Source organism: Oncorhynchus masou, chromosome 31 (assembly GCF_036934945.1).
Source record: "Oncorhynchus masou masou isolate Uvic2021 chromosome 31, UVic_Omas_1.1, whole genome shotgun sequence".
In the NCBI taxonomy this organism is placed as follows: domain Eukaryota; kingdom Metazoa; phylum Chordata; class Actinopteri; order Salmoniformes; family Salmonidae; genus Oncorhynchus; species Oncorhynchus masou.
The window spans coordinates 71,969,608-72,113,167 of record NC_088242.1 but is presented as its reverse complement, the minus strand read 5'-3'; the positions used below and the strand labels follow the sequence as shown (position 1 = coordinate 72,113,167).

At 42.6% G+C, this 143,560-nt stretch overlaps 1 protein-coding gene across 1 annotated transcript; it reads right to left on the bottom strand.

Moving 5' to 3' along the window:
- Nucleotides 1–22,433: 22,433 nt before the first annotated feature.
- Nucleotides 22,434–83,166, bottom strand: LOC135524389 (nuclear receptor ROR-alpha A-like). Its single transcript, XM_064951884.1, has 10 exons — nt 83,050–83,166; nt 35,054–35,139; nt 33,529–33,670; nt 31,408–31,803; nt 30,680–30,801; nt 29,034–29,166; nt 28,037–28,144; nt 26,908–27,018; nt 23,148–23,260; nt 22,434–22,728 (listed from the first exon to the last, which is right to left on the bottom strand). The coding sequence occupies exons 1-10, from the start codon at nt 83,078–83,080 to the stop codon at nt 22,564–22,566; spliced, it is 1,407 nt and encodes a 468-aa protein (XP_064807956.1). The 5' UTR covers nt 83,081–83,166; the 3' UTR covers nt 22,434–22,563.
- Nucleotides 83,167–143,560: the final 60,394 nt, after the last annotated feature.

The following is a 143,560-nucleotide window of genomic DNA, read 5'->3' as shown; positions in this document are numbered from 1 at the left end:
ATATTCTTTGAGTATTTCGTGGGTGATTGTTCCTGTCTCTGTGTTTGTTGTCACCAGATAGGCTGTATAGGTTTCACGTTCCGTTTGTTGTTTTTGTATTGTTTGTTTTTTCATCGTCATTAAACAAGTCTCAAAAATACCACGCTGCGTTTTGGTCCGACTCTCTTCCACCAGACGAAAGCCGTTACAAACATTTCACCTCAATTTCAATATTTTACTCTGATCCCACAATAGATCATCATAATGTTCATATTCAGACAGCCGTAAATGGTTTCAAAACTCCTTTAAGAAATTGGTGGACAAATAAGAAAGAATCAAATGAAATATGACTATGCCAGACAGACTTCCTTTGGGAGGCATCTGTAATTGCACAGCAAGATGAGACAGTTGTGTAACGGCTGTCGTCGGTTGAAGGAGGTGAGGACCAAGGTGCAGCGTGGTAAGTGTTCATGATTTTTAATAATAATCAAAACTGAACACTGAATAACAAAGAAACAATCGAAACAGTTCTGTCCGGTGCAAACACACAAAGACTGAAAACAACCACCCACAAAACACAAAACAGGCTACCTAAATATGATTCTCAATCAGGGACAACGATTGACAACTTCCTCTGATTGAGAACCATACCAGGCCAAACACAGAAATAGAAAATCATAGACAAACTAACATAGACAACCCACCCAACTCACGCCCTGACCATACTAAAACAAAAGACAAAACAAAGGAACTAAGGTCAGAACGTGACAAGTTGTGACTCTCATTAAAAAAATAACTTTTTTTATTAAACTAACATTAACATATTCTGCTTCATTATTAAAAAAAGTGTAGCAACACTAAAATCTTATCCTCATCTCTCTGGAAAAAAATGGAATTTCTTTGTAATCCACCTATAATTCTGTAAAAACATAATTATATGAATCTGCAATGTTCTCTAAGAGGTTGTTATTTGACATCCATAGACATAAATTCCTGGCAATGAAACCATGGCCATCTGCCCGCTCTTGAAATGATTTATCCCACTGCAGTAAAAGGTTAAGAAGAGCACATTACGGCTCAAATTAACTGCTTTAAGTTTAAACATACATTTCAAATGGATATTAAGAATTAGCTAATTGTCTTTCACGAATTCTCCTTGAGTGATACAACAAAGACAGAGTAAATGTAATTATTCTGGACATGTTATGTCTATAGAAATACAGTATTAATGTATTAATGTATAATATAATTCTCACATTAAAATGGACCCTCAAGTAATTGGAACGTAATAGAATAGAATGTATGTAAACTTTTTTTTATTTGCAGTTTACTTTGTTTTAATGTTTTATGTAGTCACAAAATGTCTTCCTTAAAAGCAGTGGCTTAATTCCATGATAAGACTAGTTAACCATCATACATCTGACATCTTCTGTGAGATAGCTGACTTCTGCGTCATCTAGCTACTATGGAGATTTTTTCCAAATGTGTCATCTATGCATCCCTGTTTTTACTTTCTCAAATGAGTGATTTTCTGTATTCTACCTTAAATCCCCTTTTGCCATCCAACAATAATAGACAAGAAAGCCACTTATTTAAGATAATACTTTAGATAATATAATACAGTTCTGAAGTGTTAGTATTACCTTGTTAACAAGTCTTACAATGTTAACAGTAATTCCACTGCAGTCTATTCTACACCATTTTAAGAGACAGGCAAACATAATCAAGTGGCCGACATGGGACAAGAGGAAAATGTAATCTATCCACAAACTTCTGATCATTACGAGTTACATTATTAATAAACATACAGTACCAGTCAAAAGTTTAGCATACTCCTTCAAGACTGTTGGAAAAGCATTCCAGGTGAAGCTGGTTGACAGAATGCCAAGAGTGTGAAAAGCTGTCATCAAGTGTTAAAGGAATTAAATTGCTCTATGTTTTAATGCCCAATTAAAATTAAACACTCTGTCAATTCATAAGGATTTGTAAGACCCTTATTCTATAAAAATGGACAGAGCCCAGTCTTAAAGTCAATCAGCAGAGTTTATTCACGAGAGTACTGAACACGATACAGTTTACCACAGGTTATAAACTGAAAATGACGTCATTAGTTCCAGTACCAACCTGTCTCTTCTCCCACCCTGGTACAAAGGCAGTATCTCAAGCCTTCCCACATCGTCTCCCTACCAATGTAATATAATTTATGGCTGAGCCAATGTCTTCCGGTGTAGATAAGCATTCTAGCCAGTCTGAAGATTTAGTTCATTCATTTCTACCAAGGAACAGACAGTCATTGTTCTAATCCTTGATTATATTTACACACATTATATTCAGTACTAGGATTAAGAAAGAAAATTCATACATATACAGTAACATAATAGTATTCTGATTAGTACATCCTGATTGAAATGTATACATAATTAGTCATTATAGATAAAAATTCCCTTAACATCAAGGCAAAGGGTGGCTACTTTGAATAATCTCAAATATAAAATACATTTTGATTAACACTGTAACGGCGTTCTTTGTTTGTCGAAAGAGAGTCGGACCGAAATGCAGCGTGTTTGTTACTCATGTTTAATAGTGAAAACAAATAACGAAGCTATACATGAAATAACGAATAAATACAAACAACAAAACGGAACGTGAAACCTATTACAGCCTGACTGGTGAAACTAACACAGAGACAGGAACAATCACCCACGAAATACAAAGCGAAACCCAGGCTACCTAAATACGGTTCCCAATCAGAGACAACGAGAATCACCTGACTCTGATTGAGAACCGCCTCAGGCAGCCAAACCTATGAAACACACACCCCTAATCAGCTACAATCCCAATAACTAAAAAACCCCACTAAATATAACAAACAATAAACCCATGTCACACCCTGGCCTGACCAACTAATTAACTAAAACACAAAATACTAAGACCAAGGCGTGACAGAACCCCCCTAAGGTGCGGACTCCCGAACGCACCTCAAAACCATAGGGAGGGTCCGGGTGGGCGTCTGTCCATGGTGGCGGTTCCGGCTCCGGACGTGGACCCCACTTCATAAATGTCATTGTTCCTCCCCTTCGCTTCCTGGGATGATCCACCCTCGCCGCCGACCATGGCCGAATAGTCCTCACCCAGAAACCTACATAACAGAGGAGCAGCTCGTGACTGAGGGGCAGCTCGGGACTGAGGGGCAGCTCGGGACTGAGGGGCAGCTCGGGACTGAGGGGCAGCCCAGCACTGAGAAGAAGCCCAGTACTGAGAAGAAGCCCAGTACCGAGAAGAAGCGCAGTACCGAGATGAAGCCCAGCCAGGCAGTTGAATCCGGCAGATCCTGGTTGACTGGCGGATCCTGGCTGACTATCAGATCTGGCAGATCCTGGCTGACTGGCAGATCCTGGCTGACTGGCAGATCCTGGCTGACTGGCAGATCCTGGCCGACTGGCGGATCCTGGCTGACTAGCAGATCTGGCAGATCCTGGCTGACTGGCGGATCTGGAAGAGTCTGGTTGACTGGCAGATCTGGAAGCGTCTGGCTGACTGGTAGATCTGGAAGAGTCTGGCTGACTGGCAGATCTGGAAGAGTCTGGCTGACTGGCAGATCTGGAAGAGTCTGGCTGACTGGCAGATATGGAAGAGTCTGGCTGACTGGCAGATCTGGAAGAGTCTGGCTGACTGGCAGATCCTGGCAGACTGACGGCTCTGGCTGCTCCATGCAGACTGGCATCTCTGGCTGCTCCATGCAGACTGGCAGCTCCTTGCAGACTGGCAGCTCTAGCTGCTCCATGTAGACTGGCAGCTCCTTACAGACTGGCTGCTTTAGCTGCTCCATGCAGACTGGCAGCTCCTTGCAGACTGGCAGCTCCATGCAGACTGGCAACTCCATGCAGACTGGCAACTCCATGCAGACTGGCAACTCTGGCTGCTCCAAGCAGACTGACAGCTCTGGCTGCCCCATGCAGACTGGCAGCTCTAGCTGCTCCATGCAGGCTGGCAACACTGGATGCTCCATGTAGACTGGCAGCTCTAGCTGCTCCATGCAGACTGACAGCTCTGGCTGCCCCATGCAGACTGGCAGCTCTGGCTGCTCTATGCAGACTGACAGCTCTGGCTGCTCCATGCAAACTGGCATCTCTAGCTGCTCCATGTAGACTGACAGCTCTGGCTGCTCTAAGCAGACTGACAGCTCTGGCTGCCCCATGCAGACTGGCAGCTCTGGCTGCTCTATGCAGACTGACAGCTCTGGCTGCTCCATACAGGCAGGAGGCTCCGGCAGCGCTGTAGAGGAGGAAGGCTCTAGAACCGCTGAACAGGCGGGAGACTCCGACAGCGCAGGAGAGGGAGAAAGCGCTGGCTGCGCTGAACAGGCGAGGCGCACTGCAGGCCTGGCGTGGTGCTGGCACTGGTGGTATTTGGCCGAGGACACGCACAGGAAGCCTAGTGCGGGGAACTGCTACCGGAGGGCTGGGGTGTGGAGGTGGTACTGGATAGAGGACAGGCACAGGAAGCCTGGTGCGGGGAGCTAACATCGTAGGACTAGCGTGTGAAGGTGGCACAGGGTGGACTGGACCGTGAAGGTGTACTGGAGAGCCTGAGAGCAGGACTGGCACAGGACGTGCAAGGCTAGGTAGGTACACAGGAGGCTTAGTGCGTGAGGCTGGCACATTTTTCACCAGCCGACTAACTTTGCACCTCAGGACTAGTATGGAGCGCTGACCCAGGTGCCATTAAATCCCCGACACGCTCCGTCGGACGAATATTGTACCTAAAGCACCAAACTAGCAACTCCCTCATTAATTTCTCCTCCAATTTCCCCATTAACTCCTTCACAGTCTCTGCTTCGCTCACCTCCAACACCGATTCTGGTCTCCTCCTTGGCTCTTCACGATAAACAGGGAGAGTTGGCTCAGGTCTCTCTCCTGACTCAGCCACTCCCCCTCTGAGCCCCCTCCCCAAGAAAGTTTTGGGGCTTCGCTCCTGTTTCCATCCACGTCGCCGTGCTGCCTCCTCATACCAGCGCCTCTCCGCTTCAGCCGCTTCTAGTTCCTCCTTAGGGCGGCGATATTCACCAGGCTGAGCCCAGGGTCCTTTTCCTTCCAGCTCCTGTTTCCTCTTCGCCTGCTGCACCTTTGGGCGGCTACACTCCCCTGGTTTAGCCCAGGGTCCTCTCCCGTCAAGGATTTCCTCTCATGTCCAGAAATCCTTAATACGCGGCTCCTCTTTGGGCTGCTCCTCTTTGGTCTGCTCCTGCCTGTTGACACGCTGCTCGGTCCGTGTGTGGTGGGTGATTCTGTAACGACGTTCTTCGTTTGTCGAAAGAGAGTCAGACCGAAATGCAGCGTGTTTGTTACTCATGTTTAATAGTGAAAACAAATAACGAAGCTATACATGAAATAACGAATAAATACAAAACAACAAAACGGAATGTGAAACCTATTACAGCCTGACTGGTGAAACTAACACAGAGACAGGAACAATCACCCACGAAATACAAAGCGAAACCCAGGCTACCTAAATACGGTTCCCAATCAGAGACAACGAGAATCACCTGACTCTGATTGAGAACCGCCTCAGGCAGCCAAACCTATGAAACACACACCCCTAATCAGCTACAATCCCAATAACTAAAAAAACCCACTAAATACAACAAACCCATGTCACACCCTGGCCTGACCAACTAATTAACTAAAATACAAAATACTAAGACCAAGGCGTGACAAACACTCAAATAAACATGTTTAGACACGTTAATAAAAAGTTATGGTTAAAATTGTGAGAGTCATTCGTGCTTGTCAGATTGTCAGCCTATTTAAGCTTGGTAGAATAATACTATAGATGCACTTAAAATGGTCATAAGACCAACTGTTATTCCATCATGCAACCTTGCAAGGGTTTCACTGTTGAGGAACACTCTCACACTTGTGTAGGATGCATTGGTGCAATAATTTATTTATCCCAAGAATTAAGGCATCATGTCAAGATCTGCCAATCTGTGCAACATGCTCGAAATAACGATGACATCGTACCTATCCACATGTGGTGACAATGAGGTCATGCAACAGTGTGCAAAGAATGGGGTCGAAAAGGTCAGTGTGCAAAATCCAGACATGAAAGATTGCTGCAAAAGAAACAAAGTGTAGTAGATCAAAAACATCAACACAGGAGAGAGAAAGTAAGTTTTCCATGCAATTTGTTTAGTTTTTTTGGATACATTCATTCTGGTGTATGATTTAGCATAGGTAGTTAGCTAACGTTTGCTAGCCAAGAATATTGATATACTAACAAGATACATGTCTCTCCGCCCCAACAATGGGAGTCGTTGTCCACAAAGCTGCATGGCGGGCATTCGGTGGTATATTAGTGTGTTTATTTTCACACTTGGATGGCGCTTTCAGAAGTGAACTATTAGATTGTCAGAATGGGTAGCTTACTTTGTAGATACACAATAATTACAAGGAAGTACCCCTCCAGATACACATAATTTTAACTCTCTAAATCCTGTGTAACACTTAGTAATTACAATGTACATTTGCATATATTACATCTACTTTGTGGTGTACATGTGTATTTATCCTCTCACTTGTAGGGCAAGGATGTTCAGGTTGTCATAATGGGCAACATACACATTAATTATAAGTAATTGTTCTATTATAATCTAGGATGACATGGTAGACCCCAGTAAGTGAGGTTGACCTATATCTGTTTTTGTAAACTCAACCAAGATAACCCAGATGCTAGCAACAACATCGAGTGGAGATTTTGAAGTGTGCACATTCACAGGTAGGTAATTAGAGCATATTGAGCCTCCATTCTGTGTAATCTCGGACACCCAGTGCATCTGTCCACAAAAGATTACAACCTTGTGACAGTTATTACTTAATCAGATGCAACTGAGAAGAAACTAAACACTAAATTGGTGATTTTAATGGAAACTTGACCATTTGTAACAAGCATGGTAGCAAGCATTTGTTGTTACACCTCTGTAATTACAGAATGCAATTACAAACATTTACATGTTGATATAACAATGTAAATATGAGTTATTACGATTCACTACAATACTCATTACCGTGTAATTACACATTTATTTAACAGGTAATAAGGACCCTTTAAAAATAAGTGTTACCCAATATTGCCCCCTTTAGATTTTATATTGTAATTACATTCAGTAATGCACTTTCTCCTAAGCACTCTGAATGTTTTCTTAATCAATACATACAAGCCTCAAAGTTTGTTTTATAACTACTTGTAGAAGAACTCTAGAACCACACACCTATTTCTGAATGACCTCCAAGCTCTCCTAGGCAAGAGTTTTTGAGAAATGAATACACTGAGAGTGCCGCTACACTCCTTCACACACCCACTCAGTTAAGATCCTCACTTAGATCCTGATGGTATAAGCCTGTTCCACTACCTACTTCTCTACTTGACTCATTCATCACTCGGAGCCCTAGAAGTAGTGAACATGGATTATAGGGTTATGTCAGTGTACATGGATTGTAGGGTTAGGGTACATGATGAAGATAATCATTGGTTAGGGCCAGTGTACATGAATTTCACACACAGGGAAAAGGACCCCATCTACTGGACGCAGGCCTTATTGCAACTTCAATAAGGCCTGTGGACAGATTGTTCTGTTGGCATGGTTTGCCACTTTCTTCCACAAACAGTCAATTCATTATTAATTGACTATAGGTGGAAGAAAGGCAAACCTACTGATTCCCAAACATTTGGTTTTCAGAAACGAACTTCAACATTCCTGAAACTTTGAAAAGAAACATGATTGGGACTGAGGCCAGGATTGAATCACTGATTCACCACATCAGTGGTAACCTGCATTAGCAAAACAAACACGTAGCTTTTCATTGTTTTTGTTTAGGGGTGTCGGAGGTCAAATCCACAATTGGATGCACCAAGTCATGTTAGTAGAAATATCATTCAGCCGCATTACAAGTTCGAACACTCGAATGTGTGAGGTAATCTACACCTCGAATAGGCTGATATAAATCAAAATTATTGAGCTTATTTATTTTAAATTTGAGTGTCATTATTTCTATATTGCCTACACTTTCTTGCTCTGAACTTCTAATGCGGGTTTGATATAGGGATGGTTTTAGTGACAGCCGCTCATGGATTTGATAGCTCTAATGCAGTTACACCTCTGACACCACCTAAACAAAAGCAATTAAAAAGCTATACGTTTTTCAGCTAAAACAAGTTGCCGGTGACCTATGTGAGAATGCTGTAAATTGACTACAGCTCAGCGTTCAACACCATTGTACCCACAAAGTTTATCACTAAGCTAAGGACCCCGGGACTAAACACCTTCCTCTGCAACTGGATCCTGAACTTCCTGATGGGCTGCCCCCAGGTTGTAAGAGTAGGAAACAACACATCTGCCACGCTGATCCTCAACACTGGGGCCCCTCAGGGTGCGTGCTTTGTCCCCTCCTGTACTCCCTGTTCACCCACGACTGCGTGGCCAAGCATGACTCCAACACAATCATTAAGTTTGCTGACGACACAACTGTGGTAGGCCTGATCATCGACAACAATGAGACAGCCTATATGGAGGAGGTGAGAGACCTGGCAGTGTGGTGCCAGGACAACAACATCTCCTTTCAATGTGAGCAAGACAAAGGAGCTGTGGACTATAGGAAAAGGAGGTTCAAACAGGCCACCATTAAGATCGACTGGGCTGAAGTGGAGCGGGTCGAGAATTTCAAGTTCCTTGGTGTCCACATCACCAATGAAGTATCATGGTCTAAACACACCAAGACAGTTGCGAAGAGGACACGACAACACATTTTCCCTCTCATGAGACTGAAAAGATTTGGCATAGATCCCCAGATCCTCAAAAAGTTCTACAGCTGCACCATCGAGAGCATCCTGACCGGTTGCATGCCCGCCCTGTATGGCAACTGCTCGGCATCTGACCGTAAGGTGCTACATAGGGTAGTGCGTACAGCCTTGTACATTACTGGGGCAAAGCTTCCTGCCATCCAGGATCTATTTACTAGGCTGTCAGGAAGGCCCAAAAAATTGTCAAAGACTACAGTTATCCAATTCATTGACTGTTCTCTCTGCTACCGCATGGCAAGCTGTGCCGGAGAGCCAAGTCTAGTTCCAAAAGGCTTCTTAACAGCTTCTTACACCAAGTCTTAAGACTGCTGAACAATTAATGAAATGGCTACCCGGACTATTTACATTGACCCCTCCTCCTTTGTTTTTACACTGATGCTACCCGCTGCTTATTATCTATGCATGGTCACTTTACCTCTAAAAAGAAAAAGAAATGCACACCTATTAAGACGAGGTGCTGGCTAGCGGAGTAGAAACTTGAAAATAAAAGAGAGCCTCACACTCTAGGAGCGCAGATGCAAAAATGTAATACCAACGTTTCGACAGCCAAGCTGTCTTCATCAGGATATGTACCCTGATGAAGACAGGTTGGCTGTCGAAACGTTGGTATTACATTTTTGCATCTGAGCTGCTAGAGTGTGAGGCTCTCTTTTATTTTCACTTTACCTCTACCAACATGAACAAATTAGCTAAATATTTTATTTTATTTTATTTATTTCACCTTTATTTAACCAGGTAGGCTAGTTGAGAACAAGTTCTCATTTGCAACTGCGACCTGGCCAAGATAAAGCATAGCAGTGTGAACAGACAACAACACAGAGTTACACATGGAGTAAACAATTAACAAGTCAATAACACTGTAGAAAAAAAGAGAGTCTATATACATTGTGTGCAAAAGGCATGAGGAGGTAGGCGAATAATTACAATTTTGCAGATTAACACTGGAGTGATAAATGATCAGATGGTCATGTACAGGTAGAGATATTGGTGTGCAAAAGAGCAGAAAAGTAAATAAATATAAACAGTACGGGGAAGAGGTAGGTAAATTGGGTGGGCTATTTACCAATAGACTATGTACAGCTGCAGCGGTCGGTTAGCTGCTCAGATAGCAGATGTTTGAAGTTGGTGAGGGAGATAAAAGTCTCCAACTTCAGCGATTTTTGCAATTCGTTCCAGTCACAGGCAGCAGAGAGCTGGAACGAAAGGCGGCCAAATGAGGTGTTGGCTTTAGGGATGATCAGTGAGATACACCTGCTGGAGTGCGTGCTACGGGTGGGTGTTGCCATCGTGACCAGTGAACTGAGATAAGGCGGAACTTTACCTAGCATGGACTTGTAGATGACCTGGAGCCAGCGGGTCTGGCGACGAATATGTAGCGAGGGCTAGCCGACTAGAGCATACAGGTCGCAGTGGTGGGTGGTATAAGGTGCTTTAGTAACAAAACGGATGGCACTGTGATAAACTGCATCCAGTTTGCTGAGTAGAGTGTTGGAAGCTATTTTGTAGATGACATCGCCAAAGTCGAGGATCGGTAGGATAGTCAGATTTACTAGGGTAAGTTTGGCGGCGTGAGTGAAGGAGGCTTTGTTGCGAAATAGAAAGCTGACTCTAGATTTGATTTTAGATTGGAGATGTTTGATATGAGTCTGGAAGGAGAGTTTAAAGTCTAGCCAGACACCTAGGTACTTATAGATGTCCACATATTCTAGGTCGGAACCATCCAGGGTGGTGATGCTAGTCGGGCGTGCGGGTGCAGGCAGCGAACGGTTGAAAAGCATGCATTTGGTTTTACTAGCGTTTAAGAGCAGTTGGAGGCCACGGAAGGAGTGTTGTATGGCATTGAAGCTCGTTTGGAGGTTAGATAGCACAGTGTCCAAGGATGGGCCGGAAGTATACAGAATGGTGTCGTCTGCGTAGAGGTGGATCAGGGAATCGCCCGCAGCAAGAGCAACATCATTGATATATACAGAGAAAAGAGTCGGCCCGAGAATTGAACCCTGTGGCACCCCCATAGAGACTGCCAGAGGACCGGACAGCATGCCCTCCGATTTGACACACTGAACTCTGTCTGCAAAGTAGTTGGTAAACTAGGCAAGGCAGTCATCAGAAAAACCGAAGCTACTGAGTCTGCCGATAAGAATATGGTGATTGACAGAGTCGAAAGCCTTGGCAAGGTCGATGAAGACGGCTGCACAGTACTGTCTTTTATCAATGGCGGTTATGATATCGTTTAGTACCTTGAGCGTGGCTGAGGTGCACCCGTGACCGGCTCGGAAACCAGATTGCACAGCGGAGAAGGTACGGTGGAATTCGAGACGGTCAGTGACCTGTTTGTTGACTTGGCTTTCGAAGATCTTAGAAAGGCAGGGCAGGATGGATTTAGGTCTGTAACAGTTTGGATCCAGGGTGTCTCCCCCTTTGAAGAGGGGGATGACTGCGGCAGCTTTCCAATCCTTGGGGATCTCAGACGATATGAAAGAGAGGTTGAACAGGCGGGTAATAGGGGTTGCGACACTGGCGGCGGATAGTTCAGATTGTCCAGATTGTCAAGCCCAGCTGATTTGTACGGGTCCAGGTTTTGCAGCTCTTCCAGAACATCTGCTATCTGGATTTGGGTAAAGGAGAACCTGGAAAGGCTTGGGCGAGTAGCTGCGGGGGGGGCGGAGCTGTTGGCCGAGGTTGGAGTAGCCAGGAGGAAGGCATGGCCAGCCGTTGAGAGATGCTTGTTGAAGTTTTCGATAATCATGGATTATCGGTGGTGACCGTGTTACCGAGCCTCAGGGCAGTGGGCAGCTGGGAGGAGGTGCTCTTGTTCTCCATGGACTTCACAGTTAACAATTAACCTGTACCCCCACACATTGACTCGGTACCGGTACCCCCTGTATATATTTTTGTTATTTTTATGTAATTTTCTTGTGTTACTTTATTTTGTTTACTTTAGTTTATTTAGTAAATATTTGCTTAACCTCTTGAAACTCCCCATCCCGGATCCGGGATTGTGACTAAGCCTCAGGCTCATTAGCATAACGCAACGTTAACGATTTCTGAAAATCGCAAATAAAATTAAAATAATGCGTTTGCTCTCAAGCTTAGCCTTTTCTTAACAACACTGTCATCTCAGATTTTCAAAATATGCTTTTGAACCATAGAAATTGACTAATTTGTGTAAGAGTATGCAAAGCTAGCATAGCATTTTGTGTAGCATGTAGCACGCAACATTTTCACAAAAGCCAGATAACCAAATAAATAAAATCATTTACCTTTGAAGAGCTTCTGATGTTTTCAATGAGGAGACTCCCAGCCACATACCAAATGCGCAGTGTTTCCTGAAAGCGTCTGTGTGTAGGAGAAATCGTTCCGTTTTCTACATTGCGCCTGGCTACCAAAACGAACCGAAAATGCAGTCACCTACAACGTGAAACTTTTTCCGGATTAACTACATAATATCGACCGAAACATGGCAAACGCTGTTTGGAATCAATCCTCAAGGTGTTTTTTCACATATCTCTTCATTGACATGCAGTTCATGGAAGCTTGCTTCTCTCTCTGTGCCCCATGGAAAAATACTGGCAGGTGACTTTTGCGCACCAATTTCGGCGCAGGACACCGGGCGGACACGTGGTAAATGTGGTCTCTTATGGTCAATCTTCCAACGGTCTGCCTACAAATACGTCACAATGCTGCAGACACCTTGGGGAAACGACAGAAAGGGCAGACTCATTCCTCTTGCGTTCACAGGAGATCATGAAAGACAGAGCCTCAAAAATCCTTGTCATTTCCTGGATGCCAAGTCATCTTGGTTTTGCCTGAAGCTCACGTTAAAGGGCACGCACAGAGAAGATATTTGTATTTCTGGACACGTCAGAGTGTTTTCTTTCGAACAGTAGCAATTATATGCATAGTCGAGCATCTTTTTGTGACAAAATATCTTGTTTAAAACGGGAACGTTTTTCTTCCAAAAATGAAATAGCGCCACCATAAGTGTAAGAGGTTAACTCTATTTCTTGAACTGCATTGTTTCACAGTAAGGTCTACACCTGTTGTATTCAGAGCATGTGACAAATAAAATGAGATTTGATTTGATCAAATCGAACTCTGGCCTGTATCAGGTAGGCCTACGGAACCTGTGTATTGAACTACTGCAGTGCCTTCAGAAAGTATTTATACCCCTTGACTTATTCCCCATTTTGTTTTGCGTGAGAGCTTGAATTCAAAATTGATTAAATATTTTATTTTTTCACCCACCTACACACAAAACCCCATAACGAAAAAACGAAAGAAATTGAAATACAGGAATGTCTAATTTCCATACGTTTTCACACCCCTGAGTCAATACTTTGTAGAAACACATTTGGCAGCGATTAAAGCTGTGAGTATTTCTGGGTAAGTCTGTAAGAGCTTTCCACACCTGGATTGTGCAACATCTGTCTATTATTCTTTTCAAAATTCTTCAAGCTTTGTCAAATTGGTTGTTGATCTTGACTAGACAACCATTTTCAGTTCTTGCCATAGATTTTCAAGTAGATTTAAGTCAAAACTGTAACTCGGCCACTCAAGAACATTCACTGTCTTCTTGGTACATTAAGCAACTCCAGTGTATATTTGGGCTTGTGTTTTAGGTTATTGTCCTGCTGAAATGTGAATTTGTCTTCCAGTTACTGGTGATAAGCAGACTAAACAAGGTTTTTGTCTAGGATTTTGCCCGTGCATTCCGTTTGTTTTTTGGCCTGAAAAATTCCCCACTCCTTAACGACTACAGGCATACCCATAACATGATGCCACCACTACGCTTGAAAATATTCAGGACTGTCACGAATATTACCGAAGGTGACTCCCCTTCTTGCTCGGGTGGCGCTCGGCGGTCATCGTCGCCGGTCTCCTAGCTATCACCGATCCGTTGTTCTGTGTTCCTTTGGTTTTGTCTGATTGGTATCACCTGTTTCTTGTTTGCTTGTTAGGGTAGGGTTATATATAGTTTGTTCAGCCCGCTTCTGTTTCGTGCGGGCTTGTTCGTCTGTTCTATGTTTGAGTGTATTTTGTTTGTATTTTGGGTTTCGCGCTGTCCGTTAACATTTCTGATCATTCGTTTTCCTACTTTTGTTCATGTTATTTTTCCGGGACATTAAAGCGTGTTTTTTCCCACATCTTTTGCTCTCTGCGCCTGACTCCACACCTCCTCACTCATTTGCCGTAACAAGGACAAAAAGTTGATTGCTTTGCCACATTTTATAAAAGTATTACTACTTTAGTGCGTTGTTGGAAACAGGATGCATGTTTTGGTATATTTTTATTCTGTACAGGCTTCCTTCTTTTAACTCTGTCAATTAGGTTAGTATTGTGGAGAAACTACAGTACAATGTTGTTGATCCATCCTCAGTTTTCTCCTATCATAGCCATTAAACTCTGTAACTGTTAGTCACCATTGGCCTTATGGTGATCCCTGAGTGGTTTCCTTCCTTTCTAGCAACTAAGTTAGGAAGGATGCCTGTATCTTTGTAGTGACAGGTGTAATGTTTGTTTCTTTATAGTTTTTTTTTTGGGGGGGGGGGGTATTAAAAAATACAATCTACCTGCAGTGAAGCCGCTCAACATTTACATTACAATCAGTCATCAAACAGACTCCCATCCGGAGCGACCCACAGAAGCAACCAGGGTCAACGCCCTGCTTAAGGCCACGTCGACAGATCTCCCACAGGGTCAAAAACGCGGAATCCGAACCAGCAACATATCAGCCACTGGCCCAAGCTCCCAACCCACCAGGTCACCAGCCCTCCAAGATCCCCCCCAACAACCAACAAAATTAACAAAAGAGAAAAAAGACAAAGAGAAAGGAAAACAGAAAACAATGCAAAAAACGAATTATATCAAGGACAACAAAAATCATAACAGCAAGGTCCACTGAATACATTTGAGTGCATGTATGGTGCATGTAAGAGTAATTAATAACTTCACCATGCTTAAAAGCTCTTGGGGCTAGGGGGGAGAATTTTCACTGTTGGATAAATAGCGTGCTTCCTGCTACTCATGCCAAGAATATAAGATATGCATATTATTCATAGATTTGGATAGAAAACACTCTGAAGTTTCTAGAACTGTTTGAATCATGTCTGTGAGTATAACATAACTTATGTAGCAGGCAAAACCCAGAGGACTAACTGTTCAGATTTATTTTTTTCCTCTCTCTGTACCCTGAGTTGTCATTACCCAGGCATATTTCTTAGGAACCTGTTGTCATTTCCTACCACTTCCACTGGATGTCACCAGTCTTTGGAATTTGGTTGAGGTTATTCCTTTGTGCAATGAAGAAGTAGGCCAACTAGGAACTGGGTACACTGTTGAGGGTTGCGCAAGACTGTATTGAACACAGAAAGACCCGTCTACAATTTGATAGATTATTAACATTTAAAAATACCTAAAGTTATATTACAAAATAAGTTTGAAATATTTTGGCAAAGCTTATAGGCAACATTTGAAATATTTTGTAGTGACGTTGTGTTTTTTGTAAGCTGTTTTTTCTGGATCAAACGCGCTTTATAAATGGAGATTTTGAATATATAGGGACAGAATTAATTTAACAAAAGGACCAACTGTGATGTTTATGGGACATATTGGAGGGCCAAGAAAAGAAGCTCGTCAAAGATAATGCATGTTTTATATTTTATTTCAGAGTTTTGTGTAGCTCCTGCAGGGTTGAAATATGCTAACCCCTTTGTTAACTGCTGATGCTATCATCAGATAATAGCTTCTTATGCTTTCGCCGAAAAGCATTTTTAAAATCTGACATGTTGGCTGGATTCACAACGAGTGTAGCTTTAATTGAGTATCTTACATGTGTGATTTAATGAAAGTTTTAATTTTATAGTATTTTATTTGAATCTGGTGCTCTGCATTTCCCCTGGCAATTGGCCAGTTGAGACATTTGCGTCCCGCCTATCCCAAAGAGGTATAATCCAATGACTGCTTTTTATTTTGGCCTATCTACCAATAGATGGGTGCCCTTCTTTGGATGGCAATGGTAAACCTCCCTGAGGGACCTTATAGATAATTATATGTGTGGGGTACAGAGATGAGGAAGTCATTCAAAAATCACGTCAAACAATATTATTGCACACAGAGTGAGTTCATGCAACTTATGTGACTTGTTAAGCACATTTTTACTCCTGAACTTATTTAAATTTTCAAAAAACATAATTCCACTTTGACAAAAATCTCAATGTAATCAATTCAAAATGTGTGCTGGAACACAACAAAAGTCAAGGGTTGTGGATACTTTCTGAAGGCTTTCTGTATCTGTGTAGTCGCAGGGCTCGCCAACCCTGTTCCTGGAGAGCTACCCTCCTGTAGTGTTTTTGCTCCAACCCTAATCTAGCACACCTGATTCTAATATAGCTGGTTGATAAACTGAATCAGGTTAGTTACAGCTGGGGTAAAATTTAAAACCTACAGGAGGGTAGCACTCCGGGATCAGGTTTGGCGAGCTCTGATGTAGTGTATTGTATAAAAGGAGACAGACAATAGAGAGACAACCAGAAATTAAGAGCCCATTACAAGCGGGAAATTTTATTATGGGATAACAGCACATAAAGCACATCTAAAATCGATGTGTCCAATGCACTTTTAATAAAGGTAATATTAAAGGTACAGTTTCTAAGTACAATATAACAACATTCATAATAGAATGGAAAGTATTTCAAAGACAACATTGCATTTCTTATTTTTCTTTACACCTGTATGTACAAAATGAATCAAAATACTTATTTCCATATTTAAGAATCAGACAAGAAGGAGCAAAACTACTTTTGTGAATAGACTACCTGCTAAAGAGAGCTCAAAAGAGCTGGATAAAAAGGTACATGATCATCTGTTCCCATCGTAAGTAGCAAACATGTGACTTAAAAATTTGTGACAACCACATACCGGTTTCTGCTTTCTACAGTTCGTACTGCTTTCACAAGGAGAAATATCCCACCCACACTCGACCCATCACAAAGTTACCCCCAACCCCTTGAGCTTACATTAAACACAGAACATTAAAGAAATTCAGATGTGTTGTATGCATCTTTTGCATACACATATGAATATTTGAAATACAATGCATTAGTCAATTATCTGTTCTCAATAAAGAAATCATTTTATGATCACAAAACAAAGTGAAAAACATCAACGTGGATTGTCCATTCTTTTGTCAAATCCAGAACCTGGATCAGCAGGTCATCTTTTATGCGATATTGTCAGCCAGAATGTACTTCATCAATTTGACCATTTTACATTACTACATCCATCCCAGTTATGCTACTCAGACGAGAGGGAGAAACGTGTTTATATCATTTGAATATCTAACATGGTGCCTTAAATAAACAAGAAAATGTGTACTTTATTAAGACAGAATATGAGAAATGTAGTAACACATAGGTGACAGAGTTAACCTACGTGCAAATACATTGTCAGCTGAGTACATGTTCGGAAAACAAAAACAATAACATTGAATACCATTTATGCATCCTGTAACACTGAGAGGCACTCAGAGTAGTACATTGTGTATTATTGCAAGCACATTCTGGCTGATATTTGCTACTGAGTGAAAAGAAAAAAAAGGTTACAAAAAATATCTAACCTCTAACGGTGATCTTTTTCATGTACATTTTTTCTAATAACACAATGGTGGGGCCAAAGGTCTAAACTGGTCTAAAAGAAAAACACTGTTTCAGGGCAGACTAACTTTGAAATAAGGAAGCCATAAAATGGCTGTTTTAAATGGACAATAGCACAGTACTTTCCTATGTAAAGTAAAGTACTACACAGCTTGAAGAGGTAAATACTCCGCATTTGCAAATATGACCAGCTACAACCTCAGCAAGTGGTTTTTTACAATCAGAACAAAGAAAAACAATACTGCTGTTTTAGACTTTTTTTTCAGAAATCAGAAGAGCAAAACTTAACCTGTTCATTAGTAGATACTGGTTTTGATAATAATTTAAGTGAGAAGGAAATAAGAGCCTTACCCCAGGACTAGCACACTGATACAGGTACTGTACTGGCTGGGTTTTGAAGTAAATTTACCACTATCATCATTATCATTACCATGATTATTTATTGTACTAATATCAATAATGCACCAACACTTAATGAAATGAATGGACTAATAGGGTGGCCAAGTCTAGGAATCAAGACTTTGTCCACAAAAGGAACTTACCTAGCACCACACATCAAGATAACACAAAATAAATGTTGGCACACCCTACCACTATCAATCTAATCCTAAAGGAGAGAAGGATATTAAAATCAGAGATATTGTACAGCATGGTGTATTTGATAAACATATAAATATTTGTAGGCCTTAGTAGCAGTATTTTCTCCTTACCTATACAGACAAAGTTACAAAGTTACCTTTATACATGTGATCAATAATAACATTAAATATTGTGGATTAAAAGTTGAGGATGAGGGAGAGAGAGAAATGAAGATATATAGTTTACAGGTCATGAGGTTTTATCCTCCACCTGGGAACAGAACCAATCAAATATACTGACTAAACAATATAACAACCAAAACCAAATAACACAAATTAAAACAAAACCAAAAGTGATAAATAAGAAGTGTATTTACATGCAGATGTCCAAAGCCTAAGCACAAAATTAAAATAATGCACCACATATTATTGCTTGACATTCGATTATGGCTAGAAGTTTTTTTTTCTCAATTTTCCATTTTTACTATATTCTAAAATGTTTTTATTTTATTTTTTTAATCTTAAAACTGTATTAGCTGTGCTTTGGAAAATGAGAGTATTGTTAAAATGCAATTCAACTGACTGATAGATCTGGGTAACTCTTCAATACAGCACAGTTGTAAGCATGACATCACACATACCTTTACAATCTATATTCTATGGCAAATAAATAGGAGTCCCATGATTCCTAGGCAGTCAAATCATCTCAGGATAACATGTATGACATGCAGGATGGTGTGATGTTCCTTGTCAACTTGTCTCTTTTTCTACCAATTACTCTGCACTGAACACATCATGAGACTGAGTGGTTAGTCATTTGCTCCAGTGCGCTTTGAAGGACTATAAATTGTAAAGAGGTATTATGTCATGCTTATAACACTTAAACCCTATATGGGATGGAACAAATCTCTGTGTTACCGAATCCAGAGAAAGACCTACCAGACTCCTCATTCACATAACCCTTTCCCTCTTAGTTTATTAAAGCCTTGTCTGGGGTTTATCTTATGCACACAATGAGTACACAAACACACACACACACACACACTATTGCTTGTTTACACGAGTGACACAGAGACAGAAGGACCATAAGGTGTTATTCACATTGATATACTAGCAGACTCAGCAGCAATCCTTTGCTACATATGTCTAAAATGAAAGCATGCAGGATGATGTATCCCTCCACGCCATGTGGGTGCAGAGATGCTTGTTGAAACTGACAGACACAATGCCTCTGATCATTTCCCATTGTCAAATCAATATTGCTATCAAACTGTACACAAACAAAGACTAAAAGGAGGACATAACACAGTGAAAAGAACTATAATTTAGGACCAGTTTGATAGACATAGAGACAGAGAATGACATCTGTGTTTCAGGAAATGGGATTCCACTACAGTGGCTACCTGGCAGAAACCTATCATAGTTACTTACACACAGCTACCAAATAGTTATTGGCTGAGAATATGCTAGGGGGCAAGCGTAGAAAAAGTAAAGATTTGACTGACTTAGTGAAAAGAAGGTACAGTACTGCATGTCCAATGTGCTACGAAAAAGTTAACCTGCCTCCCATAATAAATCGAGAGCTGTCAAAGAGTATGAGAAGCTCATAAATTAATGTAATAGCAAAGCATATGCTGCGCATACATTATGTCCAGAGGAAAGAGACCTGCTTCCCCGGTCTGTCTGTATGTTACCTCCCTGAGCATCCATGTCTCTCTCACTGGGCCACAGGGCAGGCCCGCTATCACCTGGATTGTCAATCACTGTTTGAGACAGACTGGGTTTCACTGGTTGGGAGTAGTGGTTACTGGTGGTCACCCAGGCCCTTATTTAAGCACAGCATTAATATAGCCGAAAGAAGAGATATTTTATATTGCGTAAGTATATTTGGTTTATCTAACACAGAGGGTAATCATAATAATACATTTGTGACAATGGCCCTGGTGACATTGGAGTCCACATGAAGAACGTTATCATTGGAATTGTATCTAATAGAAATATAGTGTAGATAAAATAATAACTATTCTGTATGGCCAATGGGAAAACTGACTGTAAACATGGAAAAAATAAAGTTTGTTTTTGTTATGAGCTTGACTTCTAGCTCTGGTGCTTAGCCAAACAGCCCCTTAAGTACTTTACATCAGCAATGGAAAATACTACTCAGTAATGAATTTCACATGTTCTTCTTAACCACTTAATATTGAACATCCCTGAACAAAACATAAACTAAACCTAAGGAGGACCAACAACACAAGAGATCAAATTTCAAACAGAAAGCGTAAAATAACTCTTCCCTGAGGGGTGACAGCACAAGATTCTCTGTCTTGTACACATTTCACTGCAGAGGAATGATCGTGTGCAAAAAATAAATAAAACAACACTATGCAGAGGGTTGTGTCTAAACTGCACCCATGCTGTTATGGGTTATCTAAAGGGATATCAGGATTGAATGGGAATTCTCTACAAGCCACCACTGAGTTTTCTGGAATGTCAGAACAATTAATTCTATATTATGGGCATGTAAACGGCAAAGCAGGAGCAACAACTACTTACTATATGGCACAGAGGGTTTTCTACCGCTTCTCTACCACACCGACAAGAAAGACACACGCAACAAAACCACAACAACAAAGCATTCTGAAAATAGCACTTGTTCTACCATTGTCATGTTTCTCTACTAGTCATACAAACAGCTTCTCTAATTATTGCAGGAATATAGTAAGTGCTACCTGACTTCTCTTTCTCTCCCCCTCTCTTTCATGAGTTTAATTCACTCTACATGTTACAAAAATAGAAGCTTTACTACCAGACAAGGCTTTGAATATTACATCTCCTTCTTCCCCCTTTTCTGTCCCATAACAAATGGCATAGCTTGGCTGAGGCCTTGGGGAAGAGGCAGTCACAGTCACTCCTCCACACTGATAACACAAACACACTAGCGTGTAAGGGTAAACAGAAGGATCAACAGATGGTCTGAGGCCTGTGTGGACCACTCTCTAATCGGCATTGTACTGTATTTCAAAAGTTCTCTATCACATGGCTTTCTGTGTCTCTACTTTCCACTAGATGGAGACGTTGGATTGAGCAGGAAACATCTTCAGCATCAGCAATTCAGCCCAGGTTTATTTTGCATGTGTGCTTTTGTTTGAGAGTGTGTGCATGCGTGTCGGCGGTATTAAACTAATAGGTGATGGAGTGAATGTGACTTGCCTGCCTCTCCAGAACATACCATCCTAGCAATCTCACAGCCAAACCCAAGCTAGCCAAAACAAACCCCCACCCAGAACAGCATTGTCTGCAGCTCTAAGGACTAGCCTCCGTGACCATGGTTCAACTGGTATTTCTTGTGCACATGCAACACATCAATAGGTAATATACAAGTCTTAAATTAAAGAAAGGTGCAAAAAAAAGTGCCTTATCAATTCAACAATTAAGAATTGTCTAACTACTAATATCATACATTTTATTTAAAATAGAATCTATAAACATTACTTTTTTTTCTGTATAGTAAGTAGTTATACGTATACCCTGTAGTACATTATAAAACAGGTGGAATGGACCCTTATTGTTGTGGCGGTGCCCTATGTTTCTCCAGGGTATCTGTCCACACAAGGATTAATAGCAGATGGCCTTACATGATTTCACTAAGCAACCATGGTGGATGGAGTCTTTGACAGCTAAAATCATTGTGTTTTGACTAGAATTACCAGAATTCTACTTTTCTTTTTAGATGATTGTCCATAGAGAGGTGCCGTTTACATTGCCTCACACTGAAGGAGCCTCTCTCAAAGTCGCTGCAAGTTCTCATTCTAAACACTGCATTCCAAACATACAACTAAACACAAGAGAACAGGGGCTGAACTTGACCAGGACATGCACATTAGCAGCAATGAATTTCCATTTGTGATTCTCACAGAAGCTTTACCAAGGATTAATGGAGGATAAACATGCCCTGGCAGCTATCTTCATTGGTGTATATGATACAGTTTAGATTGAAACTATATTCCAATGCAATACGACATGGGACATTGAAGCTCCAGAGGAGAAGTGGAGAGCTTGATCATTGGTTGCTGAGGAGAATTTTAAGTTAGGCATGTGCACAGACATATTCAATAATTTTCTCTATACAGTAAATTATCTTTTGTGGAAACAAGTCCAAACAATGAGTGCTAAACAGTGTGAGACATCCTGGGAACATGCTGGAATGATGTGCATGAGAGGGTCAAGTTCATCCAAAAAGAAAGCATTGTCTCCAACTTTTCTTCATGTCCCCTGGGCTTAGAGTCCAACCTGGGTTCTAAACGGAGACAACTAAACCCAGTGAAATAAACAGACAGAATCAAACCCCCCCAACCCTCCCCTCCAGAAAGAAAAATAGATAAGTGTGCAGTGTGCCGTCCGTCCTGGTTTGTGCAGGGCACCGTTAAAGTGTCTCAGATTCATGCTCCCTATGACATTCCCCGCGTGGCCACACTGGCACCTGGCAGGGCTACTGGCTACCCGTCAATGGGCATGGACTGCTCAAAGTCCGATCCGAAGAGCTCCTTGTATAACGGGGGAAAGTGGGAACGCACAATGTCTGGGTATATTGCTTTGAAAGCCGTCAGCTTCTCTGTATGCCTGCTGCACAGCGCTCGCAGTGTTGACACTTTGCATATCAACTGCGTGAGAAAAGAAAAGAGACAGGCTGTTATTTAGATTCACAGTAAGGCAAGGACATGGAGATACGCTAAAGAAAAACATCTCTAAATTCACTTTCACACAGGGGCAAACAGGCTGGTAAATATTGATACAGGCACTCAAGCAGGGGAAATCTTGACACTTCTTATGGAGCTTGCATGCCATTGTTACATATCTTCTCATCTCTGCTCAAAAATATGAACTTAGTTTAGCTTGCGTATGCTGCCAACCATGAAATCTATTGCTTGATTTTCATACAATAATGGATCACTGCTTTAATGTAAACAATCTTTTTCAGAGTTCAGGAGAGGTTTCGATAATCCAGCTGAGTTCAGGTCTTTATAGTGTCCCTTATAGATGACAGATATAGTTAGAGTAGGTGTATTGGTGTGAGGTGTACCTTGGTGAGTATGCCATCCTCTCTGTGGTTCTTCTGCAGGACATGCTGCAGTGCCAGCTGGATCTTCTGCTGGAGTTTCTCCACCTTTACCTTCTCCTGGAGCCAGGACCGGTCTACACAGAGAATAAGAAACACACTCATTATCAGCACTGCAATGTTTACAGAATCTACAGTTGATGAATACACTGAGTATAACAAACATTAGGAACACCTTCCGAATGGCTCACATCAACACCATTATCCCAGAAACCTAGACTCACTCCAATTCGCATACCGCCCCAACAGATGATGCAATCTCAATTGCACGCCACACTGCCCTTTTCCACCAGGACAATAGGAATACCTATGCGAGAATGCTGTTCATTGACTACAGCTCAGCATTCCCACAAAGCTCATCACTAAGCTAAGGACCCTGGGACTAAACACCTCCCTCTGCAATTGGATCCTGGACTTCCTGACGGGTCACGCCCAGGTGGTAAGAGTAGGCAACAACACATCTGCCACGCTGATCCTCAACAAGGAGGCCCATCAGGGGTGCATGCTTAGTCCCCACCTGTACTCCCTGTTCACTCACGACTGCGTGGCCAAGCACAACCCCAACACCATCATTAAGTTTTGACTACAACACAATGTGGTAGGCCTGATCACCGACAATGATGAGACAGCCTACAGTGACTTGCAAAACTATTCACCCCCCTTGGCATTTTTCCTATTTTGTTGCCTTACAACCTGTAATTAAAATGTATTTCTTGGGGTGTTTGTATTATTGATTTACACAATATGAAGATGCAAAATCCTTTTTATTGTAAAAAAAACAAGAAATAATAAGAAAACAACAGAAGACATGATCGTGCATAACTATTCACCCCCCCCCCAAATTCAATACTTTGTAGAGCCAACTTTTTCAGCAATTACAGCTGCAAGTCTCTTGGGGTATGTCTCTGTAAGCTTGGCACATCTAGCCATTGGGATTTTTGCCCATTCTTTAAGGCAAAACTGCTCCAGCTCCTTCATGTTGGATGGGTTCCGCTGGTGTACAGCAATCTTTAAGTCATACTACAATTTCTCAATTGGATTGAGGTCTGGGCTTTGACTAGGCCATTCCAAGACATTTAATGTTTCCCCTTAAACCACTCGAATGTTCCTTTAGCAGTATGCTTAGTGTCATTGTCCTGCTGGAAGGTGAGCCTCCGTCCCAGTCTCAAATCTCTGGACGACAAAGAGCTTCCCTCAAGAATATCCCTGTATTTACTGCCATCATTCCTTCAATTCTGACCAGTTTCCCAGTCCCTGAAAAACATCATCACAGTGGATTGCTGCCACCCCTATGCTTCACTGTGGGGACAGTGTTCTCGGGGTGAAGAGAGATGTTGCGTTTGCGCCAGATATAGCGTTTTCCTTGATGGTCAAAAAGCGAAATTTCTGTCTCATCTGACCAGAGTACCTTCTATATGTTTGGGGAGTCTCCCACATGCCTTTTGGTGAACACCAAACGTGTTTGCTTATTTTTTTTCTTTAAGCAATGGCTTTTTTCTGCCACTCTTCAGTAAAGCCCAGCTCTGTGGAGTGTACAGCTTAAAGTGGTCCGATGGACAGATACTCCAATCTCCACTGTGGAGCTTTGCAGCTCCTTCAGGGTTATCTTTGGTCTCTTTGTTGCTTCTCTGATTAATGCCCTCCTTGCCTGGTGACCGGCCCTCACTTGGCAGCTTTGTTGTGGTGCCATATTCTTTCCATTTTCTAATAATGGATTTAATGGTGCTCCGTGGGATGTTCAAAGTTTCTGATATGTTTTTATAACTAAACCCTGATCTGTACTTCTCCACAACTTTGTCCCTGACCTGTTTGGAGAGCTCCTTGGTGTTCATGGTGCCGCTTGCTTGGTGATGCCCCTTGCTTAGTGGTGTTGCAGACTCTGGGGCCTTTCAGAACAGGTGTATATATACTGATCATGTGACACTTAAACTCCACCTGTGTGCAATCAAACTAATTATGTGACTTGAAGGTAATTGGTTGCAACAGATCTTATTTAGGGGCTTCATGGCAAATACATATGCACGCACCACTTTTCCGTTTTTCATTTCTCTTCACCAATTTGGACTATTTTGTGTATGTTCATTACATGAAATCCAAATAAAAATCTATTTAAATTACAGGTAATTTAACAAAATAGGAAAAACGCCAAGGGGGATGAATACTTTTGCAAGGCACTCTATAGGGAGGAGGTCAGAGACCTGGTAGTGTGGTGCCAGGACAACAACCTCTCCCTCAATGTGCTGATCATGGACTACAAGAAAAGGCCAAACAGGCCCCCATTAACATTGACGGGGCTGAAGTGGAGCGGGTTGAGAGCTTGAAGTTCCTTGGTGTCCACATCACCAACAAACTATCATGGTCCAAACACACCAAGGCTGTGGTGAAGAGGGCACGACAACGCCTATTCCCCCTCAGAAGAATGAAAAGATTTGTCATGGACCCCAGATCATCAAAAAGGTCTACAGCTACACCCTCGAGAGCATTCTGAGCGGTTGCATCAATGCCTGGTATGGCAACTGCTGGGCATTCGACAGTAAGTCGCTACAGAAGGTAATGCGTACGGCTCAATACATCACTGGGGCCAAACTTCCTGCCCTCCAGGACCTCTATACTAGGCGGTGTCAGTGTAAGGCCCAAAAAATTGTCAAAGACTCCAGTCACCTAAGTCATAGACTGTTCTCTCTGCTATTGCATGGCAAGTGGTACCAGAGAGCCAAGTCTAGGTCCAAAAGGCTCCTTAACAGCTTTTACCCCCAATAAGACTGCTGAACAATTAATCAAATGGCCACCAAGACTATTTGCATTGACACCCCCCTCCTTGGTTTTACACTGCTGCTACTTGCTGTTCATTTTCTACTTTACCCCTACCCACATGTACAAATTACCTCGACTAACCTGTATCCTCGCACATTGACTCGGTACCGGTATGCCCGGTATATAGCCTTGTTGTTGTTAGTGTATTATGTTACATATTTACTAAATAAACTAAAGTAAAAAAACGTATTTTCTTCAAACTACATTGTTGGTGAAGGGCTTAAAAGTAAGTATTTCACAGTAAGATCTACACCTGTTGTATTCGGCACATGTGACAAACAAAATTTGATTTGATTTAATATTGAGTTGCACCCACTTTCGCCCTCGTCGGGGCATGGACTCTACAAGGTGTCGAATGCGTTCTACAGGGGGGATGCTAGCCCATATTGACTCCAATGCTTCCCACAGTTGTGTCAAGTTGGCCGGATGTCTTTTGGGTGGTGGATCATTCTTGATGTATAGGGGAAACTGCGTTGCAGTTCTTGACACAAACCGGTTCGCCTGGCACCTACTACCATACCCCTATCAAAGGCACTTATTAAGTCTTTCCCTGTGAAAGGCACAATGTTTAAAAATCATTCTTTAACATGTCTCCCCCCCCTTCATCTTCACTGATTTAAATGGATTTAACAAGGGATCGTAACTTTCATCTGGATTCACTTGGTCAGTCTATGTCATGGAAAGAACAGGTGTCCTTAATGTTTTGTCAACTCAGTGTATGTTGTACTCAGCAACACTCAGTAATCAGATACACTGATTTCTGGCTTCTGTGTCTAATTGAGGGACATGCTGGATGGATGGTGTTCAATGGAATGCTGTTTGGAGAAGTTTCAGGGCAAGAGGGTACATAAGAGACCCTGCAGTGTGTATCTGCAAATCTGTCATTTCTTGTACTGCGAACGACACCTACCTGCAGACATCAACACGAATGCGGAGAACAGGGCGATCTCATCCTCAGACAGGTGCATAGAACACAAGTTCTTCCCAAACTCGAAGACGGAGCTGATCAAATCGTCACAGCCTGCCACAGCAAAGGACACAGACACAGAGACAGTGGGTTGGGGATGAGGGTGAGGCAGACCAAAGAGCAAGTCACACGCTTGATCTTTATTGGGAGAGAGGCACACAGGCAGAGAGGGGAGAGGTGCAGTGCACTGACAGCACAGGGGAGTGTCTGAGGCGGAACAAGCAATGCTTTTACTGACATCCCTCCCCGACTAGTCCCATTCTGGCAGCTGGGTGGAATTACACAACCTGGAATGAGGTCACAAATGAGTCTTTTAGTTCAATCAATTATTGGAGATTGTGAGAGACAGGCTAATGCCAGCTAATGCCAGTGCAACTCTGGAGCCCCATCACTCTGCTGCCTCCCCTGTTCCGGCCCCAAGCCTCTCCATTCTGGAGCACTGTCTGTCTGACTGACTGACTGACTGAGGACACTGGAAGGCTTGTTTGGGAAGCCACATTCAAGACACTGAATAGCACAGCACTGTTCCTCTTCAGTCTTGCACACACGCACGAACGTGCATGCACAACGCACACACAGACAGACCGGTTTATGCATTCACACTATGCTTTCACACCAGCGCTAGGACACATTAATTTCCTCCAAAGGCATTTGGATGCACGGGAGAATGCACTGTAGAGAGTCTTAGTAATGTCATGGCATTCAAAAGCAAATGCTATTTGCTTCCACCTGAGATATTCTATGGCTGACTTTCAATGATGGTTTTGATATAACTCTCCCAAAGGGCATTCAATCTGGCTTTATTTATTGCAGCCTAACAGGAGTTATATGGAGCAGCAGTGATTCAGTAAGAATGTTATTCTGCCATATGTATCCACTGGGGAGAGGAGAGAGCCAGGTGAGGCAGGGACGAGTTCTCAGTGTTAGCTTACTGGCTCTCATTACAACTTTGTCTGTTATAAAGCAATGCGAGCTTGTGCAAATAAGTGCTACACACACACACTAGCTCAGATTTGCAGACACACTTGCGCACACACACACGTGCACAGCATTGGACTCTTGCAGCACTTACCTAATGACTTAAACACATCCGGCCCAGCATACTTTCCATCGAAATAGACTGTGTTGTTTTGAGAGTCGAAGGCACGGCACATTCTGACAAACACAACCTCCAAAGAGCCTGCAGAGGAGACAGAAATACCATAATGCTAAATTCTTCCATTCCACAGATTGAGTTAGAGTTGCCAGTCTTGCATCACGAGGCCCAACACAGCATATGCAATATTTGATCGTTTTTCCTCCTTCATTTGTGTGTTATACCCCCGATTCCTTTTAAACAGAAACCCATGACATAAAAGACTGGAACTAGTAATAACATTACATTTATATACTGAAAATTGTTACCCCAATAAAAAAGGATAGTGAAACACAATGCTGTATACGGCTCTGCTGTGTGGGACTGGTTTGGAGGGTAAAAGAGGTGTAATAGAAATATTACTGCACTTTATGAGATGGCACTGGTTTAAAATGTCACATGAGACAAGAGATCTCTGTCGCCATTTCATTATTAATATTGGCAATGCTAATGCAAATAAAAACCCAGGGAAAACTGAGATAAATACCCATGGGAGGCGGATGGGTTTGTCTATTTCTTTGTGTACGTATGTGTGTGTGTTTTTGTGTGTGCGCACTGAGAAGCTATTAGTTTGGGCAGATATCATCAATGGCAGAGCAGAGAGAGGAGGCAGCCTTCATGATAGCTAGTGTCTCAGCTCAGCAACACTATAGTCCCTTTAATGCCTATAAGCCTGAATACTGTTATTCTGTAATGAGCAGAGAGACGGGGACATAGAGGGACAGAGACACAGAAGGAAAGGACACAGATGAGCTGTGGAACAGAGGGAGAAAGCAGGCAGGGTGGAGCCTCCTGGCTCTGTGACACACACAGTCAGTATGTGAGGGAGGCTTTGTATAGTCAGGTCAGCTATGCCCTTGTGACAACGCCTGAGGGGGGTGAAGGGGGATGTGGGAGAGAGACGGCAGTGGGCCGTGTTGACGGGCTGTCATACCTGCTTTCAGAAGCACTATCTGATCGTTCTGACACAGCTCCATGAAGCCGTCGATGCGCTTGGCAAACTCCACCACGTACTGGATGGCCTCTGTGATTTTGATAGCACACAGCTGCCACATGACCTCCCGGGGCTAGGGGGAATGAGAGAGAAAAGGCTTATCTGGTGTAGAAAAGGATGGGATGGAATTAGCTAGATGGGTCGTTCCACGAAATGACTCCCTTTTGGGTAGTGTAACTTGAAGAGCACATGTTTAACGTAATAAAAAAAACATGTTGTTTTTCCATCTTAACAGGTTAAATAAATACAAATACTATAGTTAGCGCCTATTGAGTGTCAAATAAAGAGGAATGGAAGCTTGTTGTGTGCAACAGGGAGGTGCAATTGAATGCTTCAAAGAATATTTTCAATTGTTAAAACATTTCTAGCCTGTCTATCTATGGGTAACAGGTTTGACGTGTTCTTTTTTCTTTTAACCTTTATTTAACTAGGCTAGTCAATTCTTATTTACAATGATGGCCTACCGGGGAACAGTGGGTTAAATACACTTGATTTAATGTAGATTAAGGGGAAAAGACAGGTTAAATAATACTTTTTATGCCTTGAGACAGTTGAGACATGGATTGTGTATGTGTGCCATTCAGAGAGTGAATGGGCAAGACAAAATATGTAAGTTACTTTGAACTGGGTATGGTAGGAGGTGCCAGGCACACCGGTTTGTGTCAAGGACTGCAAAGCTGCTGGGTTTTTCACACTCGTCAATTTCCTGTGTGTATCAAGAATGATCCACCAAGGACATCCAGCCAACTTTACACAATTGTGGAAAGCATTGGAGTCAACATGGGCCAGCATCCCTGTATAATGCTTTCGACACCTCGGAGGGGGTTGCAGCTCAATATAAGGAAGGTGTTCTTAAAGTTTTGTACACTCAGTGTATATACATGTATATTAAGTAGAAATCGTGCACTCATATGGAATTTTAAATCCCATTATATTAAACAAAGTAACCTTAAATATAGACCATATGGAAAATGCAATAAATCAGGTTTTTCATATGAATAAAGACTTTTGACATTTCCCTCTGTATGAATTCTGTGACTTCTAGGAAGATAATCCCAAACATTTCTCCACGTTTTCACCATCATTGTATTTTGTTGGTTTGACAAAGTCCTTTCTGAAGATGATTTATTTCATGTGTTTAGTGATACATTTTAAGGTGCTAAAATTCTAGACCCTCATTTTAGGGTCAACCCTGTTACAGTATGTGAACTGAACTCTTGTACAACTATTCCTTTTTAAATACAGTATCAAAATGAACATTGAAGATCTGATAGTCAAATCATAGTGTAAAAGCAGGTAAGCTGGTTCTACTCTTTAAAAAAACATTTTCTGGTGTTTTGTGGTGGAAAACTGAGCGGTTCGAGCATAACAAGGCCGTTAACAGTTGACATCAATAAGGGATCATAGCTTTCACCTGGTCAGTCTGTCATGGAAAGAGCAGGTGTCCTAATGTTTTGTATACTCAAAGGGATGCAAAAGGGACTCGTTTTTGTGGAACGACCCAGGAGTTGTGTTGTGTTTCCAGAACAGTGAGTACTGTTCATATGATCGTGATACTGGTGATGGAAGGTGGAAGTTTACCATACCTTGGTCTGGTAGCTCTCCATCTCCTCCTGCAGGAAGGCCTGCCAGGTCATCTGCTGCAGCTCCTCTCTCAGGTACTGACACGTCTCCATGTGGGACTTGGAGATGTTCTGGGCCAGGTGCTCTGCAACACAACCACATAGCACAGCACAGCACAGCACATCAGAACAGTGTCAGACCTGAATGCTGCTCACAGGGAATGGGAAGACCTCACAGATGAACTACACCATATAAAAATACAATTTATTTACTGAGCTTTCAACTAGGAGGAGGAGAGTGTGGGCTTTTTGTGACTGGGAAGAGGCTTGTTGACATTTCCTTTTACTGCCTCCAGGAAGCTCCCAGCTGAAGCTTCAGTCAAACCCAATCTAGCTGTGACCCAAACAGAGGGGGAGGTGGGGCAGTCAGCCGCACAATATTACTCACTGAAACAAAGGTCACATTTGCTCAGAGAGAAATATTGAGTATAAAAATGTAAATCATTTTGAAAACACATCTGTTAAAAGGAGTTCCAAGGCACAGGGGAGCCTAAAAAAATGATTTCCCCAGATGAGTGCCCTGCTGGATCCTGATTGGCCCTAATTAATGGAAACTAATTACAAAAAAGAGGCTATTTTAATGAGTGTTGGAGATGAGTCTCCAACCTCCCGCTATTTTAAGAAACCTTTGTGTCGTTTGCCCCACGGTTGAGTTGTTCTCCCCTCTCTTCTTGTCTCCCCCTGCTCCTCACCTAGCTCAGCCATGGACACAGTGGGGGATGTCTCTCCGTTGGTAAAGGAGCAGTAGGGGAAGAAGCCTGAGCCGGGGGCGAAGTCGCAGATGGGCTCAGGCTTGATGCCATTGATGTCCAGGCCGGACTGGTCAGGGGAGGGCTGGATGTCCAGGTAGAAGCTGCTGACTGCTGAGTCGGGCTTGCTGCCGTCGGGGGTGTGGCTGTCCATATAGCCACTGAGGTCATCGTGGAGCTCTGTGAGGCCATTGGCCGAGAGGCCGTAGGTGGGTGTGAGTGGCTCGGCCTCGCCGGGCTGCTGCTGGTGGTCACGCTGCGCCTGCTGCAGCCGGTGTTTCTGCACCTCCGCATACAGGCTGTCCCGCTGCTTCTTTGACATGCGCCCAAACTTCACCGCTGTAGGGAGAGAGGGAGGGAGAGAGCAGACACTCCTTTACTACTGAAACTGACATAACACTGGCCTGTGTCTCAAGTTTAGCCTGTCTATAACAGGTAATGAGATGTATGTTTTTCAGTGAGTATTAGCGAAACCTTAAACACTAACATCTTTATTGCATAAAAACTCCAACAAGGGAGCAAACTACAGTAAACCCGAATTAGTCACAGCAACTCATACCCATTTCAGACAGAAGATTTATGTGGTATATAATCTGTAAAAATACAAGGCAATGTATATACAAACCCCTTTCAAACAGCCCCTTATTTACAACGTTCTTGCAGATATACCCTTTTCATACATATCAGTGGTAAACTGGCAAATTGGGAGGGGTGGGGGTGTTCAAATCAAATCAAATGTTATTGGTCACATACACATGGTTAGCAGATGTTATTGCAGTGTAGCGAAATGCTTGTGCTTCTAGTTCCGACAGTGTAGCAATATCTAACAAGTAACATCTAACAATTCCACAACAACTACCTAATACACACAAATCTAAGTAAAGGAATACGAATATATAAATATAAATCTATGATAAATATAAATATATGGATGAGCAAAGTCAGAGCAGCATAGGCTAAGATGCAATAGACAGTATATACATATGAGATGATGCAAGATATGGAAACATTATTAAAGTGACATTATTAAATTTACTAGTGTTCCATTTATTAAAGTGGCAAATGATTTCAAGTCTGTACTGTATGTACTATAGGCAGCAGCCTCTCTGTGCTACTGATGTTAAACCATTGGGGGTGTTTTGCATTTCAAATTAGAGAGGTGTTAAACAATGGACGTGTTAATTTATTTACTGGAAAAAAAAGCTGAGAACTATTCACACAGACCTGATACCTGTATTTTGGTTACACGATTGAGAAAATGGAGGAACCATGATTAGGTCTTTAGGTGGCTTTAATTGACCATTTTACCCCTACCCCTTACAGGTATACTAAAAAGCTGACAGAAAAAGCAGGCATGGTAAAATATTGAGATCTTGGTTTGTGTATGACTGGGATATCAGATACAAGACAGGCTTTGTGTTTCACGGAGTCCTGCAGACTAAACAGAGCTGGTCATGAGATTGAGCCGCCCCTCTCAGACAGTGTTCTGGGGACTGCACATTTAGATTTTTGCCCATTGCATACACAGCTTATTCAAATAATCAAAGCTAGAATATGAGCTGGTTATTTGAATCAGCTGTGTAGTGGAGGGGTGGGGTGGGAGGGGTAGGGGTGGGGGTGGGGGTGTTCAAAGTTGGGGAAACCCTGGTCTAGACCATAATTCTCAACTCTGACCCCCTCCTCCCCCATTGACACTCACCTGTGTGCTCCCATACCCCCGCCTCACCTGCACCAGTCCAGCACTAATGACACCTCCAAACAACCCTCTATTCATCAGACCTACTTTCTGTCACACCTGCCAACTTACCCCCACGGCCACGCCAATTACTAGTGGAACGTACACAGGCAGCGACATCACTGACGTTTGTCTAGACCACCATTTCCTACTCCAACCACATTAAGAGTGGTGTCCGTTATGATATAACAATCTGTTACATCTATCGGTAATTCAGTCAGAGCATATTCCAGTTGTTCTACTTGTCTATAATGTTCTATTCACTTTCAAGGGTTGTCCTGCCTTAGAAGCATGTCTGTCCCCTCCTGTCGACTACACGCTGTACGTACCGTCCCGTGACATGCCCACTGCCAGACACTTCTGCAGCCGGCAGTGCTGGCAGCGGTTGCGGCTGGTGCGGTCGATCAGGCAGTTCTTCTGACGGGGGCATGAGTAGGCCGCATTGCTCTGTTGACTCCTCCTGAAGAAGCCCTAAGACCGGAGAGAGGGAGGGGGAGACCGCACTGATTATAATGTTAACCACAGTGGCCCTGCTGTATCCAATGACTGATTGGCTTTTATTCCTGTAAACATAAAAGGATCTTGTGTTTCACTGGGTACTTATTGAGAGTGATGAAGCCGACAATATTCATCACTATGGAGGGTACTGTCGCTAAAATAAATGTACAAGAATACTGCCATGCCAGTGCTTTGCAGGCTATTGTGTTCTAGTGTCAGTTGTATAACGCTCTATGTTGTTTTATTGAAGGAGTGGTGTGTTTTAACAATGTGTACTGCAGGGGGTGGTGTGTTTGGCTGTGATCGTAATGGTAGGCAGTATCTTTCTATAGTCTGGGTTATTAGTGTTGATTAACAAGGCTCCAACATGTGCGGCGCTAAAGGATGGCACACAGGATGGCACACGCACCCCGATTGGATTCCTCATCCTTTGACTTAATGAATTGATTCCGGCACATCATTAACATGCCCCACTCCACTGCTCCATACACATATGTCTTAATTAGCTGCTCATTGGCTGTTTAATTACAAGAAAACAGCTGACAGCTGCCAAGTTGCTTCATAATGGCAGCCATTACGGGAGCCTGGCTAGAACTGCTAGTGACAAGCAGCACTCTTTAATAATGCTGTGATTTATGGTCCAAACTCTTGTACTCGCACATATCATTAAATGCCTCTCTGCCTGGAGTAATTAGCAATCATTAAAGATACATTTCAGCAGCTTATTCTTCAGCGTTTTGTTTCTCCCGGCAGCTAGCTCCTGTCTGAGGGAGAGAGAGAGAGAGGCGCTCTGAGGAGCAGCTGAATGAGCCCCTGTCTCTCTGTAACACAGGAGGAAAACAGCAAAGGTGCTGCTGCCTGTCAGAGGAATACTAATGACTCGCCTGGTGACAAGCACAGGATCAAGAATACACTAGAAGCAAGATACATTCCCCTCAACGTGAATGCCTGGTGTATTTGAAACAGTACAAAAGCTAGCTTCAATAAAAGCGGCATACAGCCAACAATCCGTTATAATTCAAAGAACTTCTTCTTTTGATGATTTTATTTCAAGAAAAACAAGCTGCAGCAGAAGGAGAAACACTGAAGCAGCATGTCCCTGGGAAGGGAGGTAGTACAAGGCAGAGGAGTCACTTTGTCCTGCTAATAGTGAGGCTCTGTGATGTCCTCTGTGTGGCTTGACCATTTTAATGACGATGCTCTCTGTGTGTTTACATTTTATAGTCTCTCGCAAGATTGTTTAAAAAGTTAGAAAACATGTTCAAAGGTATTTCTTTGTAAGTTTCTCCACTTTTTCTGCTCCCTGTCTCTCTCCTTTCCCCCTAACACCCACATGTTCGTTCTCTGGGAGCTTACCTTACAGCCTTCGCATGTTATCACACCGTAATGGATGCCTGATGATTTGTCTCCACAGATCTTGCAGGGAATTATTTCGATTTGAGCTGGAGAGAAGAAAAAAAATCAACATTTTGCTGTCACAAGTTACAGAACAACACCTTCACCTTGGATGCATGCTGATACATGAAAGAGCACTGTGCTTGAAATATATCTCATCCATTTGCTTTAAATCCTCACTTCTACACAACACACCGAGTCGTGCATTGAAGGAGGCCATTTTAAGTCTTCACTGAGCCACGTGCCAACCACTGTAAACAAAGTGTCAATTGATATTGCAGGCACAAATTACATAAGGAAAAGTCACAGTGACCCACAAACCCCATTCCACTACACAGTGGTAATCCTAGCCCTACTGAATGACAGACTATTATTCTCCAGTGGAAAACAAGACTTCAAAACCCACCAAACCCAAGCAGTAAGCCCAGATTAAATCCAGTATGGCCACAAAAATGATAACATTCCTATTGGGCTGGTGAGTAGCTATATGAGGGCCAGAGAGGTGGTTGGAAGGGGATGGAGGCTGTTGGTTGAAACAGTAGTAAAGTGCAGTAGAGTTCAGTGGGGGTGACAGTGTTCCACTGCTGACAGGCCTGTGTGTGATTTAGCGGGCACAGAGGACACAGGCATGTGGGGGCAGGTCTCATCGATCCCGGTCTCCTGCACAGGAGTAGAGCAGCACGCCACAGGGCAGCAGGACACAGAGAGGCAGCTGAGACACAGAACACCCAGCCTGTGCTACCGCTCTCATGCTTTATGACTGTGGCCTCTGACGCCACGTCTCTCTCTGCCTCGACACTAGATCTGTATCTATAATGCCAGCATCTTAGGCTGCCACCGCTACAGCACTCCGTAGCACCAGACAAACTAAGCTATCTGATCTACAAGGAGGAAAGATTACAGTTGGATTCCTGCTCTATAGTGGCTCCCTACAACTGCACAGATAGCCAATCAAAGCACAGAGCACTATCAAAACGCCTTCTCTTACTTGTGCTGAAAATGTATAATTTTACTCTTCATGAGCCATTCCATCCAGTGCACGCTATGACAAAGTAGTTTCTCCACTAGCTTTAAACACTCTTCTAGAGCGGTCGGTCTATCAGGCCAGGGTAGACTGGAGTTCTGTATTACCTTCACATCCAATCCCTTCAAATGAATTTGATCACATCAAATGGGCCTTCACTGAGGCTCCATCCAGAGGACTCATCAGCTGCCTGGGAGCGTCTGTTGTGTCATGTGGATAATGTCAGTGTCCCTGAGGCATGCCCAGGGGATGGCCGCTGATACACTAACCGTGTACCACTTTACACACACAGTCCCTCCATTCAGGAATCTCTGTTAGCCTGCACTCTTATCACTGGTAGAGTCAACTAGACCTCTCCCCTAGAAGCAGAATTAGCCTACATTTCAGTAAAATTAACAAAGAGAGCAGTGGCACACGCGCTAGTCAGTTCTCATATGGAAAACACCGAGATGGCTGTGTATCCTGCGGTACAATGGAGGCTAATGCACATAGTCTGCCTAGATTAGAGGGAAAACGTACCAGGAGCCAGGTTGACAGGCTCGCTGAGAGGGTTACTTTATAATTAATCATTATGAATTTCTGCATTGTGTCGAGTCGGTTGTTGTTTTGGTTATCTCTGTATGAACACTGGCATTAAGGGCAGTGCACTCCATTGTTTGTTTTTGTGTTCTACCTGCATGAGCATTTGAGGTGCAGTGTGTTGCGAATTTTCAGCCTCATTACTTACATAATAAGTGAAGCGTGCAGTTATTAAAGGCCCAATGCAGCCATTTTTATATCAATACCAAATCATTTCTGGGTAGCAAGCAAAAAAACTATTTCTCAAGCAAGAATTTTGCTAGGACTGTCTGTGAGAGTTTTAAGGGGGAGGGGGAAACTTAAAACTAACGGTTATTGGCAGATTGGTTTGGAACTATCTTTGTTATTGGTCTATTCATTAATTTACCACTTGGTGATGTCACCAGACAAGATGCCAATGAAAACAGGCTTTTTAGAAGGTCCTGTGTAGATAGTTGCTGGTTGAAAATACAATCAGGAAATAACACTGATCACATTGTATCACACTTTTACAGACTTAGTTTCATTAGCTGTTGTACAATATGATACAAAACACAGTAAAACAGAATCTTGACTACAATGGGCCTTTAAAAATTACTGGGGTGGTGGTGGAGAAACAGGGCTGTGTTGACGGGCCCTGGCCATTGGGTGGCAGTGCAGGGCTGTCACTATGACTGTGTCTATAGCCGCCTCCTCTCCACTGAGGCCAGTTCTCAGCTCCCAGCTCTCAGCCCCCTCTCTTGCCCACAGGCTCCAGGCTCTGAGCTCCTCCAGGCTTAAGCTGCTGCTCGTCCCCCCCCCCCTAGCTGCGAGAAGAAGCAGGACTGGCTGGATGCTCGCTCAGGCCTGACAGAGACTGTGCCACATCAGGTGAAGGCAGAGGGAGTGGAAACGGCGGTGCACTGGGCTAGGCTGGGCACACACACAGATGAGGATAGCTCACAAAGCCCTATCTGCAGCAGCGAGGACCTGAGTGCACAAAGCCTCACCAGCTAACACCCTCTACTCCACTACTACACAAACCTCTGAATGCTCGGTGCACTCAACAGTAAAAAAGGGTTTATTTCCATTCTGACTAGGTAGAGGCTTTGTGGTTTGCTATGTAAAAAAAGAACCCAATCTAAATCTATGGTCATTTTAACAGTGAAATAAGGTGTTTTCTGGTAGAGATACATGAAGAATAAGTACAGAATAATGACATCAAATAAGCCATTAAGTCACCTAGGCCATCAGTTCAAGTCAATATTTGGGTATAACTGAGCAAGCTGCCCTGATGAATGGCTGATCTTGGGGCTCCCAGTCAGACTACACTTCAAATAGTGTGAGTGGTTTAAAATGAATTCCCGCAGGGGGCGATGGTCAGACAGAAAGGCACTGTGACTAAGTACTTCAGATCTGGGAGTCAATATCTATTGACACGAGCTGTGGTGTTAACTGCCTCTCCGTGTGAGGCAGGCAGCTGCTGGCTCTGTGTCTGGGCTTGACCAGCGCTGCTCACTGCTGCTGAACCCATTCGCCGTGCCTGCCTGCCTGTCTCCCTGCCTGCCTGCCTGTCGGCCTCCCTGCCTGCCTGTCTCCCTGCCTGTCTCCCTGCCTGCCTGTCTGCCTGCCTGCCTGTCTGCCTGCCTGTCGGCCTCCCTGCCTGCCTGTCTCCCTCCCTGCCTGTCTCCCTGCCTGGCTGTCTCCCTGCCTGCCTGTCTCCCTGCCTGCCTGTCAGCCTCCCTGTCTGCCTCCCTGCCTGTCTCCCTGCCTGCCTGTCTCCCTGACTGCCTGTCTCCCTCCCTGCCTGTCTCCCTCCCTGCCTGTCTCCCTGCCTGCCTGTCTCCCTGCCTGCCTGTCTCCCTCCCTGCCTGTCAGCCTTTCTGCCTGCCGGCCTGTCTGCCTGCCTGTCGGCCTCCCTGCCTGTCTGCCTGCCTGTCGGCCTGCTTGCCTGTCTGCCTGCCTGTCTGTCTTCCTGGCTGCCTATCTCCACTGTCTGTCTGCCATGTTCCCTCACTGCCTCTGCCTCTGCCTCTGCCTGCCAGGCAGCCCTGCCGCCTGCTTAGGACATCAAAGCCAGGCACAGTGAGACGGGCAGTCATGCTAAAGCCCATCTCAGCAGCCTCCCATTACTCACAACACTGTGAGATGGCCTCCACACACAGGCCACATCAAAGAGAAGGGGGACCTGCTGAGGTACACAGATAATATACTGTGAATCCTACCGCAGCATTCACGCCGTCACAAAATATCCATCCACAGAAAGAATGAAAAAGGTAATGACTAAGATCCTCGGTGGAGGATAAAACTCTGGCGTGGCTGGCTTTGGATTTCACAATGGATAGAGTATGGTGAGAGGACTGTGTAGTAGCCTAGCCTCATGTTGTATTGAAGTCCAGCTCCTCATAGGGCACAGCTTGTTAGAGGGGCTCTGTCTGTGTTTGTCGCTGTGCAGTTCAAGGACACTGTTTCATATCACATAAAGGCCCTTTGGAGACTGAGGATGACGTGTCACTCAGAGCACATGTACAATTGAAGCCCCCTCTGTGTCCCCCTCTGCCCTTCATTGTGTACCAAATAGCCCTGAGATCAAAGCCCACATGAAGAGAACACTGCACTTATTAAAGCCCAGAAAATAAACAGAAAATCGTTTACAAAAAGAAAACAAAGGTTTTGTCTTACCCATGCTAACTGCTCCCCGAGACTCTGTCATAGTGTACTGCGTTCTGTAACTAGTGCTTTAGCGCTGACATAAGCACCACAAAGACAGTTGTTGTCAGAGTGAGCATTTTCCCCTGCGCCTCTCAAATATGCTATAGCTTCGTTTGTACCTGGAGAGCATAATTTATGAGCGAGGAAAAGTGTGGTGTTGACTAAATATATTGAAGATATATCAATTATTAAAGGTTGATCCTTTAATGGTGAATATTGGATGTGAATTCTTAATGCTACATTACAACTCATTGGAGACAAGGTTTTTCTTTTCAGAATGGGATTGTTCATATCCCCCAGATCTAATTCTAGCAAGGCATTTTTTTTTTTCAGACCAAAAAACGATATTCTGTAAAAATGGAATAGCACAGGAATTTGCAGCAGTGCAAATATTGACATACAAATCACTACAGCGGCTCTATCTCCTAGTTATTCCCACTGCAAGCTCAGATTTTCCTCAACCACTAGACTACTGTACTGACATAACCTTCAGAAGATTAGGGTGATCCCTTACATTACAGTCACAAACTGAGGCTGACAGCTATTAGATCACTGGACTACTGCACCTACTACAAGGGTGTTACACGTAGAGTAATAAAATACATACCATATCTCTGAGTGATGGAAGACCTCATAGAGTAAGGAGTACTGTCTTCATCTGCTGTTTCATTGGACACAACATCTGTGGTGTGTATTCTAACATCACTAAATGGATAATTCATTTGAAGTGTATATGTGTGGTACATGTAACAGCCTCTTGCCAAGAGGCAGACTATGTAAGACTGCAGCTATAGTGATGGGAATGTTGGGGGTGTGAGTGTGTGTTGACAGCTGTCAGTGACCAAGTGACGCAAGCCAGTGGGCTCATATTGGAGATTATGTAAGTGATTGGACAGCGATTCTGGGCCTTTGTACAGAGCAGCATTATGGGCAGATTAACAATGGCTCTCCATTCCAACAAACAGGGACAAAACAGTTTAATCAAATTCTCTACTAAACATTTCACAACACAACAACAACAAGGCAAATGTTGAAAACGAACACATGACTACACACAGGGCCACAATACAGGAACCTGTTAGTATAATCTCTTACTAGATACAGTTCACACAGGAAAAATACCATTCGTACGGTCAGTGGACTAGCTGGCAAGTGCTCAGCAAGCAACATTTTTATACAATAGTTTCCCCCCCATTTTGACTGCTAGATTAATTTCCCCCTTTGCCAGTGGAGATCAGCTGTAGTTTGATTAACATAGTCTATGCTAAATTGAAACCCATGACTGTCAGACAGACAGCATAACAAGAGCTAGAATCAGATCCTGCCTCTTTTCATCTGCCAAGGCACTGCTGTCATGTTGGTGTCTAACGGAACAGAATGAGCGCTTTTTTTATTCCCAATTGCACAGCAGAAGAAAGGTTGTTTGAATGTCAGTGGCAAAGGACAGCAGTGGTACAGAGCACAGACAGAATAGTATAAATGTGTTATTTGTTTGGGGAGTTGGCTTATTACTATGAGGCTGTCCTCATGACATTTCTACTCCAGTGCAGCTCAGAGATACCACACTCAGATATTCACCTGCAAAGGAAAATCCTGTATCATCGTTTTAAACCGCCTCCGTCCATTCAACAGACAAGCCAGCTGAAATCATCAACAATGTTTATACCATGAGGACTAGAACAGAGCAAAAAATAATTGATACATTTTTTGACGTCTCTATGCTAATTCCTCTTTATCAACTGCCAGCCTAAGCTATGATCCCCCATCACTCGAGACCAGCAGCCATATTTGAAGCAATATTCTAGTTTCAGTGGTTCTCTATTATTCCTGCATTGCACTGCAAACAGAAATTAATTTTCTAAAACTCAGGTCTGGATGATAGCCCTGGGCTGCTTTTGGGATGAACTCATGCATGTGTCTCTGTGTTTGTTTGTGTGTGAGGCCATTCATATTTCAACACTGCCAAACATGAGATGCCTGTACAACACAGCAGCATTTCTCTGCCTCTGTTTTACTTGACTGCCTTATTGAAATGCATTCTGACACCCTCAATGCAGGGAGCAGGAGAAAGTTAGAGTCATTTGGTCTCATTTATGTGTTGTTATGGCAAAAATGTACGAGCTTCCTGACTGGGAGTCTGTGTGCTGCCCTCTTGGGGAAACAACAAAAGGGTTTATAGAGAAGACAAGCCTACGAAGTGGAGCATGTGTGGGTCCCCCCTCCTCTGTTCAGTGACAGGTGAAGGAAGCTGTGCCCCGGTACGCCCACTCTCTGTCTGTCACTGTGTATCTGGGTCCCAGTCCCAGAGGAGGACATGGACAGGAGGGAGAGAGAGGCACACTGCATGCTCGGCTCTGATGCCACAACACAGTCAATCTGGAGACTGCTGCACTCACTTATGCATTCATTCTGATTCTGCCTGCTCTGCTCCTTATCCCAGTAAGTCACCGTAAGGTGAGCAGCAAACATTCAACATTTAAATGGAATGAAATGGAATTCAATAATTGTTTACATGCTTTTATAACACACTACATGTACTTAAAATGATCTGATCTAACACCGATTGTAAAGTTGTTGTTTATTCTTGGCATATACACACTGAAGCATGGCACCGGACTTGAGCAGAACTCAAAATCACTGAGGCTGAAATCACAGAGGACCAGCTGATTGACTGCTTCCGTCGGTTCGGAAGCTGTTTAAATTCAGAGCTATGGAAGGGGGACGTCTCCTCTCCTATTTCTGAACCTTCGCTGGCCACTTTAGCTGAGAAGGCTGTGGTTAAAGACTTGATTGAGACTTGTCATTGGCAAAGTGCCTTAGACCCTTTTTAGACTAGAGGGCATCTCGAGACATTCTCGAAAGGTATTAGAAAAAAAATCCAGAGAATCCACCTTTTACTGTGATGTAAAACTGTGAAACGCACACGTCTCGCCCGCTACCTCAGGAGGTCGCGGTCGAGCCTTCTTCGAGAGCCACCCCCCTCTGAGCATTGCAGTGTCAATAGAAATAGAATTGTCTCATTGAGCCAAATGCTCTACAGTAAAATACTTAATAGCAGAACAATATTTTTTAAATAGCTGAAATATATAGGTGTTTTCCTTATTATTAGAAACTTGTTTTATTGAGGTTTTACCTGAAATTGTAGGAACAGCCTGTTACATTCTGAAATTGTCACAGTACCTTTAAGAAAAGTAATCTCAACTGTATGTTTTTTGCTTGGCTGTGCAGAGCCACCATCCTGAGGCAAAAAGCTTTGCAAGCAAGCAGCAGGAGTTAGCTGTGTATTGTCAGCTAATTTAATGTGTATGGATGAGAAAATAAACCCTTTAATTGCTTGCACATGCTTGTGAATTGTTGCATTATTCAAGAGTTGAATATGTCTTAGAAGAAAAGTTGCTGGTATTGTTGAATAGTTTGTAGCTAGCTATTCTTACTGGCTAGTAGAAGTGGCTACTATGAGTGAAGGTTAGGGCCATTCCCCCCAGAAAAGTCCAGGAACTTGCAGGTGCCTTGGTGGAAGAGTGGGTTAACATCTCACAGCAAGAACTGGAAAATCTGGTGCAGTCCATGAGGAGATGCACTGTGGTACTTAATGCAACTGGTGGCCACACCAGATACTGACCGTTACTTTTGATTTTGACCCCCCTTTGTTCAGGGACACATTATTCCATTTCTGTTAGTCACATGCCTGTGGAATTTGTTCAGTTTATGTCTCAGTTGTTGAATCTTATGTCCATAAACATATTTACACATGTTAACTTTGCTGAAAATAAAAGCAGTTGACAGTGAGAGGACGATAATTTTTTTGCTGAGTTTACATATACAATGTCTTCAGAAAGTATTCACACCCTTTGACATTTTCCAAATTTTGTTGTTACAAAGGGCGATAAAAATATATTTAATGGTCATTTTTTTGTCAACAATCTACACAAAATACTTTAATGTCAAAGTGTAAAAAAAAGTATGAAAAATACTACATGACCAAGAGTATGTGGACACCTGCTTGTCGAACATCTCATTCCATTATTCCTCCTACTTCCATTTACTGTGGAAAAAGTCAAGGGGTCTAAATTCTTTCTGAAGGCACTGTAAAGAATGAAACCTTCTATACATCCAGTGCAATTACACAGAGAAAGCTTTACATATCAATAAAGAGGCTTGTTTCATAGATCAGGGGAATTCACCACTGCCACGCTGTACCACTTCCCTTTTCCTAATTGCTGCATTAGTATGCATTATTGTAAGAAGCTTGACTGCTGCTGGGCTTAATTTAATGTGATCCTTACTATAAGACTATTCTTCACAGAGAGATGTAAAGTTATGTATGACAACATGCAGCAGACTGACATCGAGACAACGTCCTGTGGGTGTCACGTGTGTGGTAATAATGTGGCTCATTCGTATGTTACATCTACGAGAAACATGTGTGTGGTACTGAACCTGTGTGTGTGCGTGTGTGTGTGTGTGTGTGTGTGTGTGCGTGCGTGCGTGTGTGTGTGTGTGTGTGTGGAGGGGTAATGCGCCTAAGTCCCATGCACTGGGACCTGCCCTTGGCAGACTGTGTGTGAGAGGCAACTGATGCCCAGGGGTCAGTGGGTCAGGGGGCACAGAGTCAGAAAACACATGGAAAACAGGCAGGAAAAATAGTTCAGCTGCCAGTAATTGTCCCTCTGTGCTCTCCTTAGGAAAACATGTTTCCACACACTGAGTTACTTCCACAGACTAGCCCCAGACACCAATCATCAGCTTGATTTGCGCCGTCCAACAGGGAAGCTCCACATGAGCCAGAAGCCAATTGCGGCGAGCTTTAAACCACTCCAGCCGACGCTTGGCATGGAGGATGGTGATCTTATGCTTGTGTACCGCTGCTCGGCCATGGAAACCCATTTCATGAAGCTTCCTATGAACAGTTCTTGTGCTGAACAGTTCTTGTGCTGACGTTGCCTCCAGAGGAAGTTTGGATCTTGGTAGTGAGTGTTGCAACCGAGGACAGATGATTTTTACTCGCTCAAACTAGGCATCCTTTGCCAGGATGACAGCTTTGCACGCTCTTGGCATTCTATTAACCAGCTTCACCTGGAATGCTTTTCCAACAGTCTTGAAGGAGTTCCCACATATGCTGAGCACTTGTTGGATGCTTGGCCTCTGTGGTCCAAATCATCCCAAACCATCTCAATTGGGTTGAGGTTGGGTGATTGCGGAGGCCAGGTCATGTGATGCAGCACTCCATTACTCTCCTTCTTGGTCAAATAAACCTTACACAGCCTGGAGGTGTGTTGGGTCATTGTCCTGTTGAAATACAAATGGTAGTGCAAACCAGATGGGATGGCGTATTGCCGCAGAATGCTGTGGAAGCCATGTTGGTTAAGTGTGCCTTGAATTCTAAATAAATCACAGACAATGTCACCAGCAAAGCACCCCCACACCATCACACCTCCTCCTCCATGCTTCACAGTGGGAACCACACATGCAGAGTTCATCCGTTCACCTTGTTCATCAAAAATTGGGAATATCTCACCACGGGTTAATGAGAAGGATGTGCATGAAAGGATGCACATAACTCTACAATGTTGGTTTGTATTGGAGAGAGTCTCAGTCTTTTCCACACACAGTCTGTGACGGTGTTTAGCTTTCATGCTAGTGAGGACTGAGAATCCACTCTCACATAGGTATGTGGTTGCAAAGGGCATCAGTGTCTATCAGCGCAAGGCAAGAAACTCTGAGCGCAGCCCTATCCAGAAATCTGGCAGTGGCTTCTGATTAAATTATATTTTCACAGAACCTCTTGTTGAAATTTCGATGAGGCTCTCTTGTTCAGATATCGGTAAGTGAAGTGGAGGCAGGACATGAAAGGCGTAACGAATCCAGTTGTTTGTGTCGTCCTTTTCGGGAAAGTACCTGCATAATTGCGCACCCAGCTCACTCAGGTGCTTTGCTATATCACATTTGACATTTTCCATAAGATTTCATTTGCACACAAAAAAATCATACAATGATGGAAAGACCTGTCCTTGTTAATGCAGACAGAAAAGAGCTCCAACTTCTTAATCATGGCCTAAATGTTGTCCCACACATTGAATATAGTTGCGGAGAGTCTCTGTAATCCTAGATTCCGATCATTCAGGCGAGAAAAAACATCACCCAGAAAGGCCAGTCGTGTGAGAAACACGTCATCATACAAGCGGTCAGACAAGTGAAAATTATGGTCAGTAAAGAAAACTTTAAGCTCTTCTCTTAATAAAACAACATGTCAATACTTTGTCCCTTGATAACCAGCGCACTTCTGTATGTTGTAAAAGCATTACATGGTCGCTGCCCATATCATTGCATAAAGCAGAAAATACACAAGAGTTCAGGGGCCTTGCTTTAACAACGTTAACCATATGCACTGTGGCGTCCAAAACATCTTTCAAAGCTGTCAGGCATTCCCTTGGCAGCAAGAGCCTCTTGGTGGATGTTGCAGTGTACCCAAGTGGCGCTGGGAGCAACTGCTTGCACACGCGTTACCACTTCCCTATGTCTCCCTGTCATGGCTTTTGCGCCATCAGTACAGATACCAACACATCTTGACCACCAAAGTCCATTTGATGTCACAAAGCTATCCAGTACTTTAAAAATATCCTCTCATGTTGTCCTGGTTTCCAGTGGTTTGCAGAAGAGGATGTCTTCCTTAATTAACCCCCCATCAATGAAGGCATTATCTGTTTTTTTGGGCCTTTTCCCCCAGAATTGTTCCAGCCATATCCACGGCAGCAGGAAGAATTAAGTCCTCCACAATAGTATGGGGCTTGCTTGTTCTGGCCACTCGGTAGCTCACCATTCAAGACACTTCTAGCCCCTTCTTATTAATGGTATCTGTTGCTTTTATACATGTCTTACTACTCGAAAGTCATCTTCATTCTCACTCAAAAAACTCCTGTGGCTTATTTTTCAAATTGTCATGTTTCATTTCTAAATGTCTGCACAAGAGTGAAGGTTTCCCGCGAGAGAGTAACGGTTAATGTGATTGGATGTTAATTATTTTACTAGGCTACCTTTATTTGGCATTGTGTTGTTATTTCACTGAACACAGATGTTTGTTTTGTAAAAAAATAAATAAAAGAGAATCACATTTTTATTTGGAGTACCCCCAGAGTCAAGGTATATGCAACAGTTTGGGCCGCCTGGCTCGTTGCGAACTAATTTGCCAGAAGTTTACTTAATTATGACATAACATTGAAGGTTGTGCAATGTAACAGGAATATTTAGACTTATGGATGCCACCCGTTAGATAAAATACGGAACGGCTCTGTTTTTCACTGAAATAAACGTTTTATTTTCAAAATGATAGTTGACCATATAAATGACCTAAGGATCGTATTTCTGTGTGTTATTATGTTATAATTAAGTCTATGATTTGATATTTGATAGAGCAGTCTGACTGAGCGGTGGTCGGCAGCAGCAGGCTCGTAAGCATTCATCCATGCATTGGCCAGCAGCTCTTCGCAATGCTCCAAGCATTGCGCTGTTTATGACTTCAAGCCTATCAACTCCCGAGATTAGGAGATGTGAAATGGCTAGCCAGTTAGCGGGGTTTGCTAATAGCGTTTCAAACGTCACATGCTCTGAGACTTGAGGTAGTTGTTCCCCTTGCTCCACAAGGGCCGAGGCTTTTGTGGAGCGATGGATAACGATGCTTTGAGGGCTATTGTCGATGTGATCCTGGTTCGAGCCCAGGTAGAGGGCGAGGAGAGGGACGGAAGCTATACTGTTACACTGGCATTACTGAAGTGCCTATAAGAACATCCAATAGTCAAAGGTATTTGAAATACAAATGGTATAGAGAGAAATAATAATAGTCCTATAATTCCTACAATAACCTCAGCCTAAAACTTCTTACCTGGGAATATTGAAGACAAATGTTAAAAGGAACCACCAGCTTTCATATGTTCTCATGTTCTGAGCAAGGAACTTAAACGTTAGCTTTTTTACATGGCACATATTGCACTTTTACATTCTTCTCCAACACTTTGTTTTTGCATTAATTAAACCAAATTAAAGATGTTTCATTATTTATTTGAGGCTAAATTGATTTGATTGATGTATTATATTAAGTTAAAATAAACTAAAAGTGTTCATTCAGTATTGTTGTAACTGTCATTACTACAAATAAATGAATAAATAACATTTAAAATCGGCCGATTAATCGGTATCGGCTTTTTTTTGGGTCCTCCAATAATCGGTATCGGCATTGGAAACTCATAGTCGGTCAACCTCTAGTTGAGATGTGTCTATTACTTGAACTCTGTGAAGCATTTATTTAGGATGCAATTTCTGAGGCTGGTAACTCTAATTAACATCCTCTGCAGCAGAGGTAACTCTTGGTCTTCATTTCCTGTGGCGTTCCTCATGAGAGCCAGTTTTATTATAGCGCTTGATGGTTTTTGCAACTGCACTAGAAGAAACTTTCAAAGTTCTTGAAGTTTTCCAGATTGACTGACCTACAATGTAGAAAATAGTAAAAATAAAATAAAAACTCTGGAATGAGTAGGTGTGTCCAAACTTTGACTGGTACTGTATTTTTTTTTTACTGCAGCCTCCAACCAAAGGAGGCTTCAGCAGTCCACTCTCAATGAGTGTAGACAGACTGCTGCTGCCTGCTGTTGCTCTGCTAATCATCAGATGGGTGGAGGAGAGGAGGTAGGGGGAACGTGGGGAACTGGGGAGCCCTGCCTTGTTTGGGTAACTGATTAATATAAAATTAAGAATTTCTTCATAAATGTGACTGGTCAATTGTGTGAGTCAGGGGCTGGGCCCAAGCCCATACGGGGCCCAAGAGGCAACAAAACAATATTTGTATACTTAACAAAAATATAAATGCAACATGTAATGTGCTGGTCCAATGTTTCATGAATGAGCTGAAAAAAAAAGATCACAGCAAAGTTCCATACACCCAAGGGAAAGGTGGGTACCTAGTCAGTTGTACAACTGAATGTGTCGTCCGCATTTAACCCTCTGAATCCGAGCGGTGCGGGGGGCTGCCTTAATCAACATCCACAGCGCCCGGGGAACAGTGTGTTAACTGCCTTGCTCAGGGGCAGAACGCCAGATTTTTACCTTGTCAGCTCGGGGATTCAATCTAGCAACCTTTCGGTTACTGGCCCAACGCTCTAACCACTAGGATACCTGCCACTCAAATAGGGAAAGGGAAAGCTTTTTTCTCTCAAATGTTGTGGACAAATGTGTTTACGTCCCTGTTACTGAGCATTTTATCCTTTGTCAAGATAATATCTTCACCTGACAGGTGTGGCATATCAAGAAGCTGATTAAACAGCATGATCATTACACAGGTGCACCCTATGCTGGAGACAATAGAAGGTCACTTTTAACAGATATGTGAGAGCCGGAATTCTTACTGGTTGGTAGGTGATCAAGTACTAATGTCATGCAATAAAATGCAAATTAATTACTTAAAAATCATACAATGTGATTTTCTGGATTTTTCTTTTAGATTCCGTCCCTCACAGTTGAAATGTACCTATGATAAAAATTACAGACCTCTACATGCTTTGTAAGTAGGAAAACCTGCAAAATCGGCAGTGTATCAAATACTTGTTCTCCCTACTGTATTTCTTTTTTTTTTAAATTCGCAACAACTCCCATTTTTTTTGTTGTTGCAAAAAGCAGCACTGTTTTTCAAAGTAGCTCGTCTTGAGATAGGCTATTGCCAAGACGAGCCCATCAGCCATCACTCATCTTCATCGTTAGGTGAGTTAGTGTGCCACTGGAAATGTTATTTAGTAACCTACTGATATACTGTGTGTATATATATATATATTTCCTCCTATTATTATATAATCTGTGTGTCACTACATTGGCCTGGGCTGTTGTGTATTTGAATTCAAGACCAGATTGATCTCATTTCTGTCATTTGTGTGGGGTGTGAAAAAAGATCCAGCTATTGTCTTCTATCATGGAAATGACGTAGAATTGCATGAAATGCGTTTTAAAAATGTGTTTTTCTTCACGTTCCCCATGTGTGGATATCGCAAAAACGACTCTGCTCAACAGTAGGATATACCACAGCGCAAATGTTATGATGGCTTAATTATAAAGGGGCTTTTTCATCAACAGTAAATTGACCATGCATGGAATTGCATCTTGGTGCATGGATTTGTGTACAGAAATGTATGGTGTACCGGGAAGTGGGGGCTATAACAAAAAACTAAGCCCCGGGGCCTTTGATTTCTTAGTCCAATCCTGCCTGACCCTCAGCTAAATCCATAGATACAGCACTATGATGTACCCCCTGACATCATGGTGGCCTTGTGTCTTAAGAGATGAATCAAAGAACAGTCACAGAGTATGTCAAAGTCCTGAATATCTGTTTACACAACATGTTCTGTGGATTGTGCTATGCTGTACCCCAAGGCCAACTATCAGGCTGCTCGAGAGATGATGGAATCAATGCTTTGAGAGAGACTTTGATAAGAGAATGTTGTCACCGATTTCTCAGTGGATGTAATTCTAGTTATGCCCAAGCCTTTAATACACAACAGTTAATACTAGTAGTAAGATGACAAGTGACATTCCAGTAACTCTGCCACTCTGTTTGAAGGTCTTGTGTTCTCATCAGCACGGAAAGAGAAGGCAAGGACAGGCAAGACAAATGACATCAACGGTCAGGCGATATTTCCAGGGACGTGTGATTGAGACAAATGGGGCTTGTTACATTAGCAGGGATACTGAATCCTGTCCCCCACAGATCCAGGGGAGATAGAGCTGAAACTAGAGGCACCCAACCTTTCCAGGGATCAGCGGTGTCATGGAACCTCAGAAAGAGAGCTTTCTCAAACACTGGATCCAGTCACTGTCTCACTGCTTTTTCACTCAGCACTTTTGTCTTCCACCATGCGAGCCCCATTCAGATACCTTGACTTGGTCCTCTCCTGTAAGCGCAGAGAGCGAAATGGAGTGTGTGTGAGAGCAAGAAACATTTACAGATCCATTAACGAAACCCTTCACTATTAGTGTCTTAAGAAACTGAACATTTCCATCACGCATCATTTACCTATAATTATACTAAATGTGCAAAACGATTTGACTCCAAACACTTGATTGCCATAATGTTAAACACTTACTTCTGATTAAATTTGCAAGGCACTTTTAAAAATAAATGTATTTATTCAATTTTGCTACTGGCAATACCTGTCTGGCTGATTAAAGCCAAATGAATTACTATCAATATGAATGACTTGACAGAGTCCTTATCATTGTGGAAACCACTTTTATATTGCTGTAAAACTAGCATGTATTCACAGGTAGATACTGCATTATACTGGAAGCATTATCATGAAATAATGTCACTTGTTTTTTAAATACACCTGCATCCCTGGGTATACAAAAGTACGTAAATGAATGCCTATTCACTGCAGAGGAACTGCACCACAACAGTAGTTCTATGCTCTTTAACAGTTGAGCCGGGCTATAAAAGGCACATTCCAAGATAGCAGGGGAGTATGGGAAGATGTCTGCTGTGACAGTGAGTTCACAGACTACTTACAGCATGTGAGGCACAGTCACCCTGCTCCATTCCCTTGCACAGTCCCACTGTGTTCATAGTCCTACATACACTGGCCTGGTTTTGTTTATCATGGCAGGATTAAGCAGCCATGCACAAAGCATGCTTCTCTCCTTACACGCTTTGTTTGCAGAAGGGGGCCAGAGTGAGGCGTTCGCTGCCTAGCTGCCTGCTACCTTTGGGTGAACCTGCTTCAGTGGCTGTAGATGAATGTGCCATGGAGCTTAATCCAAGGCAAATAAAGAAGTGGCAAGATTAATGTTTGCATAAACACATCCCAAAACCCCTTGAATAATAATCAGTACTTCAGCCCATTCTGTTCAGATGCAAAGGCTCTTAGAGTCAGGTGACAGTAAATCCCTCCCTCCCCACCACCTCACCAGAACCAGGAAGCAGCCATGCTTTGTTACTTCATCAACACCAGGAAGCAGTCAATACTTTCCACTGGAGAGGCAGGATACACCATGCAGGCTACACCGGGAGAGAACTACTGAGCCAGAGCTGGAGACAGACAGGGACTTGCACATTACTACAGTGGCTCTCCTCTCCTCCCCCTCCTACCACAGCGTGTCAAGTCCACAGCGCTCAATCTCTGGCCCTCAGAGCAAGGCCCACAGCAGACGCCTGTCACAGCCACTAATGAACACAGGATGGTTTGTCAAAAAGCTTCCTTTTTAACACTATCCATAGAAGTCTGTCAACCTGTTATTCATTACAAGTTCTCAGAAGAGAAGGAACTTCAAGACCGTGCAAAAACAGTTCAATTGATGTCAAGAAATACAAAACCAATCTTATCGCTGGTTTGTACAGCAATAAATCACAGGTCCAAACCAAACAAGGCCATTAAAATGCCATTAGGGGCATGCTCCCGTCCCAATGTCCACGTGATCCTGTCATCTCTATGGAGCTTCACAGCTGGTTTCTCCCAGACAACCCAGTCTCTGATAAGGCCTGGTACAGTATAGAATGGAGAGGGGAGTATGGAGTCAGGTCTGATACAGACAAAGAGCGGGATGGAGAGAGAAGGGAGGAGGAGAAGCGGGGTCCAGGCCAGGGTGGGGGAGCGTGGGACGTGGAGCTAGGGTAGATGGGGTGTGAGGGCTCCCTCTCCAGAAGGCTGCTCCAAAGGATGAGCACAGAAAAAGCCCCCCCTGCCTAATGAGGGGTGAAGTGGAGCCCCCTGTGGGCCCCCCAGGCACATTCATTAGGAGATGAAAAACAATTTCCTGCAGAGGAGAAAGCACTTGCCTTAGCCCAGACATGTTTAATTTAGGCCCATGTGAAGAGAAGCCAGATTGGCCAGGTCCAATCTACCAGGCCAGGGAAGCCGAAACAGACAGGGCCTGCTGAGCCTGAGGAGGAGAGAGTACTGTACTATATTGTGGCTCCATTGTGCAATTCTCCTATTGACAGAGGTTGTAATGACTATAAGCACATGCCAAGCCTACAATAGTCAGATAAATAAATTGAACAGGAGGTTGAGTACGTAAAACAATAGAAAATACAATAATCCACAGTAACTCTGTATGAGGTAACAGAGAAACTAAGAGGATGTTTTTAAGTTCAGTTTAATTCATTGCATTTTGTTGCATACTGCTGTTATCATCTATCATGCTCAAGGCAAAAAATAATAGATTAATGTAGCTAGTGGTGGTTAGTGGAATGGAACTACCCACTGGGTACACACTGGTTGAATCAACATTATTTTCACCTCATTTCAATGAAATTAGGTGGGACCAACGTGGAATAGATATTAAATTGACTGCCCAGTGGGTAGGCAATATATTAATGCAACTTCATATTCTGCTGGTAGAATGTGGTAACAAGCATTTGTGACACTACAGAGACTCACAAATTAAATCAAGGTATAACGTTCTAAGACATAATATTGAAAATATACACTGAGTATTAAAAACATTAAGAACAAAACATTTCCATGACATAGATTTACCAGGTGAATCCAGGGGAAAGCTATGATCCCTTAAACCCTCTTCAATCAGTGTAGACGAAGGGGAGGAGACAGGTTAAAGAAGGATTTTTAAGCCTTGAGACAATTGAGACATGGATTGTGTATGTGTGCCATTCAGAGGTTGAATGGGCAAGACAAAAGATTTAAGTGTCTTTGAACAGGGCATGGTAGTAGGTGCCAGTCACACCGGTTTGTGTCCAGAACTGCAACGCAGTTTCCCATGTGTATCAAGAATGATCCACCACCCAAAGGACATCCAGCCAACTTGACACAACTGTGAGAAGCAGTGGAGTCAACATAGGCCAGCATCCTTGTGGAGGGCTTTCGACACGCTTTCGACACGATGCCCTGACAAATTGAGGCTGTTCTGAGTGCAAAAGGGGAGGAGGCAACTCAATACTAGATAGATGTTCCTAATGTCTGGTATACTCAGTGTATATCTGTGAACGCAATAGAGAAGGCACAGCTCCAATCCATTCACACTGCAACACATAAATAGAAGAGGGGGATAACAGGGTATCTCTCCATGAGAAATCAAATACATTGCTTCTAATCGGAACTGCATATCCATGTTCCTTATCAATCCTCTTATTTATTATGGCGGGCTGTTGCCTTGTTAGATATGTAGAAGCAAGCTCCCGTAATTAGCAACTGCTCACCTTTGGGATGCTAATCCCCTGTGAATTGTGGATTTGTACATCAAAGCAACACTCTTCCATATAGCTGGTTCTTGAAATTACAGTCGATTTCAAACCTGCAATTATTTGTATAGCATGGATGAAAACAGCCTCCTCTTTTATGTACCACAGATTTCCGTGAGTTTGCAGTAAATAATACTTAATCTAGATTTGGGACACAACATCGGGAGTCTGTATATTGGTTGGACTCCCTGAGTTGTGCATAGTTCTGGTGGGTGGCGATGGAAAATAACCCTATTACAATATAGCCGGCTTCACGAAAAAATGTTCTGTCAACAAAGATATATGTATAATCTCTAGAAACGATACTTAAGTAAAGTGAAATGTGTCCCTCGCTATCAAATAAACATATGAATCCAACTTTTGTCCCGAACCGCAACATGTTCCTGATGTGTAGATAGAGGTAGATTTCATGGTAGGAAGTGCATGGTCTAATGGTAGCCCGCTGTCTAACTCAGCAGGAATATGGTGCGGTTCATACAAAAGTTAGATTCAGACGTACACAGACTCCCGATGTTGTGTCCCAAAGCTAACATAATCCACTCCAGTGGAATCCAAATATAGAGTAAACACTAGATTCCAAAATTCAAGTGCCTGCTGTGCATGTAAAGTGGAAAAAGCTTCCTCTTTCGCATCATAAAGATTCAATTTCTTTGGTGACTTCGATGCATCACATAAGAAGCAGGCAATTGCTATGGGGGATCAGATCAAACATGCTTAATTAAACAATGAAGCATGACTACATTGCCAGTTGTCAGCCTGTCCTTTTCCCAGGCATTAATTGAAAGTTAATTAAACAATCAATGTATGTATAATTTAAGGGCTTGTCCAGGGCTTGTCCAGGGGTGCATACTCTGATGTTTAGATTAGAGGTCGACCGATTATGATTATGATTTTTTAAACTCTGATACCGATGCCGATTATTGGAGGACCATAAAAGCCGATACCGATTAAATCGGCCGATTGTTTTTATTTATTTATTTGTAATAATGACAATTACAACAATACTGAATGAACACTTATTTTAACTTAATATAATACATCAATAAAATCAATTTAGCCTCAAGTAAATAATGAAACATGTTCAATTTGGTTTAAATAATGCAAAAACAAAGTGTTGGAGAAGAAAGTAAAAGTGCAATATGTTCCATGTAAAATATGTGCCATGTAAGTTCCTTGCTCAGAACATGAGAACATATGAAAGCTGGTGGTTCCTTTTAACATGAGTTTTCAATATTCCCAGGTAAGAAGTTTTAGGTTGTAGTTATTATAGGAATTATAGGACAATTTCCCTCGATACCATTTGTATTTCATTAACCTTTGACTATTGGATGTTCTTATAGGCACTTTAGTATTGCCAGTGTAACAGTATAGCTTCCGTCCCTCTCCTCGCTCCTCCCTGGGCTCGAACCAGAAACACATCGACAATTAGCGTGCCCTAACTAGCTAGCCATTTCACTTCGGTTACACGAGCCTCATCTCGGGAGTTGATAATAAAAATACAGATTTCCGATTGTTCTGAAAACTTGAAATCGGCCCAAATTAATCGGCCATTCCGATTAATCGGTCGACCTCTAGTTTAGATGCTGCAGAAATGTGTGCCCTTTCCCATTCAAGGCCAGGCTAAATCCATTGTGCAGAGAAGGTGGAGATTATACGAAGAGGGAAAACATCAGATGTTCACAGAGCTTCCCCCACACGAATGCACACGTACTCTCACACAGGAAGCGGGAGAAGGCATCTTTGAGAATTCACAGGGAAGGTGCTTCCAGCATAAATGTTTCCTAATGAGGAACATGAGTAACACATATGTCAGATGTGCACCAGGGGAGAGAGGTGGGGTTTCATTCTGTCAATCCAATACATTTCTCCGTCTATCACATCAATGTCATGTTATTGTGGTTAAGTATCATATATAAAAAAAAGTGGATGGATTGGATAAGTGCCACACTCAGTCAATTTTGTTTGTATACAGTTAAACCAGGACTACATGCTTATCTTTTACATGTTCAATTGTATGACATCCTCTGTAGATTAAGGTACTGTATTTACATGGATATTCAAAACGTGGGACCTGCATCACAAACGTGGAACAAGAATCTTAAAACTGGAAATAAAAGGGATTATCTTGTGAAACAGGGTGACATAAAGATCACCCTGCTATACTCCTATTGGTTAGTGGTTAAATAGCGATGAATTAACAATGTTGTTGTTAAGTATTTAGAGGCAATTCTACACCTCCACTAAAACATAAGCTACTCGTGGAAATCTCTTTACTTACCTTGCTGTAACAGGGATCAAATAAAAAATGTAGTCAAATCAAATTTTATTTGTCACATGAGCCGAATCCAACAGGTCTACATCTTACAGTGAAATGCTTACTTACAAGCCCTTAACCAACAATGCAGTTCTAAGAAGTTAGAGTTTGGAGTATATATATATATATATATATATATTACGTTTATTTGAATAGACAAGTCAGTTAAGAATGATTTACAATGGCGGACTACCAAAAGGAAAAAGGCATCATGTGGGGACAGGGGGCTGTGATTAAAAATAAAATACAATTGGGCACAGACAAGGGTAAGAAGGTAGAGTCAACAATACATCACACGAAGCAGCCGCAACTGTCAGTAAGAGTGTCCATGATTGAGTCTTTGAATGAAGAGATGGTGATAAAACTGTCCGGTTTGAGTGTTTTTTTGCAGCTTGTTCCAGTCACTAGGTGCAACGAACTGAACAGAGGAGCGACCCAATGTCAATGTCAATGTCAATGTGCGGGGGTACAGGTTACACTTAGATGACCATGCTAAATGGTAACTGACAGCATAGCCCAGAACACCTGACATAAAATGCATGCATAAGTGGGCAAGTGTGTTTCAATGTCATGGAAAACCTGAGCGTGACAGGTGCAATCAAGATTCATATAGCTGTCCACTCTGTGTGTGTCAGACCAGACATAGCTTAGCGCTTAGCGGGTGGCTGAATCTTCCAAATTCCTCCCCACATGTGCAGTGATGTCAGATTTATAGTCAGATAAAAAGGTAACATTATGAAAAACTCTGAGGATTGGCTTTGAGCGATAGCAATAACCTTGCATGTAGCGGAACGATGATTTATGCACCATGGCTTGGGAGAGCAGTAATGTAAATGTGTATGGTAACTGGGCTACTGCTTCCTGACTGTAACATTGATGGGGCAGACTCAGAGAAAAGACTCAGAACTAAATTGCTTAATCTGTTTACCATTCTTTTTGGAGTTTATGGAAAAGAGCAAAAGACAGACAAACAGAGGCTGATATTTTGCCCTCATGTCATGCATTCACACACAGATTCATCTCTCACTTTAGAAGCCAAATGATACGCCTAATTTTCTGCGAGCACAGTTATTTTTAACTTCTCCAGCTGTCGGATAATATAGCTTGACTGTCAGAGCTGGTGTGCATGTTAAAATGTTGCAAACTCTTTTCAATTTACCGTTCTCTTTGAGCGAATTACAAAATGCACATTCCATTAGTTTGGCTGATTGACATTCCTTTTCCCTTATCAGAACCAAAGGGAGATTAAAAAGACAGTTGACTGGATGGAAATGGAGACTTCCAAAGAGCTGAATTTGGCTTTGCCTTGAAAAGTTCTCAGAAATCACTTGGGAGAATAGGCTCTGCTTATTAATTGGATAGAACAATGTCTTCACCAGACTATATTCTGTTCTGAATGATCAAGCATTCTAATATGCTATAAAGGCCTTTGTCCTTGCTATTCATTGCATTGTGATGTTCACAGATTTTTATAGTAGGTCCTCTACAGTTGCTCTTACATTGCTCTTACAGATCTTATTTAGCTTATTTTACACAAAGACAACAGGACAACATAAACATGTCCCTTACGGCCCTGGCTCTTTTAAATAGCAACAGAGGCTCTCAAACACTGGCTCTTTTAAAAAGTAAGTTATATAACATCCAGTCAAACTGTCATTAATCAATCCATCCAGTTGCATAGTGAAGTTGTGGCATCTAGGCCAAGGGGTCTAACTGATGTAATATAGATGGGCGCTAATGGATCCTGTAGCTCTAGCTCATCAGAAAATAATGTAAATCACAGGCCTCTGAGTGGGTGTGCAAGTAAGGCTACACCCACAGCCAGTGTCAAGCTAACAGCTACATTTACATGCCGTTGAATTGATTAAGTCATGGTAAGACGTTGGCTTATTATGTCCTTAGGACCATAACAAGGGTACATAACAGGGGGGTATAGAGCTAGCCCCCTCTCCATAGAGCTAGCTATAGAGTTAGCCTCCTCTCCATAGAGCTAGCTTCCTCTCCATAGAGCTAGCCTCCTCTCCATAGAGCTAGCTTCCTCTCCATAGAGCTAGCCTCCTCTCCAAAGAGCTAGCCTCCTCTCCACAGAGCTAGCTATAGAGCTAGCCTCTCCATAGAACTAGCCTTCTCTGCGTAGAGATAGCATCCTCTCTATAGAGCTAGCCTCCTTTCCATAAAGCTAGCCTCCTCTCCATAGAGCTAGCTATAGAGCTAGCTTCTCCATAAAGCTGACCTCTCCATAGAGCTAGCCTCCTCTCCATAGAGCTAGCCTCCTCTCCATAGAGACAGCTTTCTCTCCATAGAACTAGCATCTTTATAGAGCTAGCTTCTCGATAGAGCTAGCTATAGAGCTAGCCTCTCCATAGAGCTAGCCTCCTCTCTATAGAGCTAGCCGCTCCATAGAGCTAGCTAAAGAGCTAGCATTCTCTCCACACAGCACATCAACCAGCTATGCACGGAGCTCCAGTTAAAGCACGTCCCACTGTCCTAATAACCACCTGACCTGACCCTTATTGCTTGCCCAGTAAAAAGAACTGCAGCAGGTTATGTAACTGCAGCAGGCAGCAGGCATCTGGGGACTGGGTCTGTTCACTAGGCCTGGACTGTCACTCAATCAGCTGCCTGCATGGTCTGCCTGACTGGTCTCTGGAAATAAACCAGACCCTGACACACCATGACAGGGATTAGGCCTGAGCTGGCCATTCGAGTAAAACAAGATAAATACTAGTCTTAGCCACGACCCTGGGATTTCCACCCCTCAGCCACGGTGACCATACCTGGGCTCAGGTTTACCTTTGTAACAATGATGTCCTAACCTGTGTATCTAACAGTGAATTACGGTGGTTAGCAGACAGAAGATTTTCTGTGGATGTTCCATCAGAACCAAAAGCAGGCCAGGGCGGAGGGTTCCTGGAGCGCTAGTTCACCATGACAACAGGAATCCAAGACATTGTAACGTCATATGGCAAACCTTAATCCCTTACACTACACACACTATATATACAAATGTATGTGGACACCCCTTCAAATTAGTGGTTGCTGACAGTTGAATAAAATTTAGCACACAGCCATGCAACAAAAATTGGCAGTAGAATGGTCTTACTGAAGAGCTTAGTTACTTTTAACGTGGCACTGTCATTGGATGTCACCTTTCCAACAAGTCAGTTTATCAAATTTCTGCCCCAGTCAACTTTAAGTGCTGGTATTGTGAAGTGGAAACGTCTAAGAGCATTACAGGCTCACAGAAAGGGACTGCCAAGTACTGAAGCGCATAAAAACCATCTGTCCTCAATTGCAACACTAACTACCGAGTTCAAAACTTCCTCTGGAAGCAACGTCAGCAGAATAACTACTCATCGGGAGCTTCATGAAATGGGTTTCCATGGCTGAGCAGCCGCACACAAGCCTAAGATCACATGCGCAATGACAAGCATCAGCTGGTTTGGTGTAAAGCTTGCCACCACTGGTCCCTGGAGCAGAGGAAACGCGTTCTCTGTAGTGATGAATCACGCTTCACCATCTCGGAGTACGATGGACGAATCTGGGTTTGGCGGACGCCAGGAGAACGCTACCTGCCCCAATGCATAGTGCCAACTATAAAGTTTTGTGGAGGGGAATAATGGTCTGGGGCTGTTTTTCATGGTTCGGGCTACGCGCGTTTGTTCCACTGAAGGGCAAACTTGACACTACAGCATACAATGACATTCTAGACGTTTTTGTGCTTCCAACTTTGTGGCAACAGTCTGGGGAAGGCCCTTTCCTGTTTCAGAATGACAATGCCCCCGTGCACAAAGAGAGGTCCATACAGAAATGGTTTGTAGTCATCGGTGTGGAAGATCTTGACTGGCCTACACAGAGGCCTGACCTCAACCACATCAAACACTTTTGGGATGAATTGGAATGGTCGCTGCGAGCCGGGCCTAATCGCCCAACATCATTGCCCGACCTCACAAATGCTCTTGTGGATGAATGGAGCAAGTCCCCGCAGCAATGTTCCAACATCTAGTGGAAAGCCTTCCCAGATGAGTGAAGGCTGTTATAGCAGCAAAGGGGGGACCAACTCCATATTAATGCTCATTATTTTGGAATGAGATGTTTGACAAGCAAGTGTCCACATACGTTTGTTTGGTCATGTAGTGTAGAATACTTCTGAATTTCACAAGCAAATCTCGTCTTGGTACAGTTGGGCCAAAGTCAAGGCATATACTGTACTGTAAATGCATTACTTCATTGTTTGGATTCAGATCCTATGACCTCACATTAAAAGCATACTTTATGGCAATGATTGTGCCCCTTTTTATTGAGAGAGAATAAGAATCATGTGTTTGTGTTCATGAGGCACCAATCATGTTAATGCAAGGCATAAGTATGCCAAGAAGCTTTCGTAACAGTAGACCATTATTCTTGTTAAATCATATTTGAATGTTTGCTGTTAGCCAACAAGTTGGAATAGCCTTGCTTAGAAAACTTTTTCCTCTAACCAAAAGCTCATTGTACAGTATTTACTGAGACAATGGCATTGTATTTTCTACCTGTTTTTTAAAGATTTCAACACATTACAGCACATTACCAATTGGCCAGCTCTACCCCTGCATTGTTAATAAGCCTGCATATTGGCAGGATCTCCTTTCTCACCTCATATGGCAGCAAGTCAACACACTCAGGTGCCAATGGCTTATTACTCTTTAAGGGTTACATGAGTATGGACTAATGGCAGCGGAGAAGCTTTCATGATCCAATCCCCAGGGGAAACACGATCCACCGCTACAACTGTCTACATGCTCTTTTGGCCCCAGTGAGACCAGGCTTCTTGCTCAGCACAGCTCAATATGTAACATTAGACCCGTTATAACTCTAAATAAACCACAGTGATGAAGAGCAGGCAAGTCTCTTTCTTTCTCTGAAGAAAACACCATATCAATTACAGTCAGAGGCTGTACTGGTGGCATGACTGGCTCCCCGCCGTAAAAGAATACATGGCTCGGGGAGTTTTCGAGAAAGCCATTGCAATCCTTCTCCGTGCTAGTTAAATTACAGAGGAGATCGCGGCGGGGGACTCCTGCACTACTCCAAGTCGACGGCAACAATTCTCATGGTGTGTTTGTCAACATGGCTGCCTTGTGTAATTGGCATAATTGTCAGGTTAGAGCCGGGAACAAACGGGGCGTCCTCTTGGCGAGTGCAGGGCCGTGTCATTAAAGGGCCATCTTTCTGGAGGCGCATCTGGGGACATGTGTATGAGCATTTTCGAGAGACAGCTTGCTTGATAAAATGGCTGCCTCTTATCTCTGCTATACATATGCCTTCTCCATGACAGATTCTATGCCTCGTCACCGTGCGATTTGCCCAGATACATGACAACAGAAAAAAGTATGTAGTGCATACCATCTACCACTGTCAACATCCACATTGATGTGTGTGTGTATGTCTGTGTGTGTCTACATGTGTGTGTCTACATGTGTGTGTCTGCGTGTGTGTGTCTGCGTGTGTGTGTCTGCGTGTGTGTGTCTGCGTGTGTGTGTGTGTGTGTGTGTGTGTGTGTGTGTGTGTGTGTGTGTGTGTGTGTGTGTGTGTGTGTGTGTGTGTGTGTGTGTGTGTGTGTGTAGGTTACACTGTGTGTATGAGAGAACAAATACAGAAAGAGAGGGGGAGTTTTAATGACGTCCCTATAAAAAAAACCTTTGTGGTTACATTCAGTGGATAATATATGTCTTCTTACCCTGTCCTCCACAGCAAATTCGACAAAATGGTCAGCACAGAGAAATTGGCAACCCAAGAACGAGACTTGATTATTGCCATAGTCTGTAGTGAATACTTGATATAATAATGATATAGTATGTATAACTACCAAGATGAGGTGGGTCATGTTGGGATTTAATAATTTGTATCTTCACTGCTGGGTAGCGTAGCATGCTTATTAATCTGTCAACACTCTTATTAACAATGGTTGTTTATTTTCTCCAATTGCTCTTTTACTCCCAAAATGAACAAGATGGCTCCTTTGAGTTAAAGCTGTATCATTTGTTGGAGCAGAAAAGGCATTTATCTATTTATTTTCAATTTGAGGTAAGCTGCAGTCATGAAAGCAAAGTCACCAGTAAGGAGCAGATTATTCGAATTACTTAGCAGCTGTCGCACATGCAATTTGAACAGTTTGAGCACAGGATGTGTCAGAATACAATTCAAGTAGCAAGACAAAACTATTTTGCTCAAATGTTCAATCTCCACACACTGAGGCCCAGGTATGTCTGTCTCAAACCAGTCTAGCCAATGCAGCACTTCCTCTTGGGATATCCAGTGTACAGTACCAGATTGTGTTATATGACCTACAGTCATTTCACTGGAGCATGTTGACCAGCTGACAGATAGAGAACGAGCATAAAGCCAGACTAATGTTGACCAGTCACTGATCATAAGATCAGGTTTAGGCTACTAGCAGAATAAATAGATGAGGGAAAGTACTGAACGTCCAGTACTGGACTGTACTGCTGCAGTTCAGCCACAAAGACCAGCTCAATAGAAGCCCTAAGGATTTGGCCTTGGAAATGGAGACTGGAACTGGGATTTTTCCATCAAAACTATGTCTGAATTAGACCAATGACAGCATGTATGTGTCTCTGGGGTTTTCCTCTGCCATTTGCTTTGGTGCCTCAGTTTCTCTGACGGCCTTGTTTTTGGCTCTACTGCCATCAGATTACTGAACGGTGTCTCCAATCATTACTGCTCCCCAAAGAACAACAATGGGCTTACATCCATCACAGGCTCACATTAACCAGGCTCTCTTCTTAACAAACAGGCTTTTTCAAAAGAGCCACTCTCTCCTGGTGGCCAGGCAGCAGATCCATACTCTGATTCAGAATGCCAAGGAAATGGCTTGTGATGGGTTGGAATAAACACCTCCAGAATAGGATGTTGGACCTGGTGGACCTAAGACCACAATGCCCACCATTTTCACACAAAAGGGATGGCCCTCCCACATAGACTGTACTGGATGGAGCATTCACATACAACACCTCAGCATCTCTCCTATGCATATTGTATATGTTGCCAACCTACCAAGAGCATGGATAACTCTCCCAGTGAGACCTATTGGTGAGGTTACGTTCACAAAACCTTACAGTTCTTCCACACCTACACACAAGCAAACAAAGTGCAATGTAATGCATAATGCTGCCCAGAAATCCTGCCAGGAATGAGGAAAAGCAAAGCCTTATCCTTATTAAGCTCTCATTCCACTTCCCATCACAATTCCTCCTTTAATGCAGGAACAAAGTAGCTAGGCTCTGAGGGAACCTTAAAAACAGACAGCTGTCAGTCACTGCTACTCTGACTACGTATTCCCTATGTCAGAACCTGAGGAAGGGAAAATGTGCAATATTCTGATAATAATATTCTGTGCACATTACTGCAACTAAGGACAGGTCCCTACTGGCCAGAAGGAGGGGAAATGAGAACAGGTAAATATTGAATGGCCCTATGGCAAGAAATAATTGAGATTTCAGCGAGCTGAGATATTTAGCCCTGCTAATGAAGGCCCATGTTTAGGGAGCACCCAGGCAGAAGGGAGGGAAGGGAAGAAGGTGGAGGAGAGGAGGGGGAACCTCTCTGTGTTCAGACAGAAGGTATGTCCTGATAAGACCCTGTTACATAATACGGTGGTCAGTCTCAGACTCATTCTGCCTGTCTATGTTTGTTTAGACTGCAGCTTACTGTCCCTTATATATTTCTTTATACCCATTCACACACTCGGCATTGCCTGGACACATAGAGATGGCTTTACACTGTGTGTGAGGACTGGAGGGTGGGGGGAAACGTACCTATACATCAATATTCAGTCATGTAGATCTGAGTGAATCACCATTGACTGTTGTTACTAAACATGAGGAGGATTGTGGAACAGAGAGGTGGTCATCATCAAACTGAATGTTCATTAGGCTGCAAAAAAGAATAATCTTATGGAAGTTAATACAATATTCAGTCAAATGAATTGTCTTGTGGTCAACTTACCACTTACATGTTCAGTTAGAGTACTTGCGTCCAGAAGTTGCTGTTAACAAATGCTTGTAAACCTTTTGTATATGCAGCATTTCCCCCTGATGGATATGAAATGTTAAACATGTCATTAGGATTCACACGCATTCCCTTGCCAGACCTGCTCACAGACATCAGAACTGCACATTTTCCGGTTCGCCCAAGAAAACCAGCTGGTTGGTCTAGGAGGGAATGAATAGAAACAGGAGTCTGATTTGTCCAGATAACCTTGAACCCCTAAAGCTAGCTTCCTGTGAATGTTGCGCAGTTCAATCAGCCTCTTTTTACCCTGTTCATCTGAGCCTCGCTCTGTCCATCCGTCTGTCTGTCCGTTGCAGAGTAATAGCCTAGCTAGTCTAGTCTCTATTATGACCTACCATAACCACCAATCAGTATCCCAACCTGATTACCACACATTGTCAGTAAGCCATTCACTTTCCCTATAATGAAAAATGAACAAAAAATAAAAAATAAAACACAATGGTTTCAGAAGATAGATGAATTCCATTGAAAATGTATCTTGTAAAATCTTAATTTTCCATTGTGCAACATATTTTTTCAGAACAGCTCCTCTTTTAAATAATTAGCTCTATAGATAAGGGATTGTGGACACATCGTCAGGCATGCTAAAGAATAAAGCTCCTGACAGGACAATGACTCAGCAGAGATGTGAAATTACAATTAGCTAGGGTAAGCAGTTTAGCTTTGATAGTGATTTGACTGACTGGTATAGGGCTAGTCATGACTGATACATGTATAATCACAGACAAAGGTGCCCTCTCAACAAAGCAAAACATTCTACAGCATCTAGAATCAGCATACATATTTTTTTATTAAACTATCTATTTAGCTAGATGATGATATTCCTGACAAAAAAAAAGAGTCCTTACAGATGGAAAGTTTTCATTTATGCTACAGTATTTATGATGAGGAGAAGCTAATTGTGAGAATATGTGGGTCTGTTCTATGACAGGTCCATCATGAGAGCTGGCCTCCTGCTATTAAAAGAATCAGAGTGGAGATCTATCATTGGACGGGAGGGATGGAGCGACGGGGGTGGAGCGCTCACTGTTGCCTATCACAGCCTTAGCTGTGCACAGACACGCTCCGCCATCTTTCACCCAGCCGCACGCCTGCCCGCCCGCCCGCAGTGCCCGGCCAGTGCACGCCGCTGACAACACATCTATCTACTCCCCATAGGATCCTGCCTCTAAGGCCTGTTTAAGGGACGCAAAACCTAACAGCTTCTCTCACATACTGTATGCACACGCACACGCACACGCAACTGAACGTGAACACAGACACGCACAGCGTTCACTTGTCACATAATTAAATGCTTCATTTAAAATCAGGCTTTGATGATTTCTCTAGTAACACCTTGTCATGGCGCACGGCTAGGCTTGAGGGAGAGTGATAATTGCATCCCTGTAGAACGGCTGGTTGACTGGGAGGATATGCAGAGCAGTAGGGAATTACCACACAGCACAGGTCCACTGCTTCCTCCCTGCAAAACTCGCTGCTGCTGAAACACACTCACAAGACTCAGAGAGGGTATACATAAGGATGTAGTGTGTTTGTGTGTGTGTTCAAGCGAGAATTCCTGTGTGTTCCACGCATAAACACACAATTTAACAGGCTAATGTGTGAGCAGTATGTGTGACCACAGTTAAATGTGTTTCGTGATGTTTTCCACAACAAAGTACCACCTCCAATATCTGAGCCTCTAGGCATGATTTCATTCCAACCTGAAGATGCTGCATTTGTCTTCGAAAGGGAAGGAAGCAATGGATGGATGCAGCAGAACAGATGGAGATCCCAGAAACGTACTGGAATTATTAATGGCATGCTATGATCCCAAAATGACCTTCAGCAAATAGTCTCCAAGCACAGGAGTATACAGCGAGCCCTCCACACTCATATTGTATTTAGACAACAAACATGGGTCAATGGAGAAACACTGAGCTGTCATTACTGTACTTCAGACTCTAATCCAATCGGGTAGCTCTCTTCCGTTTCGCACAGAGGCGCTGCAGACATCAAATCACGTTAAACACAATCATATGTTCCAGGAATAGATTTGAGATTCATGCAGCAAACACACTAATTCCATAAAGCCCATTTTGTTTCCTCCACAAAGAGAGCCATACACTGAAATTAATCTGAAGAATGACTTTCCTGTAGTTAAAAAAAAAAAAAACTAATTTGAGGCTTGTATAGTTATTTGTAGTCACTCAAGGGATATGCTGTTGTGATATGAAATCTATCTTACGAGCATACATATATAACATCCACACCATTTCTGTTGCAATGGATAACATTCAGTGTACAATACAACCTAACTCTCCCTGGATTGCCTTGAAGTGATACTGGGCTAATAAAATAGATAATACAGCTTTTTCTGAGTTTCTACAAAAGGTGAAAGACAGTGAATAAATAATCAGATGCTGTATTTTACTCCAAAGTTGAATGTTTTGAATGTAATCATTGTAAAAGTATGATGCGGCACTGAACAGCAATATTACCAGGTAATTGTAACCGCTGTGCTGTAACTAATTGTGTAAGTTAATTTTTTCCTTTATGAGTACAATGGGGTTTGTTCAGTTCTTAAATTATATATCAGATTGCTTAGGAAACAAAGAATTTGTCCAGAAATATTTGCCTATAAAACATCTGCAGACCTAGGTTGTATGAAAAAGTACTAGCAGTAGTAGAGTTTTTATCAAATATTGCATGTTTTTCCAATGCTACATCTGAGGGAGAAATTTGTCAAACATATATTCTCACACTCTTCAAGAGTATAAGTGCACACATTATTTGAATTTTGTCTTTCCATCCATATACAGTGCCTTCAGAAAGTATTCATACCCCTTGACTTATTCCACATTTTGTTATGTTGCAGGCTGAATTCAAAATTAATGAAATAGATATTTTTTACACACAAATATTTTTTACACAAAAACATGTTTTTAGCAATTTTTGGAAATGTATTGAAAATTAAATACAGAAATGTACATAAGTATTCACACCCCTAATACTTCACAGAAGCACCTTTGGCAGCGATTACAGCTGTGAGTCTTTCTGGGTAAGTCACAAAGAGCTTTCCACATCTGAATTGTGCAACATTTACCCATTATTATTTTCTAAATTCTTCAAGCTCTGTCAAATTGGGTGTTGATCATTGCTAGACAACCATTTTTGGTATTGTCTTAGCTTTTCAAGTAGATTTAAGTTTAAATTCCAATTCAGCCACTCAGGAACATTGTGCCGATTTGGCCTTGTGTTTTAGGTAATTATGCTTGAGCGGTTAGGATGGACGCCTGTATCTTTGTAGTGACTGGGTGTACTGATTCACCATCCAAAGTGTAATTAATAACTTCACCATGCTCAAAGCATGCTCAAAGGGATATTCAACGTCTGCATTTTCTAAAATGTTACCAATACTGTAGGTGCCCTTCTTTGCAAGACATTGGAAACCCTCCCTGGTCTTTCTGGTTGAATCTGTGTTTGAAATTCACTGAATACTTTCTGAAGTCAACGTATATCTAGAACCTAAAATGAATCTTTGGCTGTCCCCATAGGGGAACTTTTGAGTACCAGGCAAACCCTTTTGAATCCAGGTAGAACCCTATTGTGTTCAATGTAGAACCCTTTCTCTACCTATAACAAAAAAGGGTGATCCTATGGGGACAGCCAAAGAACACATTTGGAACCCTTTTTTTCTAATAGTGTTCCCTGTTTAATTTCTATAGGAGATGCCAATGATATAAATAATATGAACAGAGACAATAGCTCAGTGTTTTTACTTAAGATTGCTCAAGCTTGGCAAAAAAACAAATCCCTCATGTATAAATTATAATAATCTCAGAACCAGAGAATCAAGAAACAACATTTTCCACTGTTAGATCAAAGACTAAAGCATCATATAATCAATGCCCATGAAATGTGTCAAAGATCAAAACAGAGTTCTCATGCCTGCATTGCCCTTTGAGGTGGTATCGTATCCCAAAGGTACTTTGCTTAAGATCATCAGTCTGTAGTACTGTAGTACACAGGTTGACCACTAAGACAATGCATGTTGTTTTAACGGTAAGTAATGGTACCAATTTAGAGACCAGTAAGGTTTGGGGATTATATTCTGCAAAATATGCAATTTCATGTAACTTGATATTGCACAAAATTCCAACAGGCAAGCAAGCAAGAAAGCAAATAATCAATCCCAGAAATGGAAATACAGCACACAAATGAATGAATTTCTTGATCTCAGACACACAGAGTCCATAAAATTACATGCCCCCCACCATACGAGCGTCAGATGCAAAGTGAACGCATCCTTCTCTCGATGTCTCTCACACTCAGCAACAAAAATACAGCCCCCCCTCTGTTTGTGTCTGGGAGGCTCTCCCTAGCCGTCTGTGGTTAGGGCTCTCACATGGAACATGTGTCTCTCTCATCACAGCAGTGGATCTGCTGAAACATTTCATTTACTAAAGGTAGCCGAGCACAGACGATAGCCATTTGTTCTGTGAGCACTGACGGTGTCTCATCTGCTCCTCTATTAACTTTAGTGTGAAGCACAGATACAGTCATCGCAGCATAGATATGCTATAAATTAGCTTTCAAGTGTGCAGGAATGTATGAACACATGAATGCATGAAGGTTCTTTCTCTCCCTGTGTGTGTGTGTGTGTGTGTGTGTGTGTGTGTGTGTGTGTGTGTGTGTGTGTGTGTGTGTGTGTGTGTGTGTGTGTGTGTGTGTGTGTGTGTGTGTGTGTGTGTGTGTGTGTGTGTGTGTGTGTGTGTGTGTGTGTGTGTGTGTGTGTGTGTGTGTGTGTGTGTGTGCGTGCGTGTGTGCGTGCGTGCGTGCGTGCGTGCGTGTGTGTGTAAGAGCAGATAAAGCTTGGTTGGGTATACATGTTTGTATATGCAAGAATGTATGTGTGTGTTTCCCAGCAATCATAAAGTACTGTATATTGCTCTGTTGAACCATGCATTAAGATATGTATAACAATAAACATATTGTATGTCTAGTAGATGACAGAGTGGACTCCATGGCTTTGATAATAATTGAGAACACTTTGGGCAGATTCCTTCTCAGTCGCCCTAAAGTTACACATGAAAGGCATTAATACAGCCACCAGTGCAGAGGAAACAGGACTAAACCATGCAGAGCTCCACTCCAACTATTTATAAAAACAAAACTTGAAGAAGACAGCGGCTGATTTGTAACTTTGTGACAGATCCCTTCAAGCAAGTAAAGCAGTCATGCCAGCTTTTCTGAAAAAAAAAATGGTTCACTGCTGAAAATATCAATTAAACAGCCAGAAAATTGTGCCTAATATAGAGTTCAAATAAAATTCTAAAACACAAGTTCTCTTGAACAGCAGAGGAGCAATTTATTTTAATTTATCTGATGCTTCTGTTCCCTGTATTGGTGTCTGGGAGCTCTGAAAATGAGCAAAGAGCTTTTTTCATATCTGGGATGAAGTACATTTTTCTGCCAAAATTGGTCTCCTCCTGTAAGAGGGTGATCATAAGCACATCCTGGGACTTTGAGCGAGGGGCTGTGCTGACGCTGCTGTTGTTCAGCAGGCTGGGCCGGGCTGGGCTGCAGCAGCCGCGAAGCCAGGCAGACAAGGACCTGCGCTCAGCACATGGAGCGCTCTCATCCTGAAACAAGAATAGCCCAGGGGAACCAAGACATCAACACCCCCCCAAAAACGACTTCAAAACAAAAACAAAACAACAACCCAAAAAGCCTCTCGAGCCAGCACTGGGTGATTGCCAGCTGCACTCTAGATTACCAGGCTCTGTGAGAGCCTTTTTGCAATCTCTCTGAGATGTAGAATCTTTAGCTCCTTACATTAATCAGTTCAGCTGGGAAGGGATGGATGGCGACATGCAAACCACTCAGCACGACGGGGAGGGAACTCATAATCAGCAATCAGATATTCTATGTAGCCATAGGGGGCGGGGTGAGGGCTCATCTCAGAAAGGTCAAGGGCTTCTCTACTGCCAGCCTACCACCACCCTCCCTCCCGCTCACTGAGACCTGACACACCCATATATTTTCTCTGTCAGATTCCTCCTGTGTTGGCCCCACTGCTCCACTCACTGTGGAGCAAATCAACTGGAATGTTTGTTTGATCTCATTTTAAGTGAACCAATACAATCTGTAGGGTCAAAGGATCACATTGGTTTGAATACATTTGCGCTTATTTACAAATTGAAAAAAAGTAGTCAATAAATTATTGGCTCACATAAAGTATTTTTTTCAATAGCATTATGCTCCTGAATATGCTATGTCTTTTGTTTTCAAACTAAGTTCATTGCACTGCATAACATCATTTAAATCCTTTCATCTTGTAATTAGTACTGAAGCAGCATTTATTTTATTTCTAACAAATATATGTGCATAAAAATCTAATCTAAGTGGCCTGTTAAAACAAGGCTGTTTTCCTTTGTTATTTATGACGATCATAATAAGATGCATGGAGAAGTAGTTCCTAAAGCCTGTAACCTTGAAAGAAAGTTTCACTCTGGGGCGTGCATGCGGCTCTATGAGGCATTCCTCCCTCCTCTGCTCCATTCTGCTGTGTTGTGGCAACACTATCCAGAGTCAGGACAGAGGCTCTCGGATGGGGAGGGCCCAGAGGTCACCGTTTCATTCTGGGGGTTTTGCCATTACTTACAGCGCCTCATAGTGCTGTGGAGTACTACTCCACCTGAGGTTGGTTGTGTTTCTCTATATGCTTAAGGACATTTATTTTATTTTTATTTTACCTTTACCTTTACTAGGCAAGTCAGTTAAGAACACATTCTTATTTTCAATGACGGCCTAGGAACATGCAGGTTCCTGGTCTAAATGATGCCATCCCACAAGTAGCCCTGAAGGCAGGGACATATAATCAATCTGCTTACACTGTTCCCTGCCTTTTGTACTAACATTGTGTCACGGTGACACAGTCTTGAGACGATCTTTGTTAAAATGTGGCTTTTCCCCTGCCAGTTTCCTGATTTAAGCTACGACTCATTCATCAGTCCTCATTCCTTCCCTGGATCCATTTATGAGCTATAGCAGTTCTCCATGGAGACGAGATGCATACCCCAGCATCTTTAACCTCTGACATGAGGTACCCCTGTCCCGCTTACCATGTTAATCTACTGTAGCTAGCTATAACATGCATGTAACATAATATAACATAACAGTGCTGAGTAGAACAGGGAGAGGGTGGTGTCAGCTCTATTCAGAAAGGGACTTGCTTATATCACTCTGAGGTCATTTACAGCCAACCCTTGAGATAGGAGATGTCAGGGTAAAAGAGCACACAAACAATGCTCCTCTTCTCTTCCAGCCTGCTAGCCTGCCTCTTCACACTTACAGTTGAAGTCGTACGTTTACATACACTTAGGTTGGAGTCATTAAAACTTGTTTTTCAACCACTCCACAAATTTCTTGTTATCAAACTACAGTTTCATCGTTCATCTGTACAAACAATAGTACGTAAGTATAAACACCATGGGACCACGCAGCCGTCATACCGCTCAGGAAGGAGACGCTTGGTGTGAAAAGTGCAAATCAATCCCAGAACAACAGCAAAGGACCTTCTGAAGATGGTGGAGGAAACATGTGCAAAAGTATCTATGTCCACAGTAAAACAAGTCCTATATTGACCTGAAAGCCGCTCAGCAAGAAAGAAGCCACTGCTCCAAAACTACCATAAAAGATCCAGACTACGGTTTGCAACTGCACATGTGGACAAAGATTGTACTTTTTGGAGAAATTCCTCTGGTCTGATGAAACAAAAATACAACTGTTTGGCCATAATGACCATCGTTGTGTTTGGAGGAAAAAGGGGGAGGCTTGCAAGCCGAAGAACACCATCCCAACCGTGAAGCACGGGGGTGGCAGCATCATGTTGTGGGGGTGCTTTGCTGCAGGAGGGAAAATGATGCGGATATATTGAAGCAACATCTCAAGACATCAATCAGGAAGTTAAAGCTTGGTCGCAAATGGGTCTTCAAAATGAACAATGACCCCAAGCTTACTTACAAAGTTGTGGCAAAACCTCTTGAAGCTAGGGGGCACTATTTTGATTTTTGGAAAAATAACGTGCCCAAAGTAAACGGCCTATTTCTCAGGACCAGATGCTAGAATATGCATATAATTGACAGCTTAGGATAGAAAACACTCTACAGTTTCCAAAACTGTAAAAATATTGTCTGTGAGTGTAACAGAACTGATATTGCAGGCGAAAGCCTAAGAAAAATCCAATCAGGAAGTGACTCATGTTTTGAAACCGTTGTGTTCCTATGCCCCCCTATTGGCCATTGAAAGGGATATCAACCAGATTCCCTTTTCTATGTATTCCCTAAGGTGTCTACAACATTTTGACGTAGTTTCACGCCTTTATGTTGAAGAATGAGCGTAAACGACTACATTGCGTAAGTGGCCAGCTGAGGGCACTCAGAGTGATTCTTGCGTAAAAGACAGAGGTATTTATTTTTCCTCTTGCTCCTACTGAAAAGCCAATTGTCCCGGTGTATATATTATCGAATAGATATTTGAAAAACACCTTGACGATTGATTATAAAAAAGTTTGCCATGTTTCTGTCAATATTATGGATACAATTTGGAATTTTTTGGGGCATTGTCGTGACAGCTATTTCCGATGGATTTCTCAACATAACGTGACCAACAAACGGAGGTATTTTGGGTATAAAAATAATCGTTATGGAACAAAAGGAACATTTGCTGTCTAACTGGGAGTCTTGTGAGTGAAAACATCCAAAGCTCATCAAAGGTAAACAAACAATTTGATTGCTTTTCTGATTTTCATGACCAAGCCTCCTGCTGCTAGCTGGACATAATGCTATGCTAGGCTATTGATAAATTTACACAAACGATTGTCTTGCTTTGGCTGTAAAGCATAATTTCAAAATCGAAGATGACAGGGTGATTAACAAAAGGCTAAGCTGTGTTTCACTATATTTCACTTGTGATTTCATGAATATTAATATTTTTTGACCGTTGCGCTATGCTAATTAGTGTAGTTGATGACAATTCTCCCGGATCCGGGATGGGTAGTTCCAAGAGGCTAAGGAAAACAAAGTCAAGGTATTGGAGTGGTCATCACAAAGCCCTGACTTCAAACCTATAGAAAATATGTGGTCAGAACTGAAAAAGCGTGTGCAAGCAAGGAGGCCTACAAACCTGACTCAGTTACACCAGCTCTGTCAGGAGGAATGGGTCAAAATTCACCCAAATTATTGTGGGAAGGTTGTGGAAGGCTACCCACAATGTTTGACCCAAGTTAAACAATTCAAAGGCAATGCTACCAAATACTAATTGAGTGTATGTAAACTTCTGACTCACTGGTAATGTGATGAAAGAAATAAAAGCTGAAATAAATCATTCTCTCTACTATTATTCTGACATTTCACATTCTAAAAATATAGTGGTGATCCTAACTGTCCTAAAACAGGGAATATTTAAGAGGGATTAAATGTCAGGAATTGTGCAAAACTGAGTTTAAATATATTTGGCAAAGGTGTATGTAAACTTCCGATTTCAACTGTACCTAGAGCGCAAATTTGATTACAGCTGAGAACTGAGCAGCTTGGCTTTTCAGAGAAAAGCAGGTCAACTGCGGGATGCTGTGAGATGATGACACCAACCTGATAGAGTCGGAGATAAGATATCTGACATGTAGGTGGAGAGACTAGAGAGGTCTGTCTCTTTAATGGGCTTGATTTACTGCAGCATTGGAGAGGAGCACAAAGGTAGCTACCAGGAGAAACAGCCAGACTGAACAGAGCAGGAGGCTCTGGGGAGAGATGCATTAACTGTCTGGAGTTCCTTACCTATACGTCTATATCATTCCCTCAGCTCTCCATCTCCCTCCCCCTCTCTCTCAGAGCACCTCCGATGCCAACACCTCTCTCCTTATGTGTCTTTATTCCTCAGCATTTGAGTCAGACAAAACGCAAAATCAATAATGCTTTTTCTCCCCCCCCATTTCCTCTTTGATGCTACTTCAAAAGGCCAGTGGACAGCCCTCGAGAGACCTGCGGAGAAAAAAGGCAATGCAATGAAGACACGCACAGAATAAAAGTACTCAGAAAACCTTTCCCTTCTTCAATCCGCTAAACCGCTGTCAACTTCTTGGCCCCGGCAGAAAGAGCTTGGGAGGGCACTGCAGGTGCAGGAGAGTGCCAGCAAAGAGGCACAGAGAAACACACCATGGATAAAATATCAGATCGATAACATATAGAACATAAAATTACATTGTGTTGAAATTATATCCATTGTGAAAGTGTAGGCATATCATGGAAATAGTGTAATGTACAGCCAGACAATAGGGCAAGGGACACTGAGACCACAGATAAACACTGATCCTGCATACAAAGCTGTCCCTTTCCAAAGGCCCTTTGAAGACTGACAGTAACAGCACGATAATCCCCTCTCTACTCTTAGTGCACAATCCATTGGGTACTCTCAATACACTCCTCTAATCTCTCTCCCTTCCTCTCTCCCTCTCTATCTGTCCCTCTCTCTCCGTATTTCCCTTCCTATCTCTGCCTTTATCTATCAAAGATGAAAAACAATTCTTCATCTACATTCCTGTGTAAAATAATACATTTCTCCTCCATATTTCAATGTTGCAGTGGAGTGATTTGGTCGTGGCAGCAGGACCTGGTGGACCAGTGCTGAGTGTGTTATGAGGTATGCTGAAGGAGGGAGTATTATAGCACTATTGTACAGTAGGCACTAATAAATGCTGTAGGATGGGAAGACACTTCAAAGCATCCATATGAGTGTGCACTTAAAAACAGAAAAAGCAGGAAATGAGCCACAACTAAGACAGGATAGTGTGATCCGATACAATCTCAAGTCAGTGAGTGTGACTGGCACCCAGTTGCTTTGCCAAGCTGTCAGGCATCCGCAAGTGCTAGGGTGGAGGCCTGGACATATCAGTGCACAGTATAGCCATAGCCACAGCCATAGAAGGCAGGGTACAAGGTACAGGGTAGGAGCATCGGTGCTGGGTTCTGCCCTGGCTGTGTCAGGCTTAGTCTCCTTCTTGCAGTCTCCTCTCTCACTCCAGACTACACGTCCCTGTCCTCGGAGCCTCTCTGGAGCTAAATCAAAAATCCATGCTCTCAATGGGCAGTCAATATTTCATTAACCAGTCCGTCTACACGCAGCCAGGACGTGTCACAAAGCACGCTCCAGACAGCGCCACAACTCACACACTAATAACCTGTGGAAATGCCACTCCGCTTCCTTAACAAAGACACTGTGCAGGGACAGATCTGAGCATACCTGGCTCCAAAACACACCACATCTCTGTCAAAGAAACGGCTGTTAGCATTAGTAATAATAAACAAATGGGCAATTTAATAGAATAAGATACAAAATTATGTGAAAATTCTTATTTTGATTTAGAAAATGTTTAGGATTTGATTTTTACGAAATTTCAGATGAAATGATGTTCATTTTTGTTGATCTGATATGAATACAAAACGGGATCTTGTAACAAACATCCTTACCTGGTAACTCTTATTTGTAATCCTCGCTGGCGGGCTAAAATCTGCCTTCCCCTTAATCTGTGGTGATTTTTGCCTGGCTTTCAGTGTCCTCAGTCCCTAACTGGATAATAGCCAATCTTGTTAACCTCTGCTGTGATGTGGGAAGCCTTGCAGCACGCAGGCGCTAGTCAAGAGCACTTCACCCGCTTGCTGATAGGAAGAGACAAAGAGCACCAAACCTACAGCAATTATTTACTGCCTTGTTAACGTACCCTTAAACCACCCATCACATGGAATTTAGCTGTATGTTGTCTCCATCCCCTGAACATTATTTACAATCTAGTAGACACTTGTGGTAAATCACATAGTTATGCGCTGCCTGTATGCAACACAACAGCTTGGTATTGGAACGATCCGTTTGGAGTGGTTTCAAAAAGCACTGCTACGTCCCTCTACATTAATGCTCTTGATGAAGGGTTAATTTTAATGTAGATGAAATGCACTTATTTCTTTCTGTCTTTTGGTACATCAAACGTCTTTCTTTAATTATGTAATTAATATTTGGAATTTTCATCTTAATTGTGTTGAGTAGGCTAGCTAATTTGCATGGGGTAATGAGAGGGATGTTTCCATTACAGGTAATTAGGTACTTGAGAGGCAGTGGTGTCGTTGTAAGTCTGGCGAGAGAGAGAGAGAGAGAGAGAGAGAGAGAGAGAGGCAGTGGTGTCGTTGTGTCGTTGTGAGTCTGGCAAGAGAGAGAGAGAGAGAGAGAGAGAGAGAGAGATACAGAGGGATGTTTCCATTACAGGTAATTAGGTACTTGAGAGGCAGTGGTGTCGTTGTGAGTCTGGCGAGAGAGAGAGAGAGAGAGAGAGAGAGAGAGAGAGAGAGAGAGAGAGAGAGAGGCAGTGGTGTCGTTGTGTCGTTGTGAGTCTGGCGAGAGAGAGAGAGAGAGAGAGAGAGAGAGAGAGAGATAGAGAGAGAAAGCAAGAGAGAGAGAGAGACCATGACCATGACCATATCTCTGTTGGAAGGTTGCGACGTTTAAAACACATTCATCTCTTGTATAACAAATGTCAATACACAACTCCTATATCTTAGCCATCAAACAGATATCTGTTTGGAAAGGCTTCAAATTCTCGAAAAATCTATTCCAGCTCATTTATGTATTGTGATGAGATAAATTGAACTGAATAATGACACTATTGGTGTATGGATTCATTTTAGACCTGCCCTTATAAAGTAATACAAACACATTGACTCAATGCAAGACCTGCCCTTACAAAGTAATACATATATATTGACTCAATGCCGACCTGCCCTTATAAAGTAATAAATAGATATTGCATCAATGCAGACCTGCCCTTATAAAATAATACATACATATTGACTCAATGCAGACCTGCCCTTATAAAGTGAAGAATACATATTGACTCAATGCAGACCTGCCCTTATAAAGTAATATACATATTGACTCAATGCCGACCTGTCCCTATAAAGTAATAAATAGATATTGACTCAATGCAGACCTGCCCTTATAAAATAATACATACATATTGACTCAATGTAGACCTGCCCTTATAAAGTGAAGAATACATATTGACTCAATGCAGACCTGCCCTTATAAAGTGAAGAATACATATTGACTCAATGCAGACCTGCCCTTATAAAGTAATACATACATATTGACTCAATGCCGACATGTCCTTATAAAGTAATACATACATATTGACTCAATGCAGACCTGCCCTTATAACGTAATACATACATATTGACTCAATGCCGACCTGCCCTTATAAAGTAATAAATAGATATTGACTCAATGCAGACCTGCCCTTATAAAATAATACATACATATTGACTCAATGCAGACCTGCCCTTAAAAAGTGAAGAATACATATTGACTCAATGCCGACATTTCCTTATAAAGTAATACATACATATTGACTCAATGCAGACTTGCCCTTATGAAGTAATAAATACATATTGACTCAATGCAGACCTGCCCTTATAAAGTAATATACATATTGACTCAATGCCGACCTGTCCCTATAAAGTAATAAATAGATATTGACTCAATGCAGACCTGCCCTTATAAAATAATACATACATATTGACTCAATGTAGACCTGCCCTTATAAAGTGAAGAATACATATTGACTCAATGCAGACCTGCCCTTATAAAGTGAAGAATACATATTGACTCAATGCAGACCTGCCCTTATAAAGTAATACATACATATTGACTCAATGCCGACATGTCCTTATAAAGTAATACATACATATTGACTCAATGCAGACCTGCCCTTATAACGTAATACATACATATTGACTCAATGCCGACCTGCCCTTATAAAGTAATAAATAGATATTGACTCAATGCAGACCTGCCCTTATAAAATAATACATACATATTGACTCAATGCAGACCTGCCCTTAAAAAGTGAAGAATACATATTGACTCAATGCCGACATTTCCTTATAAAGTAATACATACATATTGACTCAATGCAGACTTGCCCTTATGAAGTAATAAATACATATTGACTCAATGCAGACCTGCCCTTATAAAGTAATACATACATATTGACTCAATGCAGACCTGCCCTTATAAAGTAATACATACATATTGACTCAATGCAGACCTGCCCTTATAAAGTAATACATACATATTGACTCAATGCAGACCTGCCCTTAAAAAGTAATACATACATATTGACTCAATGCAGACCTGCCCTTATAACGTAATACATACATATTGACTCAATGCCGACCTGCCCTTATAAAGTAATAAATAGATATTGACTCAATGCAGACCTGCCCTTATAAAATAATACATACATATTGACTCAATGCAGACCTGCCCTTAAAAAGTGAAGAATACATATTGACTCAATGCCGACTTGCCCTTATAAAGTAATACATACATATTGACTCAATGCAGACTTGCCCTTATGAAGTAATAAATACATATTGACTCAATGCAGACCTGCCCTTATAAAGTAATACATACATATTGACTCAATGCAGACCTGCCCTTATAAAGTAATACATACATATTGACTCAATGCAGACCTGCCCTTATAAAGTAATACATACATATTGACTCAATGCAGACCTGCCCTTAAAAAGTAATAAATACATATTGACTCAATGCAGACCTGCCCTTAAAAAGTAATAAATACATATTGACTCAATACCGACCTGCCCTTATAAAGTAATAAATAGATGTTGACTCAATGCAAGACCTGCCCTTACAAAGTAATACATACATATTGACTCAATGCCGACCTGCCCTTATAAAGTAATAAATAGATATTGACTCAATGCAGACCTGCCCTTATAAAATAATACATACATATTGACTCAATGCAGACCTGCCCTTATAAAGTGAAGAATACGTATTGACTCAATGCAGACCTGCCCTTATAAAGTGAAGAATACATATTTACTCAATGCAGACCTGCCCTTATAAAGTAATACATACATATTGACTCAATGCAGACCTGCCCTTATAAAGTAATACATACATATTGACTCAATGCCGACCTGCCCTTATAAAGTAATAAATAGATATTGACTCAATGCAGACCTGCCCTTATAAAATAATACATACATATTGACTCAATGCAGACCTGCCCTTAAAAAGTGAAGAATACATATTGACTCAATGCCGACATTTCCTTATAAAGTAATACATACATATTGACTCAATGCAGACTTGCCCCTATGAAGTAATAAATACATATTGACTCAATGCCGACTTGCCCTTATAAAGTAATACATAGATATTGACTCAATGCAGACCTGCCCTTATAAAGTAATACATGCATATTGACTCAATGCAGACCTGCCCTTATAAAGTAATACATACATATTGACTCAATGCAGACCTGCCCTTATAAAGTAATACATACATATTGACTCAATGCAGACCTGCCCTTATAAAGTAATAAATACATATTGACTCAATGCCGACATGTCCTTATAAAGTAATACATACATATTGACTCAATGCAGACCTGCCCTTATAAAGTAATACATAGATATTGACTCAATGCAGACTTGCCCTTATAAAGAAATAAATACATATTGCCTCAATGCAGACTTGCCCTTATAAAGTAATACATACATATTGACTCAATGCAGACTTGCCCTTATGAAGTAATAAATACATATTGACTCAATGCCGACTTGCCCTTATAAAGTAATACATACATATTGACTCAATGCAGACTTGCCCTTATGAAGTAATAAATACATATTGACTCAATGCAGACCTGCCCTTATAAAGTGATACATAGATATTGACTCAATGCAGACCTGCCCTTATAAAGTAATACATACATATTGACTCAATGCAGACCTGCCCTTATAAAGTAATACATACATATTGACTCAATGCAGACCTGCCCTTATAAAGTAATACATACATATTGACTCAATGCAGACCTGCCCTTATAAAGTAATACATATATATTGACTCAATGCAGACTTGCCCTTATAAAGAAATAAATACATATTGCCTCAATGCAGACCTGCCCTTATAAAGTAATAAATACATATTGACTCAATGCCGACATGTCCTTATAAAGTAATACATACATATTGACTCAATGCAAGACCTGCCCTTATAAAGTAATACATAGATGTTATGAACTTGAGTGAAGACCCAAAAGCGGTTTTAACAGAAAACAGAGTTCTTTAATGAAAATACAGGAATGGCATAAATCCTCTTCCAACGTTGTCAGCGGAACAAAAAGAACGTTAGTATAGTGCAGGATGCTCCTGCCAGGCAGACTCCGACAGGACAGGACAAGGTGGAAGCAAACGAGACGACAGCTTGCTTCTGGCATCAAAAAACACAAACAAGAATCAGACACTGAAAGTAGCAGGAACAGAGAAAGAAATAGAGACCTAATCAGAGGGGGAAGAGAGAACAGGTGTGAAAGAGTGAATGAGCTAGTTAGAGGAAATGTAGAACAGCTGAAGAATGAGAGACAGAGAAGGTAACCTAAAAAGACCAGCAGAGAGAGAGAATGAAGAGAAAGGACAGGAACAGACATAACAAGACATGACACATAGATATTGACTCAATGCAGACTTGCCCTTATAAAGAAATAAATACATATTGCCTCAATGCAGACCTGCCCTTATAAAATAATACATACATATTGACTCAATGCAGACCTGCCCTTATAAAGTAATACATACATATTGACTCAATGCCGACCTGCCCTTATAAAGTAATACATATATATTGACTCAATGCAGACCTGCCCTTATAAAGTAATACATACATATTGACTCAATGCCGACCTGCCCTTATAATGTAATAAATACATATTGACTCAATGCCGACCTGCCCTTATGAAGTAATAAATACAAATTGACTCTGCCCTTACACAAGTCCTATATCTTAGCCATCAAACAGATATCTGTTTGGAAAGGCTTCAAATTCTCGAAAAATCTATTCCAGCTCATTTATGTATTGTGATGAGATAAATTGAACTGAATAATGACACTATTGGTGTATGGATTCATTTTAGACCTGCCCTTATAAAGTAATACAAACACATTGACTCAATACCGACCTGCCCTTATAAAGTAATAAATACATATTGACTCAATGCAGACCTGCCCTTAAAAAAAGTAATACATACATATTGACTCAATACCGACCTGCCCTTATAAAGTAATACATACATATTGACTCAATGCAGACCTGCCCTTATAAAGTAATACATACATATTGACTCAATGCTGACCTGCCCTTATAAAGTAATACATACATATTGACTCAACGCAGACCTGCCCTTATAAAGTAATACATACATATTGACTTAATGCAGACTTGCCCTTATGAAGTAATAAATACATATTGACTCAATGCCAACCTGCCTTTATACAGTAATAAATACGTCTTGAATAATAACGGAAGTTGCATCTAAAAATAGAAAAGGGAAAAAAATAGATTGGATTTTGGACAGTCACACCCAGAAATAAATACACATTTCCCCATTTTCTATACTCAAGATAAAAGTCTATAAAAAAGGGCATTGGGTCATAGTGCTGATTTTTCATAATTGCCTCAGGGTCACACGTCACTCTCCCATAATTTCCCACAATGCTCACACATCGCTGTCAACTATGTAATCTCACTTTATCACAAGATTCTCACAAATTGTGATCAAGTGCATATTCAAATAATTGTCACACAATTCTGCCTCCCTGTACAGAGGTGGTCAAGATCATATTCTCAGAATTCAAGTCTCAAATGTATTCATGTCTGTAAATATGAAATAAGAACGTGGTGGAAAATGCACAAATATGTTTCCACACACTGTATGTATTAGACATGCACTGAGTGGTAAGGATATAGCAATGCAGACAGTGAGTCAGAAGGGCAAAGAACAGAGGCATCAGAAGCACTACTAATGTTAGGATCCAATTGCTGTTTTCCTTTCCTGCAACTTCCCATCTAATACACAGTGACAGCTGCCTGTGCTTCATGTGACTATTTTCTGTGTGTGTGTGTGTGTGTGTGTGGGGGGGGGGGTATGCATGTGTGTAAATGCAAGAAAGAGTGTGTGTGTGTGTGTGTGTGTGTGTGTGTGTGTGTGTGTGTGTGTGTGTGTGTGTGTGTGTGTGTGTGTGTGTGTGTGTGTGTGTGATAGGGGGTGGGGAGGGGGATGACTGGGATTATGCATGCAGGATCATGACACTGAGACTGGGAGAAAAACCCAGCCTTGCTCCCATGGCCATGCATGTATACCCTACTACCCAACAAATAGGTCAGTGGAACACAACTCACAGGCACACACCAGTATCAACTCAAAGAATCCCAGTCGGCCAGTGGAGCCAGCCAGTGCCTTGTCACCTTGTCTGAGACCCACATTCAACACTGCCAGTCTACCACGCAATTCAACCCTTCGAACAGACAGACACATCCTCTGGACTGGAACAACCAGATTAAGAGCCAAGGAGAAGAAACTGCGACAGAAACACCTGAACCCCCTCGTCCTCCCTCCCTCGTCACTCCAGGACTTCCTCTCCTCTCACCTCGTCCACTCCCCTATGTCTACCCCCCCATAATTTGAAACTGTTTCAAGAGCTTGAGGGCTGTATTTCACATCAAACAGAGATCAGTATGGCACACTGGCTGTTATTTCTTATACACACACACACCAGCACAGAGAGTAACAATCCTATTCACTTTAGAGAAACATCCAAACATCCCATTACACATGTCTTATCATCCGTTTAGAATTTCAAACTTAATTTCCTTCCAGAATAGGAAATAAAAAATAGCTGCTCCTGGAGGAAAATATATATTTCAACAGCTTAATTCCCTGGTAATAAACACATTCAGAGGCAGTTACTCTCTACCTCTCTCTCTCTCTCTCTCTCTCTCTCTCTCTCCCTCCCTCTCTCTCTCCCTCCCACTCTCTTACACTCTTTTCTTACAAGCGGTTGAAATTGAGTTGGCAGGCAGTGAATAGAGAGAAGCTTCACTTCCCTATGTGTTACTCTGGCTGCCTATTGCACCGTGGAAACAGCATGCATGCATTCTGCTCTTACCTTTCATAGCTGAAATCACAAAATACATCATTAAGCTCCGAGTCCATAAGAGAGCACTATCACCAGCTCAAAGCCCTCCACTGCTGTCTCAGCAGCAGCTGGCCAGCACAGCTCTGTCTCTCTGCCTCCGAGCATGACCACACGAGAATCCATGTGACTGTGACATCAGCGCTAATGTCTGCCTGCTCCCCGCCCCCTGCCTTTGATTGGCACAGCAGGCAGCCAGTGGGGGCGCTGACAGCTCAGGCAGGGAACCTGGCCCCTTTCCCACTGATTGCAGTACTGAGGCTTGTCTGAGGGCTCGATAGGCACAGCACACTCTTACTATCTTGTCTTGCTTATCTTTTAGTGCCGGATAAAGTCATAACAGTAGCTCTGCCAGACATTTTTTCAATTCCCTTTTCCTCTGCTTTCATAATGTAAAGAAAATAGGAAAACAGAAGGAGAAAGAGAGACTGGAATAGAGAGAAAGGGGAAGAGTAGATGAATAGAAGAAGAAGTAGATGAATAGGTTCAATAAGAGAATGAGGGAAGGAGATAATGTAGAAACAGAGAGAAAAAGGGAGAGAATATAGAGAGAGGCTGTCTAATTCCCTGTGGCTCAGTGATAGCAGAAGCCGTCTCTTCCTCTCCTCTCTGAGTGTGTAGATAGCTATTGCTACTCAGTCTGCCTCCAGATGTCTGCCTCCAGATGTCTGCCTCCAGAGCAGCGGTGGAGCATTCCAGAGCCCAGACAAACGAGTGGAGGTTCAGCCCATCCCCTGACCTCTCCACAGGACTCACACACCTCTCTCCTCCTCCCCCCCCTCTCCCTAGGCTCACACACACAGGCTCTGGCAGGTGAGGAAGGAGAGATAGTGACGAAAGGGTTTGGCTGATCCCCTCCACCCCACAGTGACTGACGGATGAGTTTCTGTATCGTTTTCTACCACCCTCCCTCTCGTTCTCTCTCCCTCTCTCTCTCACTCACTCCTCGCTCTCTCCCTCACTCCTCTCTCTCTCTCTTTCCATCCCTCCCTCCCTCATATGATAATCTGTTCAGACCCCTTACCAGCTGGCACTTTCTGATACAATATTCTGGTTTTAGTGCAATCCGGCTCTGGCCAATAACCGGGTTTCATTTAGAATGTCCATAAATAAGCTGGTGTTCATATCATCCCTTCTCAAGATAAATCAAAAGCTTGGGACTATAAGGTTCTATCTATATTTTTGTTCAATGTTCTCTACCTACTGTATATAGTACTCTAAATACCCCAATTCATGTTGTTAAGTTCAAAAGAATACAATAATAAAATTGCTGACACCATTCAAACCAATGAGAGTTCAGAAATGTAAAGCCAATTATCTCAGAATAATATTTTTTGCTGATAAAACCTTTTTGTCCCAAGCTCTCGAAATGCAAAATATTTCATTGCATTATGTATTTCATGGCAATATCTTTCAGACATATTTTCATCTTAAACGTTTAGAATTATTCAGTTTTACCAAATGAATTTGCTATTTTTGACATGTCCAGTCATCGTTGATTTTGACATTATTATCAAACATTGATTTGGCAAACATAATGTTCCATATTTACTTGCCTGACTACGCAGACCGCTTGATCTGGCCAAACGCTACACCACACCCACTTTCTTCTCCGCAATGAGTCTGGATCTCCCCAATCCCTTCACCGAATGCAAACATATTCGGGGTTGTCCGATTGGTCAATAAAGTGATGGAATGGGCCTGAGCCAGAACACACGTGAGTAAAGCAGAGGTTTGAAAATTCTTCATTGGCTTTGATACTCTAATTGGTTTGAGACGATCCAATCGCTGATGACTTTGTTTGGTACAATGCCCCTTGTGCACCCCTCCCACCACAAACAACTTCAATGATGGCAGTCTCAGACTAAAGTATGTAGCGAACGACAGAGCAGCGGATGTCATCAGGCTACCATATTCCACCATGTGTATACGTCTACCTATAATACATCAAGTATGCAAATTAAACTCCTGCCCAAAACGCCATAAATCTAGCAAATGAACGTGTTTCATTACAACCTCTACATGATCCATTAGAGGCACAATTAACACATTATCTCATGTAATGTCAGAACCGGACTGTCACTGCATAAAACATCATTCAGATGCAGATATCCTCAAACGAAGCGTGTCATGGTTACAAACGAGTGAAAACAATGTGGTGGTAAACACATTTCAATCCTCTGTCACACTGAAACCTAGTGTTTGTTTCTCATGCTGGGTTTCTAACCACAAGACACTGTGTTGCTCTCACGCAGGGCCAGGTTAAACTGTCACTTTCAGCACAGACAACAAGAATGTGGTGTGGTTGCCTTGGCCATGTGCTGCTACTTGCTACAGTATCAGTCAGTCTTAAACCATGGGCCATCTCACTGCTGTTTCTGTGAGTTCCGTGTTTATAAAACCGCATGGCTTTGGCCCCTGGGCGACCGGGCCCCACTGTGACCTCACACACACCCACTCTCTCCTGGCTGCACTCTGCTCTGCACTCTGCTCTGCACTCTCTTCCCAATTGTTCAGATGACTGCAGATAACAACAGTTTGAAAGGACTTAAATGAAAGGAACATCTACACTACAGTGTCTGTGCGTGAAAGAGAGGGTGGAATGGATAGAGGGGCGAGCGCATGCAACTGCTTGAGTTTGTTTGTGTGGATTGTGTCTGTGGCGGGTGTATGCTCACTGTATGTGAATATGTATGAGTTTTGTAAAACCTTGGTTGAGGACATTGTGTGAAAGCATCACTGACACAGTAAAGACAGACATGACATACAAGCCACAATGCATCCTGAGAGTGACATATAAACTCAGCAAAAAAAGATACGTCCCTTTTTCAGGACCACGTCTTTCAAAGATAATTCGTAAAAATACAAATAACATCACAGATTTTCAATGTTTCCCATGCTTGTTCAATGAACCAGAAACAATTATTTAACATGCACCTGTGGAACGGTCGTTAAGACACTAACAGCTTACAGATGTTAGGCAATTAAGGACACAGTTATGAAAACTTATGACACTAAAGAGGCCTTTCTACTGACTCTGGGACCTGTTGGATCGGAAGGTGAGGGCTAGGGCCATTCCCCCCAGAAATGTCTGGGAACTTGCAGGTGCCTTGGTGGAAGAGTAGGGTAACATCTCACAGCAAGAATTGGCAAATCTGGTGCAGTCCATGAGGAGGAGATGCACTGCAGCACTTAATGCAGCTGGTGGCCACACCAGATACTGAGTGTTACTTTTGATTTTGACCCCCCTTGGTTCAGGGACACATTATTCCATTTCTGTTAGTCACATGTCTGTGGAACCTTTTCAGTTTATGTATCAGTTGTTGAATCTTGTTACGTTCATACAAAAATTGACGCGTTAAGTTTGCTGAAAATAAACGCAGTTGACAGTGAGAGGATGTTTCTTTTTTTGCTGAGTTTAGAAACATGATCGTTTGTGATTGTATACTGTAATAATCGGTCTCAATAAAGGTCGCCTCTGGATAAAATTACTTTATCCTGGGCACAGTGAGAAGTACAGGCATTCTGGACCAGCTGCAATCAGGAAATACCTGGTGTTTCTGAACACAGCTGCTGCCAGAAAGGCAAATTCCTCTGCTTAACACAATGATGGAACATTCCCCTGACTACAACCCATTCACAATAACAGTATGCCAATACTGAGGTGTTGCTGAACTCATTGACTAAATCACTGACATTGACTAAATCACAAAACAAATGTAGTTTTATGAATGTGATGATATAAAGTAAGATCAATAATATGATTGTAATCTGTGAACTGTGCAACGTTCCTCTGCTGTCATTGGTTTAAATTGTCTGTTGTGTGTGTGTTATACCACCTCCACACATTATGACATTGGATATCCTCCTGGGTTTTGATCAACAAATATCCCAGGTGATGTAACTCTTTGATCTCTATTCAGTTCCACCTCGAGATGGACTGGTACCCATCATTTCTTGCATAAGTGTTCACTGAACCTATCCAAAATCAGAGAGGTAAGAAATATCAATGGCTCCCTGATGTGTGTGCAGAGCCAGTGTCAGTGTGTCCACAAACAAACAGCTCTAGCTGTAGTTAGGAGCAGTCAAGAGCTGAGCAGAGCTGGGCCCATACTCACTGCCTCTCTGCATAAACACCGATCCAGTCAAGTGTCTCGCGCTCCTCGCTGATTAATTCAAGCAAATGTATTTATTGTAAACAAGCCCTGTGGGATGGAATTCAATTGAGAGGAGACGCGGAGCCTCTACTGGTGCCCCAGAGGAGAGGAGAGGACCAGAGCCGATAATGGCCTCATTAGCAGTCTGTCAGTAGACATCCCGCACCCCACGCCTTCCCTCGCTGGCTGGGCTGGGCTGGCTTGGGACGCAGCTGATCCACATTAACTCCTACGGTACCATACCACTGCCACAGCTCTCCCGACCACAGATCATAGAGTGCATGGGGACTCAGCACTCACCCTCCTCTGTATCCCAGGAAAAAGACACATATCAGTGATAGATGCAACAACAAATAATCCGTACAGTGACATGGACGATGTGTGTGTGTGTATTGCCAGCCCCCAGCTGAAGTAGAATTAACAACGTCCAACAGACACCCAATGAAAACAATACAGGTCGATTTAATATAAACGCCAAGGAGTGGAGGCCATAATATCAAACCATAACAGCACCAACCCATACGAGACAATCATAAACCAATTTAGAGCCATTCCAGGCAATTTCCTGGGGCTTCCACTTGTGGGGAAGACTTCAATAAATCACACTGACAACAAAGGGAATATCTATTTCAGGGAAAATAAAAGAGGTTTCATTCGGTGGGGTGGGGAGCAGAGCATTTAAAGAGGTTTAAATGTGAGCGTGGAGAGCTTAGAAACATACATGTATGCTGTCTTGCCTGCAGAGGAGTGCAGTGCGGTATAGTGAGGCAGGCAGAGAGGCAGCTGTAGTGGAGAGTGGTGGGTGGTAGTGGGGGTTGTGGGCTGCTGACTGACTGACACACAGTGACAGTGTGATCAGTGGCCTCTCCATTAGTGACTGCTCTCCATATGTGGAGCCCCACGCCAGCCCAGCATCATCCCAGCTCAAAAACCCATACATATTTATAGAGCAGTAAGGCCACACAGACGAAAGACAAAAGCCTCAGTAAAAAGACATATATGAGCCGGTCCACCATTACCACAACTACAGGAGGAGGTGCATTAGGTTACGTCTATGCCACAGCTATCAGTGACATAATAAAAGTCACAACAGTCTATTTACTATAATGTGGTTGAATAAAACATGACTCCAACCTCTGCTACTAGGTCTACAACCAACATCATTTACAGAGTAGAGTTAGAAAACGTTGTTTTGTGTCCAAGCTCATCCAATCTCGGATAATATATTTACAAGTCAATGACATCAAAGCGTTTACAGTACGTGTTAAATAAGGATGAGAAGAGAAGAGTTGTGACATATGCCACAGAAGAGGGTTCAGTAGACTTGAAAAGATGTGCATCATGATGGATATAAACAATGAAAATATCAAAAGACCAAGATATATATTAAAATGGCCAGCACAGCCAAAAATGTGATTTTCCTGTGTTTTACACACTGAGTGTACAAAACATTAGGAACACCTTTCCATGACACAATGACCAGGTCAATCCAGTTGAAAGATATGATCCCTTATTGATGTCACTTGTTAAATCCACTTCAATCAATATAGATGAAGTGGAAGAGACATGTTAAATAAAGATTTTAAAGCTTTGAGATAATTGAGACTTGGATTGTGTATGTGTGCCATTCAGATGGTGAATGGGCAAGACAAAATATGAATTTTCCTTTTCACGGGGTATGGTAGTAGGTGCCAGGCACACTGGTTTGAGTGTCAACGCCAGTCACCTGTTCACACCCTGTACACTGGATTAAAGTAAGCAAAAATAAATACATCTCTGCCTTATATTGTCAAGTGCTCCAACTCCTTTTTACCTCAAATTAGTCCTTTTGGAAGCTTTTCTTGGGAAGCCATTCTCATGATATTTGTCATTGATATTGAGCACCACTCATTTCCTTTGTTTGCTGAAGTACAAAGGCCCACCTAAACTCCTACCGGTTTGAGTGTGTCAAGAATTCTAATGTTGCTGGGTTTTTCACGCTCAAGAGTTTCCTGTCTGTATAAAGAATGGTCCACCACCTAAAGGACGTCCAGCCAACTTGACACAACTGTGGGAAGCATCGGAGTCAACATCGGTCAGCATCCCTGTGGAACGCTTTCGACGCCTTGTAGAGTCCATGTCCCAACAAATTGAGGTTGTTCTGAGGGCAAAAAGGGGGTATTAGGAAGGTGTCCTCTATGTTTTGTACACTCAGTGTATATTTTTCCACATTATGAGCTTGGAATATTACTGTGAAATGTTCCATTTAATGTAAATGTCCTTTTAGTGTAAGAGCTGTTTGAAACGAATGGCTGAAATGTCAGTCTGTTTTGGTGGGATGGAGTTTTGTCCTGCCTGGTCACATCCCCAGGTGGAAAATTAGTTAAAAAACAAATAAGAAAGAGAGTTCCACACCTCTCTGCCAATAACAGCTAGTTTCCAGTTTCACCTCCCCGCTCAGACCACTCGCAGACAGTTCTACTGTAGCATAATTTTAGTTTATTTTTTACCATTTAAATTTTAAACAATCACAGTTAGGTAGTTGTTACCCCTCAATTATTTTATATTGAGCTAAAAAATGGCTGCCTTGGTCCTTTAACATGCACTTACCCAAGCCACAGATAACGTTGTGCAGGGTAGTTCATGTCTGCTCCAAATTAAATTACGACCCTTCCAGGTATTAAGGAATACAGAAACATTTGGTAGTAAACAATTTGATAAGTAACACACTTCTCTAATTGAAAACATCAGATGCCCCCCCAGCAGCTAGTTTGTAGTGGTTTGACGTTGTTGATGTTGTCATCGCTCCATTAGGTTTAATAGACTGGAATGACAGGGCGATTCCTTTATCTTTGGGCTTTTCTTATTTTGCAATAAGAGAATTATGACAAAGAGGCAATAAATGTGTTTACAAGAAACAATAGAATTGGCTCCTCATTTGATCAAAATGGGTCAAGACAATACATTTTTACAGTGAAAAGTATTTGATTATGGATTACAAAGAGGTTGCCGTTAGAATACAAAAAAATGGAGTGTACTAGTGAACTAATGTATTTGGTAGAGCTTCAAATGAATGCAAACTCTGCTCAATGCACATTCACATTAGGCTATATTTATAGAGATCATGAAAAACGGACAGAAATCTTTCGTAGAAATAAACAGGCATGTTTGATAGCACTGACGATTGTTTCGGAAATACCTCTCCAATAAATCAATGGACATAACATTTGAACTATGTGTACTGACTGTCTTTAGCGCAGAGCTGTCTGTGGGGATAGAGGGGAAGCCATATGAGGCTTGAGAGAGAGGGAGAGAGATTATAGGAGGCATCCCAGCCTGTGCAAGAGGCTTTAGTCTGGCTAGGCGGGGAGGTGGAACCCTGTGAATTCTAATGAACTGGCAAGACTCCCCAAAACCAGCCTCTCCATCTCCAACAGGACAGAGAGGGGTAGGTGATTAGGGGCGCTGCATCCCTCTGCACCCCCTCCACGGCAAACCAAATAGAGCAGGTCATTTTCCCTGTGATAATTATGCCCAGAACCAGGCATGAGGGATTGGTAATGGACCTGCTTATTCTTCATGTGCTGCAGTGGAGCCGACTGAGAAAAAAGCATGATTATGTGGGTGACTCTAGTAAGAGTAGCAGTGGCTGTTGAAAAACTTAGCCTTTGAGGGGGAGGTTAACGAATGAACTTCATTATTGAGGAGCATACCAGGGAGACCCCCTGGAGCTTGTGATATATTACCTAGCATCAAACCTACACACTCCCACATCACCACTATAGAGCAACATCAACTCTGGGGGAGGTAGGCATGTAAACTAAAATAGTTAACCTTCTCGCTTGAGGGAGAAAAAAAACAAAGCGCAACAAACAAGGATGTACACAGGTTTTATATATATTTCTGTTTGGAAAAAAAATTCAATGAGCTCCTTTGTGAAACTAAATGTGTATCATTGCTTTTAAATTAGAAAGTGCACTATTGATTTTCTGTCTTAATTCACAGAGCCCTTCTCTGGATACACAACAGTGAATATCCTCTGCACAGAAAACCTCAGAAGAAAAATGTTTTAGGCTTAAACTAACAGGGTTTAATGTTCTGTCTGTAAATGAGAAGAGGCAGTCCAGATCACACTGTATATATTACACTCATTTGTTAAAAATAACTCTGCTCAAGCACGAAAGTTACTTTTTCAAAGTTTACAGCACTCTATAAATCCAGTGACCCACTAGAAGGACTAGATGTTTCTTTAAGATGGAGGGAGATCTTCAGGCTATGGTGGCAAACAGCACTTAGCCTTCCCCCTTCCATTGTGCCTTGCTGGAATTTCTCCATGGCGGATGGAGGGAGCTAGCACTTTTAGCCAGCAAGCTATGAACACTTTTACTCTTGACTTATGAGGATGCCATGGGTGTGGCGGAGTGATTCATCACACGGTGTGCTCCTCTTGCACCCTCACACATTAGTAATGTGGTCCACAGAGGAGGAGGCCTGTCACTACTCTGTACCTGGACCCCACGAACAAGGTAGGTCAACAGGAGGCATCAGCGCCTGGCCCACTTTTAGTCTTTCACAGCACCTTTAAGTTTCCTCTGGCTCCACCAGCCCAGAGCAGGGAGAGACAGACATGCTGCGATGGGCCTGGGCTGGGCCGGGTGGTCACAGTGAAAAGCTGTACTGTATGAAAATCTCATGCTCTACATACCAGCAGCATACCAGCCTGCATCTCACTGCTAGCTTGCCTCTGAAGCTAAGCAGGGTTGGTCCTGGTCAGTCCCTGGATGAGAGACCAGATGGTGTTGTAGGGCCAGAAGGAGGCACCTTTTCCTCTGGACAAAAAATAAATAATAATAATAATATCCCAATGCCCGAGGGCAGTGATTGGGGACATTGCCTTGTGGATGGTGCTTTCTTTGGGATGGAGAGTTAAACAGGTGTCCTGACTCTCTGTGGTCACTAAAGATCCCATGTCACTTATTGTAAGAGTAGGGGTGTTAACCCTGGTGTCCTGCCTAAATTCTCAATCTGGCCATCATACCATCACGGTCACCTAATCATCCCCAGCTTACAGTTGGCTCATTAATTCCCCTGTAACTATTCCCCAGGTCGTTGCTGCAAATGGGAATGTGTTCTCAGTCAACTTACCTGGTAAAATAAGGATTGAATATAAATAAAAAATACAGGACAAACCACTGATATGAGCAATATCTCATATAGGAGATGTTTTTTTAATACTGTACATCCACAAAATCCAAAATAAGTTCTTAATATGTATCATAGAATGAGTGAAACTTGGTCAATGTCCAACGTAGCATAAAGGAATGAGTCTGCCTCAAAGAAGACATGAGTGAGATTTTCTAAGAGAAGATTCCAGATTTTCACCTCTAAACCAACACAAGCCTGAGGGAGTTTCATCAGAAGGCTGGGTAGTCTTCTGTAATACCAGCGTAACAAAATGTTATGAGCACCAAGCACATGATCATCTGTTCTTTCATATAATATAGAGCCACTTTAAGTCAGTATAAGCCTTTGACCTGAACACTGCAGGTAATGCAAGTTTAAACACCTACCTCCGTATTCATGTTTGTCATTTTACTAGTGAAGATTAGTTGAAAAAGGCTATTTGAAACCACAACACAGGATTAAGGGATAATGCTGCTCTGTGTCTTCTGAGTCGACCTTGATTCTGTAATCCAGCACAATACTGGGTAACAGCGTATTTCCCTCTCTCTTACAGTACAACTGTTCACTTAGACATAATGGCAAACACTTAATGATACAATTCTAACTGAGGGAGAAATCTACATCGACCAGATTTTTGCTGTATACACTTCACACTTGGAATCCAAGGCAAATAACTGCAAGAAGTGACAATATTTTACCGCAATTGATTTGTTTTATATTTCTGTTTCCTTTTCCTTGAATGTAATTCAATATTTTATCCTGTTACATAAATTGCAAAAACAAAGGAGACGAAAACAAAGGGAAAGTTGGATCCTCAAACAAAGAAGGAAACATTGTCTTTAGTCTCAGAGAGAAAAATCACCAGTAAGTTGATTTGAATTACTCAGGCTCGCACTTTAATGACCGGGGGTGAGAAATGAAGTTGATCTTTAAAGTGAGCCAACCTGCAGTCAGCCACGGCATCGTTAAGGAGACTACCACTTAATCAGAGAGAGGACACCAATTTAGCAGGAAGCTAACTATGCAGGAGGAGTCATCGACCCATTATCAAGCATCATAACATGACATATGACCAGGTAGGTTATACAGCAAGCATTTCTCAGCTAGCCATTTTTACTGACTCCCTCTCTCTCACACAGTATTCATGTTTTCACCTCTCTGCCGCAGACACAGTAGAATGAGAACCTTCCTTTGATGTCTGGGATCCTATAATGCTAAGGCGTTGAAATCTGCATGCTTGTTATCTATGGAATCTTAATGATCACAGCTAACATCACAATGGGTTAACCACATTCTTCTGTCCAGAAAAATTAATAACAGAACAGCACCAGGGTCCTGATTCACAAAACATTACTTACGAAAAAACGTAAGAAGTTTCTTAAGGAAAAAAAATAGGAAGTTCATGAGATAGTTTGTCATTTAATTCCTCAAAATGTTCTTAGAAATTCGTAGTTTTCTTAGGATCTTCGTAAATATCTTCTTATGTGGCACTGACATTAGTGACGTGCTTGAAACCAATAAATAAGCCTATGTGACAGGGATGATTGGATTTGGTTATTTCGTTATAATTCACACATTATAGCCATCAGACTAGCTATATCAAAATCAAAAATGGATGTCGTCCATCATAGAGATGGTGGTAGAGGGACTGCGCCACCGGTAAGTTAGTTAGCTACGTTAGCTAGTAAAGACATTATAGCCAAAATAGCTAACGATGTTAACGTTAGATAACTTAGCCAAGTTCTTCTTTGCAAATTGACGAGATAGCGCTAGCTATTTAACACTTCTAGAATATTGTAATATATCGTTAATTACTAGCTAGCTTGATAATGCATGTTTAATTTGTATTCTTGCTGTATTTAAATACCCGGTAGCCAACTGTGTCTGTGCTGCAAGCAAACGTTAATGGTTCCAAAAGTATCCATTTGTCTCAAGACAAGGGTTTAACTGTCCTAAAACTAAGTAAATTTCCAAGAAAAAATCCTAAAGCATTATTTTCAAGAATCCCATTTCTTCTAAACTTTTTTCAAAGGAAAAACCTTAAGAACACATTTCCAATAACTTTATTGAGGAATAGCAACTTTGCTTAACTTTCTTCAATAGTTAAAGAAAAAATGTCAGGTACGAAGAAATTGAGTGGATCTGGCGCCAGATCTCTAATGAAAGTAATCCAATACAATGTGATCAACTACAATGAATAGATCACCAACAGCTTCACTGTCATTTTTTCTTGTCAATAGTAGTGATGCCTTTATGTATCTCTGTGTCTTCACTGAATAAACGTGTGCTCTATATTTCAGCTTGCTATTGCATATGCTCTAGTCCAGGGGTGTCAAACACATTTTTGTCAGAGTGCTGCATTCAGTCTTCAATGAGGTCCAGAGGGCTGCACTGAAAATTGGTTATATTTCCTAGCCGTCAAAATGTGTAAAAAATGGTCCTCTATCTGTTTTTGGAATTTGTGTATGCTGTCTGACTGTCTAGCTTTTATGTAGGTGATTATTTGCGAGCTGGACACAGTCAAGAAATGGTATACATGTATGTTCATTATAATTTCTACAGTTATGATTTGGTTTATGTCATTTCCACCCCCCAAAAAAACTCAAACCCCTTCGCAGTATCTGGGCAGTATGTTTGACACCCCTGTCTATTTGATTTAAAAAAATTCTACCAACCAGCAGTTCTGTCCCTAAAATAAATACCTTTTTTTTTCCTATTCTGCTAAAGAAACAATCACAATTAATCACAACTATGACAATGAACAGCTTAGTCTGCATAGTTTATTCAACAATATTACATCTGAATAATTCAGGAATTAAATAATATATGTTAATTATGGGCCACATTATTCAAACATGATGTCATTTCATCTGCATTTTCATAGTTATTATAATTGCAAATCTCATAATAAAATACTTTTGATCGTAGAAATAAGATCTCCACCGTGGATGTTGTCAACTGAGCACTACAATTACTATAATTCTTACCGGGTGTTCCACAAATTTCATAGAGAATGGAGGCAACAAAAATTTTAAAAATGTTAGCCCGAGTGTGGTCTGTGTGTAGGAGAGGAGGATGAGAGAGCCTGCCTGGGTGTGGCCTACCTCTTCTCTTCTCCAGAGGAAGTTAATGATGGTACAAGGACATTTAATTATGGCACCCATCTGAAAGCTTCCCCGTCAGCATCACTCAGGATCATATCCGGAGGAGCTCTATGACTTCCTCTTCTGTCACCCTCCATGAATCAAAGCTTTTATTACATGCTGACACTCTTGTCCTGCATTGGCTGGACGATGTACACGCACCCTGGGAAAGTGATGAGGCATAGGAAACCCGACGGGTGACAGATAACCTGCGCTGCAAGGCCGGCCCTCCTCACTCTGTGGCATGGTGCGTGTGTGACGGTCTGCTTTACCCTGTCTTGCCAGTCATGCCAACCTGCCTACCCTACCTAACTATACTATCTCAGCAACCCCTCAGCCCCTCACCTGGGGTGGCAGGCAGCCTGCAGAAGAGAAATCGCTCATAGCAGATGGGGCCAGTAATTTTAGCCGGCCCGTCCGAGCATTGTGTCCTTGTCACATGTCACTTACTCTTGTTTTCTGGTCTGACAACACTTCAAGACAGGGCCTTTCAGGTTGGGGTGAGACATAAAGAGACAGGGTGAGGCCTCTCTTCTCTTCTCCTCTCTTCGCCCTGGCTCAGGCACTCACAAAGACACAGCACTAGAGAAGAACCAGATTAAGGGCCCACAAAGACAGCCTCCCAGCCCTACAAAGACAGCCCTCTAGCACCACAAAACGCTGCGGCAACCCCCCCCCCTCCCAGGTCCCCACGTCACTCTTCCTTTCACACACACTGCAGCCCCAGGAGGTGATAAAGAACCCACTCCATTCTGACAAACGTATGCAAAGAAAGTGCATTTTACAAAGGACATTTGTAATTTTATAAAATAGCAGACATAATGCTTTTACTGAAAACTCATATTGTGTGGGAGAGAAAAAAACATACAGTGGAGAGGAAAAATTGAGAAAAATCATGCTGGCCTGGTTTACGACAAATAGATAGCTCTATTGATTTCCTTTTACCAGCGGCTGTCCATCCCTCACTGTGGTGATTATACTGACCTATTTCACAAAAAATGGCTGTCTATTATGGATTAAACCAAAGTGTCCAAAAAAATGTCTTATTCTTTTCACGGAGCAAACAAATAGACTAAGATGAATGATGATCTATTATAAAGAAAAATAAAAGATGGTGAGTGTTCAGTGTTGTTCAGGGAGAAACAAAATGCAAGCTTGAGCTCCATATTGAGAGTGTTCAGCAGCAGAACAGGCTTCTCTTGGTTGGGGCATTTGACACCCCGGAAGTACAGCCAATTTAAATCAATCATAACAAAATATGTAATTCGCAAATTTATTTTATAACATAATAAGGATGCAGTTAATGTGTGTGTATTATCTGAATTAACAAAAAAAGATTACAGTTGTAAACATATCTGCATTTATAGTACACTATAAATACAATGAATTAATGTAATAGTTTTCTGTTTGTATTTTCCTCTGAGTACTGCTACTGTATATGTGATGCAGCAGTGTATGAGTGTTGTGTCTGTCACTAGTGACTAGTAGTATCTCACTGTGTAGCACTGAGACTCTGCCCCAGCTAAATAATGTACGTAGGTACTGGATGCACTTCCCACATGAGTGCAACTAACAAATCCCTGCAGAGCTGAATCAAGGCAACGATGTGATGAAACACCTTCAAACAAACACTGAGCAGGGAATATTGAGCTACACTCTGCCCCAGGCTATTCCACAGCAGTATGCCTGTTGCCAAGCAAAATTAGATAGCAACTGGGACATATTATTCTTCCAAATTGGCACTGTACAGCAGGATTAAGGACTATCAATCTCATGTTCGATAATCACAAATATTTAAGCTCAGAGTAGCAATAAATAGCCCCTCTCAACAGAGGAATAATGGGATCTGATGTGTCATAATAACAAGTTAAGTAGATGTTTCACATGGGGAGGTAGCCTAGCGGTTAAGAGTGTTGTGCCAGCAACCAAAAGGTCATTGGTTTGAGTCCCAGAGCCAACTATGTGAAACATCTGTTGATGTTTCACATAGTTGCAAGGCACTTAACCCTAATTAATATGAATTAAAAAAATGTCTGTAGTGCGTACTGGGCTGTATGCACTACCTAATACATCACTCCAAGATGGCGTAGCAGTGAAGACGTGTTCGTTTTGTCCTCTCGTGTACTTTTGTATTTTTCATATTTTTTGTGTATATATATTTCAATTTATTTTCAATCTCTTTTCAATTTTTTATTTGATTATACCTTCCGGTAACCTGCCTCATCCAATGTGATACGGAATTGCTATTATTTTCAATTTTAGAACACATTCAAGAATCTCCAGAAGCTAACCAGCTAATTAGCTACAAGCTATTTAGTCATTGTTAGCCACTGCTAGCAGATTTTACCTTCTGCACAGATACCAGCCCTGTTTTTAGCCTGGATAATACTCGCTAGTCTACCAATATCGGACTGTCTCTCCACAACAACGCCGGATTACTGCCGTAATCCCTGGACCACTACTTCTGGTCTTCACAGCTAGCTAGCTAGCTCACAGCTTGCAGCTAGCTCACAGCTACCGTTCACTCACCGTGGCACCCAGTACCGAAGCTATCCCTGAGGCCCACCTCCTGGCCTACTCAGCTGTTAACCCGAATCCCACTCATACACGGCTAGAGCCCAAAACTCCACCGGATCCTTGCTGTAAACTCTGGACCTTGGCACTGGATCACCGCTGCTACTGATTGGATATAGTGGCTAACGCCACTGCCACGAAGCTAGCACCAATTAGCCGTGTGCCAGGCACATCTCCCGGCTAGCAAACTAAATTCCACAATACCTCTTTCGCCATCTGGCTTGGATTCTCTGTTGACACGGCGCCCTGCCGCACCACCACGACTGGTCTGCCGACAAATACTCCATCCGCTGTGCCTTCATCCGGCCTAAGTCGGAGCAGACGCTCCTACTAGCCCAGGGCTACTAACTTTAAACGCTGTGTCGCTAGCGTAGTGGCGGCTCCCCTGTTCCATCTACTGCTGCCCCCTGTACACTATGATCACTTGGCTGGACTGTCCATTAATCACGGTACTCCATTCTGTTTATTTATTTGTTATCTGACGGCCCCAGCCGCGAACTCAGGCTCTGTGTGTAGTTAATCCGACCCTCTCGGCCTAGTCTTCGCCATTTTACCTGCTGTTGTTGTGTTAGCTGATTAGCTGTTGTTGTCTCACCTGTTGTTTTAGCTAGCTCTCCCAATCAACACCTGTGATTACTTTATGCCTCGCTGTATGTCTCTCTCAAATGTCAATATACCTTTAATACTGTTGTTCATGTTAGTTATCATTGTTTTAGTTTACAATGGACCCCCTCGTTCCACTCTTCATACCTCTGATACCTCCTTTGCCCCACCTCCCACACATGCGGTGACCTCACCTATTACAACCAGCATGTCCAGAGAAACAACCTCTCTTATCCTCACCCAGTGCCTGGGCTTACCTCCATTGTACCCCCACCATACTCCTGTCTGCGCATTATGCCATGAATATATTCTACCACGCCCAGAAATCTGCTCCTTTTATTCTTTGTCCCCAACACTCTAGGCGACAATTTTTGATAGCCTTTAGCCGCACCCTCATACTACTCCTCCTCTGTTCCGCGGGTGATGTGGAGGTAAACCCAGGCCCTGCATGTCCCCAGGCACCGTCAAGGAGGAGTTGCAGTCTACTACAGAGATAGACTGAAAAGTAATGTCATACTTTCCAGGTCCATACCCAAACAGTTCGAACTTCTAATTAAAAAAATTAATCTCTCCAGAAATAAGTCTCTCACTGTTGCCGCCTGCTTACCGACCCCCTCAGCTCCCAGCTGTGCCCTGGACACCATTTGTGAATTGATCGCCCCCCATCTAGCTTCAGAGTTTGTTCTGTTAAGTGACCTAAACTGGGATATGCTTACCACTCCGGCAGTCCTACAATCTAAGCTAGATGCCCTCAATCTCACACAAATCATCAAGGAACCCACCAGGTACAACCCTAAATCTGTAAACAAGGGCACCCTCACAGACGTTAACCTGACCAACTGGCCCTCCAAATACACCTCCGCTGTCTTCAATCAGGATCTCAGCGATCACTGCCTCATTGCCTGTATCCGCTACGGGTCCGCAGTCAAACGACCAACCCTAATCACTGTCAAACGCTCCCTAAAACACTTCTGCGAGCAGGCCTTTCTAATCGACCTGGCACGGGTATCCTGGAAGGATATTGACCTCATCCCGTCAGTTGAGGATGCCTGGTCATTCTTTAAAAGTAACTTTCTCACCATCTTAGATAAGCATGCTCCGTTCAAAAAATGCAGAACTAATAACAGATATAGCCCCTGGTTCACTCCAGACTTGACTGCCCTCGACCAGCACAAAAACATTCTGTGGCAGACTGCAATAGCATCAAATAGTCCCTGCGATATGTAACTGTTCAGGGAAGTCAGGAACCAATACACGCAGTCAGTCAGGAAAGCAAAGGCCAGCTTTTTCAAGCAGAAATTTGCATCCTGTAGCTCTAACTCCAAAATGGGTAGCCTAGTGGTTAGAGCGTTGGACTAGTAACCGGAAGGTTGCAAGTTCAAACCCCCGAGCTGACAAGGTACAAATCTGTCGTTCTGCTCCTGAACAGGCAGTTAACCCACTGTTCCTAGGCCGTCATTGAAAATAAGATTTTGTTCTTAACTGACTTGCCTGGTTAAATAAAGGTAAAATAAAATAAAAGTCCATGGAGAACAAGAGCACCTCCTGCCAGCTGCCCACTGCACTGAGGCTTGGTAACACGGTCACCACCGATAAATCCATGACAATCGAAAACTTCAACAAGCATTTCACAACAGCTGGCCATGCCTTCCTCCTGGCTACTCCAACCTCGGCCAACAGCTCCACCCCCCTGCAGCTACTCGCCCAAACCTCCCCAGCTTCTCCTTTACTCAAATCAAGATAGCAGATGTTCTGAAAGAGCTGCAAAACCTGGACCCGTACAAATCAGCTGGCTTGACAATCTGGACCCTCTATTTCTGAAACTATCCGCTGCCATTGTCGCAACCCCTATTACCAGCCTGTTCAACCTCTCTTTCATATCGTCTGAGATCCCCAAGGACTAGAAAGCTGCCGCGGTCTTCCCCCCTCTTCAAAGGGGGAGACACCCTGGACCCACACTGTTACAGGCAAATATCCATCCTGCCCTGCCTATCTAAGGTCTTTGAAAGCCAAGTCAACAAACAGCTCACTGACCATCTCGAATCCCACCGTACCTTCTCCGCTGTGCAATCTGGTCACGGGTGCACCTCAGTCACGCTCAAGGTACTAAACGATATCATAACCGCCATCAATAAAAGACAGTACTGTGCAGCCGTCTTCATCGACCTGGCCAAGGCTTTCAACTCTGTCAATCACCATATTCTTAACGGCAGACCCAGTAGCCACGGTTTTCCTAATGACTGCCTTGCCTGGTTCACCAACTACTTTGCAAACAGAGTTCAGTGTGTCAAATCGGAGGGCATGTTGTCCGGTCCTCTGGCAGTGTCTATGGGGGTGCCACAGGGTTCAATTCTCTTTTCTCTTTTCTCTGTATATCAATGATGTTGCTCTTGCTGCGGGCGATTCCCTGATCCACCTCTACACAGACGATACCATTCTGTATACTTCTGGCCCTTCCTTGGACACTGTGCTATCTAACCTCCAAACGAGCTTCAACGCTATACAACACTCCTTCCGTGGCCTCCAACTGCTCTTAAACGCTAGTAAAACCAAATGCATGCTTTTCAACCGTTCGCTGAATGCACCCGCACGCCCGACAAGCATCACCACCCTGGATGGTTCCGACCTAGAATATGTGGACATCTATAAGTACCTAGGTGTCTGGCTAGACTGTAAACTCTCCTTCCAGACACATATCAAACATCTCCAATCCAAAATCAAATCTAGAATCTTCTTTCTATTTCGCAACAAAGCCTCCTTCAGTCACGCCGCCAAACTTACCCTAGTAAAACTGACTATCCTACCGATCCTCGACTTCGGCGATGTCATCTACAAAATGGCTTCCAATACTCTACTCAGCAAACTGGATGCAGTTTATCACAGTGGACCGCTTTGTTACTAAAGCACCTTATACCACCCACCACTGCGACCTGTATGCTCTAGTCGGCTGCCCCTTGCTACATATTCGTCGCCAGACCCACTGGCTCCAGGTCGTCTACAAGGCCATGCTAGGTAAAGCTCCGCCTTATCTCAGTTCACTGGTCACGATGGCAACACCCATCCGTAGCACGCGCTCCAGCAGGTGTATCTCACTGATGATCCCTAAAGCCAACACCTCATTCGGCCGCCTTTCGTTCCAGTACTCCGCTGCCTGTGACTGGAACGAATTGCAAAAATTGCTGAAGTTGGAGACCTTTATCTCCCTCACCAACTTCAAACATCAGCTATCTGAGCAGCTAACCGATCGCTGCAGCTATACATAATCTATTGGTAAATAGCCCACCCATTTTCACCTACCTCATCCCCACAGTTTTTATTTATTTACTTTTCTGCTCTTTTGCACACCAATATCTCTACCTGTACATGATCATTTATCATTCCAGTGTTAATCTGCAATATTGTAATTATTTGCCTACCTCCTCATGCCTTTTGCACACATTGTATATAGACTCCCCTTTTTTTCTACTGTGTTATTGACTTGTTATTTGTTTTCTCCATGTGTAACTCTGTGTTGTTGTCTGTTCACACTGCTATGCTTTATCTTGGCCAGGTCGCAGTTGTAAATGAGAACTTGTTCTCAACTAGCCTACCTGGTTAAATAAAGGTGAAATAAAAAAATAAAAAATCTCAGTTCACTGGTCACGATGGCAACACCCACCAGTAGCACGCGCTCCAGCAGAAGTATCTCACTGATCATCCCTAAAGCCAACACCTCATTTGGACACCTTTCCTTCCAGTTCTCTGCTGCTTGTGACTGGAACTAATTGTACATAGTCCATATTTACTTTTCTGCTCTTTTGCACACCAGTATCTCTACCTACACATGACCATCTGATCAGTTATCACTCCAGTGTAAATCTGCTAAAATTGTAATTATTCGCCGACCTCCTCATGCCTTTTGCACACAATGTATATAGACTCCTTTTTTCTTTTTTTCTATTGTGTTATTGACTTGTTTATTGTTTACTCCATGTGTAACTCTGTGTTGCTGTCTGTTCACACTGATATGCTTTATCTTGGCCAGGTCGCAGTTGTAAATGAGAACTTGTTCTCAACTAGCCTAGTGAGGGACATATGAGTCTCCAGCTTCAGTGATTTGTTTTGCAGTTCGTTCCAGTCATTGGCAGCAGAGAACTCGAAGGAAAGGTGGCCAAAAGAGGAATTGGCTTTGGGGGTTGACCAGTGACATATACCTGCTGGAGCACATGCTATGGGTGGGTGCTGCTATGGTGACCAGTGAGCTGGGATAAGGCGGGGCTTTACCTAGCAAAGACTTATAGATGACCTGGAGCCAGTGGGTTTCGAGTAAGAAGCGAGGGCCAGCCAACGAGTGCATACAGGTCGCATTGGTGGGTAGTTTTGGGGGCTTTGGTGACAAAACAGATGTCACTGTGATAGACTGCATCAAATTTGCTGAGTAGAGTGTTGGAGGCTATTTTGTAAATCGCCGAAGTCGAGGATCGGTAGGATAGTCAGTTTTACGAGGGTATGTTTGGCAGCATGAGTGGCTGCTTTGTTGCAAAATAGGAAGCTGACTCTAGATTTAATTTTGGATTGGAGATGCTTAATGTGAGTCTGGAAGAAGAGTTTACAGTCTAACCAGACACCAAGGTATTTGTAGTTGTCCACATATTCTAAGTCAGAACCGTCCAGAGTAGTGATGCTGGACAGGCGGCTGCAGGTATGGGCAGCGATCGGTTGAAGAGAAAGCATTTAGTTTTACTTGCATTTAAGATCAGTTGGTCACGGAAGGAGAGTTGTATGGCATTGAAGCTCATCTGGAGGTTAGTTAAAACACAGTGTCCAAAGAAGGGCCAGAAGTATACAGAATGGTGTCGTCTGCATAGAGGTGGATCAGAGAATCACCAACAGCAAGACCGACATCATTGATGGGGCGGCAGCATAGCCTAGTGGTTAGAGCATAGGACTAGTAACCGAAAGGTTGCAAAATCGAATCCCCGAGCTGACAAGGTACAAATCTGTCATTCTGCCCCTGAACAAGGCAGTTAACCCACTGTTCCTAGGCCGTCATTGAAAATAAGAATTTGTTCTTAACCTCTTGAAACTCCCCATCCCGGATCCGGGATTGTGACTAAGCCTCAGGCTCATTAGCATAACGCAACGTTAACGATTTCTGAAAATCGCAAATAAAATTAAAATAATGCGTTTGCTCTCAAGCTTAGCCTTTTCTTAACAACACTGTCATCTCAGATTTTCAAAATATGCTTTTGAACCATAGAAATTGACTAATTTGTGTAAGAGTATGCAAAGCTAGCATAGCATTTTGTGTAGCATGTAGCACGCAACATTTTCACAAAAGCCAGATAACCAAATAAATAAAATCATTTACCTTTGAAGAGCTTCTGATGTTTTCAATGAGGAGACTCCCAGCCACATACCAAATGCGCAGTGTTTCCTGAAAGCGTCTGTGTGTAGGAGAAATCGTTCCGTTTTCTACATTGCGCCTGGCTACCGAAACGAACCGAAAATGCAGTCACCTACAACGTGAAACTTTTTCCGGATTAACTACATAATATCGACCGAAACATGGCAAACGTTGTTTGGAATCAATCCTCAAGGTGTTTTTTCACATATCTCTTCATTGACATGCAGCTCGTGGAAGCTTGCTTCTCTCTCTGTGCCCCATGGAAAAATACTGGCAGGTGACTTTTGCGCACCAATTTCGGCGCAGGACACCGGGCGGACACGTGGTAAATGTGGTCTCTTATGGTCAATCTTCCAATGATCTGCCTACAAATACGTCACAATGCTGCAGACACCTTGGGGAAACGACAGAAAGGGCAGACTCATTCCTCTTGCGTTCACAGCCATATAAGGAGATCATGAAAGACAGAGCCTCAAAAATCCTTGTCATTTCCTGGATGCCAAGTCATCTTGGTTTTGCCTGAAGCTCACGTTAAAGGGCACGCACAGAGAAGATATTTGTATTTCTGGACACGTCAGAGTGTTTTCTTTCGAACAGTAGCAATTATATGCATAGTCGAGCATCTTTTTGTGACAAAATATCTTGTTTAAAACGGGAACGTTTTTCTTCCAAAAATGAAATAGCGCCACCATAAGTGTAAGAGGTTAACTGACTTGCCTAGTAAAATAAAGGTAAAATAAAAATAAAAATCAGCCTGAGAATTGAACCCTGTGGCACCCCCATAGAGACTGCCAGAGGTCCAGACAACAGGCCCTCCAATTTGACACACTGAACTCTATCTGAGTACACTAAGATTATTACCTCTACTAACCTGTACCCCCGCACAAAGACCTGTATATAGCCTTGCTACTGTTATTGTATTGTTGCTCTTTAAATATTTGTTATTTTTCTATTTTTTTTACTTCAGATTATTTTAGTAAATACTTTCTTACAACTTATTTTTCTTAAAACGGCATTGGATAAGGGCTTGTAAGTAAGCATTTCACTCTAAGGTCTACACCTTTTAAAATTAGACGCATGTGACAAATACAATTTGATAGATTGATTGATAATTGATCCTATAAGTCGCTCTGGATAAGAGTGTCTTTAAAATGGGGAGGTATCCATCACCTAGTCGTGTCAAACACACCAGGAGTTGTGGTAAATATACAGTTGAAGTCAGAAGTTTACATACACTTAGGTTGGAAAGTACTTTGGTGCGAAAAGTGTAAATCAATCCCAGAACAATAGCAAAGAACCTTGTGAAGATGCTGGAGGAAACAGGTGCATAAGTATCTATATCCACAGTAAAACAAGTCCTATATCAACATAACCTGAAAGGCCACTCAGCAAGGAAGAAGCCACAGCTCCAAAACCGCCATAAAAAAGCCAGACGACGGTTTGCAACTGCACAAGGGGACAAAGATCGTACATTTTGGAGACATGTCCTCTCGTCTGATGAAACAAAAATATAACTGTTTGGCCATAATGACCATCGTTATGTTTGGAGGAAAAAGGGGTAGGCTTGCAAAGCCGAAAACACCATCCCAACCGTGAAGCACAGGGGCGGCAGCATCATGTTGTGGGGGTGCTTTGCTGCAGCAGGGACTGGTGTACTTCACAAAATAAATGGCATAATGAGGAGGAAAATTACGTGGATATATTGAAGCAACATTTCAAGACATCAGTCAGGAAGTTAAAGCTTGGTCGGAAATGGGTCTTCCAAATGGACAATGACCCTAAGCATACTTCCAAAGTCGTGACAAAATGGCTTAAGGTCAACAAAGTCAAGGTATTGGAGTGGCCATCACAAAGCCCTGACCTCAATCCAATAGAAAATGTGTGGGCGGAACTGAAAAAGCGTGTGCGAGCAAGGAGGCCTACAAACCTGACTCAGTTACACCAGCTCTGCCAGGAGGAATGGGCCAAAATTCACCCAACTTATTGTGGGAAGCTTGTAGAAGGCTACCCAAAACGTTTTACCCAAGTTAAACAATTTAAAGGCAATGCTACCAAATACTAATTAAGTGTGTGTAAAATTCTGACCCACTGGGAATGTGATTAAATAAATAAAAGCTGAAATAAATCATTCTCTCTACAATTATTCTGACATTTCACATTCTTAAAATAAAGTGGTGATCTTAACTGACCTATAACAGGGAATGTTTACTGGGGTTAAATGTCAGGAATGGTGAAAAACTGAGTTTAAATGTGTATGTAAACTTCTGACTTCAGCTGTAGGTGCTAGTAGTAGTAGTAGTACATCTATTTACTGGTAAAATATACCTACCATTTCAAAGGCATTAGCTAAAACTACAATAGCATATGGATCTATATTGTGATACATTTAATGATAACAAGTGTCATGGTTCCTCCTGGCACCAGAGGGTGGCAGAGACCGCCCTAGAGACTTTTATTGGACTCAGTTGTGTCGTATTATTTCATTATTGTGTTCCTGTTGAAATAGTTTTGTTTTCTGTGGTCCTTTGCAGAAGCTTGAAATGTTTACCGCGTGTGTTTGTTTCACAAGTGAGTTTTTTTTAAACTTAGTGTTTGTTCGTTTTTTCCCCCCAGTGTACTGTGATCCTGCGGCTCATGTCTATCAGTAAAGTATTATGTTTTTCCTTAATCACTGATTCCTCATCTGGTCTCATCTCTGCACCTGGGTCCAACCTTACCACTTCACAACAAGCTTCTGCCTCCAACATGAACCCAGCAGAGATCACACATATCAGGAATGTTGTAACCCTCCAAGGAGCACTGCTGGGGTGGCAGCAAGAATAACTCTCCAAAATACCGGGCACAGACCCGAGAACCTGACCCAGGCAGAGGTCCCACTAATAGACCTTATGCTACGAGATCGGCCCGTTCTCGAGTACTACAATGGGGGCACTAATCTAAAATAACTGGGCATCCAGGGGTTAATCGGACACTGAAGTTCCTGAGGCGGAAATTGATGAGGATGTGAGATCCTTTGATGTGGCATGTTCCACCTGTGCCCAAAGCAGGTCATCACGACAGCGTCCGGCTGGGTTGCTCCAACCTCTGTCCATCCCCAACCGGCCCTGGTACCACCTGTCTGTATACTTTTATCACAGGGTAACCTCCATCCCAAGGGCTTACCACTATCCTGGTGGGCGTCGATCATCTGTCCATGCAGCCCATTTCATCGCGTTACCCAAGTTATCCTCAGCGAAGGAGACCGCTGATCTCATGATAACCCATGTCTTTCGACTCCACGGACTTCCACAGGACATTGTCTCAGATCCTGGGCCCCAGTTTGTCGCACGGTATCTGTAGGCCTTCTGCTCCCTGTTGGGGGCGTCGTTGAGTATCTCCTCAGGGTTCCACCCACAGTCGAATGGGCAAACTGAGCGGGCCAACCAGGAGCTGGAGGAGGTACTCTGGTGAACTTGGAGCAAGTTCCTCGTCTGGGTGGAAAATTCTCATAACACACTGCCGAACTCAACCACTGGGTTGTCGCTGTTCGAGTGTCAGTTCGGGCCAGTGTACTGTGATCCTGCAGCTACTGTCTATCAGTAAAGTATTATGTTTATCCTTAATCACTGGTTTCTCGTCTCTGGACCTGGGTCCAACCTCACTATTTTCCAGACAGTTTTCAGGTCTACTGTGTGTGCTGTGATGTCTAAATCATGTGCTTGAGTTGAACAGAGGATCACCGTGTCTGTCTGCGTATCTCTGAGGAGAGCAACTCAATACACAGAGCAGGTAAATAAATGAAGACGCAGGGACGAGGCCATGTTTCTCAATTAGTGGAGGCTGCCTCTTGTCACAATGGAGATAAACACTCCATTGTGCGCACTCATTGTATTTATGAGTCTGGGCTGTATAGTCTGTAGTACGCTCCTCTCTCCTCTCTCCTCTCTCCTCTCTCCTCTCTCCTCTCTCCCCTCTCTCCTCTCTCCTCTCTCTCCTCTCTCCTCTCCTGCTCCGTGATATCGGTGATACTGCCTCCCTCTGGAAATTCTATACCCATGCAAGACATACAGTATGTATGGATCTCTAACCTGCTAAAATATGATAGGAACAAAATATTATTGCCAACAGTGTTATCCAGACCTACTGTATTTACTGTGACAACAGAGTTATCCAAAGAAAGTTGGACAAATATCCCTGCACAATGAATCTTATGTGATCAATGGAGTCATCCATATGAATAGATGCACAGATGCACTGTAACAATGTTTCAACATTTCCTATAACCCACAAACAGAACCCTTTAGGTGTACATTCTCTGTGCATTTGTCTACATTTGTCATTACAAGAGAGCTGAAGTGAGAGGAGTAACCATGGGTAATCAGGAGATCTTCTCTCTGAGAGGAAGAGCAGCATGGTAAGACAAGCTATCTGGCTGGTATGTCGGTCCTATCAGAGCTGTTAGAGAGCGAGCAGCTTCAGTCTGCTGATGGGAGATTGTAGGTGAGAACGCTAATCTGTCTGTATAATCGGCTAGTCCATCTGATCCACAGGTCTACACCATCTCCCTCAACATATTTTAACACAAACTAATCATATCACAGGTAGGCATTCTGGAGGGCGTGACAAATTATTGTAGTTGGTGGTGCTCCTTGTAATGTCAAATATTTCATTAATATCACAATGTAAAAACATGCAAAAGAAGATATTTAACACAATGCTATGTGCCTTGATGGCATGACTGTTGACCACTATTTATTTAAATTCCACTTCAACGTCTGCTTTGAGTACCTCCACATTTAGTTGTTTAAATACAGCTGCCAAACAGCCATTTAGGGCCGTTCTGTAGCCCACTTTGCCTTGCTGTAGCATTATATAAACACATCCTATAAAGCTGTCAGGGAAAATGTAAAGGAAAACCATACTGATTCCTTACTGAGAATTATAGCTTTGTGGTAAGAGTTATATGGCCTTCTGGAGTTGGACCACCCCTAATGGTGGATGGAGTGAGAGGCACAAAATATACCCCCAAAAATGTGCATGCAAAAGTTCATAAAGAAAAACAATTATTGATGTGAGAATGTGCTCACCTCTCAGTTTTGACCAGGCGTACACATATCTGCTAGTGGTTGAAATGTTGTATTGCAAGCTGGCAAATAAGTATTTTGTGCAAATGGGGGATATAAAGAAAAGATTATTCATAAAAAACTAAATAGGAAAACATTAACAAGAACACAACCATTTGCTGTTAGTGAGATGTGTGAAAATCTATGTTTTATTTTTATTATAAAAAATAAGTTGACAGGAATCTTTTTCCTATTTATTTTAATTTCATAACCTTTGCAGAACATACTTTTCACCTCTGCCCGTGAAGGGTTCCTATTCCAGAAGGAGCCATCTCTCATTTAATTGAGCCTAGTAAATTGATAGTCTATATGTATTTCAAGTTTTGCAATATCATAGGCAGTGTGGTTTATAATACCGGTATACAGTCAAATTTAACAACAGATGATTACATTGAAGTTAGGTTTTTACTGCCACGTGTACAGTGGAACGGCTTGTTTGTTCTCTCCCAACAATGCAGTAATGAATATCAGTAGCACTATAAAAAACACTTTTTTAAAGTAAAGTAGAACAAAACTAACTACTGTAAGTAGGCCTACTGTAATGTTAAAGAATTTGCGGGCAATCCCTTACATTTAGGTTGGGGGAAAAGTTGATGCAAAACATTGTTGAATTCAAACATTCTGCTGACAGGTCCACGACAATTTGCCATTGTTTTCTCTTTCAGAAACTGACACAGTATTTTCCAGATACAGCATAAATTACTGCTTACAGATGAAAACATTATGCCAACGCAGTTAATAGACCAGTAGCTTATGTCAAATATTTGACAGTATGGGTAGGCTACAGTATTGCTGTGCGATAGGAGTGTGACATTGCCTATTTAATCTCAGATCCTATAGTCTACAATGGCAGTACATATAAACCCAATAACCTATTGATAAACTAAATATAACAAATCATAGTTTACATGCCAATAGTTCCAAATGATACAACAAATAAAGGGCGTTAGTGTCACAATAAAAGGTGATTAGAGGCCTTTTACAGACACCGTTTAAATGCTTGTTCATGCACACACAATTCTACAGCAGGTCTGATTTTGAACAGAACACGCGCAAAGTTTATAAATCTCAATATTTTTGTATGTGTGCAGATTTGTCAGCAATGGCACACGCAGAAATGTAGTGTGAAATGTACACAACGGTTATATACTCTCATTCTCTATCACAGTCTGAAGAAGCCATGATGGTCTGCAGCACAATAAATGAAGTGTCTATTATCATCCAGAATATTTCACCTTCATAGGGCAGAGCACCCAGACATATAGGAGAGAGGAGATAGCATCTGCCAGGGAACAGATGCCCCTGTAATTTATATTGATGAGGGGACTGGCTGGTGTGGCTGCGTAGTAGGGAACTTCCAGGGGTCTGATCACTCAGGCAGGGAGAGGGGAGAGATAAGACAGAGGGATTGGCTCGGTCTCTGGGATCTCTGGGCTGGATGGGGAGGGAGGTTTCTTCCGGAGTCTGCTCAGCTCAGACCCCAGACACTCAGCACTGGCCAGCATGCCACTGCAGGAGCCACTATGGGAGAGCCGGGTCTGACTGACAGACTGAATGAAGTGATGGCAGTCAGTGTGTAGTTGTAGTTCGAGAGACATAAATAGTGCTGTATGTAGCCAGCCTTAAACAACCATTTTGGGTGGGGCTATATCCACCTTATAACTTTAGTCTAGCCTGACATACTAGAGATCCCCTCCCAATCCACCAGATCTTCCCTCAGTCTCTGACCATTAACTGGCCTTTGAACCTTTCCCTGTGCATACACATCTTTGACTCGGGACTATCGCCTCTTCCTGTTTGCCCGGCACATCAATCATTGACTTGTAAAAGCACTTTACGATGATTTCTTGACACAGATCACATTTGAATATTTCTCATTGAAAAGAAAGTATGCAGTCCAGCCTCTACCCAGGACTTTGAACCCAGAATCCTAAATGATGCTCTTTGATTTGAGACCCCTTCCGGTGTAGAGGTGCTTAGCTCTGGTCTAATTAAGAAAGCATGTTGGGTATTGGATAAAGGGTCAAAGGACTTTGTCTTACCTTACAGAGGAGGGGAGGCCGAAAATCAAACATGCACACTTCAAACAACTCACTCCATCCATCCCTCTAGACGGGCAAATACCTGAACACAGTCACCTACTTGACCTTAACATTATTTTCAGACAGTTTACGTGGCTGCTTCAGTCAAGGGAAGGCTATAGGGCTGACTAGTGCAGACCGAGGACCATTTCCTCTGCTGTGCTCTGATGTTCATAACAGCTTTTTAGGAGTGTTTTAACCCTGCTCTCCCAGTCTGAGATAGTCTGACCGCTCTTATAGAAAAGCCCTCTGGTCTTCCCTCTCCATATTTTTCATCATGATGATCAGAGTGAAAGAACAGGCTTCAGGGCTTCTCTCTCATTCATACACACATAGACAGAGACGCATGTGTACACAGAAGCCCATGCACCACACACACACACACACACACACACACACACACACACACACACACACACACACACACACACACACACACACACACACACACACACACACACACACACACACACACACACATACACACATTTTTCAATGTAAATATTGTGTGGCTTCAGTTTAAAGAGACAGAGAATCTCTGACTGTTTGAGTTTACATAGCATTCATAACACCATGTCGTGTCACAAACCATCTCTCTGTATTTCTCTGAAAGCATCTCTTTTTCAGAAATACACAGTGGTTATAGGTAACTCAGTCTCTAAAAGGTTACACACTAAAAACAAATTGCTCTATAGAGTGGAATATAAGGGTTATTTGGCTTGCAACCATAGCAACAAAAACTATTTTTGGTGCTAAATGGAAACTTTTTTGAAGGTTCTATAAAGAACCATGTTCAGAAGGTTCTAAATGTAACCTATAAGGTGCTATAAAGAATATTATCCTAAAGTTTTATAAAGAACCATTAAAAAGGTTATATATACAAAAGTATGTGGACATCCATTCAAATTAGTGGATTTGGCTATATCAATCAAGTACACCACCATGCAATCTCCATAGACAAACATTGGCAGTAGAATGGCCTTACTGAAGAGTGACTTTCAACGTTGCACCGTCATAGGATGCCACCTTTCCAACAAGTCAGTTCGTCAAATTTCTGCCCTGCTAAAGCTACCCTGGTCAACTGTAGGTGCTGTTATTGTGAAGTGAAAATATCTAGGAGTAACTTCACTCAGCCACACAAGGTCACAGAACGGGACCACCGAGTGCTGAAGCACATAGCGTGTAAAAAATGTCTGTCCTCAGTTGCAACACTCATTACCGAGTTACAAATTGCCCCTGGAAGCAACGTCAGCACAATAACTGTTCATTTGGAGCTTTATGAAATGGGTTTCCATGGCTGAGCAGCCGCGCACAAGCCTAAGATCACCATGCACAATGCCAAGTGACGCCTGGAATGGTGTAAAGCTTGCCGCCATTGGACTCTGGAGCAGTGGAAATGCGTTCTCTGAAGTGATGAATTAACGCTTCATCTGGCAAATCTGGGTTTGGCGGGTGACAGGAGAACGCTAAGTGCCCGAATGCATAAAGCTTACTATAAAGTTTGGTGGAGGAGGAATAATGGACTGGGGCTGTTTTTCATGTTTCCATCTAGGCCTAATAGTTTCAGTGAAGGGAAATCTTAGTGCTACGGCATACAATGACATTCTGGACGATTCTGTGATTCCAACTTTGTGGCAGCAGTTTGGAAAAGGCCCTTTCCTGTTTCAGCCTGACACTGTCATGAACAAAGCGAGGTCCATACAGAAATGATTTGTCGAGATCAGTGTGGAAGACCTTGACTGGCCTGCACAGAGCCCTGACCTTAACCCCATCAAACACCTTTGGGATGAATTCAAACACGGACTGCGAGCCAGGCTTAAACGCCCAACACCAGTGCCTGACCTCACTAATGCTCTGTATGGACTTGTGGCTGAATGGAAGCAAGTCCACGCAGCAATGTTCCACCATCTAGTGGAAAGCCTTCCCAGAGGAGTGGAGGCTGTTATTGCAGCAAAAAGGGGTCCAATCACATATTAATGCCAATGATTTTGTAATGAGAGGTTCGGCGAGAAGGGGTCTACATACTATTGGTCATGTAGTGTAGCACCAAAAAAGTGGCTACAACCCTTTTTGGGGCTATATTTTTAAGGTTCTTTATAGAAACTATATGATGATTTAGTTCTATAAAGAACCTTTCACAATCTCAAATGTTCTTTGTAGAATGATTCAGTTTTTTGAAATTCTGATTTAATAGCCATATTAAAATTCCATAGGTTTTATTATGGTGTTTATTAACAAGTTGAATCAGGTTTGATGGCTCTAGAACAGATGGGGATCCCTGAGGAGAGAATTAAGAACTACTGATTTAGAAAACCTTTCTAAATTGACAAAAGGCCATATGTGAGTCTTTCATGAGACAACTTCACTGGTCATAGTCATATGTATAATGTTTAATAGCATAACACAACAGATTAGTTCAACTGGAATGACACTCTCACTCACAGTTGCACAGAAAGAGCTGTGAGCAAACCACGCCCCAGCATATTTGAATGACTCGCCGCCCCTACATTTTAATTATCGCTAAAAGAGGAAAGAAACCTTTTTTGAACCGCAAAGAACTATTGCAGGGCTTAAAGGGTTCTTTGGGTCACTATGGTTCTACATAAAACAATCACTCTTCTCAAAGAACCCTTGACAAACACTCATCTTTGTTTTTTCAGTTGCAAGCATTGCAGAGAACAAAGAGGAGCTTCAGCAAACTGTCTGGCTGGGATATCAGTGCATGATTTCAAACAGTCATATGACTGCATATAATTTCAATTTCCTCTCTGGCGTTATTAAAATATTCTCTCCAGTTCTACACACAGATAGGGAATAATGAAGAATAGCAATAATGAAAAAAGAAAAAAAGTTGAGTTGAGAAAATGTGAAAGTATAAGGTTGTTGCTGTTGGAGGTCAACGTGTGATGTGAGAACGGTATTCCCAGTACACACAGTAGGCCTACTATAGTAACAGTAGTAATACAAAACACAACATTCATTTAATCTTCTTTTCATCCTAAGTATAAGGTATAGGCCTATTGCAGTGTGTGATTTTAAAATGTGGTTTTTTAAAAGTAGGCGAGTTATGTAAATTATAATCATGCAATTATGTTGGCTAATGTACATATTGTTATGCGTTTTGGTATTCATTTCAAACAATTGAATTGTTGAATACATGTTGAATACATGTTTCCAAATGGTTTGTACTCACAGGTATGTGTCTTCTTTGTTACTGAAATACCTGAAAAACAGAGAGAAACAGATTTATTAAAACTTCCATTAAATCTGTAAATTAAGGACAGTCATACAATATCCCCAGGCCTAACTTAACCCCTTTGCGCACCATGGCTGTGTTGCTATGTGACTGGGCTGCTGTGGCCCTGTAGTACTCCTGTCTGTCTCTCGGCGAGATCACAGAGGTCACAGAGGACCCATGTAGGCTCAGCGCAGTGGTGTGACTGGCTCTATGACTGAAAAACACATTGGAACAACCCTGGCAAGGTGGCTCCAACCCCACAGACAACAGCATCCAGATAGCGAAAATTCATACAAAAACAAACCAAGTCCGGAATACAAATCTGCACAAACATGGTAATGCCCCCACGTGTGACCTCACAAGGCCTATAGTCTGTACATGAGTAATTCTTTTCCCCAGAGCGGGAAACGGCAGCGCTGTAACCTCACTGTGAGTCAGACCTGTGTTCTGAGGGTGAGGCGGAGCAGGAGAAGGAGCGCGACTGGCAGTCCTCAGCTTTCCCCCCTTCGGGTGTCAACTCATCTGATGAGCCTCCCTGGTCTAATGCCCTGGGAGCCCGACGCGGGCCATCGCACAGCCAACCATGGGCCCCAGTGGGTCCGGATGCTCATGCTTTGCAGGGTGAGAGCACACTAATAGATCCCACATGTCATGCAGAAGCAATGGCACATTTTTCTCCAGCTTGCAGCTGAAACTCAGGGGATGACGGGCTGACATGATTCAATAATTCTTGTTGGGGGAAAAAAGAGCGACTGGCAGGAGATAACAATGTTTCAGACACATTTGAGGGGAAAGACCAACGAGGGGGGAAACAAATAAGCCCGTCAGCTTTCTGTACACAGAAACACATCGGATATCAGGTCCAAGGAGCAGAAAGAGAGAGGGGAAACTATAGTGGGGCGAGATGATGACCTTGTTGGACTGTGATAAGAGTCAGCGTCACACGCTTTGAACCTAAAACGGTTCTACGGCTGTCCACATAGTAGAACCATTTGAAGAACCCTTTTGGGTTCCAGGTAAAATCCTTTCCATAGAGGGTTCTACATGGAACCCAAAAGAGTTCTACCTGGAACCAAAAATGGTTATCCTATGGGGACAGCCGAAGAGCCCTTTTGGAACCCTTTCCTCCCTAAGAGTGCAGGACTAACTAGCGTGGGATCATAGCGTGTGATCAGTCACGATTCATGATATTATCTAGAGAAATAACCATGTTTTACCATTTCAAAAAGCAAGATACAGGAGACTGCATTTCGTTCCCTTCACCCTTAAGGCTGAAAGTGATTCAAAAACTGGACCTGACGTTGTGAATGTAATTGAATTAGTTTCTATTGTCATGTTTGGATGATTTCAATAGCTCTTATCGAGATGCGCAGTTTGACGTGTTGTTGTATTGTATGTGTAATGGAAAATCCTTTTTAGAGTGACCAGGACAAATCTGTCTGTTGGGCTGTCCGCTTATCACGATACAATATTATAACCATACTTAGGTGCTGATAAGATATGTATTGCAAATCTCACAATTCTATTGTATATGTATTGTGATATTATTGCTATTCGATTTTCCAAACATTTTGCTCACCATGTCTGCTGCAGAAGGACAAGGGAGAGCTGTGAGAAAATGAGTTTTGATCAGTCATGGAAATAAAAGTGCTGAGAACAAATTGTCTCACTATTTAAAAGGAAGATGAAGAACACGCTATGATGGAACAGTACTTGAGTTTTGGTGCTGGTACAGCCAACTTGCGCGAAAATAATATTGCGATATATTGTCAAAAATAATATCCCGATATGTAACTATATCCATTTCCCCCCACATCACTTCTTATCAGATGGGATGATGTCTGTGTCCTGTTGTTTCATAGACAAGTAGGAATGTGGTAATTAGTATCTGGGTGTGATGTCCTTTCTTTTGTTTTCGCAAGAAAACTGCAAATGAATGTTAATTTAGGTTGGGGGGTGAGTTTCTGTTTTTTCATGTCTAAAATGAGTATGCTTTGGTTCATCAATATCTTGTCTGCAAACTCCAGCGTAAAAACACTTTGTCTCTAAGAGATGATTCTGAACTGAAGACATGTGTAACCACTTATTGGTGATAGAAATTGACTCGTCTTATTTTGAGATGTATTCCATGAACACTCCTATTTTGGAAGTGTTAATTCATTCGTGACTAAAAAATCTATTAATTGATTTGAGTAAATGCATTCCTTATTTATAAAGTAACTATTTGTTTGTCTACATGTTCATAATATTATATTTGTAAATCCTAAATTGTACAGTCATTTACACTACACATAATAATAGGAACGGTGAGGCAATACTATATCTTGCTAGACCCACAAGAGACACTTCAGACCTATTGCTTTTATTCACATGGAGTCAGATTGATAAATCTAGTTTATTATTCAACATCATTTTAAATCAAATCCAAAACAGCCACCTAGGGGCCAGGGCTCTGTGATCAGGCTCACGGCCAAACACTGTCTGTCCAACTGTGACATTACGCAAGGTTAAAAAACGGTACTCCTCCTGTAATATCTCAGTCAGATAACAGGTATTCAGTGTGGCAGTCAGTGTTAGCCTCATAGGCCATGTGGGAGTGGTGGAGTCAACGCGCTGTGTTAATGGATGTGTTGGGCAGAAACCTTGTTTGTTGAAAGGTTAGAGGACTTAGAACTCTAACGCCATGTAAGGAACCTCTCTGGTTTCATGTTGTGGAGATAGAGTATCAGGACTGCATATCAAAATGGCAGCTATTTATTGGCTTCTCTTCAGATCTTAGAAACTGTATTATAGACACATACAACAGACATTCTGACATTGGAGCAATCAGGCTCTGGTTATTGTTTAGATATAGGATTCTAAGGCATGAGGTGTACTCCAATATTTTTCTGAAGACGCACAACACAATTGGTAGAAAAAGCAGGGCTAATTCCAATTCTGCCCAATATGTCACACTATTAAATCAGCTTGCTGTTCCACAGAACTAGGAAATACAGTACCAGTCAAAAGTTTGGACACACCTACTCATTCCATGGTTTTTCTTTATTTTTACTATTTTCAACAACAACAACAAAACGTGTTAAACAAACCAGAATGTATTTTATATAGCCTTGATGACAGCTTTGCAAACACTTGGCATTATCTCAACCAGCTTCCTGAGGTAGGCACCTGGAATGCATTTCAATTAACAGGTGTGCATTCTTAAATTTTAATTTGTGGAATTTCTTTCCTTCTTAACGCGTTTGAGACAATCAGTTAAGTTGTAACAAGGTAGGGGTGGTATACAGAAGATAGCCCTATTTGGTAAAAGACCAAGTCCATATTATGGCAAGAACAGCTCAAATAAGCAAAGAGGAACTACAGTCCATCGTTACTTTAAGACATGAAGGTCAGTCAACCTGGAACATTTCAAGTGGTAAAAACCATCTATGATGAAACTGGCACTCATGACGATCGCCACAGGAAAGGAAGACCCAGAGTTACCTCTGCTGCAGAGGAAAAAATAATTAGAGTTACCTACAACTCAGATTTCAGCCCAAATAAATAATAAATAAATAAATACATAATGAGCCCAAATTTGAGATTTTTGGTTACAACTGCCGTGTCTTTGTGAGACGCAGAGTAGATGAATGGATGATCTCAGCAAGTGTGGTTCCCACCGTGAAGCATGGAAGAGCACGTGTGATGGTGTGGGGTGCTTTCCTGGTGACAATGTCTGTGATTTATTTAGAATTCAAGGACACTAACCAGCATGGCTACCACACCTCCAGGCTTTGTAAGGGTTATTTGACCAAGAAGGAGAGTGATGGAGTGCTCCATCAGAAGACCTGGCCCCACAATCACCAGACCTCAACCCAACTGAGATGGTTTGGAATGAGTTGGACCGCAGAGTGAAGGAAAAGCAGCCGACAAGTGCTCAGCATATGTGAGAACTCCTTCAAGACTGTTTGAAAAGCATTCCTCGTGAAGCTGGTTGAGAGAATGCCAAGAGTGTGCAAAGCTGCAATCAAGACAAAAGGGTGGCTACTTTGAAGAATCTCAAATATGAAATATATTTTAACACTTTTTTGGTTACTACATGATTCCATCTGAATAATTCAAAGTGTTGATGTCTTCACTATTATCATACAATATAGAAAATAGTAAAATAAAGAAAAACCCTTGAATGAGTAGGTGTGTCCAAACTTTTGACTGGTACTGTATATCTCAACATGTTGTTTCCTGCAGAAAAGGCAATGGGATGAGAAAGAATCTAAAGAATTAACATGGTGTACCCAATGATAAGGGAATATAATAGTGATGCTCCAGAGCAGTGTTGATAATAGTGAACGGCGAGAGCAACATGACATTTGTGTACCCAACAGTTTACCACAAAGCCACAAGGATTGAAAAGAGACACACGCTGATGTGCTAAACAAGACCAAACTAAGAAGGTCCATATTATGTGCTCTTTCTGTTCCTGTACTGCACTGTGTATTAGCCCTGTGTATCTGAATCCTGTTGGCCCAGTCCTATCAGCTATTTGTCTCCTATCCTCCCCACGTCACAAACAGCCATTCTGTCAATGTCACTTAGAGATAAGAAAACTAATCGTTACACCAAAAATGTACTTAGACATAAAGGAGGAAATCATTACTGTCAACAGAGCTAAAGGCTCCATGGCAGGGGAGGGGAGGAGAGGAAGACGTGCACAGTTAGCCCACTTCCTCCTCTATGTTTTATTCAGAGACCTCTGATTAGAGGTGGCACAGTGTAGGGGCCGGGGAGCCAATATGTGAGTCAGGCTGTGGGAGGGGGAGGGTGGGCTTGACTCTGGTGTTTTGGGCAGAAACAACCTCTGTGTCAATAACGTATGTCTACTCCACTGGAGGGCAGGTTCAGAGGTCACTTTGTCGGTGATTCTCTCCTTGACAGACAGGCGATCTAACATAAACAAGCTTGCCGTTACTAGACCATAGTAGAGTGTATACAAGTCTATGGCCATTCATTTGTCCCTTTAGCCAAACATTTTGATAGTGTGATACATTAAACTTCCCTCATCTGACTACTGAGCTAATGAATATTTCTAGTAGAGATTACAATTTGTCACAATGGAAGGAGGGGATGGCTGTCACCTTGAAACCATTGATCATTCTGATTCTACCTCACAGTGGTAAACATTCACAGCACACGTCCTCTCCAGTCTCTTCTCATGAGAATTGCCACCTTGTCAGATCAGAAAGGAGTAGGTGTGCAGACGGCTGGAGGTTAACCTCCACTACATCTATCTGCAGGGGGCACACATCCTGTAAACATGCTACTGAGACATAAGGGGAGCAGGCCGGGGAGCGGGCTGGGGAGCGGGCTGGGGCCAGGCCAAGCAGCCGAGTGGTGCTTCTTCGGCGAAGACTGCAGCTCAAAGTGACAGCGCTGTAATGAAGTCTGAGGCGTGCGGCAGGCCATACGTCATAATTCCAAGTTCCTTAAAGCCTGACAGGGAATGATTATCATGGATGGTTATTGTCACCCTCCCTCCCTAGGAGACACCGTTGCATTCAGGGGTTGTTGCACCGTGACATTCAAAGTTACAGTCTCCTTCATATAATGGAGCTGTCCTCTCAGCGCGCTAATGGGAGCGATCCATTTAACCTGTGCCAGAAACACACAGACGAGGAAGTTCCTAATGCGAAGCTCCTCCCGCGGGGACGTCACACTCTCCCCCTGGCTGCTCCCTGCCTTCCTGCTGCTTGATTCATTGACTGGCGCTCCTCACTTATCCTCATTCACTGCTCAGTCTGGGGAGACAGGGAGGCCCACTTCCTCCAGTCCGCTTCCCGCTTCGCTCTGCTTGGCACTCCAACTTTCTACGCCCAATGCGCACAAGGACACGGCCAGCACAGACCAGACCAGAGCAGCACAGCAGCCCTCACACACTTGTGCCTGGTAGCGAATAGTGGGGTTCTCCTGAAATCATGGGCTATTGAACCCAAGTAGTCAGAGCCCATCAGTGTCCATTATTAGGGCCATCTTTTCTCTGATACACATTGGAACTGTAAATACAATTCACTTTCAGAGTAATTTACATCCAAAGCATCATGCGACACAAAGAAAAGAGTACAATACACTATATTGAGTGCCATATGAAAGAAATTATATAGTGCACTTTAGCTGGCTGTACTAAGAGTGAGGAGAGAGCTAAATGTTACAAGAAAGGTTCCCAATACAAGTACTCACATACACAATATACGGTAAGATGAATTGAGGAGCTAGCTCAGCTTCATACACAGTCACTCCAATAAGTGTCCCTTCTGTAGTGACACACTTAGCCTTATTATACTAGTAAAAACTATAAATGCAAAAATGTAATGATTAAAAAAGCACAATGGTTCTAATCAGCTGCCCCCTAATATACTAAAACACTTAATCCATGGAGAGGCCAACTCTCTGGGGAGACGTAGGAGAAAAATGACTTCTTTGTCTCCAGGCACTGTTATTTCTGGTCATTTCTAATTGGTTTTAACTAAAAGCAACCACTCAGAGGGCTCTACAGGTTACTCCTATGCATCACTATGGAATTATCTACAAATAGAAGATTTACATCCAAATTAGTTTTAGAGGACACCACAATTGTCTTTCAAGAGAAGAGAGGAGAAAGAAGGAGAAAAAAAGCTAGTTGACCACAAGGGCTATCTTGCAGACTCTTCCCTCCCTACAGTATATTTGCCAAACTCCTGCACGCTTCTCCCCCTGTGCAGTTCTGCTTTATTGGGCCTGTGAGTCTCCAGGTGAGCCCTCAATGCGGTGTGTGTGGAGCTGTGTGGTGGCTCGTGAATTATACATGGTGGCAGAGGAATAGACGTGGCCCAGGAGGGCCGCGGGAACAGCAGGCATGGCTAGGAGGCAGATTGAATACTCTGACGGAATTTTAATTGTACCGTAGGGAGCTGAGCGATAAGCGCTATTGTTATTGGTGAGATGCCGCAGCCCAGGTTCACTCAGCTGAGTGCTTGAACAAATGGTGAGAGCCGCAAACATTCACGTAACGGTGCTGCAATGCTCCCGGCCTTAACGAGGGATCGCATTGCCTTTTGTAAGAGGCCAACGTGTGGCGGAAGGTTCATAACAACAACGTAATATTCATATTTACAATGATACTAAATAATCTGTGAATCTTTTAACACCATAGCTTACTGCCAAGTGTTGTTTCCTAAAACTCTCAGAAGACCAATGAAGGTGAGCCGATTTCAGAAAAAGTGTGGTCTGAAAAATTATAAATAATTAACAACTTCCTTTTCATTCAGAAAAGAAACTGTCTGTAATTCGGTAAAAAGCCAAACGACAGTGTTTCTGCTGCTCCTGATCCTCCATGGCAGGCTACACCTCTGCAACCCTTTGAGAGCTGGTCCCTGGGGGCCGGTAGACACAGGAATCCCCTCTGTGCTGGTCAAAATGAGGCCAGGGGCACAGTGCAGGCCTCTGTGTGTGTGTGGACTCTGAGCGGGCGATTCCTAGCTCTCAGTAATCTCCCTGTGATCCAGCCTGAACCACACACGAAACGCAATACCCTCTCAGCCTGAACCATAAATACAGCCCATCCAGACCAACCTGATTCTCTGTACTGTAGTGACCTGTACTATACTGTACAACACAGCATGCAACACATATACACATTATATATATATACACACACACACACACACACACACACACACACACACACACACACACACACACACACACACACAGTGGGGAGAACAAGTATTTGATACACTGCCGATTTTGCAGGTTTTCCTACTTACAAAGCATGTAGAAGTCTGTAATTTTTATCATAGGTACACTTCAACTGTGAGGGATGGAATCTAAAACAAAATCCAGAAAATCACATTGTATGATTAAGTAATTAATTTGCATTTTATTGGGTGACATAAGTATTTGATACATCAGAAAAGCAGAACTTAATATTTGGTACAGAAACCTTTGTTTGCAATTACAGAGATCATACATTTCCTGTAGTTCTTGACTAGGTTTGCACACACTGCAGCAGGGATTTTGGATAATCCATGACGGCATAGTGTGTTACTAATGGTTTTCTTTGAGACTGTGGTCCCAGCTCTCTTCAGGTCATTGACTAGGTCCTGCCGTGTAGTTCGGGGCTGATCCCTCACCTTTCTCATGATCATTGATGTCCCACGAGCTGAGATTTTGCATGGAGCCCAATACCGAGGGTGATTGACCGTCATCTTGAACTTCTTCCATTTTCTAATAATTGCGCCAACAGTTGTTGCCTTCTCACCAAGCTGCTTGCCTATTGTCCTGTAGCCCATTCCAGCCTTGTGCAGGTCTACAATTGAACCCTGATGTCCTTACACAGCTCTCTGGTCTTGGCCATTGTGGAGAGGTTGGAGTCTGTTTGATTGAGTGTGTGGACAGGTGTCTTTTATACAGGTAACGAGTTCAAACCGGTGCAGTTAATACAGGTAATGAGTGGAGAACAGGAGGGCTTCTTAAAGAAAAATTAACAGGTCTGTGAGAGCCAGAATTCTTACTGGTTGGTAGCTGATCAAATACTTATGTCATGTAATAAAATGCAAATGAATTACTTAAAATTCATACAATGTGATTTTCTGGATTTTTAGATTCCGTCTCTCACAGTTGAAGTGTACCTATGATAAAAATTACAGGTCTCTACATGCTTTGTAAGTAGGAAGACCTGCAAAATCGGCAGTTAATCAAATACTTCTTTTCAAAAAAGTATTTAGTCAGCCACCAATTGTGCAAGTTCTCCCACTTAAAAAGATGAGAGAGGCCTGTAATTTTCGTCATAGGTACACTTAAACTATGACAGACAAAATGAGAGAAAACAATCCAGAAAATCACATTGTAGGATTTTTTTGGTCACCTACAAACAAGCAAGGTTTCTGGCTCTCACAGACCTGTAACTTCTTTATGAGACTCCTCTGTCCTCCACTCGTTACCTGTATTAATGGCACCTGTTTGAACTTGTTATCAGTATAAAACACACCTGTTCACAACCTCAAACAGTCACACTCCAAACTCCACTATGGCCAAGACCAAAGAGCTGTCAAAGGACACCAGAAACAAAATTGTAGACCTGCACCAGGCTGGGAAGACTGTATCTGCAATAGGTAAGCAGCTTGTTTTGAAGAAATCAACTGTGGGAGCAATTATTAGGAAATGGAAGACATACAAGACCACTGATAATCTCCCTCGATCTGGGGCTCCACGCAAGATCTCACCCCGTGGGGTCAAAATGATCACAAGAACGGTGAGCAAAAATCCCAGAACCACACGGGGGGACCTAGTGAATGACCTGCAGAGAGCTGGGACCATAGTAACAAAGCTTACCATCAGTAACACACTACGCCGCCAGGGACTCAAATCCTGCAGTGCCAGATGTGTCCCCCTGCTTAAGCCAGTACATGTCCAGGCCCATCTGAAGTTTGCTAGAGAGCATTTGGATGATCCAGAAGAAGATTGGGAGAATGTCATATGGTCAGATGAAACCAAAATATAACTTTTTGGTAAAATCTCAACTTGTCGTGTTAGGAGGACGAAGATTGCTGAGTTGCATCCAAAGAACACCATACCTACTGTGAAGCATGGGGGTGGAAACATCATGCTTTAGGGCTGTTTTTCTGCAAAGGGACCAGGATGACTGATCCGTGTAAAGGAAAGAATGAATGGGGCCATGTATCGTGAGATTTTCAGTGAAAACCTCCTTCCATCAGCAAGGGCATTGAAGATGAAACGTGGCTGGGTCTTTCAGCATGACAATGATCCCAAACACACCGCCCGGGCAACGAAGGAGTGGCTTCGTAAGAAGCATTTCAAGGTCCTGGAGTGGCCGAGCCAGTCTCCAGATCTCAACCCCATAGAAAATCTTTTGGAGGGAGTTGAAAGTCCATGTTGCCCAGCAACAGCCCCAAAACATCACTGCTCTAGAGGAGATATGCATGGAGGAATGGGCCAAAATACCAGCAACAGTGTGTGAAAACCTTGTGAAAACCTTGTGGAGACTTACAGAAAACGTTTGACCTCTGTCATTGCCAACAAAGGGTATATAACAAAGTATTGAGATAAACTTTTGCTATTGACCAAATACTCATGTCCTATCATAATTTGCAAATAAATTCATTAAAAATCCTACAGTGTGATTTTCTTGATTTTTTTTCCTTCTCATTTTGTCTGTCATAGTTGAAGTGTACCTATGATGAAAATTACAGGCCTCTCTCTTCTTTTTAAGTGGGAGAACTTGCGCAATTGGTGGCTGACAAAATACTTTTTTGCCCCACTCTATATATACAGTGTATATAAATATATATATGCAGTCTACATTTTTGTCATTTATCAGATGCTCTCCAGTGTGACTTACAGTATTTAACCTTTATTTAACTAGGCAAGCGCTACTATATTGTAGTGAGTGTATACATTTTCATTTGTACTGTTCAAACCATGGGAATCAAACTCGCAACCCTGGCTTTGCAAGTGCTATGTTCTACCAACTGAGCCACACGGGACCCTAGTAGCATGGACAATGCTGTTGTGGTTTCCTGTAGAGATGTCTATGTGGTGAGACATCCTTAGTGCTGCACATGCACAACAACAGCAGACCACAGATAGAAGAACATAGCAGAGCTTTGAAAAGGTTGATCTGAAAGGTTCATCACATTTTGTTAGTTATTTTTCTAGGCGTACTGAATTGGTTAGCCCAAGAGAGCACATTGCAAAAAATGATCTAATGTTACCAGTGTTACATAATTGAGAGATATAATTAACTCTAGTATTATGAATATATATGTGTATAATTGCATTCAGCTTTACATCGCTACCTGTGTAGGTCTCAGTTAATTCTGAATTAGAATTCATAAGGTCTTATCCTCAGGGAACAGTTGGGTTGTCTGGCTCTCAGCTTGAACCTGGGAATTTTTCCTTCTGTAACCTTCCTGATGTGATGCAGGCATGAATTTTTTAGAATGTTGACTTCTTTGAGGTGAGAGCGGGTGGAGATTGGCTGTAGCAAGTAGTGTTTGCCCTTTGCTCTCTTCACTTTTCTGGCCACCATTCACTTCCATCCTTCCATCCGACAACCTCAAGGTCTTCCTATGCTAGGTATTCATGTGAAAAGGCTGAAGAAATGACTGTACTGTGTGTGTTTCTCAGAAAGGAAGTACATTCAAGCAGGAATTCATTTTCTGAACCCAGGTCAGAGGTCATCGCCTCCAAGTGCAGTCGCAAAAACCATCAAGCACTATGATGAAATTGGCTCTCATGAGACCGACACAGGAAAGGAAGACCCAGAGTTACATCTGCTGCAGAGGATACGTTCATTAGCGTTACCAGCCTCAGAAATTGCAGCCCAATAAATGCTGCACAGAGTTCAAGTAACAGACACATCTCAACATCAACTGTTCAGAGGAGACTGCATGAACCAGATCTTCATGGTCGATTTGCTGCAAAGAAGCCACTACTAAAGGACAGCAATAAAAATAAGAGTCCTACTTGATGCAAGAAACACGAGCAATGAACATTAGACGGGTGGAAATCTGTCCTTTGGTCTGAGTACAAATTTGACATTTTTGGTTCCAACCGCTGTGTCTTTGTGAGAAGCCAAGTAGGTGTACGGATGATCTCTGCACGTGTGGTTCCCACCGTGAAGCATGGAGGAGGTGTGATGGGGTTGGGGTGCTTTGCTGATGACACTGTCAGTGATTTGTTTAGAATTCAATGCACACTTAACTGCATTCTGCAGCGATACTCCATCCCATCTAGTATGCGCAAATGATAGTGGGACTAACATTTGTTTTTGAACAGGATAATGACCAACACACCGACTAAGTAGAAAATAGTAAAACATAAAGAAAAACCCTTGAATGACTACGTGTGTCCAAACCTTTGACCGGTACTATATACAGTGGGGCAAAAAAGTATTTAGTCAGCCACCAATTGTGCAAGTTCTCCCACTTAAAAAGATGAGAGAGGCCTGTAATTTTCATCATAGGTACACTTCAACTATGACAGACAAAATGAGAAGGAAAAAAATCACATTTTTTTATGAATTTATTTGCATATTATGGTGGAAAATAAGTATTTGGTCAATAACAAAAGTTTCTCAATACTTTGTTATATACCCTTTGTTGGCAATGTCAGAGGTCAAATGTTTTCTGTAAGTCTTCACAAGGTTTTCACACACTGTTGCTGGTATTTTGGCCCACTCCTCCATGCAGATCTCCTCTAGAGCAGTGATGTTTTGGGGCTGATGCTGGGCAACCCCTGCCAGTTTGCTACTGGCAGGGGTTTAAAAAAATGATATACTGTATAGCAGGATAAAAATACTGCAGCAACAGGAGATGTAGATTATAATTAATATTCATTTTTGTAGGGCTGATAAATATTTCGTAAGTGAAAATCAAGTCTGAAATGTCAAATTGGAAATTACAAACTTTTTTGTAATTGAACCCTTTTTGAATTTCAAATACACTACCATTTAGTTATCCTACAGCCGGGTGATCAAATTAAGATCCTACATCTGTAACACTATTGTAAATAACATGCTGGTAGTGTGGTGCTCATCAGACTGACCTGTCCCAATCCTGATAGGAGTCTAGTCTTTGGACTTCTCAGCTATCACATTTAACCTTTTACTGCAGTGGGCTAAATCAGGGTCTTGGTAGTCTTAAACAAATCTACTTCCAAACTAAAGTATACACCTCACACACATGGTTATGGGCTTAAAAAAAGAAGACCATGTCAGATATAAAGTTGAAATGTAATCAATTTTGAGTTTGCATCTCTATATTACACTTTATATACCTCACAGAAGACTGAAATATGACAAAATGGTTTTACATAGATTCTTGTCAGTTTTTTTTTTTAAATAACATTGATTCACTATGAAATGCTGACAAATATTAATAGCATTCCACCGATGAAGCCGCTAGAGGGGGATTTGGTCATTTGACTGCAGGAAAGGGCTTCAGTACCATGTTTCATCTTCATACACCTCATGACCAAAATTATGTGGACACCTGCTCGTCAAACATCTCATTCCAAAATCATGGGTATTATTATGGAGTTGGCACCCCCTTTGCTGCAATAGCAGCCTCCACTCTTCCGGGAAGGCTTTCCACTAGATGTTGGAACATTACTGCGAGGACTTTTCCCATTCAGCCACAAGAGAATTAGTGAGGTCGGGCACTGATGTTGGGTGATTAGGCCTGGCACGGCGTTCCAAATCCTCCCAAAGGTGGGGATTTGGGGTTGAGGTCAGGGCTCTGTGCAGGCCAGTCAAGTTCTTCACCACCGATCTCAGAAAATCATTTCTGTATGGATCTCACTTTGTGCACGGGGGCATTATCATGCTGAAACAGGAAAGGGCCTTCCCCAAACTGTTGCCACAAAGTTGAAAGCACAGAATCGTCTAGAATGTAATTGTATACTGTAGCGTTAAGATTTCCCTTCACTGGAACTAAGGGGCCTAGCCCACAGCATAAAAAACAGCCCTAGACTATTATTCCTCCTCCACCAAACTTTACAGTTGGCACTATGCATTGGGGCAGGTAGAATTCTCCTGGCATCTGCCAAATCCAGATTCGTCGGTCGGATTGTCACATGGTGTAGCGTTATTCATCACTCCAGAGAACGCGTTTCCACTGCTCCAGAGTCCAATGGCAGGGCACTTTACACCAGTCCAGCCGAAGCTGTCTTTGTGCTTGGTGATCTTAGGCTTGTGTGCTGTCACGCCCTGGTCGTATTATATTGTGTTTGTCTTCATTTATTTGGTCAGGCCAGGGTGTGACATGGGTTTATTGTGGTGTGTTTTGTCTTGGGGGTGTCTTGCATAGTCTATGGCTGCCTGAGGCGGTTCTCAATCAGAGTCAGGTGATTATCGTTGTCTCTGATTGGGAACCATATTTCAGCAGCCATATTCTTTGAGTATTTCGTGGGTGATTGTTCCTGTCTCTGTGTTTGTTGTCACCAGATAGGCTGTATAGGTTTTCACATTCTGTTTGTTGTTTTTGTATTGTTCGTGTTTTTTCATCGTCATTAAACATGTCTCTAAAATACCACGCTGCATTTTGGTCCGCTTCTCCTTCACCAGACGAGAACCGTTACATGTGCAGCTGCTCGTCTATGGAAACCCATTTCATGAAGCTCCCAACGAACATTGATTGTCCTGGCATTGCTTCCAGAGACAGTTTAGAACCCGATAGTGAGTGTTGCAACCGAGGACAGATAATTGTCACGAGCTACGCGCTTCAGCACTCAACGGTCTAGTTCTGTGAGCTTGTGTGGCATACCACTGCTTAACAAGCAGTTAAAAGAGTGGTCCAGTGGGTACCTATGTCCAAATGATACATTAAGGAGGCAAAGGAAACCACTGTAGAATTTGAAAATCGACATACATTTCATACTATCACTCTCATCTAGGGTAGATCATGTGGAGTACTCTGATCCCAAAGTATAAATGCTGATCTAATATCTGTAGGCACTGTTGAGTCCATTGCACATCTTCTTGTTACTTATGTGTCCTCCCAGGTCTTAGATGAGCGGACTGAAGCATGTGCTGATAAGGACTTGGCTGTAATTGTTCAAGAGGGAGAGAGCTGCAGCCCCGTTAGGACTGGTCATAGCGCTGGCCAATAATGCAAACTAGCCCTCTGAATCCTCCCATGTAATAACACATCCTGGGAGATGAATTACATGTCTGTCAATCCTCTAATTAAGATCATGCTCTTTCTTACTGTACTCTCTGTTGCTTAAAACAGGGAGAGGCTGCAGCGTGAGGGATGTCAGAAGGTTTGTGAGTAGCATTTGAGGGAAAGAGAAAAAGAGAGAGAGAGACAGAGAGAGAAATACAGCAGAAGGAAGTTCACTGCACTGGCTGCTACAGCAAATCACTACCGTCATGGCTGGCACTTAGTGCGCCATCTATTTTTCATGTAAAGTATTTCGTCATTAAAACCTGTGCGCTCTGCAAGCCCTCCATGCGCCACCCAGATCAACGGTAGTCATATTAGCAGGGAGTTCATCACAGGAGCCACTCATCCATTTCCAGGCAACAGAGCCGTGCTTAAAGCACAAATATCCTGTAAATTACACACATATGTGATAAGGGGACAGCTTGGGAGATGGACTATGATTAATAGAACACAGATCACAGTTCCCCCTCTGTTTTTCAAAGCTAACACAACAGAGGACTTTACACATGAGTACTGTATAAACCATCCACAGGAGATAAAGAGCTGGATGGAAGACTGAATACATATTTTAACACTGCTACAGTAGAGGTGGCGCAGGTGTAGTGTTGCTTCAGTGTGCTGCCTCTTCTCCATGTAAGTCTAACATGCTGAGACATGGTGCTTGCCTCCTTACTGTGAGGAGAAGGAGAAGGGAAGTGAGCCTCCTTCCGATGGTGTAATCAACGGAATGGGCTGTGTTTATTTATTTATTTGTCCCATTGACTCCTAAGTAACACAAGCCTACAGGGCTTTCCGTCTGAATGGGGCGCCTGCCTGTGAGACAGTATTTCCACCACGGAGGATCAGCTGACACAGGAACACAATCCCCTCTCCTACAAAATTAAGCCTGCTCAGGTTTGTGTTAGTGTTATAATAATTACCATATTATTAACTAGTAATGATATCAGTATCACTATCATAATTTATATTCAACTACTTCGTCCTATCTATGGACATTTAGCACAGTGCACACCACAAACAGGCCATTGACAACAAATTGTCCATTTTAAAGGACACAGCCTCGTTGTTGTTTTATCGTGTCAGAAATAGAGTAAGTCATAAGAGAATGATGCCATTATAAGGTTGTACATTTCCTTCATTCCTACTACAGTAGTTTGGTTGTTTATGCTTTCTAAATGAACCAGCACCATTGTGGAGCCCTGTGAACAGTAGGACACAGCCTGTAGCCTACCCCTGGGCTGGCCAGGTCAACCATAGTTCACACCATTGTCTCACACTAACAACTGTACAAGGTAAGAGGAAGGGCTGCTGGTTTATTGAGTAGAATGACAATCCGGGCTTCCTCTGTAGGTTATGAAAACAGTGTGACCCGGAAAGGAATGTGACATAATACATACAAATCCAGGGACAGTTACAGGACAGGTTACTGAGAGGACAGTAGCCAGCATTAGCACCCTATAGATGGGATGTGTCATCCTACTGCCCTCCATCTAATAAACATCAGATTGGACCAATACACATCAATGATGATGATGTTGGTCAGACAGGCTGACAGCAGCTCAATCTTTTAACCTTCCCAATGGTGTTTCAAACACTTCCTGGATTGCTGGCCAATGACAGCATTTCTATCACACTGGACACTGCATTACTGTAGTGCTGAATATTATAGTAGATACAAGATGATTGAAGGTACTCAAAAGACACACTGACTGAGACATGCCACACACAAATACGGTCGAGCACAAACATTTATGGGCGCATGCATACAGACATTCCTCATCACATGTAGACAGTCTACATATGCACAAATGCAATCAGGCGAATCCAGAAAGCACAAGGGGACTGGGGATAAGCCTGGGACATGCATACACTACACTCTTAGAAATAAGAGTTGTAAAAGGGTTCTCTGGCTGTCCCCATAGGAGAACCCTTTTTGGGTCCAGGCAGAACCCTCTGTGGATTGAACCCTACATGGAACCCAAAATAGTTTTACCTGGAACCAAAAGGGATCTTCAAAGGGTTATCCTATGGGGACAGCCGAAGAACCCTTTTAGGTTCAAGATAGCACCTTTTTTTCTGAGTGTATACTGTAGCTCAGTGGCCATACCATCTCAGCAATATATAAGAGTAGTAGCCATGGTGATCAGTAATAATTAATAACAAAGTCTATAAGCATTCCATTAGGTGCAAGGAGCTGTCATAAACATCTTAATTAATTTACAAAGCAAGCAACTAGGGAATTATGGCAACGTAGAAATCTGCTTCCTGCTGCCGCTCCATAGCACTGGAACAGATCGGGCTTTTACATTTTTAAACATGCCTTTCATGTTCTCTAGAGCACAAAAAAGCCTTTGAACAGTCAGCTTGTTAGGAGATGCACCTAGCAGCCCAGTACCTTGGGGTTGTCCCACTATTCTTTTCATACAGTGACGAGAGGTTCTGGGATCACTGTGCTGCTTGGGCTCTACACAAGGGTTCTTTATTCCTCTGACTCTCTGTCTGCTCTCCTTCAGGATCCCTCTTCCCTTTGTTAATGTCATTCACTGGCTGCTGCTGTTTTCCCTTTTTCTGTGCATTTTCCTGCTTAATCCCTTCTTTCTCGCCCCCCCCCTCTCTCTGTCTCCCTCCCCCTCTCTCTCTTATTCTTTCTCTCTCTCTCCCTCTCTCTTATTCTTTCTCTCTCTCTCCCTCTCTCTTATTCTTTCTCTCTCTCTCTCTCCCCCTCTTCAGATCCATTTGATGTCAAGCCTGGAGAACAAGCTAGTCAAACATTCACATTCTCAGTTGCTGACAATCAGAGCAATTTATTTTACGTTGAATGTGCCAGTGGGTAACATGCCTAATAGATTTTTAAGAAGGAGTCAGATTTCAAGACTAAACTAAATGATTTTAGATCCTCAAAACAACAGCTGCTGCTGTACAAATTGCGTAAATGTCCTCCTGAGGATATCTGCAGGGACTGTCTGGGGACAGTGGTGTGTGTGTGTGTGTGTGTGTGTGTGTGTGTGTGTGTGTGTGTGTGTGTGTGTGTCCGTGCACGGTGGGATGGGATAGTAAAATATATCCCTTTTACCTTCTCTCACTGAGAAGGCTGGATTAGTCTGGCCACTCTATTATGGGGGAAGCTTAAGATCAATTGAGAAAGAGAATATCAGCCATTTGTGACATAAAGTAGGGCTGGCCCATCACTTTGAATCAGCTGTTTGCCCATGCAGCTAAATTGCTGTGAGGCAGTCTGGACAGAGCACTTTCAGTGACCACTTGTGCCATAGAAACAGTAGTCTCCATGTAAACAGTATATACATTACATTATAATCACTTAGAATTATCACTTTGCACTTATCTATCTACAGTATATAAACAAATAATGAGTTTATTAACTATTTTGTATGTTCTAATGTACCCATTACTTTGTGTCTACTTTTTCTCTGACTTTCTCCATCCTCTCCCCTATCTCTCCATTTCAGTCCTTGCCATATTTGCTTAACCAGCCAGTGACAGCACTCAATGCTAAAGCACTCCCAAGGCAGATGATCAAAGTCAGCAGTCAATTCACATTATAATGCATTAATTTGATGTTTTCTAACCTTCCAGGTCTTTATTTAACGCTGCCATGGGCCTCCAGGATATTTCACAGTATCTCTCTCTCTCTCTCTCTCTCTCTCTCTCTCTCTCTCTCTCTCTCTCTCTCTCTCTCTCTCTCTCTCTCTCTCTCTCTCTCTCTCTCTCTCTCTCTCTCTCTCTCTCTCTCTCTCTCTCTCTCTCTCTCTCTCTCTCTCTCTCTCTCCTCTCTCTCTCTCTCTCTCTCTCTCTCTCTCTCTCTCTCTCTCTCTCTCTCTCTCTCTCTCTCTCTCTCTCTCTCTCTCTCTCTCTCTCTCTCTCTCTCTCTCTCTCTCTCTCTCTCTCTCTCTCTCTCTCTCTCTCTCTCTCTCTCTATCTATCTATCTATCTATCTATCTATCTATCTATCTATCTATGTGCTGATGAAACTAATGATGAAGAGCCTAAAAAGACTGACCAAAGAATTGGACAGACTAACAAAGACGTATGAGGCTACCAATCAAATAAAACACATTCTCACCATGTAGTTACTACTATTAATTTGCTTGCTGTAGCTCATTTTGTGAGTGATGTTTTGGAGTAAATCACCACATAGTTTTTATACAGTACAGTTTGCTCACTCCTCATCATTTATTCATTTCCTATTCTTTATTGAGTTGGCTTCTGCACTTTTAGAGACTACCATTTCTACCGCTCCAAGGGAATTTTCAGAGCATTTTCATGCTTTATTCAATTATGAGAACCTAATACAGTGGAAAGGTGTTCATAGAACTCACTCATAACCATGAATTATTTCACATACCTCTGCTTTGCTGGTTGCCATAGTTAGTAAAATGTCTGAAATAGGCACATACACAGATGATTCCTCTGTTTCCTGGCCCTGATCCCTGGAGTAGTGACATGATGATGATGTGTATGTGTGTGTGTCTATGCACGTGTGTGTGTGTGCGTTTACAGCGTGCCTGTATGTGCATCTGGCTGTGTGTGTGCCCGCCCCTCACCCCTCTGGAGCAACCGTGCCATTTCCTGTTTTGGGGGGAAGGGGAGTTTTGTCTTTTTTTTTGCGCTGGAAAGGGAGGGGAGGCTGTCAAAACATCTCAGCGTCAGGCCCTGGCACAATGACACACTGACCTACAATCACCAAGGAGAAGTTAGCTTAGTCTGCCTGAGAGCTGGATAAATAAATAAGTACTATTGATTTATGTAAGAGAAGCATTCCTTAAGCAGCATTAGTCATCATGGCTGTGTGTGTGTGTGTGTGTGTGTGTGTGTGTGTGTGTGTGTGTGTGTGTGTGTGTGTGTGTGTGTGTGTGTGTGTGTGTGTGTGCGTGCCACAGAGATGCTGCTAGCTCTCTAATTATTCCTCTGGAGCCAGACTAACTCAGTGCAGCATCGCGTGAAGTGTTTCTATCGATTTCTGCCATGCAGACAGCTATAGGACACAGTTACTTTATGGTAACACAGTGAATGGGTGGCGGAAGGGGAAGACAGAAATGGTGCTTATGTTCTATCAGGTCTCCATGTGAGAGAGACACTACAGCTCCTTTGGTAAAGGAGATGAACTCTACATAAGCGATATGTCTCTCACCATGGAGACGGGTTGTGAGGGCGGGTGTTTAAGGCGTGGGACGGTTGTGTGACTGAATGCATCACACTCATGAGTGGCATATGTTATGACAAACCACACTGAGAGGTCCCTCTCACAGCAAGCCGTAGTGGAAGGGATGGGCAAGCCTACTTGTATAGTGCAGAAGGCTGAGTATAGAGGCTGAGAGGAGGAGAGGGCTGAGCACAGACAGTTATTTACAGGCTGGCATGTGATTGATCTGTGCACAGTGTGAAGTTCCATCTCAAATCAAATCAAATTTTATTTGTCACATACACATGGTTAGCAGATGTTAATGCGAGTGTAGCGAAATGCTTGTGCTTCTAGTTCCGACAATGCAGTAATAACCAACAAGTAATCTAACTAACAATTCCTAAACTACTGTCTTATACACAGTGTAAGGGGATAAAGAATATGTACATAAGGATATATGAATGAGTGATGGTACAGAGCAGCATAGGCAAGATACAGTAGATGGTATCGATTACAGTATATACATATGAGATGAGTATGTAAACAAAGTGGCAGTTCTGTGGCAGATCACAGTTCTGGAGTTGTTGTGATGGAGTAGTGCTAAGGTGGCCACGCATGTTCTTCACATGGTAAAATGAGCTGTTTTAACATATCCTGCCCAGAAAAACAACTCTCAGAATCAGAACACTGTTTAAAACCAAACACAACACTAATCGTTTCCTATGACTTAAAACAGCTTGTGGACATCAGAACAGCTATCACTAACCTCGATTTGGAAGAGGAGGCGAAATACATATCTGCCCCTTTGAAGAAGAATGTCGCACATCACTACTTCACAAGAGGCATTTGAGAGAGTTCTTATTTTGTATTTATATCAAAATGTGTCTTTTTTTGGCAGAAATGCGTTCTGGAACATATGAACTTTCATGTGCCTTAAAAACAAACGTATTTGCCATCTGTAAATACGAATACAATTGTTAAATTATGAGCCTAGTTGATTTAGCCACAGGAACCTTCCTAAGAGATGAGTTCGGATTGCTCTGCCATGTAGCATGGTTTTGTCTATAACATCAGCTGCTCAGTATGTGTAGGCAATCCGTTTTACAACAACTTTTTGTAGTAGGGTTTGGCCGGGGTAGGCCATCAATGTAAATAACAATGTGCTCTTAACTGAGTTGCACAGTTAAATAAAGGTGGAGACAGAGGCCGAGATGCGGGATACCTGATGAGACTATGTCGGAGAGTGGATAAATCGCCTCTACCCTCCATTCTATTGGCGAACATGCAATCAATGGAGAATAAACTGGATGAGCTCCGTTCGAGACTATCCTTGAAACATGCTCTGAAAAACTGTAACATGGTAAATATAAAGTGCATTCGGAAAGTATTCTGACCCCTTTAGTTTTTCCACATTTTGTTACTTTATTGCCTTATTCTAAAATTGACTAAATTGGGGGTTTTCCTCATCAATCTGCACACAATACCCTATAATGACGAAGCAAAAACAGTTTTAAAAAAAACTTTTTTTGCAAATGTATTGCAAGAAATTGAAATATTAAATTTACATAAGTATTCATACCAATTACTTAGTACTTTGTTGAAGTACATCTGGCAGCGATTAAATCCTTGACTCTACTTGGGTATGAGACTACAAGCTTGGCACAACTGGATTTGGGGAGTTTCTCCAATACTTCTCTGCAGATCCTCTCAATATCTGTCAGGTTGTTTGGAGAGCGTTGCTGCACAGCTATTTTCATTTCTCTCCAGTGATGTTCGATTGGGTTCAAGTCTGGGCTCTGGCTGGGCCATTCAAGTACATTCAGAGACTTGTCCCAAAACCACTCCTGTGTTGTCTTGGTTGTGTGCTTGGGTAGTTGTCCTGAAGGAAGGTCAACTTTTGCCCCTATCTGAGGTCCCGAGCACTCTGGAGCAGGTTTTCATCAAGGATCTCTATGTACTTTGCTCCGTTCATCTTTCCCCGGATCCTGACTAGTCTCCAAGTATCTCCACATCATGATGCTGCCACCACCATGCTTCACCACAGGGATGGTGCCAGGTTTCCTCCAGACGTGATGCTTGGTATTTAGGCTAAATAGTTCAATCTTGATTGCATCAGACCAGAGAATCTTGTTTCTCATGGTCCGAGAGTCCTTTAGATGGCTGTTGGCAAACTCCAAGCAAGCTGTTATGTGCCTTTTACTGAGGAGTGGCTTCCATCTGGCCACTCTACCATAAAGGCCTGATTGGAGTGCTGCAGAGATGGTTGTCCTTCTGCAAGGTTCTCCCATCTCCACAGAGGAACTCTGGAGCTCTGTCAGAGTGACCATCAGGCTCTTGGTCCCCTCCCTGATCAAGGCCCTTCTCCCCAGATTGCTCAGTTTGGCGGGGCGACAAGCTCTGGGAAGAGTCTTGGTGGTTCCAAACTTCTGCCATTTAAGAATGATGGAGGCCACTGTGTTCTTGAGGTCCTTTAATGCTACATAATTATTTTGGTACCCTTTTCCTGATCTGTGCCTCGACACGATCCTGAGATCTACGGACAATTCCTTCGACCTCATGGCTTGGTTTTTGTTCTGACATGCACTGTCAACTGTGGGACCTTATATAGACAGGTGAGTGCTGTTCCAAATCATGTCCAATCAATGTATTTACCACAGGTGGACTCCAAGTTGTAGAAGCATCTCAAGGATGATTTCAAGTCTCATAGCAAGGGTCAGAATACTTATGTAAATAACGCATTTTTTTTAAATTCTTTTTATACATTTGCAAAAAAAAACTGTTTTCGCTTTGTTATTATGGTGTATTGTGTGTAGATTGATGAGGGCGGAAATGATTGTATCCATTTTAGAATAAGGCTGTAGCGTAACAAAATGTGGAAATGTCAAGGGATCTGAATACTTTAAGAACGCACTGCATTTCTGCCTCAACCGACACGCAAATAAGAAATGCAAATAAGTAGTAATATTTAGAATAAACATGAGTGGGTTGCCTATTGGGGCTTTGTGATTGTAGTTGTGTGGAGGCTATCGAGCTGTCTCATAACCCTCTCAGAGCAGTGAAGTTCTAGAGTAGTGCTGTGCTATGAGGCCTATTGTTATTTTATGAGTGGAGCTGAACAGGGTGTGTGTGTGTGTGTGTGTGTGTGTGTGTGTGTGTGTGTGTGTGTGTGTGTGTGAGAGAGAGAGATTCCATGCATGGCAACAATACACAGATATTACATTTAGAGACAACTCTTAACTAGATAATGGTTGCCGTGGTGAACCTACTAACCCTCCCATGCATACCTTCTCCATGTCTAGCCAGACTTCACTGGAAACCCCAGTTAAAAATGCATTTCGTAGAGGGGAGATGGAGGACGAGGCTCAGTGGAGGCCCGGTAAGTGGAGTGCCACTACTGTATGCCTCATCACCGCCGCCTCCCCTCCACTGCACTTACATAATTTACACAACTAGTGAGGGGAGGAGAGAACAGCAAGGGGCTGAACCACAGGGAGCTCACGTCCAGTCGTGTTTGGTCATGTGGAGAGACAAATATGGCAGTATGAGAGGAGCGAGGAGCTCTGACCACAGCAATTCTTGACGGCTATGCGTTGAGATGTCTCTTCGACGCACTGATAGACGGGGAGAGCGATAGCTAAACCCATACTATTTACAGAGCTTAGCTGAATTTAGACGTAGCAAAAACGAGACAAGGAATAGTAGCACATTAGAGGTATACTGATGCAAGACTATGGTATGGTTATTTTATGAATTAGCTGAGCTTAGCTAACTGCCTGCTTCTAATTTAATTTCATACAGTAATAGCAAACATCTGATTCCGTGATGTTGCTATTTCCCTATAGATCACAATATTGAAATACAAGTTCAATATTGAAAATACAGTTAGCAAATGGTCTGTTGTAATACAGCCAATTGTAAATCCAAGTGTGCACATTTGGCAGTCAAATGCAGCGTCAGTATACTATATCTTTAGATGTAACAAAAGTATATAAAAAAATAACATTCACACATTTGCACATATCTCCAGCAGCATCGTATTGTTGTCAGTAAATAGCCTACACTCCCACATAAACCAAAGCATGCCTTTCATGTTTTACTGTTTGAGTACAGTGGCATCACAATACTGACATGGACAATATTGTTCGTATTTTTTTGTGTGCCAATTTTACATGGAACTAGTGTATAGAAGCACAGCCCTTTAACAGAGACAAAACACATCTCCAACGGGCAGCAATTCTCCCCAATGAATGCAACTTCTGTCTCCTCCGGTGCTTTTTGGTCAGGCCAAGTAATACAAGGAAATAGCTGTCACATAACCCTTTCTGTACCTGAGCACAACGGCTGCAGTGCTGTGGAACACGTCTTCGCTTGGAGCTTGGGTTAAGGAAACAAATGGCTCGGCTTTCACAGAGGGAGACTGGGGTTAGACTTTCCATTTGCTTATTTTGTTGATGCTGTCACGCCCTGATCTGTTTCACCTGTTCCTGTGATTGTCTCCACCCCTTCCAGGTGTCGCTTATTTCCCCCAGTGTATTTATCCCTGTGTTTCCTGTTTCTCTGTGCCAGTTCGTCTTGTATGTTTAGTCAAGTCAACCAGCATGTTTTTCCCGTACTCCATTTTACTATTCTCCTCCCGGTTTTGACCCTTGCCTGTTTCTGGACTCTGTACCCGCCTGCCTGACCTTTCTGCCTGCCTTGACCACAACCTTTTGCCTGTCCACGACCATTCTCTTGCCTACCCATTTGGATTATGAAACATTGTAAGACTCCAACCATCTGTCTCCTGTCTCCTGTGTCTGCATCTGTGTCTCGCCTTGTGCTTTGATAGATGCTGGCTTTATAGTCTGAAGTGTTTTGGTGATTTCTTTCATTACTTCAGAAATCATTTAGGGAAGCGCCATGGAAAGGCAGTCGAAACTTCTGGAAGCATTTAGGAAACAGGCAGTGAGCAGGGAGGAGTTGGAATGTCAATGTGGTCATTACCAGACAGTTCCTTTCATCATTCCAGAGACTAACACATACGCTCTGTTTCCATGTCTTCTCCAGCACAGAGCTGAGAGCGCCTAAGCCACTTGGACAGTTCATTTAGGATAACGGAATGACGAGAAAGAGGAGGAATTCCTGTGCATATGCCAAATCATGTCTGGTACATGTAGCTATCCTAAACGCTGCCTCTGACTCAGAAGGCATTTTCGAGTTGAGATGCAAGAATGTCAGCCAAGACACAAGTGATTATTTTCATAACCAGCCGAAACACAGAAAGGCAATCTAAAACATGGACATATAATTATTTAATGAAGTCAAATGAAAAACACAAAAAAAGGATATTTCAAAGAAAATTCACACAAAAAGATGGAATACAAATGATCTGGGGGCTTTTTTCCTTTCTTCAGTCTTCGGAAAAGAGACATTTATTTCTGCCTTCATCTCTAAATTGGATGCAATTTATTGCCTCTCCAAAGCTCATTTTTCACTCTCTTGCAGGATCCATGGGCCATGGCAGGCAATGTGTATCTGCCTGCTTCCCCTGGCCTCGGGTGCTAATATGTGGAAACTGGCCCGGGGATATGGGGCCCAACCAACGGAAGAGGAGGCAGAGGGACAGAGGAAAGAATCAATCCCTAATCGCTGAGGAAAAAGGGGTAGGTGGAAGCAGAGGAGAAAAGTAGGAGAGAAGAGCTAGAGGGAGATGAGAAAGACTAGTGTTTACCAGCAGACATTTGGGCGGTGTCAGCTGACTGCCAGCTAGCGCTCCAGGATGTCAGGGGGAGAAGAGCAGTTACATAACAACAATGTTAAATCAGTGCACACACACAGAGAGAAAGAGGGAGAGAAACAGAGAGAGTGACAGAGAGATAGAGGAGGGGAAAGGAGAGAAAGAGAGGGGGGAGATGGCTGGACGAGACAGATCGGGAACAAATGGGACAACAAAAACAAACAGAGCCTTGCCCCAGCAGGGAAGCAGGAAGAGGTGTGTGAAACTAGGGGACTGGGGGGAGATCTCATGTGAGTAGTTCAATATGCATGATGTGAGCACAGGTCAGAGTTCAGTGAATCCATCATGTATGCATTATCTTGGCACAGTGACCCAATGTAAGCAATGCTTGCCTTCCCCTGATGTCACATGGCTGATGTCACGTGTGTCTCTGAGCAGCATAGCTTTTGGGTGCTGTCCAAGCCGGCAGAATGGAGTTTCAGATCAGCCAAGCCTCACTGCTAGCCAATACCCACTGAGTCCACTAACAGCCTCTAAAAGTCTGCTCAACCCCACAGAGCCCACCAAGACACACTCCTGGAACAACAATGTGTTATTAGTCATACAGTATCAATGCTGTAGCCTACCACTGATAATACTGTTCAGTAATGTCATCACACTTTTTTGTGGGACTTAATTCTTTCAAAAAATATGACAACAAGGTGGCCTGCGTTGTATTATCTCTCTATCTCCACACATATGCGATGCTCACAAGCCACTCACATGCATGGGCGCACGAACTCACACAAACCCACACACACTCACACTTTAAATACAGTTAGCTCAAGGTGCATTCGGTCCTGTGACCTTGCTGTTACACCTGTACGGAGCAATGACTAACTATCACATTTCTTTGGTTGACAGCTGACACCACGAGGCCCAGGTGATATACGAGACATGACAAGGGATTCTACTTAAATGTAGAGATGGTGGATGTAAAGTGGCAGGAAGGGAACACATCCTGTCCAGGCTGAGAGCACCGGGCAGACCAGAATGCACTGCTCCAGGGCTGTCAGAGAAGGGAAGGCTCTATTCCCTGGGGGGACTGACAGGTTTCAGCTGGACGGGAAAAAGCACACAACAAAACTCCGGCCCTTCCACAACAACAAACACATGACACACTGAGGCATGGAAACACCGATGCAAAGCAAATGCCAGGATGGTGTGTATTTGTCACATTGTTGAGTATTAACAAGATACAAAGCACAGTAGTCTGATTGTATCCCCAGCCCGTATGAAACCTGTCATGAATGCATCATCTTCAGTGTGATTCATAGACTACGGAGGGGACACACGGCAGACACAGTCAACAGGAAGCAGGAAGAAAGACACCCTACTGTTAATGCTGCCTCCCCGTGTCACTTCCCCACCCCCGTACTCACCCAAGATGGGCTGGGAACAAAGGGGCAAACATGGAAAGTGTTTTTCAGAGACAGAAGCATTTGTTTAGTCAGGAGAGAAGAGGACTCAGCGGTATTCAGGGCTAACATGAGTATGTTGGTGTGTGACACAGGACTGCACTTTCCAGAGGACATTCAGTGGGCCTTCAGCCACCCAATCAGACCCTGGAGGACGGCCACACCACATTGGTTACCCCCAACCCCTCTGGAACGACTTTGGTCCCTAAAGTCACAGTCAGCCGGCTGACAGCCAAACTAGATCCTCCGCTCGTCTTTGTCATCAGTGCAGGGAACGCCAATTGGCGCCTGCTCGGAAGAGAAGGAGCAGCATTCTGTCATAAACCCATCTCGAGCTCCGGCCAGAAAATCTGTGTTTGATAATACAAAGTCATGCCTAGCCGCTTTCTGTTCTCTCCTGCAGAGTCCAGTCTAACTTGATACATCTGGTTTGCAACCTGTCTGTTTTTCCACTATGGCAGCAGCATGATATAATGTCTGGAACACAGAAAGGCCTTCTCCCATATTTGAACACTGTACAGGACAGGGGTGTAACACTGTACAGGACAGTGAGGGGTGTACACTATAGACTATTGGAACATTTTACTCTATAGAAATTATCCTGACACTGCATTTGCTGTATAAATTGGAGAGGTGACAGTTATTACTTTGCCAGGTCTGTGGAAAGGTTCCATAGAGCCGTTCCTCTTACTAATCCACTGTAATGAATGTCAGATAATTGGAAGAAAGACAGAGGGGCAGCAACTAGTGGAGCAAACACCTCCGAAAAATGAGTAACACTGAAAGCAGTGAATTCAGGGGTTTTAGGTCAGAGATGAAAAATGGAAACTTGTTTTTTTCCTTTTCCTCAAACAGAGATATCAGCAGCAGAAGAACGAAAGAGAGTCCTTGCATCCTGTTTCTCCCTCACCTACTACATTATCAGCATAAATGGCATTCCAACTGACCGTGTGCCAACAGAGCTGACTGAATCACAGGAGAAAACATGACAAATAAAGTACCAGAGAAATACCATGTTACTGGCATTGGATAGGAAGTTTAGGGTTCTGAGTTTAGGGGTATCGGCAGTCTCCATGTTGCATTGCCTTGCAATTAAGTGGGGATTTTCTAGAACAGGGATCATCAACTAGATTCAGCTGCAGGCCGATGGTCAGCGGGCCGGAACATAATTAGAAATAATGACAAATATAATTTTTGATTCAACATAATTATTTAAACCTTGCTTACATGTGTATACTTTGGAACAGATTTCCCAAATTAAAATCATTTGGAGCAGATTTTATGTCTAACAATAAAAATATGTTTATTTGCTGAGAAAAGTTGGGGGGGCCAAATGATCCTGTTAAGGATCCCTCTTCTAGAACAGAGCGAATCGTAAAAGACTGCTGGGCATGCTCATTGGAATGACTCAAGTCAGAGAAGTGCAGCTGAACAAACAGAGGTGTTTAGTGAGTAGCGATGGCAGCTCAATCTGGACAGCATTCTTGGTGATTAAAATAGAGGCGGCTTCATTCCTCCTTTATTATCCTAAAACTTGTGTTGTGTATTGAAAAGAAAGGACACAGTAAACAGAGGATGTCAAAAGGACATTCAGCAACGTTCCCATTAGGTCCCTTTAAGGGTGTCAGCGAGCCACTATCCCAGTTTGGTCGCAGTATAACGTTATAATAAGGTATTTTGATGTCTATTAAGGAACCGTATGAAAAGGTTCCTATTTGATTATGAAAGGACATTTTCCATGGGGCATTCAATGACGACAAAGAGACGTTTCATGATGGTCAAGGGGACGTCACGATGGTCCCGAGGGAACATTCATTTGGTCCCTAGGGAACTTAAATTTGCTGTAAGTTACCATCACTGAGGACCATATCATGACTGTTTTAGGACATTCACATGACTTTAATTTGACTAGTCATTAAGAGGTTGCGTGATAGTCCCAAGGGATCACTCATGATAACAACAATGTGTTGTTAAGACATCCTCCAAACGTCACAAAATGGTCATCTCAAGTGGTCAAGACATTGT

What these genes read in the sequence shown, in the direction of transcription:
- LOC135524389 (XM_064951884.1), bottom strand. Translation starts at nt 83,080, where the DNA reads ATGATGTATTTTGTGATTTCAGCTATGAAAG. An exon ending in TGTGATTTCAGCTATGAAAG is followed by an intron (nt 35,140 to 83,049) that starts GTAAGAGCAGAA and finishes TCTTCTCTCCAG; the next exon opens with CTCAAATCGAAATAATTCCC. An exon ending in TGTGTCCATGGCTGAGCTAG is followed by an intron (nt 30,802 to 31,407) that starts GTGAGGAGCAGG and finishes GTTGTGTTGCAG; the next exon opens with AGCACCTGGCCCAGAACATC.